Source organism: Bombus fervidus, chromosome 2 (genome assembly GCF_041682495.2).
Source record: "Bombus fervidus isolate BK054 chromosome 2, iyBomFerv1, whole genome shotgun sequence".
NCBI lineage: Eukaryota > Metazoa > Arthropoda > Insecta > Hymenoptera > Apidae > Bombus > Bombus fervidus.
The window spans coordinates 16,708,986-16,830,881 of record NC_091518.1 but is presented as its reverse complement, the minus strand read 5'-3'; the positions used below and the strand labels follow the sequence as shown (position 1 = coordinate 16,830,881).

The following is a 121,896-nucleotide window of genomic DNA, read 5'->3' as shown; positions in this document are numbered from 1 at the left end:
ATATCACGCAAATTTTAATTCGAATATAACAAATACAATAAATACTCAGTATGAATTCAGTGATATTAGGTTATTATTATCTGAATTATTATTTAATTATAGTTGAAAACATCTATTGCATTGAAAATAAAAAGAAACTGCGTTTCTCTTCGCTATAATAACAGCGAATCATATATAGTAGGCTCACAGAAATATTTAAGCACCCTTTAAAGTAGAATAAATTTTTTTAAATTGGACCAAACGACGTGAGAAGACGAATTAAAAGAACGACGAATTAGTTTGCTAGATGACACGTAAAAATATTTTGAAATTGCAATTGGTTGGAATCGCGAAGAAAATAGTAAAGGTCACTTTTTATAATCGAGTCTGTGTAATAAAAATTGAAAAAAGAAAACGCATTTCGTAGATTTATGTCAGTTATACGCTATACGTGTCGAAAATTTCACCCCAAGATCAAATGGGAGCAGAATTTTTTTTATATAGTATTAGTTGACAAAATTTTCTGTAATAAACAAAAAATATAATTTGTCACATTTTCCTTCACGATCTTCATATTTTAATATTAAGATATTATTGGTTGTTTATTATATTATTTTATTTACCGATTATAACAAAATTGTTTAAATGATGAGAAAATCGTATAGCCAACCAAAATCCTCGTAATATGCGTCTAATGGAAACATTTGTAAACAATAGAATTTTCTAACACTTTTAATAAAGTACTTGGATTAATTATCATTCATTACAAAGTATAGAATACTCGGTTCACTATTTCGCTAATATTCTTTGTTTCTTTGCAAAATCATATAATTCACGCGTCTACGTAGATTGTCCAGGTTATTTCCAGTTGTGACAAATACTTATAATTAGTAATCACGCAAAATCATGACAAGACACTTTCAATAATTTACAATCTGATTTCATTATGTCGACTGATCGCCACATATAAAATGACTAAGTTATTATTCGGGTTGGTTCATTTATTACATTATACTAGGTATAGTATTTTCCAGTTTTTATATGGCCTGTATCTACATTTATTTTACATTTCTGAATAATACTCGCGACATAGTTTTAGCTTTAGGAAAGCGTAATACGACGAAAATTTTCTTTTTCTTCTAACATGCTCAAAATTTCACAAAAAAATACCATATCACGATAAAAATTTGTATCGTTAGAATTAAAATTAAAACTTTTATTATTAATGCATCAGTTAAGTTTTTATTATTAGAATGGCCGTTGAAACATAATTTTTAAAGCAATATATGTAACATATGTGGATGTGAAATTTCTAAAGAATAAAAAAGTGGATCTCACACATTCAATCGATGAAGAGTGAGACGAATATTATGTTACAACCTGATAATTGACATGCCAGTAGCGCCAGCGATTGTTGAGACTAAAAAGACTTTCTTCTTTCTATAATTCCATAATTTGCTATAACGTTATTTACTGTACTTTTTTTTATTCTTTCCTGTGTTTAAATGTCCTCGACCCTGTGCGACTTGAATTGTAGATTGAGTGTTAACATTCCTTTTTTGTATCGTTAGCCGCAACCGTTTTTAATCTGTTTAATGAAAACGTATTATTTTGAAAGGATCGACGAGAAAAACAAGAAATGAAGAAATATCGGTATTCTATCGATAAAGATAAAAGATTTAATGGAAATTATTTTAGAATATTTCTTCCATAATATTTTCTTACGTTAAAAGATACAGTGTTGTTGTACCTTGTAAAAGTAAAATATCCTTGTTACACGAAGGACAATAAAAGTTTTTATGATAATGAGAATTGTATTTTTATAAAACGAAAAAATATAAAAGCATTTCTGAAATAAGTATTTTTGCAGCGTGTTTTCTCTCGTCGTTATTTATGTTATTTCGAACAAATGGTTGCACAGGATTATTTTCACTGCTGAAAATCGTAAATTTTCCGGTACTTTGCCGTAATGGTACAAAAAGTACAAATGAAACAGACCTGAACATGTGTATGTTTCGCGATCTCGTCATTAGCTAGCTCTTGTAACATCTACATAACGTAACATAATAACATCAAAAGTATCATTTTATATAGCTTAATTCATTAATTCATGAATCCTTTCCTGAAATTCATTTGTTAAAACATAATCTGTTAAAAAGGGAGGTTAATTAATAAAAGAAGCAACGTTTAAATAAATGTTTTCGTTTTTAATTGTTCAAATAAATCTGATTACTTCACATATGTATGTTTAAGATTGACTTCTAACATTTACAAACAAAAACTAGATTATTCCTTCGAAAATAATAATTAAGTAATCATTTACATTTCATAGTACGTTTTAAGACATTTATCGGAGGATAACTCTATCCATTCACCATTGTAAATTTTATAAACCTCTCACTCAAATCAAACGACGATACGTTTACCTTTTCTAAAACATACACATCTTAATCTCCAATCTAGTTTCATTGGAACGAAGGCATTTCACTATCACTTTTAATGCATCTATAGAAGTATGACTTCTGCGATCTAAATAGGAATGAAATTTGGTTGGCTAATCAATTATTCCAAATTGACATATTGAATAAGCAATAGAAAATTTTCAAGTGTATGCTGAGGTATGAATTTCTCTGGTGTGGAAAAATATAGTCATTATTTGATCACATCTATCAATTTCGAACATGCTTTTATTATAGATTATAATGGATAACTATCTGAAGTCTAACTACTTCTTTATTCAAATCAAGCATATCAATCATACATCATAATATTATATAGGACACAGTATGTTGCTGAATGTTCTATTCGAACAGATAGGAAGTGATTCTTTGAAATATATCGAAAGCATAAAATACAATTTTTTCGCCTAGTATCTGTGCATCAAATTGTTTTTGAAAATTTACTTCACATGTTTGCATTTATACAAGGTATATCGTGCAACAGGGACTAAAATAACTTTAAAATGATTATAAATAGAAAAATGTATTATGAAACAAAATTAAGCGGTTCGTTTAAGCCATGCAATTACGTTTTATACTTTTGCTTTCATTTTTGACGTATCTTCTCATCCTGTATGAACAAACATTGAAGTTTATGCTTTAAAAATCATTTATTTAAAAATTAGGTATTACAATCTGAAATTTGGATTATTGTGACATATCATTAAACGTCATGTTATATTTATGATTTCATTCATATTATTATATACATTTCCATCTTCTTCTTCGTACTATTTATCATATGAATCAAGTCTGATCATCATCAATAATGTTATGTTACGTACATACATATATGTCATGCGATAATCTCAAAACGAAATTTGTTTATAACACATACGAATATTTATATAAAATTGTCACTTTCCAAAACAATTATTTCTTTTTCGGGATTTTTTTAATTTTATAGGAAAAATATTTCTCTATCACTGAAAATATTCATTCATTCAACTTTCTTGTCATACGAAAGAGTTACATAATCAGAGTTTTTAATGGAAAATGAAATGGATTTTTTTTCGACACAGACATGTATGAACTGTTGTACGGAAATCAGCACAACATGCTCTCGTTTTCATCGCAAACATAATCTACTTATAGGGAAAATCCTGTTATCGCGTAATTGTTAGGAATCTCTGTTTGTCCTATCGGATCTAGTAACGTATTCGCCACAGTGCATTGATTCACTTACTGATTTTGCTACACGTACTTTCCAAATGTAAATAATGGAAATCTCTTAATGTAGACTGTAGATGATAATTTAGATAATCGGTAATCGAACAATCGATAATGTGATTAATGTGATTGGTCCTCAATTAGAGTTAGTGTTATCATAACAATGACGCGATACAGATATGTCTGTAATAAATCCAACAAATCCTTGACACAGGACTATTACGCAGGCCTGAGGATCACGTGTTCTAGGTTTATTATTATACAAATTTAATTATATTTTGTAGAGCCATAAAAACGTGTTATAAAGAATAATAAGGCTATAATTTAATAAATTATGAAACTCTTACGATACTTGACAAGATGATGCATTTAAAACTATGGTCTTTGAACCGTCATACGAAGTTCAGAGGATCAAATCTTGATAAGTCTATTATTATTGATTTTGTCTAGTAGCTGTAAAAGGTTTAGAATAAATCGTGGAATAACTTCATAAATCCACGAAGATCTGAGTTCTGTTGATAAAGATTAAATACTATTCAGTGTTTATTATGATCTTAATGTCGGTCATATTTTATAGTTCGTTGTCTTAAAATAACATGAAAGTTAATTTACTTTTCTAATTTACTTTTTATATGAAATTTAATTGATTTCATGAACAAACCAATTTGCATTTTAAGTTAAAATATTAAGTTACTTAAGTAGAGTTACTTAAGTTAAGACACTAAGTTACTTTCAAGATATTTTAAGATATTTTTAAATAATTGCAGAGTATACATTTCGTCCTAATTTGTATTTTTATGTTGTGGCACAGACCATCAATATTTATGATTAAAGATATAGAATAAAGACTAAATTAGATATTATTAACGCAAAGCGTTGTGTGACTTATAACCCAATGTTAGGCGATTGAAAACACTAAAGAATTTATTTTTAAAGGAATTGACAATAAAGAGAGAATATTGTCATTAAAAACGAATTTGGCGTGATACATTAACGAGGCGCGAAGATGTTCTTATTTTTAAATGATGCAAGAAACGAAACGATATTTCATTTTGTAAAAGTGAAACTATTCTACTCAAACTTATTTATTCGCATACGTGTATATATAATTCAATTAAATTCAATAAAAGTTTCATCGATACACAATTCAATTAAAAACAATCAGCTTTCAGCTCCTATTTACTCATTTCCCGTAGTAATTATAATCATGCGGTATGTGAAAAGATTTTTTTTTTTGTAGATGTAAAAGCGAAGTATTAAGAAGACAATTATGGATAATTATTTAATAAATGATTTTTTGATGGAGTATCGTAATAGCAAAAATATAAAGCATAAGTATCGTGAAATAATTGGTCCAATTAATACAGAAAAATGAATTATAGATGCTATACACTACATTATATAATATGACAACAATCTTATTTGACAAATAAGGAAACAACGTGATTAATTATATAAAACTATATATTTCGTAAAATTTTCCGTTATAATTAAACAATCATTAATTCGGACTTTATCGCGATCGATACCCATGGTCGTAACGTTTCATCTGATGCGTATTGTATCATCACGATTATCAGGGACACCCGTTGCATACGTGAACACCCAGACGTGTTAGTATTCCACCTAAATCCGCTAATTACCCATCACTATTGTCCATCGACAATGAAAGCATGTTCTTAATTAAATTCCATTCTCGGCAGAACACAAGGTCCTGCTTTGTCGTTGTTCTGAAAAGGCTTTCGATTAATGAGCTTGCACAGCCTGCTACGAAAGCTGTAAGCTGCAATGAGTAACGACACCGGCATTAACATACATAGTTCGGCAAAACATCGCAGAGCTATAGCGAAAGAGAAAGAAGTAGTCTCAATACCCCACCAAACAAGCCGGTGGCGTGAGCGATGCGCGCACGCGCACTCGGCGAGCGCCTTTAAAGCTTGCTGCCGCCAAAATGCATTCCCAGAGTCAGTTGTGCACTACCGGTTGCGAAGTACGGGTCGTATTGTGATTACGTGTTCATTGACTGGTATTCGTGAGTTAAGAATAACGTTTTACAGTAATCGGAGAAATTGAAACAACGTGCGTGTGACACGTTCTTTGCATTCTATTTAACCTTTCGAGGAAACACGCTCGTTCTAGACTGTCGTGTGTTAGCGTTTGGAAAACACTTTTGCTCTCGTGTGCGAGTCAATTGCATTCGCGTTTTTCGCTACGACCTCGTCTGAGTGAAACAGAACCTGTGAAACAAACTGTCGTCAAAGAAGGCTAGAAATGAGAAAACTTATGGAGAAACAGCTGTCTTGGCTTGCCTTACTCGTCACTGCGTTCTACTCTCGTGAGTAACTTTTACGTATCTTTCGTGTGTTTTCTCAGCCAGACACTCTGAAATACTCTTTACGTATGGTCTCGCGGACAGCGAGATTATCTCATTCGCGGTGAACGATATCTCGATCGAACAGTCAAACTCCATTCGTGGTGTTGAATACAATAATGGTGATATTTCGAGGGAAAGGTGTGTGTATATTTATGTTTGAAGAATTTGATTTTTCGCAACAGTCGACCTAGCGTGGTATATTGAAAGTAATGGTGGCATAATTTTCGTATTCGAGGAAAGATTTTACTGATCGAAATTCGATAATCGAGTACGTAGATTCGAAACGTTAGACGGGCACATTGGAGGCGGCGTTAGTGTTCTATCTTTAGATATTTTCGCTCTATTTCTGACGTGTTTTGCGAGTGTAATTATAATAGCCGCCTGTGAGATCTTGTACGAGCTACTGCGTGTGAATTCGTAAATTTGTTTACATACGCTGCATCTGGTGACTAAACCATTAACTGACCTACACAGCGTTCACTGTGTCCTTGATTTCATTCAATCAGACACATATGTCTGCGTAACTTATCAATCGCGTAAATAGTCCAATTTACGATTTCATCGTCAAGGACGATTTTATTATCTCTTTATAACGATATCAATGTATTTCATTCACAAATTTTTACGTTATTTAAAGGATTGAACTTCTTTATTAAAAATAATCATAAGATCAATTATAAATCGAAATAATAATATCGATGAATGATATTAAGAGAGAAAAAAGTTGATGTATGTTCTTTTTTTCTCTGATGCCTAATTGGTCAATTAAACGAAATATAGCTGCAGCGAATTGAAAATCAACAGCATATGTTGTGACGCGCAGTCGCGATGAGTTTGTATTTTATTAACGTCGATGGTTTTATAGTTATGAATAAATTTAATCTGAAATAAAAAACTATTTAATTTCATTCGCAAACGGTATTTACGATCGCATAAAGAATGAAACACGCACGGCGTGAAATTCTAGAATGATCGTTTGAGAACAGGATCGTGCAATTAGATTTTCTCGTGGTGCGATACTAAAATAACACGATGCTCTTACCACGTGGGTGAGTCTCTCCGTTACATCGTACGAGATGACGTTGCAGTCGCTGATTGGACGACCGGATGGGCGTGCGCCTGGCCTTACCTTAGCAGCGTATAGCGATGGGACTGACTCAGTCCTTGGAATTTTTGAACAAGCCGGTTGTCAAACGTTTTCCATAGTAATTACATAAATCGAGGAAGATCGTAGTGTTTTTCACATATTGCTTTGAAACTTGTTCTGAAAACCAGATGATAATCAAGGTGCATGTTTAATGAATCATTCATAGGATGATAATGTTTGATTCATACAAGATTTGATTCTGGAAATTATGGCTTTAAATCATTGATATAGCAAATTATCTTCCTTCAGAATGACATAGATGCACTTTCTGTTTAGCAATATGTACATAGAATAATACACTTACACTTGAGAATTAGAATTTTTGCGATTTGAATTCAAATGAATTTAATCAGTCGAAATTAAATTTCGGTAATGAAATTTACACTAAAAACAGAAAGAAACGAATATTTTATGTTTTTTAATTTATCATTTTGTATCATAAAGAAAAACTTATCCCACGATTACTCCTTACGTAAGTCTATATATTTATCAAAAGTCACTGCTACTGTAGACAACTTAAAACCGTCAGTATGTATTATGCTGCACAGGAGTTCTTAGGCTATTTTTAGCATTAACTATAAAGTAAGATCATGAGCAGATGCTCAGGGTTAAATTATACTTCCTGTATATGTATTTTCTATTTTACATCATTTCCTCATTTTGTTAAAATCTAAAAATATACGCACAGAACAAAGATTTTTTTTGTACGTTTTATACCTAGTATGTATATCCATCGCGTTTTTCGATCATTGCTTTAATCACTTTTGACATTTGTGTGTATTATGTTTTCTACAATATTTGTTATTTTAAGTCACATTCATATTTCAAGTATACTTCTCAAAGCTTTCTAACTTATTGAAAATTATTTCAATAGAGTGATTTATATTAGAACATCGTGCAGGTCGACGCATAATTCTTCATTCATAATTTTGTTATAATTATTGTAAATAATTTTTGTAAATTTCTGAATACAAAATGAATCCTTTTACGCGAATACAAAATTTAAATACATTAAACATTTCTTGATTTCCTTGATAATCAAATATCACATTTCGTAGAAGAGCAGAAAAGAACTACACATTTATGAATGAAGATATTATATCTGATCTTAATTAAATATTCAATATGTACTGAAATTAGGTATTCAATATATGCTTGACGCCACATTCTTTTTTTTTTTTTGTTCCAATCTGTTTACATAATATTACGTGACAGTTACACGGAATTAAAAAAATTAATTAATGTATGAAGAGAACGACGGTGCGCAGCAATGACCAGAATGGCAGGTGCTGATTCTCCACCTTAATACAAGAGGTCAATGATGACAATTGTTCTGATCGATTCCATCGCTATTTCATTTACACAGTGACAAAACCGCGTGTCAAGGTTTTCTCGAATCCATGAAGAAAATGGTCGCATTGGAATATCAAAAACATTCTCAGCCTCTTTTTCTTCGCAGGCCGTTCTCTCACACGAGGAGAGCCGGTTTCTCGCCATACATTCCATCGAGTTTAAGTTCTCCTTTCGTAACCAGCCGCGTAGGTATACCTGCGCACCCAAGATAGACGGATGTCCGGTCATCAGTATCTCTCTTCTTCCGCGAGAACTCGCTATTTGCGGAATGCGAAATGGCATCACGTTATTTTCACTCCCGCCACCGTTGAAATGCATTTTCATGCTGCTGCTTTTATATCGTTAACCCTCTGTAATCGAATTTTTCTTTGTTTGCGAAGAAAAGAAATTACAATTCCTCGTTCTGATGGGAGTAGGTAGGAAGTAATAACTCTTAGAAACAAGTCGTATAGCAGTACAATGATATTATGACAAAGGAAAGTAGCGTAATAATAAACGTATGGGATAGTACTGTTAAAGGTATTATAAATCTTCGCTACTAATCGAATTTCCTCGTTATCTATGGTAAATAGTAAGGAATCATTTTTCAGATATAATTATGAATGAATTTTTAAAAATTTCGTAATTTTTTATTTATAATACACGCTAACTTTTATCACTATCGCTCAATAGTAATTAATGTTTGTTTAATTTCTAAAGTATTTGTCTATTAAGTATTTGATATTAATTGAAAGAGTAAATCTAAAATTTCCGATTATGTGTATACATGAATCATGTATTTAATTGTAGTATAAGCCCTTTAATAAATAATCGTAATAAATAATAGTCGTGGTATATGCAGTGAATGTGTCAACGATCCTTTAAAAGAATTATTGGAAAGTAATTTCTGTTTCTTCTGTCAATTTTGTAGATGTGATTTAGAAGATACAAGAATAGTTGTTTAAAATCGTCTAAAGTGATTCTATTATCAGATAACTGAAAGTCTAAGATTCAATTTCACGAGTTAATTAATTAGTCTCGTTAAGCGGGAAGAGGTTAAAGATTTTCGAGTAACTGATTACGATAGTTTAAATTAACGAGCTCTTGAAAATTGAATTACTTTTTTACGTCTTTTATGAGAAGCAATTCTTGTAATTTCTAACTTGCATAATCTGTGCATTGAAAGTATTATCAAATGCTGAACACGCTATATAGAAGAAAGTGATAGCGATCGAAGTAACTCGATTTCTATTTCGTTGATACGGTTGTACCTTTTCCAATGAAAATTTTTAGATAAAACCTCATTTTCAAATAAAAGTTACCCTTTAATTCATTTTAGAAACGTAGAATTTCGAGCACGCAGTTTGCGTTTGTTTTTAATTGCATTCGTAAAAATAATTCTTAATTGTATTTAGACGCTTAAAATTGTTTTATAATCATTTTGTTCTTTTATATATTCCTGTTGAACGCAATGTTTAATCAGATAGAAAATTGAAGCATTCGTTGCTCTTAAGATGACGTATATATAGCATATGGTCCGATTTTAGATTTTAAAATTCCGTTCAGTAGAGCGAGCATTTGAATATGATCCATGTCCTATAAACAGTTCTAATGTTGGTAATGACATTCTCGATATTTTAGTTACAATAGACCTTGTTTAAACTATTAAAAGATATTCGTTAGGTCTCTATGTATCTACTTATAATGTAGTTTGAATAACTTTCTCGGCGATGCACGAGTATGAAAACTGTATTCGAGTAATTTATTGGATTTAAAAATGAATATCGATATTACTAGATCAAGCTTAAGCTAGCAAAAATGTATATAGAGTGACATAACACATATTCCAAGTTGAAAAATAATAAATTCTACATTTCAATTATATTTCTAGCAAAATATCTCATATTAAATTATCTCATATTATCAGCTATATCTAAAGATTAATTCTATTTTAACTGTTACACAATCTTTTCAACAGGATTGTATTCGAATTATTGACGATCGAATACCATAAGAATAACAATATCGAAGATTGCGTGTTTGTCGTCGTATGCTCTTCACATACTCCAGAAGCTCTATTCATTACTATGAAATTTTGCATAATATAGTGGTTTTACAAATGTTACAGCTCTCAACTAGCGAGCAGTTCTTTTAAATTTAAATAAACGAACGCAACGTAGCCATTGTACGTTTTAAAGACTTCACCCAAGAACATCATATAATCGTCCCTACTTAGCAATTCGCAACGATTTTTAAGGATCGCGTGAAGTATCACAGCACACTGGCGATTCAAAAGCGGTACAGATGAGCACGAATGATGATGCAAGTAACCATTCAGGCTATTCATTCTTTGCGTTATCGATCAACGCTCAAAGACACATACCTGTCCTTCGTAACGGAGTTAACATCTACGAAGGCTCATCATCTTCTTTGATCCTGTTCGCGTTTCAACTTTAGCCTGTTCGTTTAGATTTAGATTCAAACCGTTTTTCCTACGATTAATTACCGAACCTTTCAGTCGAAAAGAGTTTACCAGGCCCAAAGTTCATTCGAAAGAAAATCAGCGTATAAAGAACCAATGAGTACGCGTATTTACGAAATTCAAGTCTTATAGAGACATCGCTTTAAATTCAGATTACGATTATGTCTAGGATAAGGTAGAATACGTGCAGTTTAATCACATTAAGAGGATTCCTTCGCACACTGTTCATTAGGGAGGAGCAAGGTATCGGTATAGTTTCCGTAGTCTCTGGATCTTTCACGATTCGACCACTGTTAGCTGACTTTATACCTTAATCCAAAGTCGAGGAGTTCTCGCGTAGTATCGAAACTTGGTCCCTTCAATTATAGCCATAAATAACGACACAACAACCACCATCGGTCGGCTTACTAGCCCAGAATCCGCGTGTTTTTCTTTTTTGCTAGTCTTGTTTCATTCGCTTGCGTTTTCTCTCTCCCTTTCGTTTCGTGCAATTTCATTCGTCGACTTTTACTTTTCGTTTACCTTTTGTACCGCAATCAACGCGCGAGAATTCTCTGGTGAATATGGAAAACAATGTACTCGGAAGTACGCGGCACTGGTCTCGATCTGTTGATTTTAAACGGGCGTCGATTGTATCAGCCCTGTTCATCTGCTTTTTTGATTGACCAGAAACTCGAGCTGTGATTCCGTTGGGACGATCCAGTTGTTATCTATTTATCGAATGTTAGTTCATTCAGGACTCCCCCTTTTTTTAGCACTGTAGTTTGTTCGTTCCTTTTTTTTTTTCTTTTTTCTCAAATTTAATCGAGACGCGATAGATTTGATTTACGTTTCGATGGTAGTTTGTAAACGTTTAGTAAGCTAAAGCATTTATGAAATTAATGTTTGAGTACCGTTAAAAATTCGTTATTGGTATAAAAAATTATTGGATCATACAGTTTTATCTGTTAATTGGATGTTACTTGATTCATTCTTCTCTCTCTTTTTTTAAAATGCTATCTTGTTCATATTTTTTTTTTTAATTTAATCGGAACGCGATAAATGTGATTAAAAATTTCGATGGTAGTTCGTTAACGTTTTGTAAATAGAGATATCTATGAAATTGATTTTGGTGTACTGTTAACATTTTGTTATTGCTATGAGATTTTGCAAGACTGTTTAAATTTGGTGTAAATGTTTATTCGATTAATTAAAATTCCATATGATTTAAGTAACAAGTGCTTGGGAATATTTAAATTCTATCTCTGTGATTTGAATCACGTTTTATTCAATACTTTCGAAGGTTCACTCTATATTATAATTATTAATTCCGATAGAAGTGACCAATTGATTGGATGACAATTAAATCGGAGCTAAAGTAAATTGAAATATTCCTTCGGTCGTAGACTCTGAATGCAATTGAATATCAATAAAATTAAATCGTTTTATAGTCGTACACCGTTATTAATTCCAATTGCATTTTAAGTAATAAAAGCGACAATTCAGTATCTCTGAAGTAATTGATTTATCAATACAATTAAAGTTTCACGAACCTCAATGGTATTTGATTTTTCTACATGAATTGTAATTGAAGTAACAATTAATTCAATTTATATTTTCTAAATTTTCTAACATTCCAAATTTTATGCTTCTCTTATTCTCTTTGCTAACAAGATCATTGTTTGATAATATATAAAAGGTAAACATTTTCGAAGCTTTATCCAAGTTTGGAATTAATAATTCATAATTTATTAACAAATACGATTCATGGATATAGTCTAAGATCGTTTCATCGTTCGACTATTGAAACAAAGTATTCGATCTAAAGACTGCTTGTAAAAAGCAGTTGTTTTACGTTGATTTGCGATGAATTGTAGGAAGGCGCTTCGGTTCGATACCGAGTCTCATAATTAACGTGAGGTCGTACATGCAACTCGATCATTTTGAGAAGGAAGTCGCAAGACGAGGAAAGTTTTTGGCAGCCGAAAAGCAGGGTCGTTTGTTGGCAGGGTCATCTATCTGTTTTGTCGAGGTGTCGAGCAGAGCCAAGAACTGCAAGAAGACTCGTTCGTATGTCGGTCATTTTAAGTGCGACAGACGAGAAATTTAATTTAATTAATTATAATTTAATTATCGCGTAACAATGAATCGTTTAGCGGTTATTGATCCGTGAATCTTCGATAAAAAGAAAACATTTCCTCAGTGATAAGATACTATCATTTGAGATTATTCGATTCAATAAGTGATCTTTCTCTTTTATCTTTAGTGGATCATAGCTCGCTATATAGGGAGGATTACAGGGAAACGCTACAATGGTTGATTTAAATTCTTGAACATAGTCAGAATATATTGGTTTTCGACATTTTAAGGTCCGTGGAGTAGTTTTTTGTGATAAACTTTACAGAATCTTTGAAGAACGGATCTCTGCAATAACTTTCAGAGTATTAGAAATGAATAATTTCTAGCAGTTTTAGTAATTTTATTAATTTATTATAATGAGCGAAACCACTTTTACTGTGATCTCCACTTGCGATTTGTAAAAATGTTGCGCTTTATTCCAGCGAAATATTAACTCGTTGAAGCTGAAAATCTGATAACAAGTGAGCTTCGAAACTGATATCCGCATCCGTTAGATGTTATCGACGATTATTGATTTTTACATATCTCACGATCTGCATGTAAAAATAGCCTGTTTGTTTAAAAAAAGTTTGCTAATCTTTCGTTATTAAGAGATTTGCCTTTTAAAAGACGAACGTCACACTGATCGTAATTATTTCAAAGTTACTCACGAATCGTGCTTTCGTATTATAAAAATTCAAGAATAAAAGTAAAAAATATTTTATTTCCATTCACGTATCACTAAACTTCGTAAAATCAACCATTCTAAATCAGTTGTAAAGCGATGAAAGTGTATTTGTCATATTTCAAGCGATTCAGGGTTGGTGGAAGCGAAAAGGTAACAAGATGAAAAATGCCAACGCAAAAAATTTCAGAGTCAGTGAAAGAAAGACGAATTCACGATTGTAGAGATACGTGACGAATGCTTTTAATTTTAATTAAAAGCAATCGCGTTTTGTAACGATGGTAGCAGCGGAAACAATTTGTCGCTCCATTTTACAGAATCGCCCTTTGAAAGCTTAATTTAATGCCGTTGATACATGTGTTCCATCGTTGTGTCTGATTTTCCGAATTTTTTCCTCCATTTCGATTTTTGCTCGAAAACGAAAATGCTTGCTGGACCATTATCTCTCACGGCCGGTTTGTAATTTACCCTGATGGAAAGGTTATCCGTACTCGACTTGTTCGAGCCCGTACAACGTTATCTTCGTTATTGTTGTTATTGTTGTTAAATACATGCCAGAGGCGACGTCAGGTCAAAGAGTATCCGATTCTGATGCGGGAGATGACAACGTTATCATCATTGTTTTGTCTACTATGTCAAAGATAATAGACGTTGTGTGTCGGTTGCACGCCGGAATATTGTTGCTGATCTAGACATTAAAATTACTGATCGTCGTTACAGTATTTAATTAATTTGATCAGTGATTTTAACTAACGTACTCGATTAAGACGTTCTTCTGCTGGAAGCTGTGGTGTTTCGGCATCTTTCGCAACAAAACTATACAATTTCTGTTTGTTGAAATTTTGCACATATTTATTATATATTTATCTATATCATCATAATATTCATAAATTTTCTTGAATGAAATATTCAAATTTGAAGAGTATGTAAAGCCTGGAATATACTTACATATTTATACATTTTTAAAGTTGAATTTTGTTTAATTGGTGAATTAATTAATATGCTGATAATGACGAATGAATTAACAATAGCCATGTATTTTACCTAATGTTTTTGTAAAGAAAATGCAATTGTATCTCATCGTTTAGTTAATTAATAATTTGTCGAAGCGCGAAAGGGAAATGTCTTTTTATAGTTTCCATAATTTCTGCTTAGTTAAGATAGAGGAAAGCAGATTTTTAATTAGCACGAGTTCGGTTATAATAACTAGCGGAATGAAAGGAGAAAGTCGTTAATTAAAAACGTGACAACATTTTGGAGTCTAACTAAAATGATAATCTTTATCCTTTTGTATTTTTTGTCGATTGGAGAAATGAAAAAGTAAAAGATTTTGAATTAATTTTAGCAAGCTTTACAACAATACATGCGTTAAAGATGTACATAAAATTTAGAGTTGATCAAGTAGATTTCTTAATATCACGGAAACCGCTTTAAAAGATATTTAAACATGTATAATTTTTAAAACTCGAAGATACAATTTTAGACGTATATTTAATAATAATTCTTTCTCTTTCTTTGAATCTGAATTTTCCTTTTTCTGTTGAACCTTGAAGTGCTTATGGAAATTTAATTTAACACTAAAAAATGGATTTTTCATGATTATTGCTCGTGAACATTTGAAAGGATGTAACTATAAGGAGATGGTCAGAGTCCTGAAAGATAAATTGCAGTAAATACTAGATGATAGTTCTCATAATAATTTCTGAATAGAAAATGTGCTCACTTTTGAGAAATAAAATTATTAATTCATAGCATAGTTATGTTACTATAATAAGGCAGTAATATATTCATTGCATTCCTTTATCCAAATGAATATTTTCGAGTCCAATTATGTAATGGGACATGAACTTTTCATACAAGTATTTTTTTACTTTTGTAGTTGAATTATTTTGTACCAGATTTTATCTCTGTAATTTTCTAACCGATCTAATTTCGTAAATTTTTAGTAAATCTCAATTACGTTCATTATTATTACGGTTCATTTTTTAGTATCTTTCGAAATATCGATTGATTCTTTTACTTTGAAACTTTTCAATATCTTTCGAATAAAGAAATACATGCTCCTGAATATTTGGTATCCGTAGAATCTCATTAATGTATTATTCAATACTAACGATTTCGTATCTACAATTTGATTCGCGGAAATTATATTGGTTTATTGTTTTACCTGTATCAACGGAGTACGTTGAAAACGCAAAAAGTCATCATGATTATGCGGAATGAAACTATTACATTTTCAATCATGATATCTTGCTCGACATTCTGTTTATTTTTACCGTTTAAACGTGGCTGGCGAGATATAAATGCAGGAAAGTTGGTTTCGAAAGCTCGCAAATGTTGCAACATTTCGGAGGTGGATGAAAACGGTCGAATAAATTCACGGGAACGTCCACTCTGATTTCTAGTTTAAAATTACATCGCCAGATGCAATTTCCTGGAGCAAACGTCAATAGTTTTGTTTGCAGTCAGTTACGACATTCTTCCAATAAATTAGTCGCGTCGCCTTGCTATCGTCGATCGTTCGATCGTTATGTAAAGAGAGAACGAAAATGGTTCATGACGTGTGATTAGTGCTCGTCTTAGTACAAAACAGCGTGGTATTGTTCGTTTCGTAATTGGATGAGAACATTCCACGGAATTTTCATGCCACAAGTTTCATCTAATAAACATGTCGATCGTATCGAATATTTTAATTAATTCGCATTCCCCTCGATAGGTATTTAAATTTCATTTCGCCAGTCCATTGTTGTGCCGTTAGATCGGCTACTATTTTGGCTAGTAATCCGTACGAACTTGGAGGAATTTTGGCATTTCGAATAGCTGTACAGATATTTTGATACAGGTCGTATGTAAATCCAGGGATACGGAATCGTGAAATTTCAGTGTCTGACACCGAAACCGAGAATTTTAGTAATTTCTTCATCATTTTTAGAATTTTAAGCTTTATATATTCTGAGAAGTTAATTTTTTCGTAAATAATAGAGCTAATATAATATAACTGATTATAATATTCGTGAAAATTGCAATTAGGAGAATTATAAATTACGGTAATTATCGTAAAAGAGGAACCCCAGTTTCAATGACTTTAAGCTTGAGATATGTTGTAGAGAGGAAATTTCAGAGTAACATGTACTTCGTCAGAGGCGTGGGACGATCATGGTTCAAAAATTAGATTAGATCTTTTAGGAGGTCTGATGGGCTATGCCTTGAAGCCAATGTAATCTAACCTAACCATATCTTACCATTATTAGGATCGCAATCCTATGCAAATATATATTCAATTTCATTTTTAACCACTTATATTCGAGTAAATCTAACAAGTATCATTTTCTTTTTGTCATAAGTTTTGAACCGTGATCGCCCTACATCTCGGATAAAGTGCATATTACTCAGAACCAACCCTGCCTTCTACAAGATATTTGAAATCCAACAAAACCTGAGTTGAGCCCACTTTTGCGCATAATTGCCTAAATTACAAAATATATATGTCGTATTTAGTCAATATTTTATAAAATTATTTTGTAAAATAACTGTCATTAATAAATATTGTTGATGTTGGAGAAAACGGGTATAGAAGGAAATGAGTGATCCTTAATAAGAATCGCCAGAACGATGATGTAGAAAGTTCGATGCCATTTATGGAGGTACATATTTCATTCTAAGATTGTCATCGAATTACCAATCCCAAGAGTGTTTTGGTATCATCTGTATTCTTGATGATCGTAACACGATATCTACAGCCTCTTGTGTATCATTATCAGATTATTAACGAATTTAATTAACTTAATGCATCCTCGTGTTCATCAATTATATTAGACTTATAATCGAGTATACAAGACTCGCATGTAGCCGAAGTTATTATTATTACGTTATGATTTTATCGCTGGGATGTATGTACATATGATATGTATGTACATATACTCCATGATTTTAGTCAAATTTGTTTGCTGATGTATGTACTTTTTCTCCAGACTGAATATGTTTGCTAATGGATTTGGTATAAAGCGTTTCGTAAAAAGATGTATCGATGCATAAATATCAATAAAATTATGATTTTCTGTAGCGTAGGAAAAATTGTTGATCTTGGCACCTACACGCGCTGTGTTTACGAAAACTCACGGTAAATTAACAGTTTTCCTGGTATCGGTATTGCCGATAGTTTCACTATGAATTTAGTTTTGTTTCGATCCTATTTAATTTTAGATCGTCAGTAATACTCTGTTGATACAAATCTGTTGAGAGAAGCGGTTTATAGAGTTCATAAAGTACGATTTACTGGGTTTTCCTACTGCTCGTGATTTTTCATTCATATAATAGAAATTCACATTCAGATAAGTAGATTTAGTCAATCATACAATAAATTCATTCACTCGAATAAGTAGATTTAGTCTTCTAGGTAAGTAGATTTGATAAGTAGAAATTCATTTAATCGAGCAGTGACTAAAATTTCATTCAAATAAATGAAATTCTATTTTAAATTGAAGTACTAAGAGGTTATATTGATTAATTTTATGTTTTGAAATGTAAACAAAAGCGTGTTAAATGTTTCCTTCGATTTCAGTTTATGCAATTTTTCATAATAAATAATTTTATAGAAGTACATAATTCACTTTCTTAAAAAGTTTAACAGTAATTACGTATCCGGATAACGAAATTCACATATCATTAAATCGATCAATTTGATTTCTGAGAAGCTAAATCGTAACTCGTTTGTAACTACATAGTTTGTATTGTACACTTCTATCGTTTTGATATTAATTTACTACCAAGAATCTTGAATTTTTATTTATTTAAAGTAATGACCGTTAATGGTAAAAAAAGATATTCCACTTAATCCTTTCATACTGCAATACAAAAGTCCTCACATTAAGCCTTGAAGTATAATATATGTTAGATGTTTCCTACCTTAAATGAAAAATCGGAATTATATATTTTGTATATCTGACGTTAGGAATGCAAGAAATCCTGACGTTGGAGAAGTAATTATTATTCTATAGAAAATAATTTTCTAAAATAATAATTTTATACGAAACAAAAATTATTTTTTGGTATACTTATTCTCTTCTTCTCAATAATTATTTTCATCCCTTATTTGCTAGATCTTTTACTGTCCGTTCTAAATTCCGGGTTACTTTATTATACCCCGCGTAAAAGAGTTAAATATTGGAACAAAAATTTATTTACCATACTAAAGAGATGACAAATTCCATTCATTGTAAGTTCATTCACGTTCGTGTATTCTCATTAGCAGTTCCTAATCCGCGGATAAGAAATATAATGTAGCATCGGAAGTATCGATGCACCAACAAAATAGATAACGACTCTCGTACGTAACACGGATTACGTATCTCCGGATATGGTCGTCTATGTTTAGTCTGCAGAAAAGGAGCTTGAGTGATAAGGAACATCCATTGTGACGCAAATGATTTCATTTCTCTGACACGTTTCCACGGTGTTATCGCGCGTTCTGTTTGCGAATTAAGCGGATATCATGCTGTTGATTTTTTGCTGCTATCGTTAGCCGAGAGTAATTTCGTCTACAAATCGCGAGTTACAGCCGTCATTCTAGTCGAAGTCATAAAAAATTAGATTATGAAAAGACTCATTAATATATTATATCGTTACATATATACATATGAACATATGAATGTATATGTTGCGAATAACAAACGAAATAAGTGATATATGACGTACTGGCTAGACGAGATGTAAAGTATCTACTAGTGATAAGCATAATGTTAAGCAACAGATCAGTTTCTGCAGACAGTTTGCACAAAACAAGATATGCACTGTTGGTCATAAGTATTAGGATACTACTCCTTATATTACATTTATTGGGAAACTCTCACGAGCTTTGTATTTTACCTTACATAATATTTTAGATAATACTTCCTTTTCAAAAATTTTGTTTCCTGAACATACATATTTATGTCTTATAATTAACGTGTTCTAAAATTGTATTTAACATTTTACACGATTACGCAACAATGACACGAGTACGATAACAGGTTTATTATAAAATTACTTACTAAAAAATAGAAATAGTGAAAAACATTCAATTCGTATCAGTAAATATTCTAATGCTTATGATCAACAGTTTATGTCAAAGTAACGTATGTAAATGCAAAAAAAGAAGATAATAATAATCCTGCTGTCTTCCTGTTTTTCTTCCTTATTTTAATAAATTATAATGAGTGCCATTTTGTAATGGTTACATATTTATATGTATAATATCAAAATATGCTTGTCTATTACTGCTAGTACTACTACTACCACTGCTATTGCTTGAACACGTTTTGGCCATGATAAATGTATGTTAATTTAGACAAAATTTTATATGTCGTGTCTTCTTTTAGCGATTTTCAAAATTGTTCAAAGTGTTTGTATGTATTATTTGAAAAATATGTTTCATATAACGCGTGATCTGATAAGTAGCAAAGTATGTGTGGTCTGTAGATTCGTTGATAATAAAATTCCATTAATTTATGTTCCGTTGCTTACAAATATGCACGCAATTCGCTCGTTTGCAAATTACGTTTCGAGGCACTATGTATTATAATTGTAAAGTCATATGGTTCGAATGAAAATAGTATGTACGTGCAGTAGAAACAAATTTCGTCTAACTGCAAATTGCGTTCAGCTGTAAATTGCAAGTTTTTACTCCAGCATTCGTTGAAATTTTTCTGCTAAGGTTTTATTTTGATGAAATATTGCAAGATCAAATCTTAATGATGGCGAAAATTTTGTAAAAAAGTAATTAAGTAATTTTTGGGTTAAATAAATTATAGAGAGGAAGAAAGATTAATTAATCAGTAAAATGTTTAACCAAGGTGTTATTATTAAATTATTATTTAAACTTATCAAATAAAAATTTACTTAACGTTATTAACATAATATAGATATAACACAAGATATTATGTATTTCTTCGGTTCTCATCTTTTACTTTAATTCAAAATGTTTTAAAATTTTCCAGCGAAATGAAATGAATTATTCAGTTGTTACCTCTTTTTATATATTTGTTTTATTACTCAGTCTATTTTCGGTATTTCTAGTAATAAGCTGTAAGATGGAAAAGTAACAAAACACGTGTTATATGTAAGATATAAACTATAAGGTATGAGATGTGGATACTGAATATCGTAAACACGAAATTTGAATTTTATCGATCCGCCATATAGGATGAATTTAATAAAAAGAGCGAAAGTAAATTTAAAACTCGTAGAATTTTAGATCCTGCAGCAATAGATGTTATGTTTACCATAGCTGTTCTGCTGTATACAAAGGGAATCCAAAAGTTATGTTTCAAGAAAGAATTTTTTCAAGAATATAATTTGTTAAAGTACTTCCATAATTTTCAATTTTACATTTTAAATTGAATTCAGAAATAAGTAGTTTCTATTCCCATTTTACACTATTAACGTTTATTAAATTGTAATTTATAATTTATCAAGAGATCATGAAGTCAACATAACAAATAAAGATTACTGTAGCTCAAACAAAATGGAATAAGTAAATACATTATTGTATAAATTTCTCTACTTTTGTTTTATCAAAAATATATCAAGTCACGACATGAAATATACTTTCCATAGAAAGTTACAATTAGGAAAGTTTGACAAACATTATCGTAGAGCAACTCATGACTCGAAGTATAATGCCTCCCAACTAAGTTGCTTTAATTATATGTGCACTAAATTGTTGCATATAACGTACTTGTCATAGTAAGTTTTGATGAAAAAGTTCAAAAAATACTATATTAGGGAATTAAAATAAACAACTTGTCACTCTTTTACTATCTTGACAGTAAGTATATACGTTATTATATAACAAATATTATCTGATGAACATTGAAATTTAATTTTGTAGAAAGCGCAAGTCTACAATTTTATTGCAAGCCAATTTATTTCCATAAAATAAAGGAAACTTTTGTTGGTGTATCTTATTGTGGCGAAATCGTTTGCGATAGTCGTTCAGAAGTTTTAGTCGTAACTCTTATGTGGATAGAGGAAATTTCCGAACAAAAATATGGAAATTTGATTGTTTATCCTTTTAAATCATTTTTTCGTGGATATTACTGTCTGAATACATATACTCGAAGACCAAGAGAGAGTACCTGCAATTCGCTCCGTGTAAAAAATTGACGACGCGAGAGACCAAGGACATTTTCAGAGCTTCCCTAAAATTTTCAAAGCTGCCCTAAAATTTTCAGAGTTTCTCTGCTTGTTGCTACTCCATTTAACCGTGGAATATTTTCTAAAATAATTTTCAGGAAACGCATGTTTCTAGATATTGCTTACTTTTACGTCAAAAAAAAAAGACTTGTTATTTTCTACTATCGATCATTAACCAAATAATTAAGATAAAATTTCCAACATCGTATGATAAAAATAAAAATCCAGATAAATTCGTGATTTTTACAAGTGTGTAATTTCCCGGCTACCGCATTGTTATCTAAATAACGTTCATCCTAACAAGTATCTAATAAACTAAGTACACACGAACTTACAATCAAATACGTATAACGATCTACTACGATAGCCTCCAACCATAGTGGTTCAAAAGTTCGAATAAAACCTCTGCATATCTCTCCCACTAGGTCACGATTACAATGAAAAACGACAACGACGCGCTCTATCAAATCCTACCGCTCGAAACCCACTACCTTACATCCTTGCCAATTATATATCCCTATCACGAGTCTTGTTTCACACCGTTCCTTTGGTACGCGCGTTGCCACCCACGCGAGCGTAAGCTGTGATTAAAGGACCCGTGGCGGTGCGGCGAAGGACCGCGTCGGCTAGAAAGTTTCATTAACCCGATACACTTTCTCGGTGTTATCGTCTGGGCCGCAACGTGGCCAGCGCTGGCGTCGCGCACGCACCGAGGCGCCTCTTGCCACGTTCACCTCGGCGTCTCTGTTTCGAGTGTGCGATAGTGGTGCACAGGCCCCGTACTCTCACGTTCGCGCGCACACGACTCTATGTGTATAAGTACTTACGTACGTATTCTAGTTAACGTACGTGCTGACGCAGCGATAGGGACCAGCAGGCTGGCTGTCACGAGGGGCGAGGGAACGGATCTTATTTATAACGAGACGAGACCATCGTACGATGCCGGCACGACCAATCGCGAAGCATCTCGTGGTCTGGCCTTGCGGACTGTTTCACCGTGTACACGCACAAGCGTGCGACTGTAATTCAGTGACGCCATAGAAAGCATTCCTTGCCCGTCTAAGTTTGTTTCCGATGCATGTGTGTATGTGCCTGCACGTCGTGTGTGTTCCAAAGGCGTTCGAACCTCCTCGACCCCCTTTTTTGGACTAAGAGCTTTTGGGTTAGGGGTAGCAAGGTCTTGTTTGAATGAGGATGGATTGGTTACTACATGGGATTGACTTCTGGGAAACGGGAAGGGTGGGTGGATGATCGGTATTCATCAGTGGGGCACGGTGACATCTGAGGGCTTGGGGAATGAGAATGCGATGAGAATTGTTGAATGACTGCGTAGAACGTTAACGTTGACTCGTGGCAGGATCTGGTTGTAGAATGAGCTCTTTTCTCACGCAATGAGAAAATTAATGGTCGTTAACTTTTTATACCGTGAACTGAAACATCGTTCTTTGGTCAAGTTTTTAATTTTTTAAAATACATATATATATATATAGGTATAGGATGTTTCGAAAAATTTCGGCAAAGTATTTAGATGTGAATTGGATCTATGTATCTGGGTTAATTGCAAGACATGATGTCAAAATTCTTTCGAACACCTGTCCTGACATAGATTATTGAACTGATTCAAAGACACCAGGATTATATTATTATATGATATTTGCATATATGATATAAATCCGTAACATCGATTAAAATATGCTTCTACCTGTATCAACAAACTAAAATAGCCGTATCTCGATAAAGATGCATTTTAGGATGTATCATATATTTTACTTTGGCACATAGAGGTTACGAGTATACGCATATTTTTGCTCCAACTTTCTGATATGCCGTGTACATGCGCCGAAGAATGAGGATCATTAACATTTTCTTACTTCTGTAAGTGAAACTTGCTGAAGTCGTATGATTTGTCGTTGCTGTCGAAAAAGTCTGTAATCGAATTGCACGTTGATTAAATACACCCCACTTTTACAGGCAATTTATGTTCGTTTCTTCGCTCTCAATTTCAACTCGATACAAATATGAATAGGAATGGGGTAGCAAATAAGTCGGTTATAAATATTTGAAATTGAAATTATAGAATGCTTGAGTTACTGTTGGGAGAAAATGGGGTGATGTGTTGCTTGCTGATTTTAAACTTCTATATGTATTGCTATGCGATTTGGAAGTACGTATATATGTATATATGTGTGTCTGTATATATATACTTAATTGATCACCCTTTTTAATTTTATTTTGGTTACTTATTGTTGCACGAATGTGTTCTATTACGCTGACATTATATCGAAATTAAACATTTTTTATAACAATGTATGCAACAATTCTCAACATGTTTCTTTTCAGATTTGTATAAATCCAAATGTAGAATGTTGGAGATCCTTTTAAGACCTTTATTAGATTTTAATTAGTCGATGCAAATAATTATCTACTCGAATAGGAATTAGAGAATTATATCACAGAGTTATAGAATTATCTATCTATATTATTGGATTGATATTGGAATGTTGAAATAGGAGATAGGATCTCAATTCTTGGTAATTCCAATTTTGTGGAAAGTAATATTTAGTTTGAGTAAAAAGTTCTAAGAAGCAACTCTAATAGAATTTAAATAGAAGCTTTTGTACGCTTTTATGAACTTATTTATCCGTGCTATTCAAATTCCATGGATATATTTTGTGTAACGCATTGCTTTAATCAAGATCGATGATGAAATTGTTGATTATGTTGCTGGCCATTTACAGAGAATTTTTGAATTCACGATACGTGAGTGAGCGACCAAATGCAGAAGTTCCACTATTACGTGACCAAATTGAGATCCCTTTTCCTTCTATGTAACCCAGGTTGCACCAGTAACATATTCTTACGATTAGAAAGTTCTTGATACAGTATAGCTTTCATTGCATGGATCACATTTATCTATCATGTTTGATGAGTAGGCAATTTTGTAGATCTTACGTTGTATTTGAATGAAATAATTTTATGCAACTGCTTTAAATAAACATATGAAATATAGCCAAATCTGCTGTAGTATATATAATTTTTTAAGAATTAGGTTAATCTTCCATTTTTATATTTTTGGTAATCTTTGTAGAATTTTCAACACCTATAGTTAATCACACAAAATTATTACGAGTCTAGAATATTAAAAAATTTATCATATGTATTTATTTTTTAACCTTTACTTAAGAAACAAGTAGTGGAATGACACGGGAAAATTTCGTGAATTTTGAAATAAAGTAACTTACATATTATTTTATTAAACGATAAATGGAATAGAGAAATAGGTATTTGCTTAACAGAAATCAGATGATATACGTTTCTTTGTATTACTTCTTATGTTCATTCAGTATTCGATAATGCAAATTATCCGCAGCAGCTCGTAAATAAGTGACGATTGCGTGTTGTTAATGCGAACTTGATGTTTGCTTAATTAATACATTAAAAAGCAATGATATTCAAATCCTTTTTTGCACCTTTTATTATCCTCGTATGTCAACTTGTCAATATCATGTCCTCGAGCTTGATTGAAAACATATGAGGCCGACACATACGTGTATGTATTTAGTGTCGATGATTATATGCGGTGTTTCACTATCGCATTTGTCTCGACAGTCATTTCAAAGGACACGTTTCGCGATGTTCGCGTTCTGGCTGGTGTAGCCTGCAAGGTACAGAAAGGTAAAAGTTTCACGATGAATTATAAGTTGTCGAATAATTCTCGCGCGAACACAGGCGCAAACTCGAAACATGCTTTAAAAGATCGACGTTTCACTACGAGATGCGTAAATTACCTTTAAAATGAGTCGAGGTTGCTGATGTAGTATGTTACGCGCGGAAAATGTATGTATTATGCATTCATTCGCTTTATTTGTATGTTCTTTGTCGCATTTATGTTTTTGCATCGCGACAGTATTTGATTTTACTGCAGCATTTAATATACTAAATGCAAATAGTCGTTATTAAGATAATTTGACGGAAATGAGTATGTATATATATATTTATGTTTTCGTGTCAATAATTCTATGCAAAGTACAAACTAAAATCCTTCAGTTTGAAAAAAAAAAGTTCAACAAATTTGCAAGACAGTAAAATTTGCGATTTGCTAATATTTATCAAGAAAATCAAATTAGTGGATACATTGGTGTAATATGATGATTCACGTATAATATGATCTCCCATATTTTCGCTAATAATCGTGTAGTTGATGCAAAAGATAATTGGCAGGTTTGATAATTCTGATGTGTTTTATGTGGAGTTGTGTCTTAAGGTTAAGACGTAAAGAAAAAGTCTTGTGACTTCATAGGGAAGTTAATTCGACAAAGAAGCTAAAAAAGATTGGACAAATAAATTAGATAGTTTTTATAAGTATAGGTGTCTATTGCTAATTATTCCTGAAAATATTTAGCATAGTAATATGCTCGAATGTAGTAATAATTTTAGAAAATTGTTGTAAAATCTCTAAAATTATGTTGTATTAATGTAAGTACTTATCTGTAAATTCCTCTGCTTTCAATTGCTAGGAGTATTTAATACATAAAATACATTAGCACGAAGCAACATGAAATCATAAAATAACATTTACTCCTGAAATTATGATTCCTTAAAATCTCTACATTTATGAACAGATAAGTACGTATCTACGTATAAAACGTAGTGAAATCTCGTCCAATGTGTACTATAGAGGATGTTAATTTTAAATCAAATATCTAACTTATTTCCGCTACTATCGAAGGTAAGAAAAAATGACTAGTGTGCAACTATTTATCATTCTACTTTAATTTTATTAGACTTATTATATGAAAGTCAAGGAAAGGCGCGAAACGGTATTCCTGCAAACATCTTGCAAAATAAGTATTTTTATATGCGAAAGAAATGTCAATGATCTCGAAGCAACTGTCTAGACGATCGCCACAGAACTTTCTTTTTATCACTACCATATTCATGTCTTTAAATCCTCAAAATCATAAATCCTTAATCATTTTTTCTTCCCCTCAATAGTATTGGAGATAATTTAAATGTTCGATTTAAAAATGGCACCCTGTATAATAGATTCTTTGCCAAAATGAATTTTCGACGTATTTATTAAAATTAATGAAATTTAATTAATATCGCGATCTTCGATGATTCTAATAATTACGGGCCACAGCCAATTGAATCGGAAAATATTCGAGCGAATGCGTTCTTGTTTGAAGAACCAACATTTAATAAAACGTAGGTGGAAACAATAGGTAGGTATTTAATAAATGACCGGTTTGGCGAATGATCACCTATGATTCAGGTTTTTATCGAGGGAGGTCGTTAGACCGACTCGTTTGCAATTGGCGTTTTAATCGCGGTTATTCGATTCTCATCGACGATGCAGTTTGCGCACGGTGCGTTTGTGTATAAGGATTAACGTTTGCGTTTCGTTTCTCATATTTAATTTCCTGTTTAATTATTCGCGGTACAGTGAGTCGAGGGGGTTGATCGTAAGTGGATTTAGAAAGTTGCGAAATTTGCTTCAGTCATTTGATTAGACAGTTAAAATTCTACTTGCGTTGTAAACTTATAGAAATTTGAAATTTATTTTCATATATTTGTTACTTTCTATGAATCGAATGTATAGGTAAATTTTCCAAACTTGAACGTAAATTAGCAGTTTTAGATCTTAAGTAAGCGCGATGATTGTTAGATGACACGTTTCTAAGGTTTTTCGGATTTTACTCGTGTTTTTTATCAATGCATAGCACTTCGAGCGCCTCGCGGCGATCAGTTAAGAGTTGTTCCATGATTGGTTAAATCTTTATTCGAATATTTTATCGACTTTTTGTTGAATTCAATGCCTGTTAAATATTAAGCTCTTCAATTTGTACGAGTTAGTTTCAAGTTATACATCAGTTTCAATCTTGTTCCTGTACTTGATAAGATTTGATCGAGTTTCAAACTTTCTTCGTTCAAACAAGCTATTAAAGACTTTCTTACTAAACCAGTGTTCTCGAAGTTAATCCAGTGTTTGGTTGACTTCCTAGGCTTTCATTACGATTTGGTACCTCTATTTTCTTCCGGGACATTTATTATTTCTATTTACGTTACAGACCATCTGTGCAACGTCAAACTATGAAATAGTTTTAGCGTATTCTTTCACCAAATAGTCAAAGATTAAATTCTCCATTCCATCATATTAGGTAACATATTTATAAAATATATTAGCATATTAAAATTAACTTAATATTTATTAAATAGATTCTATCTTGTCGTTTTCAAAGTTATTAAATCGAGTCGTGACAATGCAAACCATTGTTTCTCATGTGAAAATTAAAACCTAAATTAGATCATACAATTTAATTCGATATATCTGTGAGTAAGATGAGTCAATACAACGCAGAAAGTACTAAATCTCAGAATAAACTGAATCATCCTAGAATCGTCGAAACATATTTTTATAGACTTCCTCATAATCTATTACGCAACAACTGCACAAATAAGTTTCGAGGTCATAGTTTAAAAACAAGCCATTAGATGTTTGCTCATAATTAACCTTCGTAACAGCTACATTTTTCATTCCTGGAAAATGTCTTGGAACGACAACAGCAGCTCCAAACAAGGAAGAATTGGTTCAAATCCATGGAACGTACGTACCAGAAATTAGCGAAATTTTCGCGCTAGAACGTCTCGATGGAATTCTTGGATTCGCCAAACCGAACGCGCGAATGAATAGACGGAAGGAAGTTACGCTCGTTGAGTTTGTTCTCTGCCGTCTTGACGGATTTGTATGCAGTGGGGAAGGTAACAGGACATCGTAGAGAATCATGGTTCTCTTTTCCATTGGCATCGTTTCGCGAATCCCTCGGCGAAGAACGTCGGACTAATTATTCCGGAGCGCGGGAAATTCGGCTGCAGTCTTGTTTGAGGTTTTCTTCGGTTGACTTAACGCTTGGGAAGCTGACGCTGCCGTTCGCCAGATTTCGAACGTCGAAACGACTGGAAAAATTTGCATTTCGAGCTCGTAGTCACGTAGCAGTTACGATTGCTCCGATTTTATTCCGGTGTTCCTCCCCGGAACATCGGAACCAAGTATTCGCTGTGTAGAAAGGACAGAATTGGGGTGGAAAATTCGCTTCATCTGAGTAATCAAGCTATTGCGTTCATGCAAACGCTAAACGAACTTTGAGACATTGCAAAGTGGTTGATTGATATGAAAACTAGCGAATAAAACGGATGTTTAATGTATCGTGTTCTCAATAGAGTTTTTAGATTAATTGCTAGATTGTATTTCAGAGATGTATTTTCTTTTAAAGGGATATGAATATGTATATTGGTTATTTCAAGGGGATGTTAAATACTTCTATCTGTAGTCTTGTCAATATATTTGTTAATCGTTATGAATCTTGTTAGACAGAAGTTAGACATTAAGCTAAACGTTGTTTATAATTCCTTGTAATCGTAGCAAATATATAGAATTTTAGATACGAAGAGTGAACTGTAGGTTTCTGTAAAATTGCTTTTCGATTTTTCTAAACATTTTCTTAGCTTCTTGCTGCAATAAGAGATTGATTAAAGGATATTTTTTAATTAAGCATTTGATTATTCAAACAATATTGTTTGGGGAAATTAACTTATTGTTTGCTAAATATTCTCGTGTTAAAATGAAAGATATTAACAAGATTCTCAGGATATAGAAATTCTCCTGTGAGTATCAATTGAAAAAAAAAAAAAAACAAAATTATTTCTCGGCAATTCGTAAAGGATTTATTATTACCAGAACTGCTCCAATTTTACTGAAATTCAACTTGGTACATTTTCCATCGTTTAGCATGCTAGAAGTTTGTTACAGCACTATTACAGTAGTTACAAAATATATTACATGTAATACTTTATACGATAATGTTAGAAAGCATGACACTCGTGTCGTAAATTACAGATAATAGTTGATAAAATTTGATAACTGTATAATCAACAAAATTTAAGTTCTAAACATATATATATATTTTGTTTAATATAAATCTTCCACGTATATTTTACAGAATGATAAAGCGATCTGTGCTTTGGAATTTGAGCACCGCTGTGTAACAGAGTAGGGTTACATCATGATACGATCGTACACGTCATTTTATTTTTAAGAAATAATGCGAGCATTTTTCGTGTAAGCAATATCGTCGAAGGAAGAAACTTGATCGGCTGCGTGATAGATTCAGCAAATGAAACAGATCGAACATTGACGCTTCTTCTGCTTACGAATTCAGAATTTTCTGCTTGTCTACTCATACGTAACGAACAATGACAAAGAGAGATGTCTGTAGATTTTACAGATGCGAACGGTTTCTTCCGGAGAAGAAGATTAAATCTGTACGTATTTTTCGTGTTGAAATATATTTTATAGAAAATTGTTCCAACTAATTTTTACATACTTTGAGCATCTGTATCTATGTTGCTATTATTCTTCTTCTGAATCGAATTACCATCTTTGTAGGTATCAAACAAAAAGAAAATGAAAAAAGTGTAATTTGAAGAATTTGTTCTGTGGGAAAATGTGCATTATATGAAGCAGAGAAATGTTTATTGTTCTGTAATTTATTATTTTAAAATGAAGAGATATTTCGTTATTTTCTGGAAACAGAGATGATTCGGTATTTTGCATTTTTACGCTTTCCAAATCGTAAAATTCAGTTACTGCGTGCTTCACTACCGCGCACTCGGAATTAAATGCAGCTTTAACGTTCATTTGATTCTGGCAAGTCGCATCTAGTTGATCAAGCAAGGTTGAATATATTTCGTATTAATATACTATACCATGTAGAATGTATCCATTGCTATTCAGTATTTATTTCATCTGTCTAATTATCTCAATCTTAATATATTAAGTATAATAATACGTAAGTAATGGTAATATGAGTAATAGTAATTTATTAGTGCATTAATGTTATACGAATAATAATAATTTTGAAAAAAATCATAATTTATATCTTCAGTCAAGTTTCTTTAAATTTATATTTTTGCGTATTCTTTCAAAACTATGCGCATTTTCTTATTTAACAAATTTCGTGTTCTCCTAAGACCAGTACTACTTCTAATTATGTTTTCGTATATTTCTTTTTTATCTAAATTCTTAAATATGAGAATTTTGGTGCTACTTAACGCGAAAATATGTCGATTCGCGTATTTTTTTTTTTTTTTTTTGGCTGGCAACGTCAAATTTATCCTCGAACAAACAAAACACTCAACCGTTTTGAAATACTGCAGTTTTCAGTCTGTTTTTGAAAGGGACGAAACAAGCCATTCGAAGCACCAAACGCGCATCGTTGTTTACGACCAAAATAGACTGTCATCGCGGAGAAAATAACAGTTATAATGTCGACTTTACCATGGTGTGTTGAACACCGCGGAAAATAGGAATTGAATGAACTGATAATAGGAAGCAAATAGGAGCCAATTGTTTTCGTGATTAGAACCAGGATCCAAACGGAAGAAGAAAAAACAGACATTTGTTACATGAAATGGCGAATGAAAATTTTCTAAAGCGAAAATTCAAGCGGGAAACAGTAAATTAAAGGGACTCTTTTGTTCTAAAACGTTCGTGGAAATAGCGTTACAAATATTTTTGCCATAATATCATATTTAAAAAGATTTCATACATAAATTTTAAAATTGTTCCTAGCAATTTCATTTGTTGCATGGTTATTAGAATATAAACATAAACCAATAATGAATAAAACATTAAACAAAATTTAATCAAATTCAGAATACTAATGACCAAAAGAGACTTTAAAATATATATTTGAATAATAAATAATTTCAAGTCTATCTTATCCTTCATCCATATACATATATTCGTAAATATCCATGTTCATCTACATATACTCGTATACTAAATCTTGGAGAACATGTATCGCAACCGGTCATAGACTCACATCCCAGTATCATTTGCATAACGATGAATGATTTAAAAATCACATCTTTGACATTAGTATAAAAACTGAAAAACTAAAGGTTCGAAGGAGAGATTTATTCTAATTGGTATTAACTATCGCGTAGAAATTGTTTTAAATACACGTTAACCGTACGTAACTTGTACTGTAAATCAACAATCATCCGAAGTTTCAATTATCGTTCATTCAAAACACAACTCGGTTCTGTAACTTTAATTCGTGACGAACACACACTGCGTAGTTATCTTATCCGTACGCTACGGGCAAGTTCACAACTCGTGACACTAAACGACGTGCAATATCAAATTCGTTCAATATTTTATTCAATATTCAATATTTTAAACAACCGCGAAATATTACGTCTATTTGAAAATTTGTCGAATTAAAACAAACTGAAACATAAAGTTCATTTAAACATCTTTCGAATGGAATTAGAATTCTAGGAGATAGGATTTTGCCGAATAAATTTTGCGAAATGATAAATGATACGTGAATGCTCTTTGTTAGAATATGAACGAACCAAAGGAAGTAATACAAAAGTCATTAGAAAATAGAGGAATATAGAAACAAGGAATGTACGCGTGCAAATTTAAATTGATTGTGAAGGATGCATGTATAAGCAAGAGTTAACGTCTTTGTACCCGCGAACGAAATATTCCGCGTTGCACTGTCGTTCATACGTTATGGATGATTTATCTCGTGTGTTTGGTTTCCACTGTTTGCTCTATTTCGCCTAGAAGAAAATAGCGTTTCATCTGTTCACACTCGTTGATAATTGATATTTCTTAAATCCATGAAAGACATGTTATGGACGAGATATTTGGTATCTTATCTTCAATAATGAAATAATAGAAGAATATAAATAAAAATATAAGAATTGTACAACAATGCAAAATTCTTTCCCTCGATTCTAGTATTCTTGCATTCTTCACTTTTACGCAACAATGAGATATGCTATATTTTATATCTACGTATTTCGAAATAATATTCATAGATTCAAAAGAATTAAGAATGCAAGAAGAGAGAAGAATTAAGAGATTATTTCGTTGAAGATTTCACATATTAAAAAGCTATCTGTGACCCAATTTCTCAAGGATAAAATGGAAGCAACCCATCTCAGTTGAGCAAGTATGATCAGAGCTCCGTTTACAGTCGCCTTTAAAGCACTAGATACCACATTGTCACAAGCAAATCGTGCCAATTCGAAGTTCTGCGTGCGTATGCATGCATTTACGTGCTCTATGTAGCCGTGTGTGCACTGCGCGGAATTACTGTCGTCGGTTTATCCGTTTTGTCTTTGACGCGTAATACATACTAAGCCGAACTTGAGACAGTCAGATAGACAGACAGACAGACAATCGTGTTCGTTGGATCGCGTACGGTCTACGTTAGTGTATTTGGAGCAAACCTGAATTGCTGTACCCGCCCAGTCTCCAAATACATAGTGTATCCTGTTTTACAGAAATGCAACAGTTACATTTTCTACAGAAATTAGCCGGAGAGCTCGCTTCTTGGAATAATAGCGGAATTTCATTTGGAATTTAATAAATGTTCCTTGTTTCGTTAACTCTACGATTTCATTGAAATGCTTCTCTCCCTTTTTTGGAGATTTTCTTTGCGACGCATGTGCACATTTCTCGTATATTACACCTGTAGCTGGATTTCTGTTTTCCTTATTTTGTTTTGTTAATTTGCTAAATAACAATTCGGAAACGTGATGTTACACGTGTTGATTTTGATCAGTCGAACTCACACTGTGATTGTGCAAAGGAATTCCAAGAATTCGCATCTGGAACTTAGAATTTTATAAAATTCAAAGAAATTAAAGTATTCTGTACCATCAGGATAAATTACTTGCTTTCAAATCATATATGGAACATGTTTTTACGCCTTCGATTTCTGTAGTAGACTTCTATCTATTATTTCAATACATTTGTCGTACCTTGACAAAATAGTAACTTACTTTATTTACGTTTTTCTTAACACTTAGCCAACCGCTCGCGCCACAGCGAGCTATACGTTTCCACCGCGCTCGGACAAGCAACCTATACGCTGTCCACCGCGCATTTTTCCAAGCATCGAGGACTAATATTCACTACTTAAGAAACAAAGAAGTCAAAAAATTATTTAAATGATTAATTATATTTCGCGGTAATGATTTTATTTAACGATTTCATATATTATTTATACAAAACATCAAATTAAAAGTATATAATGAAAGTATAAAAAATATAGGTAAAATTAAAAACATTAAAGATGACTAAAGATAAATAACACGACTTGAAGGTGGAATTAAAAATTCATAATTAAATTCATTTTAATATCTTTTTACAGTGTGGTATCGTTCGATTATAACTTTATTTAGTCATAATTGATAATGTAACTTTTTAATCAATTTCAAAACCGCTAAATTGGTGTATTTTATTATATACTGTACTTTATAAAAGCAGAAAAAGTGGCGCAATTAATTGGGAACAATTCCAGGTAAACGATAATCGATGATAACAACAAGAAAAAGGAAAACGCGTTGCCAAAGTCAAAAAGGGAGATCTCCCTGTCCGGTCACGCAGCGATGTTCTTCACAGAGGGGAGATCTCCCTATTCGGTTGGCTAAGTGTTAATAATGTTGCACATTATTTCGTCGTATTTTTAATCGATTAATAAAGAGGAAATGACTTCTGAACGCATTAAGAGTCACGGAATAGATTATCGTAATTTTAATTGAATTGTATAAAATTCTAGAATATAAGTGGAAAAAATTTCGATGAAAAAATATGAATCTAAACCTTGAAATTTCCTTTCATGGTCATAAGATGAAAAAGTACAATTTGATAATGCAAATCAATTAAAAAAATTGCAGGTGTATCGAGTTTAATTTACTTATCTTTCTTCGCTTTCTGTACTTTTATGATTGTACAGAAAGATACATGTATGTAATAGAAAAGCATAGCATTAGTATCAATAAGGCAAACCTGCATAATGTAATTATACTATTATAAAAGATATGAAAATATTGTAAAGCAGATTCAGTTCAGTTTCTTTCAAACTTTAATATAAAGCTGATTTCGCTTGGTTGAATTTTCATAGATAAAATTTCATTTGTAAAGAGAATCTCTTAAACGTTGCTTCAGATATTTAATTCTAGCTGTTGTCTTACTTTGATTTTGTCGTTCCTTTGAATTCGTTTCGTACTTCATTAGAGTGATACTTGTCTAATAAATCATATTGAACTTATTGCATGTCAAAGAGTTATGTAATATATATTTTTGAATTTTAAACAGCCATACTTATCGATGTGCACATAAACTGAGTGTGAAATAATTGTCAGAATTGACAAAAATTGTCAAAAATTGACTAACATTAATAGGTTCTGAATGATATTTATTTTGTGTTTCAAGATTTTATTGTATAAAATAATGGTAGAATTATTGTATGAAATATCAAAGATATTATCTACATTCTGTAGTATGTAATTTTCAATTTCCTGTTGCAAAATAGCGTTCACTTTATTACTGCATAATTAGTTCGTGCGGTCATTGAATTGCAATAATAATGACGCTAGGCATTGTTCCGCTTAATTATTATCATAATTATTACGATTGCCTTTTTTTTTTTGTTATTGTCAAGCTTCGTATCATTATTGCTCTTATTACTCTTAGTAATATCATTTGGAATAATTCGAAGCGAACAGATTTATATATATATTATTTAGGTTGATTTATTTTTCCATTAGTACCGTTACGTACATTTTCTAATCCATTATTCGTGTATTTTGACAAGATTTTGTTCTGAAACTATAATTCTATTCAACATTGTTTATACACATTGTGTAAGATGTAATCATAAGATAGAAAACGTATAAGTGACGCAAGATCATGCATAATCCCAACTACATGCTGATTATCATCGTAATGTATGTAAAATATTTTTCTTTTTTTTTTTTGCAAACAAGCAATAAATTATTGTTAACGTAATATATTCACGTTTTAAGATCAAATGTCTTTATGGATCGATCGACAATCCTCGATAATATATTGTTTCTACTTATTACAAATATGTCACTGTTACGTCGTTCGACATGCAATTATTAGAGCACGTGATGAATTTTAATGACCCGCCGACCAATCGGAATAACGCTACATACAAATTACTTGCTTTCGATTAATTCATTATCATCATAATCATATCCATAACGTACGTTCAACTGCCTCCTAGATATTCCATTTTTCTAGCTATTTGCGCAAACACATTTTCAACCCTCTTAAACATCAACCCTTCCTTATCATTCGGTCACTGTCAATCCATTAGCATCGTAAACATACACGTGGATGTTTATACACTTATGAGAAACGCAAAGGTGTAAAAATGCACAGAGTACACATTATACGTATACATACATACATATATATAATTATTAGAAATATGACAGATATTTACTTCTCACAATAGCAAATGAAACAAATCTCTACTTAGGATTCTTACCTGTGCGTCAGAGAAACATAAATTTCCATAAATGAACATTCACATTCAACTGCCAAAATATTTCAATTTCGTCTGTCTTCTCGCACGAACGCCATTTCCACCCTCGAAACATCAAGCCTCCCTTGTTTCATGTGCTTCATATGATACTACAGGAATTTCAACGTCAAAGATGTCCATTCTCGCACCCGAAACAACCTAACACCTTGTGTGCAGAGAGCAAGAGCGAGAGGAAGAGAGAGAGTGCGTTGGAACGCCAACCAGAGGGTGCGCGCCACCCGAGTCACGAAATTAACTAATGCTTGCTCGCATAATGCGCTCGTAATTTTCGCCTCTCTGAGAGCGTTATAACGTTGTGCTCGCTTTAAAACGGAACCTGGACTTTATGGGGGCCGTCGACGAAACGCGTACACGTGTACAGCGCATAGGAAAAGCACGGCAGAGGAGGGTTGTTCGTGATGAAACTAGAGAGCAGAGAATATCGGTCGATCGGTGGCGCGCGAACGGTGACAAAACGTGCGGCGATTGTCGTCCTCGTTTTTCAAGTTTTCCCAGTTTCGTTTTCGTCCCTTTCCGCTTTCGTTCTTTTTCATTGTGGGCTAGACTGATCAGATTTTACGTCGGAAATAGACTATTTTTGACCGGGACGTCGAATCGACAGCTCTCAGTTCGTTTATTCCAGGCCGAATTTCGCTTGACTTGCTTTGTGATATACAATAGCACGATATAGATTATGGAAGTCTCCTGGTTACGCGTACGCTGTGTAAATTGTATAACGCGTAATTGTTTAGCATTGTTGTGTACGCCAGTTATGTGGCCTCGATGGAAGATTAATGGGGGTGAAGAGTATTTAATTAGATATGGGTAGAGAAGGTTAATACGGGGGTGTTTGCGATGGTGCTACATTTCCATATAATTTAATAGAAACATGTGCATGAATATTTAGGTGAATTTCATCCGTGGAAAACGAAATGTCGTTTACGAAGTATAATGCTTGTCGTTAAAATAAATTGACCGATAAAGCAAAAGAATATTGGGAATTATAGAATTAGTTGCAAAGTAGAAGGTGAGCTAAATTAAAAAAATAGATTAGCTGCCTTTCTGTAGAAATTATGTAGCTTTAAAATGATAAAACAAGTGAAAATACGATAGCCTATAGTAAATATATATCTTATTTGCAGAAGGAAAATATTAAGGTGAAACGCGAAATCTCCTAAAACTTTGAGATCGTGTAAAAAATGTTGAAAATTTGAAATCAACTTTATATTATAAAGTTATAAAGGGAATTTTTTTTATATAAAAATACTTGTTTTTCTGGATTTACCAGTTCATTGTAACACTTCATATTGTTCGAAATACGAATGTACGTCGATTATCGTTGAAACGCAGATGACAGAAAACGTAGAAATTGAAGACGGTCGTCTGGTAGCGAGATGTTTGCATAGAAGAGAGGCGAATGATGGATAATTTGAGTGGGCCGGTTGAAATTGAAATTAATTAAGTTCTGACTTTTCACATTGACTTCGTGTCCTATTAACGATACTACTACTATTTTAAGCGGAGTACTTTATCCGTAATCCAGAAGCAATTTCCATTCGATTTTCATAATTGGATCAAGATCTTAAACGGGAATGGATATTGAATAATATCTATTTTTTGTTCCTGTGTAACAGAGATAGAACGTAGTTGCCTGTTTGTAAGATGTTTTATTCCTGTTAAGCATGAAATAAAAGAGGATTTTAATAAATAATTTCATTTCGCGTATGAGAAATATGTGATTGAAAATTCATAGCAGTTGTACATTCATTTACAGTTGCAGTTGTACGTATTTACTACAGCAATTAAAGAACCTACGAAATATATGAACAGTATAATTATTACCAGATCGTAGATTTGTATATATTTATGGAAAATATTTAATAATGTAAATTCAGGTAATAAGCAAAAATATACGAAATATCCAGATAACCATAAATCTTCTTCTGAGGTTTCGTTTCTTTGTTAAGCCTTTCTTAATAATAGCTTAATTATTCGAAATATGTTTGTTTCAACACTAGAAAGACGAACAATGTTTCGTAGCAAAAAAGAAAAACATAAATCTATCGCAACTTTCATTTCTCGATTTACACAAGCTGAAAAATAAATATTGTTGAAGCTTCGTAGAATACCAGAGGGAAATAATTGGCTCGTATTTCCGGTGAAGTCCATCTCGAAACGCAATGTATAGGTAGTTCATACTCATACATTCGATATTTCGCGGTTACTCTTCTCCGGTCCGTTCTTCTTGGGAATACCGGTTCATTTTCCCCAATTATAAGTTTTGGTACCTATTTCCCTCGTGCACATTGGTCAAAATCAACCTTGATACAATAAAGAGAAGCTGGATTAAGGACAGGCATGATTTAATTCGTTAGGTCCAATTTCATTCCAACTTACAATCATTGAAGTATAGAGTAATTAGTGTCGTTGTGGGGAAAAGTTTTCACGTTGAAGTTGCCTCGACCGTGCATGTTCTCGCATACGTTAATACATTTTTATGGATACGTACTACGTTGAAGTGCAATTCTCCTTGCATCAGGCATCAAGATTTTAATTAATGTTGCCTTTTCATTATGCCATTATCTTCTTTTTTTATTTTTTTTTTCTTCATATGTGTTTTAGAAATAACATCCTAATTTTATTTGGAAGCAAATTATTCTTCTGTTTTTTACTTGTTCCGACCTTTCGCTGTGCTTGATAACTTGATATTAAAATCATAAAATGTGTTGTTATATCTTTTTACTCCTGGCTACCTTTTAATTTTATCTCCAAACAGACATTTCTAATTCTAAGGATAGAATTTAGTAGAAACATTGGCAGCCTTAAATAGGTATTTTAATAATTTATTTATACCAAATTACAAGATGCGATTAATAATAATAAAATTCTAAGATTCTTCATTTACTCCATCTATCAGCGTTTCGAATACTATACGAAAGTAGAACAGAATAAAAGATTTAGCTACGCTGTTACTAAAGATTGTTTTTAACAAACATTAATCACTACCTTCTTCCATCTTTTTAGCCGCTTCATTTTAACTCGATCGCATTACGCCCAAGATAATTACTCCCGGTGCGGAGTCGGCGTTCCTATACAGATCCGGCGTAGTCCGTGGTTCCTCCTCCCCTAGCGATAATCGAACGATAATCGAGAATCAATTTCACCCCTTCCAATCTCGTCCCCCGAGCGTACGTTGTCGACGCGAGGTTTCCAAAAAGATAGGTGGATTAATGACGTCGGCAGACATCGGAAATTATCGAGCAGCCGAGGAAAAAGGGGAGGAAGGTAGAACCGAACTCCATCGTGTCGCTCGTGCCTCCACAAATATACCATCACTGGCCCATTCGATACCTTCTGCTAGATTTTCCACTGGATTCCTCGTTTCTTCCTTCCGTTCTCGTTTCTCTGCCTCTTTTCTTCCTTTTTCTCCTCGGGTCGAGAGACTGTCGGCTCTGGCAAACATTAATTCCACAGGCCGCGAAGGATGAAGCACCGCCTCGGCGCACGATCATTAAAATAACGAGTGAAAGGATCCTCGAGAGACAGGCCAACCCTCGAATGTGGACGCCACACTCTCGAGAGTAGCCGGGTTAAACTTGAGCAGAGCGAACTTGGGTTGTATCGTTAAAGCGGGTAGTTTTAGAAGAGCCGCGGATATTATATACATGGGGAGTGTAATAAAGGGTGGTTCGGTTAATCTCATCCAGTGGATCGTTGAGAAAGACAGGAACGAATATATTAAATCACGCAATGAATTGTTGTTTGTGAAAAATACACTGCGTCTCATAATTATTCTTTTTATTATTTTCTTTGAAATTATTTATCGTAATTCTTGCCTATCGGCTTACGTCATATTCATTTATCACTATCTTGCGTACTAATATTCTACTATATTATATTTTCTTATCTGATTAAACACACCTACATTGCCTTTATAATTATTGCACTTCCTCTTTGACACTTTCTCTTCTGCTTTCTGCTAATTATAGCCACTGCGTCTCATAATTATAAGACCATTAAAAGAAATATTTATTTTCAGAAATATTTATGAAAGGTTGAAAATCACAGTGATGTAAGCTAAGACTTTGAGAATTTTTATTTAGCCACGTATTTCAACTTTTACGAGTGTCATAGATTTAATCTTGTAATTAATTAAGCTTTATTCTCTGCCGCGATATGTTTTTCATGACCTCGGGAAGTTAAATGAATTTTTCATTATGCTAAACACAGAATAACATCTTTATGAAAAACAATAGTCGAGAAACTGGTTTATTATGCCTCTCAAACGTTTATATGTTGCGTTGTATCTTCGTATGTTAATCCGATAAACTATGAAGTATGACGTATTTGAAATCGTACGAAGAAATATAATTTTCTGGGACAACGAGGTCAGTTTATGCTGACAAGGGAGAAGATAAATGATAGAAAACTATTTCATAGAATAAAATTGTAGCAATAACTTCTACGAGTTTCATTGCTCGATTTTGCATACTTCTAAACAGATTTTATCGCGTTTTATTTCCCATTCCATGTCTGACAGTAACGTTTAGAAGAACTGAAATGTATATAAGAATATAATAATTGAATAATAAGAATATAAGAATTGACAATTTTTCGGATAGTTTTAGGGTAATTTAAGAATCGATGCATTACAAAAGGTATGGTTCTATTTAGAAACATTTGTACGATCTGGAAATCAATTAAATTCTGAAAGTTGTATTAGGTTGTTCGAAAAGTTTCTTTCGTTTTATGACGAAATAATAGACGCACAACATTTTTTTATTTTATATTATTTTGTCGAATTACGTACGATCCATTTTGTTCTGACGAGATAAACACCACGACATTTCACAGACTTGGTTTTACGTTTGTATGAAGGTGCACTGTTGTAAAAAACACGTTTGCGGAAGAAGGACATTTTTCGGACAACATAATACATGAATCATATATTTGTGAAATATATTTGTGAAAGAATAAAAAAAAAAAAAAAAGGCTATGAGAAGCCGTCTTATGAATATTCTTCCACGTGGACAATATTTTTAAAAAAGAAGAGTACGAGTTTCTTCGTTTACATTTGAACGACAGTGTTTACGTTTCGTTATGTAACTGCCTTTCGTTACTCGACTGTGTGATCTCGATGATCTCTATCACGTATGCGAAGCTACCTTTGAAGTTTTAGTTTGAGTTTCGCGGTGTTTGATGTACTACGTTTGAATGGATTCATTTGGAGACTCATTCGATGAGTTTCTGGTGATCCTCGTCAGAGAAATTTCGAATACTGTGATTTTGAGGACTTGGGAATGAAAGGAGACTACTTTATACTATTTCATTTTTTATTAAACGATATGTTTATACTAGAAATTGTTCTTAACTTTGGCTTGAGAATGATACGTTATAATAGCACATATTAGCTTGTTAACAGCTATTCATTTTGCTTTTATCGAATAATTATTTCGATATTATTTATTCATGAAGTTGCTTTTATACGAGTGCCTACGTTATAATAAATATTTATGACCCAATCTTACCTTTCCAATGCAAAGATAATCGCTAGTAAGCTATTAATTACTATTAATTATGATTCATAATAAAGAATCGACAAAAATATAACAGTTATTTATTATCTGGCTGTTAAAACTTTCTCAATTACATTCTAACTTTACAATACGTAAAGCAAATCCAATTTCATTTGTATTATCATAATGTGCATAAAGTTCGGTGTATTATAATGCCACGCGAATACGCGTTGTAAAATCGAGAGTGTAACTCGTGTACAGTTTGCGAATTCGAATTAAGCCGATCGAAATCATACGGTTGGTGTACAATTGACGAGGAAAGTATTCCTGCTGATCGTACTTGATCTGTCTTTCGAATATACAGCGTCAGTGTAATCGGTAACTCGTTATTCCATGTTGAAAATGCGATACAACCTTTGTGCACCGCGAAAAAATATCGAAATCGTTTATTTTGCTTGTGATTCGTCGACCGTAAATGCGATAGGAATTGAAGTACGATGAATTGGAGAAAAAATGCTCGATAATGTATACTCGCCTCTATGAACAATGTGAAAAGTGAGAAAATAATTCGAGTAACACGTTGGTCGATGCTTCCATTGTCCAATATATCATTTAGTAGTAAGGTTTCCGTGTGGTAAACCCAATTTGAAATTAATGATACATCACTTCGAGTGTGAACGCGAGACAAAAACTTGAGATTGGCCATTCTAATTTTTAATAATTTTTTTTTTTAAATCTAAATTATACACTTTATGTATGCTCTTAATTACGCGTTATAATTTTATTTTATTAATTTAGCAAAACAAAAGTTTAAATATATATATATATAATGTTTGTCATTTGAATTTTCAATGATTTTTTAAAAAATGTAAATTATGAACTCTTATTATTTACATATTATAATTATATACATATAATGGAGGAAATGATGGAAACAAGAAGCCGTTGTCCAAATTATAACTTTATTTTCCAACTGATAATCTTCGAATCTGGTATTAAAATAGTCGAATACGGATGGTTATTCGATTTAGATTTCAGAACCTCAATAATACACACAGGCGTACATAGAGTTTGCGTCTGTTTTGTCTCTTAGTTTGTCTAATATCTCTGTTATTGTTCATAGGCAGTTACTCAAACAAACTTGCATCGAACGTACACCAATCACTCTGTTGAACAGATTACGTGGTTGAATTCAAATTGTATCCGAAATTTGTCGCGCGGCTGATTCAATCGATACTCGTTGGTAAGTGCTTGCGCGTGTAATCTCGTTTGCCACGCGATGATAGGAGGCCGATGTCATATGGTTAACCGTTTAACCATTCAAATTGGTTAAGCGATTGTCGATTAATCGGCACAGTTTTCCTGCTCCTATTCCCGATGAATTAACGTTTTACCATCGTTTCACGTGGATTTTCAAATTTAAAACGATCGATATTTCTAATGAAATTTGTCAGCTGTCCCATCGGGTGATACGCCTTCGAACTATCGCCGAAACTATTCGTTGGCCACTGTTCGAATCGACGTCGTTTAATTCGATGTACAGAATATCGATTTCTATTAAACTGGCGAACCTCGATTTCTCCCCGAACGTCGGCCAAATTCTAACGTCGAGCAAATTGCGGGCTGTGTAATTATGAACAAATGTATTGAAGGACATCGACGACACCCGGTTGGAATAATCAATCGCATGTTCAACTGATTTCCTTGTCAAAGGAGCAAGAGAGGAAATTCTTGAGCGCGAAAATGCACGATTTTCGTTGGCTGCGCTTGATGAAGAACGGTTGAAAGTACTTAAACGAACACAATCGAGGAATCCATTAGGGGCAGTTAACTGTATTCCGGACGATGCGAATAAATGAGCGGACGACCGCCTTTCTGCTAACTTTTTTAAGCCGAATCTTCTCTTAATTGACACGAGCACCGCTTGAAATTGCCGCGTAATGAAGATGGCGCGAAAAGAGTTAAACAGAAGAATTATATGGTTCATTGATATTCGAAATTCGAAAGTATTAATAACAATAAACGTATATTTAATCGTGAAATCTGTAGATTCGCAACACGAGATTCCAACTTTCCATTGAAATTCTACTCTCGACGTTATTATTTCAAACAACAGTGTTTCATACTGTTCTACGTTCTTTTTCTTTTTTTACTATTTGATTAACAACAGTTATGAAGGAGCTAAATTAAAGCATAGTCAGCTGAAGGACGTTGCAAGTTTGCAGGAATAAAAAGTCCTTGTTTTTCTCAATGGATGATATTTTTTTGTTATTTGTATCTCTGTAATTTTCTCTTTTACGTTCTGCACAACGAACAAAGTCTTCATGGTACATTTCCTAACAAGTTTGTCTCTCATCTGCCCTATTTGTTTATCAGTGCAGAAAAATAAGATCAGAGTTTTGTATAAACTATTTTAATTCAATCTTCTCACTCTTCCTACTTACCAGAGCTAGCAATAGAATATCTATATAGACAGATTTCTTCTAAACTATTTCTAACAATCGAATTTAAACGAATTTATTGGATATGGTAATGTATCGAATACATACGTAGGTTTTTTTCTAACTGAAAATAAAAATAAAATTTATTCGCTAGTTTCATCTAACTACGCTGATCGCGTCTATGTAACCGCACTTTGCGATCAGCTTATCGGATTGTCGACGACGTCGATATTAGATGTTTGATATTCGACTTTTCTTTTATCTTGATTTGGGGATGTATTTACGATGTTGACGGAGATAGAAGAGTGGCTTTGCTTCAGGGTACAGTGACATTTTTCGTTCCGCACGTGCACAGATCGCACGTGCACAGATCGCACATGTAAGCCGCGCATGTATAAACATCAGTTGGTGTTCCTCCTGGAGGTCACGAAACCTCTGCCGCCACAAAAATATCGATAATAACTTCTCGCGTGACTTTACCTTGTCACTGAGAACCAAACTACTATCTTTCGTTCAAAAGCGTGGAAAATAAAGTGCAGAATTTAATCAACGGAACGCGTTGTTCGAAAATAAATCTAAATAAATAAATTAAAAAAAAAAAAAAAAAATAGAAATAAACGTTCAAACGCCTTTCGAATTCATTACGTAGGTTACAATATACCATGAAATCTTGACACATTTTATGAATACCATACTATAGTATTCTATTGTCTCGCTGCGAGAGCAACGAGCCGGATCAAGGGTAGAATGGAGCCGATGAAAAATCACGAAGTCAGGCTGAGCAGGGAAATTGCGCAGAAATTCGCATAGACACAACGATGGAGCTCGATACATTCTCCCTATTGAACCATGGTGTTCGACGTCGCGCTCTGTTTTCCACGATGATATACCGCGCGTTATTTGATAACAGTCAATCTCGCGGAAAATAGGGACGACACGAAATTTACATTCAAATTCGGCTTCGTTTCTGGGCTGATCGAAAATTATACCTCGATTACACGTACACGCGCGCACATTTTCCCAAGGACCCGTTCGAGAAACTTTTCGAATATCAGCCGGATACGGTAAAACGAAATTTACTTTCCACAGGATTGTATTTCTTCTATGTGTGGACATAGTTTTTCCCCGCTTCTCGAAAATGTTCAGCTCTTCCAGGCTTCTGCGTTGGCCTCCGCTGTTCTTATTGTTCTGCGCGACAAATGGAAGTTTGCCACCAGACTGGTTTTTGTTGCCAACACGAAACGGCAAATAACTGCAACAAACGGTTGCCCCTCGCGATGAACTACGCTCCCCGCCGGAAATTATGTTGAATCTGTTGGTCGGTGACATGCTCTCGCGAGCGTAATTCCTTTTTTCTGTTGGAGCTGCGAGCGATGTTTCTCGGGACTGTGTCACTCATTAATTTACGCGCAAACGTAATTTCATAATCCGTAAGGTTGACATTTTTGTGTATACTTGTTTTATGAGTATAGCGTATTTTTTTAATTACGCTTTGTATTCGAGTTATATCGAAACGTACATTTGATTAAATTTATAATGAGAATTTGTTTTTGTCGCTGTAATTATTTTATGCGCTACTTTAGCGAAGTGTTGGTAAGATTTGTGGAAAGTACCGTTTTATTTATCCTTTTTGTATCTTTGATCTTTGTATCTCAGCTTAGGTGCTATAGATCTAATTCTTTATTGATGTTAATAAAAATATTTTGTATTTATTTTTAATACAATTTTCTGAATATTAATAGAATCTTTTTTAGCCGCTCTTCACGAAGTGGATAAGATTTGTAAAATTTTTCTCTGCACAATCGAAACAAATATAATTTTAAAAGCTCGTGACGAACGTTCAGAATTCCTCCTACATCAAAATCATCAATCTTTGATCGTCGATCGAAGATGGGCTGGTAAACGTTTCCCTAACTGTTTGTAACTAGGGCATCAAGGGAAAAATTCAGTGGTCCTAGATACGAAACACAGGAAACGCATTTCCGGTGTGCCTAATGATGACGAACGAGCGTGGTTATTATCATGGGGTAGTTCGCGAACCAACCAGCGGGCAAAAACCATTCGTTCAAATTAAGAAGTTGATTCGGATTTAATGGTCTTTTGTTTAGCCGGTGGAAACAGGCGATACGTCTCTTTCTCGTGTTTTTTCACAATTTCCTTTTCTCTTTTGTGTTGCATTCCCTCCCTTTTAAAAACATGTTTTGAATCACAACATCAAGCTCGAGCAGAATCAGGCCAAATTTTACAGCTGATTTTCAGTTTTAGTTGGTTTTGTCTTGGTATCCCTTTGTCGTAGCTTCGCAATTCAAATTAGTAAATGAACAGAAATTTGGTCGTGCTTTACTTCCTAATTATTTTCATATCTTCCATGGGGAAAATATTTGATTATACTTTTCCGTAAAACGAACAGTTGTGGAAAAGATGGCTTTAAGAAGAGGCTGATTTATTCGAGGTTTGTCATAAATTGGTTTTACTATTACTTCAAATTAATCATAAAATTCGTAGAAAGAATATCTTAAATAGTCCTTGATCTTTTAATTATAAATGAAAGCAAAAAAAATTTAGTTTCTTTGGCACCGTTCACATCGCTAGCACTTTTCTATTAAATGGGTCATATCCTACAAACGGAATGTTATTTAATTGCCATAAAGTGGCCCGATAAATGTTCCGCTAAAATCTATCCAACTGCAAATTATCTCGCGAACAACAATTTCAAATTTAGTTGCAAACATATAGGTACACGTTACTGTACAAATTAACATCAATAAAATTATCCACTATACGCATATATAATCATCAAAAAACAGTCGAAAATCATAAAACGTTGCGATACTTCAAAAGAGAATAAAAGTGGAAACTTGAAATAGTCGACAGTGCTGTTCTCTTGACATTTTTTTCACGTTTGCGTCTCTTCGGACATCCTCTTTTCTCAGACTACTTTATTCATGAAAAGCTTGCGATGTACAAAAGATAGTAAAATCATATTGAACGTCAAAGACAAATTTTTAAAAACTATCTCCATTTTAATAATATCTATTGAGATACAACATCCATTCCAGGTCATGCCACACATCTGAAAAGAATAACAAAGTTAAAAAAAATAAAACGATAGAGATCGCCAAAAATATTATTTTAACTAACAACAAGGAAGACTTGATAACTTTACTTGCCTGCACATAATCAACTTATCACTTTAAATAACAATAATATTAATCAAACGGAACTTTGAAATTATTTTCTAAATTAGCAATAAGAAATATCTCGTATCTTCTCGTATTTATTAACATGAAATTCATTTCACTTCGATACAAATGGTTTCCTAAACATACGATATACCACCGATAAGTTAGAGCGTTAAAGGACCTCTCGTCAGACGCGTTACATGCTCTCACGAGTATGTTACACGCATGTAAGCATTCGGACAGGTGTGCACGGGTGCAGTCTGCGCAATGTTAGCTAAATTCTCGTTACCCTGGCGGCCGTGTCGGCCACGCGTAATCCGCTTTAATCCTTGCAAAAAGACGAGCCAAGGCTCAAGTGGATCAACCTAGCATTGCTCGGACGCGCAGTAGTATATCCGTAGCAGTGCCGTTAGTCGACGACTCGATGTACAGGCTAACGTGGCTATATTTATCGTCCCAGTTTCTGACGTGACATCGTGTTTCACGTTTTATTCAATACGTTGAACTGCCGTGTCATTTAGTTGACATACAGATTGGTAATTGATATCTAACGTGTGGACGAGGGATTCTGGATTTGCTAGAACTTTGACGAAAATACAATATCTCATATCGAGTTGACGAATACAGCGATTTTAATCAATACCATACTAATATTGGTTTTATCGATGTAACTAACAATTGGAATTATGGATTTATGTTATATCACGAAACAATGATCTTTAATTATTCGTAAGTTCACGAGTAGTTCTAAGCTTATATAAGATATTCGACAGTTTCATTTGCAAGGTAACATTATTAACATAATAATTCCATTGAACTTCTTCTTCTGTATTTATATACATTTATTGTTGAGATATGTATAATTTCCTGTGCTGGACTGGGTTAAATGCGTAGTAGGGATACTTGTGTGTGAATGTCAGTATGTGTGTGTGCGCAGCGTCTCGAAAACAGAGGAATGTAAACTGTTCAGTCGGTTAACAGTCGGGTATAGAAGGAAGTGCTGAGACGCGTGCAAGTGTGTATCGATGAATATATGAGAAATCGTCCACGAAGTAAATATATTATTATTTTAATATTAATCCTCAATATAGATTTAGTGTTCCTATAACATTATTTCGGCTTCAAAGATCCACAATGTTCAACATTTATATTCTTTATATAATATACATATAATTAGAAGAGTAAATAGGTTCTATCCGTCTTGCACCGTATTTCACGTGATAAACTCTAAAGATTACGTAACAAAAGATTTTCAATTTCCGCATACGTCTTGTTCAGACGCGATTATAGGTATTATATAGTTTTTCTGCTGCATATGCATTATTGTATTATTTGCTTAAAAGGAACTGGTTTACATTTTACATAACCACGAGAAAAACGTTTTGTCAGAAATAATTAAAACATCAGCTCATCATGTCTGTTGTTATCTTTTGCATTACAAGTTTTTCTTTATCGAGTGAGACTTTACTCGAATCGGTATCATTATTGTTCGTTTCTAAACTAATCGGTTAAAGCTGAAATGATCGACAAAGTGAAACTCGATAGTATTTGCTTACGTTTTATTTCGTAGCGAAACTAGAAGCACACGCTTCTATCGTTATTAACGTTTCACGTGTTGAGCGAGTTTTAGGTAAAAAATGAATTTCTCTCTCTTTACAATCGCGGCACGTATTCTGCCCGATCAAAGGCAACGCGTATAACTTGTGTCGAGAGTTTGAGCGAGGTCAAGACCAACTTTTCTTCCGTAACCATGTTTTTCGAAGAGTAACTATAAGCTGCAAGGTAAACGTCGAGGGAAGATTAGCCGGAAGTGACGCGCTCGAGACCAAACGGAAATCGTCCGAAGGCTATTCGCCGAGACTTTATCCCGTTTTTACCATCCTTCGATTATTTTTATTAACTCGTTTCTCATTATAAACTTGTTCACGATTTGATATAAACACAGAAGTTGAACGCAGAAGAAGTTAGTTTACAAATTATCATGTTTCTGATAAAATATACGTTCTTCTCAGTGTTGTATTTATTCTTGCGAACAAAACGAAAAATCGCGTACTTCGTTTATCTTGATAGAAAGAAGCTTGAAATGTATTAGATTAATAACAACGTTCAATTAAATCATCGTGAAACAAACTGCAGTTGTAAACTGTGTACATTCGTGATATTAGGCCCACTAAACTTTCGACCAATAAATTAGATAGAGCTGGAAGCAATTGTTATAGTTTCACAGCAAGTCTTTGTCAAAATTGTACGAAGGAATAAGAGATTTCGTCGTTGGAGATTTTGATATTTTCGAATTGCTTTCTTAATAGGTAGATTGAAAGCAAAATAGCATCGTGGACGTATAAACTTTAATCTACCGCAAATTTATAACATAAGAAATTTACTATTTTATTTATTGTATATCGTCTTCTTTCTTTCTAGAAGAATTTCTAATTATTTTCGTATATTTTCTAAAAACTAATTACTATAAATCTTATATTTATATATTAACTTTTATGGTTAATTAACGGTTAATATGAAACCTTGAGGTATTATTCTTGAAATGTGATATTGATTAAAAAAGAGAGTGTATAAAAAATACAAATTTACAATTCTGTCTTTTAGTTACTGGTATAATATTGGTTTATCGTTTCGTCATTATTTGTCCAATTCCTCTGCTTAACGTATTTCAGAATTCTGTTGAATTATGATAAATTAAATCTCTTTTGAGTAGAGCTCGCCTAAAGTAAGTTTTTTATTTAGCTCTTAGATTCGACATAAATTAACACTTATCATTAATTTACTTAAGGATTTTTTATTGCATAAGTACCTACAGTATTTCATTGATACTTTAATAATATCGTCATAGGAATATTAGATATCTTTAAGTAATTTTCTGATGTGTTTACGTTCGCATTTAGTACAATGACACAATTGGCGAGCGTAGTTGCGAAAAGGTTAAACGAAGGTTAATGTAGCGAATAAATGTGCCACTTTTCTGTTCGCGTGGCAGCCGATAAATCACAAAATGGAACGCCATCCGAGGCATAAATTCGTCTTACAATATTTTAAAACGACAACCAGATCGTTATCGCTATTAATTGTTCACTCGTGGAAATATCTTAATTTATCGTCAGCGCACTAAAGTTTTTCGTATCTTTCTTCGTTCTACATTATCGTTGTTTCCGTTTCAGTGCTTGGCAGTTGTCGGGGCGAAGAGTGCGGACACGAAAGGCTGGTGAAGTGCGGAAGACCACTCGAGAGAATCAACAGGAACGATTTGAGTTTCGCTGTGAAAAAGGAGGAACTTCAGCAGCTATGCCCGTAAGTTTTTGAATTAGATTCTTCCGTAGATTGTAGTGTTGTTTCGATGGTTCTTCTTTTTTTTTTTTACGAACTTCTTATTTGTAATTTTCATATTCTGTTGGAGTTGAGCAATTCTTTTCAAGCAAGCTTTCGTAACTTTCATTTTTATAGCAGAACCTCCGTTTTTGCTATCGATTCTTTTTTCATAACATAATGTTTTAACATTTTTTTTATTCAATACATGTATCGAACAGATAAAAACAATTTATCGTCTATTTCTTTAAACTTCAAATATTTATGGTTTCGAACATATCAGTGTATTATTGTTTGATAGAAATTGAACGATAATGATCTGAAGCTTTGTCTTTAATCTATCAAGTTTCAGAAACAGGAAGCTGAAATATTAATTGGAGAAGCAGATTTATTATATTATTTACCTATTAATAAATTATAATACGAAAAGGAATAAAAGTTTTCCGTTGAAATAAAAAAATATGGACGCATAATATCGATACTTTACGTAGATCAATGTATACGTTGGCTGAATATTTCAGTCAGTTTGCACCTTTTCGTTTATGTTTGCCATAAATCCCTCTTTTTCGATTACTTTCTCGCCAATTTTTTTTTTATTCAACACCTTAAAAAAGTTCACTTTAAGTTTTAACGCTCTGTTCTGGAATAGTTCTACTTAGCCAAGTGTCGTTCGAATGTTCACGGAGAAAGAAAAACCACTTGGGAGTCCAATCGCGCTAATAATTAGTCCAATCGAGACAAGTTTAATGCAACTTAAATTTTCCGAACGCCTGCTTATCCGAATTCGTCGATCGTGTTGTCTATTTTCACGATCGAGAAACTCGAAGAACGAGTTTCGAACATTGAAAAAGAATTCTAATAAGCTAGTCCGCTAATTTGCTTCAAAGTTTGAAGGACAGGCTACTCGACATTTCTTCCGAGTTTTAAATAGCCTCTTAAGAGTTTCTAGTTAATTTTTGAGAAGTTTGGTTATCAACCCTTTGCCGGATTAATTTTTATTTTTCAGTTTCGCGAGGTGACTTTGTTGAATTAATTTGAGGCATTAAAGATACTTGGGATTTAAGCTATTTGATGAATTTCAGACACTAAGCGTCTTTTATTATATCAGAAATATGAGATTTATGTTCGATGATAACGCTTATTTGGCTTGTTGGAGAAAATAAAGATATAATCGTTTTTTTAAACGAATCGAACTTTCAACGTTACGTGAAAAACAGTCAGAAACAGTATACTAGGATCACAGACATAGGATTTTCATAAATTCAATGTTATTTAAAAATATCGAATTTCATACAGAGGAAAGTACCTGAACTGTTGCCCGCATTTAACGTTTAATTTTTACGGGGAAAAGTAAACAGAATTTACGATATTTCGATGTGAATAAGTATTTATTTTTTTTATTTTCGGTCGTCGTTTAATTGGAAAACATTCAACGACAGATACACCGTGTTAAATACTTTGATACAAATTCAATAACAGCGTAGTAACGCCCGGAGATATTTTTTTCAAAAATCAAGATCAGCCGATCGATTTTTAATCCCACCAACACAAATGGTCGTTGCAACGGTTTCTCTTTTAATTTGTGCAATTTACTCGTGTCGTTTCGAAATATATATCGATAAAAAAAAGAACAGCGTGGTAGCAGCTTCCCAATGTTTACTATATTTTTTCTTTGGTATAGTTCATAAACTTTATTATTTAACGATGTAAAAATTATCAATTCTGTGGTAATAAGTAATACAAAAATAAGATATACAGTAAGTCACGAAAGTATTCGAACATTTGCAGGAACCTTATTTGAATACATTATATTAATCCATTCATTAATACTATAATGTATTATATTAAAACGTTAAAAAATTGCAAATTACTGTATCATTAGATACAGATACATCACAAGATATTTAGTATAAATATACACATACATATTTCATATAAATACCACTCCTCACAGTTAACACTTATTATAGGTATACTTATTACATGTATTTTTATTTTGGTCGTTTATATTATGTACTAATTCTTCACTAAATGTACAATAAATTGTAACTTCTATATATTGTATAATATATGTTCAGATTGGTTTTATATTTTATCAAAATAATAATGACAATTGTTACAATGCTAATAAAATGTCAAACTGTTCTTACATAACACGCACAATGTCTTTATAGTAAATGTTCAAGCCTCTTCTCTATTTCTCAGAATAATAATTTCTATACGAATTAAAGTCGTGAAATTTTTCTGCTAGTTGGAATAATGGTTTACGGACAATTCCCTTTTCGTTCAAACGATTTTATCGAAAAGCTGATATCACTTGAAGTCAGTTGTTAGGCTGATGGTGTAAATTCCTTCTGGAATCGATCAACCGCGTTTAGCGATAGGCATTCTATTTCCTCTGTCGCAAGATACTTACAAATTGCTTCTCCAATAACGTAGCGTCGAAATTCGAATCATTTAAAACAGCAGCCGATTACATATATTAAACAAATAAATTACAATATTCAACTGTTTTTTGAACGCTTCGTGAACCATGAGCTCGAAATTAGAACGCTTTAAAAGCTTTGAACACGAGGAAGACGTGTTACGATTAATTCTAAGTCATCCTTGTGTAATTTTCAGCTCATATAAAATTTAAGAATTATTATCATAATTTTCGTTTTTTTTTTTTTCAAGCAAAAGGTAATTATCATATCATATAATTTAACACATTTTTTCCAGCTTTAAACTGAAAAGGTTAAAAGAACGTTAGATAATTCTACGAAATTTAATTTTCCGTGGAACTTCTCTTGCTTTTATAAATAAGGCGTTACGCTTATAAATTGAACGTTACCCTAAACAATTAATTCGCAGAAATGCAATAAGTATTCTTGATCATACCGCGGGGAATCTTTTATGTGCAAAAAGAAGCCATACAAGATTTACAGTCGTTGCGAATTCTTTTTCGCGGAGTAAAGAGGGCAGTTGATTTGCAGGGATAAAAATTATACGGTTTCGTTCGTTAGAAGCTGCAGGTGCAGCTCCCGTTGCATATGCGGAGTAAGTAGAGGCACAAAAGGTTAGAGCTCGTTAAACCATTCGGCCTTGCTGCTGTTACTTTTTGCGGCATTTGACCAAAAAAGGAGGTAAAGGGGTGTGTTTCAGTTACGTGACTCACTCCTTAAAAGAATAGCTAACAAGTTAGCGGGAAACCGTAAGTCTCGAGAATGAGAGAGTCACTTCTTCTTGGTACTTTAGAACTTTCCCAAAGAAGCATATTTTTTTCCGAACACATATGTGAAAGACATTGAACTCTTCAGCGTATATTTATTCATTGGAAAAGAAGTGGAAGGAAATTCATGGTTCCTTTCTTCGCAACTTATCTCTTCAATCTTACGATTGTGAAATATAATAGAAAAGTTTAAATTTAACGAACCTTGAAACGTGGAATAACTTTTACTTGTGATATAATGCATTCAAATATTATAATAGAATATTATAAGTAGGATATTGGATTAGTGTATAAATACGATTTATCTTTTAAAATATTCCATTTTATATAATATATGCTGGACATATAAACACATACAATATATAAAAGTGCATCTGGTATTTGTATCAGATCTTCTTCTATTTTATCGTATCTTGTACAGTCGAAGTTCGATTACCATTTAATGCATAGAATGTAATGTAAAGGGAATTAAGGATTAACGTAAACAATATCCATTGTGTACCCGAAACTTTTTTCGAAATTTAACGAAAGTACATATTGAAAAAATACCAAGCTAAACACGACAGTAGATATTTTTCAAAATTTATACGAACAACAATGAGCCGTTTGACAACTTATAGATAGAGATAAGCGCTAATTAAGTGCTTTGACATTAAAATTACAAAAATGTCGAGAAGCGAAGTTATACAACCACTTTGCCCTATGAACGAGTTAATTATAAATATTCCGATAAATGATAGAAAATAGAAATATCGTCATTTGTTCATTCGAGTTTGTACGAAACCGTCCGATAACAGTCGGAATGTCCTTGCTGAATAGGATCAGTTGAGCGTGCTATCGAACGCGTGGCATCCAGCGTTTATAACTGATGCTAAGGAAGCGAAAACGAGATTCAGAGAGCAAATCGAGCAGGTTTTTGCTCGGATAAATCGCGTTCACGTCGATAGTAGAAATATCGGGGTGAATTTTCGGTAACCGAACCAAATCAGCCGGCGGAACGATAACGCGCGCACGTGTACATAAAACGGCCGAACGTACGAGCGCGCGTGATTTTCCAAGTAGCGCCGCGCCATTTTCCCAAAATCATAAATTCAGGAAATTATGCCGCGATTTCTTTCCATAGGAACACGAGATTAGAGGATGATGTTCTCAGATTTCTAGGAAATAATCAATGAGGCTGAGGTTGGATTTGAGTAACGCGGATTACGTGAGATTTTGCTGGCGTTAGCTCCATTGAAAGTTGGTTCAGATTTTGTATGTACTTGTCTATATTGTGTGCGTGTGTGTGTGTGTTATATGAAATATTTTAAAATGTCACTGGCATTCTGATGATTATATTGCTCGTTTGAAACTAATTTGAAAATGTATATAGAAATTGCAAGGCATTTATTGCAAACATATATATTTTAAACATATATACAAAATAATCGAGGCTTGTTGATATAGTGGACAGTTGATCGTTGAAATATTTTTTGTGATCTCTGCGAAATACATACTATACATACTTATATTAAATATCTTGTAATTTCTGTATACATTTTCAGATCAGTTTCAAATTCGATCAACGTAATCACGATATTCGTGTTTCATTACGGTGCTAATGGAGTTTCCAAATTCGAAATTTCGTATAACACACATAATACGAGTTTATATATACACACAAGAGCCGCTTACAAGTGCACGAACACTTTCAGGAGTCTGTGTATGTTTAGCGAAAACGTCGATTTTTGTACATTTTTAATTGCCAATGATGACATAACACTGCACGGTAAATCGTCTAGCAACGATGTTGCATGCCTTTCAGTTCATTGTTATCGGATCAATTGCAATGAATTATTTCGCGTGCTGCATTCACGTAACCAGTTTACGAGCAACCGCACGGATAACAGTCAGTTCAAGTGTAGTGGCCCGGCTTCCGCATTAAAATTTCAAATTTCAATCGTAACTCGAGCTGCGGCGAATCATCTAAATTCGTCTTGCTCACGCCACCGCGAAATTACCGGCACGTGTACGCGAAATTCAACAATCACTGTCATTCTGATCGAAATGAAAACCGACCGATTAATTTTCATCCAGGCATTTTATTTTTATTTTATTTATTTATTTATTTTTTTTTTTTATTTTTCAAAAGATGTCATTTGCAAGCCGAACGTATTTCGGTATACATATTGAGAAAGTTGAAATGTTTCTCACGGTAGAATTTAATATAATTACGAAACGAAGAGATGCACAGTTCAAAATTTTAATTTAATTTCTGTCTTATAGTATATAGGACAAACTTTGTATCCTTTTACGTTCTTTTTAATTACTGTTCGTTTTACTTTCCGTTGGGAGATGTTTTTTATTTTGCTTGTATTTAGAAAATGGGAAGCAACTTTCTAGAAAATATTTTTAATTACACGTAAGAAAAAGAGCAACCACATGGTTTGAAAAAAATATAAAAAAATCACCACTAAATTTTTTGTAAAACGTCTACATGTATGATCAATAATTTGTTTCGCAGCTTTTCGCGTTTATTAACAATTTATACGAAGCAACTACTCTGACAGAAGATAAATTCTACATAGAAGTAAAGCGATCTTGAAAATAAACCATTATAAGGTTAACGTTAATTAAAGATGCCTACATTTTCGTTCAAAATTTCACATTTTAATACTTCTTCATAAATCTATTTGTCATTCATGTTATTCCTTTAAAAATAAGAGACACTTATCCACATTAATAAATATCGTATATGCAATAACCATGTCTGCATAATAATTTAGCAATCAATGAATTGACAAGCTGCAAGTTACAGGATATAAATATTGTAAAATTAATAAGACGCTCAGTTAACTTGTAATTTATAAAATTTATATACACCACTTAATTTATTTCATTACCAAACTTGTTGCGCAAAAGAATATTTTATAGACGTCTGCGTAATTTAAACGAAAACTACATAGTAATATAGCGCCTTTCTTTATTGATTTCCTGACATTCCTGTTACTTGGTAACTAAAATAAAGTATTTCGATATTTTATGCAAAAATATAAACAATAGTGTATAACCTTCTACGTTCGAATAATTATTGATAATTGCTACGTTAATTTCATTAATATCAGCGTACATAATTGTTATGCCACGAGGCTTAGTATAGGCCGTATTTCTAACCGTCGCTCGCGGTCCTGCAGCGTCGCAGACTGATCGTCTTATCTGCCCAAGGGAAAATATACAATGTAGCGGCAAGCGCTTATTTGTCATTAAGCGTCAAGCTCTAGAGACGTCGATTTCGGTCCGTTATTTCATCCACGCAAAGAAGGTGGCATGGGTGATCATAGGCGCGAACAGTGTCGTGAACAGAGCGTAGTGGGGGTCGTCTCCCCGAGAAGACAAAGAAATGATCGAAGGGCAATTAGTCTCTTTTGAAGATTCTAACTGCGTACATCGAGAGGTCTGACGAATAAAGTCGCTAAGTCTAACGAATATATCGAGAGATATCACAAAGTCGAGTCGAATTTCTGTAACGCATAAACTGTACTTATCGTTAAATAATTTGTGACATTTTTTATTATATTTATTATTGTTAAATATACAAGCTATGTTAACCTGTTAACACAGTGTTAAATTCATTGAACTATCTCTGTTATCTTAACCGAAACAGGGGAACGAGTAATTCGCGGCGTCGATTGTACAAATCGTAGCGAGAATTTACGCCTCTCGCTGACGCGTCTCTCCGCGAATGATCGTAATAATAATCAATGTTACTAATACATATATTTTATATAAAAATACATATTTAGTAGTTTAATATATATTTAAATTACTTGACAACATATTGAATTTTAAAATCGCTCTTCCGCGAAAAACGAGAAATGTGTTAATAATAAAATAATTTTTAAAAGACAAAAGGTGAAATCAAAATTTTGTAAACCACACTGCTGCTATTTCATGTGAACAGTTAGAAAGGCGTCTGAGGTTAGATATTAATCCCTTGGATGCTCAATCTGGTCCTTTGCTAGGGGGTGGTAATCTGAACGATAATCTTAAATTTTGCAAGTATCGATTCGTGTACACGTTGCTCGTCCATGCTTTCTTCGATTTATCCCGGTTCGTGAAATTGAAATTGAAATTGAAATTGAAATCTGAAATTTAAATGCACCGCCCCGATGAAGCCAGGGGGTGATATTCGACGAGTGTCGAGGAAGGTTAAAGGAAATAAAAAGGGAAACTGTCGGGATCACTCCAATAAGCAACAGCAAGATAATTACTCCGCTGGCGAGTAAAGACGTCCCGATTTCCGTTATTGGAATTCTTCCTCCTTTCCCCCCGTTCCCTTTTGTTCTTCTTTCATTGCTCCTGGTATCGATGGTAATGGAATTGTCACGTTGCGGAGAAACTCGATCTTCGAGTAGATTGTTTCCAATTATTTCTCACGATTATTGAAATATTTTCTTATTATCGATTCCTTTCTTATTATTTACGAATGTTCAACATTGCTTAATTTGTTTCTGCATTTGCAGTACCTCATCGAAGTATTCGAACACTTTTAAACAGCTTTTAAGAATATGTTATGTACCTTATACGAAACATTTTAAAATCTTAGTAATCTTAAGTAGCTTAAGTAGTAACTATAGTCAATTATCTATTATATCACTAAATCTCAATCCGCAATGCGATTATTTTTGATACTTTCTATATCTTTCGGATAACTATTCGCGCGGCACATTAATTTTCTACTACAATAAACCAATATTTGCAGTAAATATCTTATGGGACTCTCTTAACTCTTGTGGGATATTTTCTCATATGGTTTCAAACTTTACCAATATAATTATACCAACCGTATTTCAGTGATAATGAGATTTTCCAAATATTTTATATAATATGTACGATATAGATATACAAGTGATGGCAAGTGTTCGAATACTTTCATGAGCAACTATATCTCGTTAAATATTTACAAGGCGTTAATTGTTCTTTAATTAAAGAAATAAAGTTACAAGTATTCATATTTCTCTTTTTAATTTTTTAAATTTATTTTATTTATAATTACTTCATTATTCAAATAATTAGAAAAACGTGTAGTTTCGTTTAATCTACGCTCGAAATCGTTTTGACGAAACAGAAACATGCAGTTTATAGTTAGCAGCTAGTTGGTATACAACATTCTATTTCGATGAGAACTAAGGTTGATAGTGTTGATCGTTATTAAAGAGCCTTTCCGCTCTCCCTCCAAGATCTTCCCTTAATTAAGAATAGGAAAAAGTACTTTTCGTATTAAGAAAATCCTCTTAGAAACCCTGCGTTACTCCTCTTCAAGTCTCCCTCTATCTTATTAAATTTATTCTTATTAAATAAGTTTTGTTCTCTCGTCGCGTTATGAATTTATGAAAAGCGAGTTCTGAAACATAATTAACTTAATCGTGTTCAATTTTTTCAAAATATCGTGTTATTTAAGAGGGCTTGAAGAAAAGCGACAAGATTTATTATTGCGAATTATTTATTATTGTGGTTAAAAAAGATAACAACGAGGCTGTTAGATCGATAGCTAGTAATTAGATTAAGACAATTAGATTAGATAGTAAATTACAGTATTTTGTTGAATAAGAAACTTGTTTTTCTTTTTTAGAAATCAACTTGATTGATAGTTTATTTTGGTTGACTTAATTAGTTTTTTAATATATCAACTCAGAACTAGACTTTTTCTCGAATATCTTCATATTGATCTTCTATTTACGGTGTTCGATTATTTCTAATAATATTCAAATTATCTATCAATCCTTTTTAGTTCTTTTCATAACGCGAGAGAAATTGATCTTCGCGATATTTCGTTGAAATATTAATTATCTTAAGAAATCGAAATTAAAAACTATCAATATAATCGCTATAAGTCTAGTAGAATATATGGCCTTATTAACCTACTTTTACCTCTTCACAAATTCCTGAATTTCTCCAAATTGGTCCTCGTATCACGATTGCCCAAATAGCAAGTTGAAAAAATTCTTAACTATGTACTTCACTATAATTAGTTATCGTCACAACTCCGAAAGTCGTGGACGAAACTTTCCACGAGACATTCTTTCACCGAGATAATTACCAAAATTGCTTTCGTCGACTCAAAATATTCTTGCGTATTCAACGTCGTCGTTGCCGACGTCAGTGCACAAAACAATTTCTATTGCTCTTATTACGGAGTTCGTTGAAACGAATTCGCTGGTACATTTTCGTCCGACATTACGTTAAATCCTATCGAAAGTACTACTTATTCTCCAGATCCTTATTACCATTATACTCTTATGGTCGCATCATCAAAGTTTCTTTCTTATTTCTTGCAGAGATTTCGAGGCTGGCATGAAGTGCATCCAGACGTACACGTTGGATTGTCTGCAGGAGAAACAAAGGGAACACTTCAACTCGTTGTACGCGGGCACCAACAAGGTGGTCATGGAGCTGTGTCAAGATGGCCCTTATCAGGACGGTAAGTTGAATAACTACGTTGTTGCCATTACCCCCATGCAATTATAGGGTGGTTCTTGTCTGGTTGTTCTTGAAGAGTGAATTGAACCTGGCAACTTGATATTTGGTACAGTGTACTGTTAATAGAGTACATTACTATTCTCTTGTAATTGATGTATTGTAGGATATATTAATTAATTAATTATTTATTGATAAATTAGTTAAATCGAAGTAAAGTTTGTACCATTTGCTAACATTTTTATATGGCTAGAAAAATTTGCTACTATTATTATTACTACTAAACTTGAAAATGAGATGTAGAATCGAATAACAAAGCTTTCTGTAGACGCTATGTTAGTTGAGATTGAATATCGTAATAGAGGACCATATTATTATCGTTAATACTTATCGAATTAAAATATCATGATGCTAGGATATTCTTTTAAACGCCAAATCTAATTTATCTCATTTTCAGGTATATTATATTTAATATTACATACTTTAGAGCAATGGATTGGATTATTATATTTATAGTTGATATTTCTGTAATTCTGGAGAATAGCATTTTATTAAAAGAGTTAACCAATATTACCAGCTATCAGCAATATCTATTCATAGCTACACAATTAATTAAATTTTTCTTTCCTTTTATAAGTCTTTTGGAGCAAAGTCTACAAATGATATACTTGAACAAATGAATAATGACATGTGGCACAAAGCTGTTACTTTTTATAAAATCTATTCTTTTTCTGTGTTTGCTATTCCTTGATTCGATGTTGTTCTTATAATAGAAATGGGTCGATGTCGAATTATAAATTTTGTAGCAACCTAAGATCTTAATTCTGAAGATATATTTGGTTGGCACATCGGCATGTGGAAATATCTCGAGTCGACTTGTATTCAGGTTAAATACAAAATTATTAAGACGAGTATCTCACAATTGATCTACATTTTTTAATCTGTCGATCTCTTTCCGAAGAGCAGTTTCTCTTATCCAAAACATCTTTGAATTATAAGTCGAAATTTGAAATTGAAGCTAATAGTAGAGCATCGTTATAAGTTAGCACGTATAAGTTTAATAGTTTTACCATATTCTTATACAATTATTATACTATTTATTACTTGTTTTTAGATTGTATATAATTCTTGTAATTTTTTGTAGTACATTTTTGTCTTCCATTTTGATCTGTTTTCATTCCTGGTTCCACTTACACTGTTATTTATTTATATATATCATACCAATATTTGATTTCATACCAACATAACTTGTAATTTACCCTTGAACATTAATCAGCTTGCCAAAAGAGTAACTATTTTTAGTTAATAGTTATATATGTTGCTTAATCAATTTTTTTATGAAATGACATACAGATAAATTGTACAACATTCTCAAACAGGGCATCTATAATACGTTTAAATTACCAAATGTTATGATTTTATTTACGATAAAAACTACAAATAATATCGTTTATTAAGTATCTTATGCTAAAAAAAAAAAAAAAAAATTGCATTTTCCTACGTACGTAGCTCCTCTCATTTCATACAACTCTTTGGTCATTTAATTCTCTCCTACAATTTTTTTCGTCAATCTATAATATATTATTAATTTCTCTGCAAACGTTTATTCACACACGTGTATGTAAGTAGGTACACGTAATATCTGATGGATTTTACATTACGTTTGTTATACTAGGAGATATTACCAATCGTTTTTGGATGCCACGATCGAGCATGCTGTCGATATTCGGGTAATCTCCAGAGTACCGAATACATTATTGACTCCAATAGCCAATAGATTCGAATTGCTCGCACATATTATACACGGTTCCATAGTTTTGTCGTGAAATGCATCCTGCGATAATCATCTCAGAATGCGTCTTTCGTGGGACTTCAAGATTCCAATTTACATAATATTATCGCGAATTATATGCTGATCGTTCTATTCTTCGTCAATTTTGCATAAGTTTCATTTTTTATCGCTTTCTGGTGACATTTTTCCAATTTCAACCTCGTGAAAAGCTCTTGCTATCAAAGAATAATACATTTTTGCTATTGGAATCTACATATCTGTTCAATTATGCTGATATTCGTTCGAATTGTGGAATATTTGCAAAAATATGTAGGTAGTTTCAGGCTATTTATTTATCAGTTGTGTTACATAGTTCGAAGATTTTGGTAACGGCGTTATTCAATTTTATTATTAAATGAAAAATTGATTATTTTTACTAGATATTTTATAATTGTTTCGTTACATAGGAATCAAGTAATCTATCTAAAAGAGGTGTTAGTTTTCAATTCCATCTAATACACCGTAATTAACTATAATTGTTTTTCTTATAAATAAACCGAGTTCTAACCGTACAATGTTTCATTAAACGTTGAATACTATAATTTATTATAAAGTAATATTTACGTCTATAAATGTGTCGTATTATGTTTCCTCCTATTGATCAAATAAATTTTTTCTTTTTTCCCTTTTGTTTCATTTCTTTTACGTTGCTCTGCGACGTTAATTCGTAGAAAGTTGTATAAATATTTTCATATTATTATAACGATCACTATTTATTATAGTGACACGTTTCATGGAATTTTTGTCTGGCAGCGGTTTTCTTTATGCATTTTGTAATATTAGTAACATTAATACAATGAAATAGAATTTTACCAAAGTATGATTGATCCTACCATATTAACTATTCTAGTTAGTGCAATTATTTACATAGAATTTAAATTGGAATTTCCCAGCATGATATTTCCAACATTTATTTTTAACACAGAACTCTGCTCGATACAGAATTCCGTGATATTGAGCACTCGATATCTATCCGTTTTCGGTATTAGAACTACGCAAATAAAAAGTTACGTCCACGGCCAAAGCACTGAATTTATGTCGTTTCCTTTTATACGATTTATTTGATGTATTATTTTCGAAAAAAAAGAACATTAGTTTTTTTTATTGTTTGCGCATATAGATGTGTTGTCTGTTGTTTCATCCAGGATTACAACGATAACGTGCAGATACAATCTACGTTGTGATCCATTGAATTTTGCTACGCGTTCTTTCTTAACTAGATTCGCTCTATAAAATTGATTAGATTTGATAAAACTCGATGAACTTGATAGAAACAAACTTTTGACGACTTTCGATAAAAGAATAGATTTTCGTTTTTAATGTTACGTACAGTCAATAAAGTTCTTAAAAGCTCTGAATAAAATAAAATATTGACTTGTTTAAACTATTTGTAGTTATATTAATACGTCTTTTTTAAATAATGCAAAGCGTTAAATTTTAATTCTGAAGTAATTGGAACCTTTTTTACAATTCTTAGCTATATTACGTAGTTCTTATATGTTCTGAGATTTTTTTGTGGATCATTCTGTATACAGACTGAGAAAGAAAGAAGAAAAGAAATTAATGAACGCAAGATTTCTCCTACTGTATTAAATTCATAAAGTCAGTTCTTATTGCTCGAGACCGCATATTATACGAAGGATTTAGAGGACTAAGTTAATTAGCTTTTTAACTATGTACACAGAGTAACTTTTTATCCGGTTCAGAAGACAGACTTGGAATCTGAGATAAGGGTGGAACATAGCATTAATTCTTATAAATTTCATTTCTTACGCTGAAATGAATCGGATAGGTATTACCATCACAATGCTAATATTTTGTATAATATATAATACCTTCACATTAATTTTCATTTAGCGAAAAGCACAGAATATTATTCACTTATTTCACGATTCATGGTATGTCTCTTTTGATATCGACTTATCGACATTTTCAAAATTAACTAAAATTTTACTAAATCATAAAAGAGCAATTCATCATGTATTCGTTAATTCAGTGTCACAAAATTTTTATATATATGGTATATTCACTACTGGGATAGTCAATATATCTAATTCATAATTTTTATAGAAATTTTGTAGCAATGAGTTATTAGAAATACGTAGATCGACCTAGAACTATATACTTTTACATACATGTACTAATATTATTTTTCATCCTTTGTCATCGCTCTTAAAAATAAATTATGTATACGACATTTCCATTTACAACGAACTAACAGCTCCAAGAACTATAAAAAATCAATTTGCCTTTGTTACCTTCCAATTCCATAATTACAGAACTTTCTACTAAATTCTATACGATTCGGTGAACAAGTTAAACAACCTATGTACATGTATGTTAAAAAAAAAAACAAAATTTGTCTTGTTATCAAGATTTAGATTATCTCTCTTGTCTGTCGAAACGTCAAACTAGGTTTCGACCATTAGCCTGCAATCGACTATTTGGTAACGTATATACACACGTGGCTCCGTTCTCCAAGCAAAAGCAAAGGAAACGGATTCACTGGCCGCTGTTGTTCGCGGGCGATACACGAATTGAAACACGCTAAACGCTATTCCAGTCCCCAGGGCATGGAACGCGTTATTGAGTCGAGTGGTCATTGAGCTGCGTTGGTCCCGTGTGGCTGGTCGGTCTATAGTGCTATCTCGAAATCGGTTACGCGATTAGCGCCTCGTTAAGAGCAATACCACGGTACGCGACTCGTAACGAGCCCGATTATCGACGTCGAACGATCGAGTTTATTCGACAGTCCCGTGTTCGAGCTGTCCTCGTCGCTTGACGTAATTAGATACCATCCCTTTACTTACTTATCACGTGTTTCGCATCATTTCAAATTTTAAACCCCCGTCATTAGAAACCCAGTCTTCCTCATTAGAGAAAATCATTTTTCACGACGTAATCGTTATTTTAGAAATTTTTGAAATTTTACAAATTTTTCAACTGCTATCGTAGATTCTGACGATTAAATTTCGGATATTTGTAGAAACTCGTATTTTCTATAAAAATAACGAAAAGCGGAAGCTAGATATACGCGTATAGAATGCTCTTTTACCTATGAAATGTATTGCAACGAGCAGCATGCATACTTGTTGAATATTTTATATATTTTTGTATATCACGCGCATCTTTTTCCTTCGACTTTCTTATAAATGCATAAGAATTCCTAAACTATTCATAATTTATGTGAAGAGATTCTAGCCTGTATACGAACGTGATGAATATTGTAAAAGATATTCAGATAGATATTCAGTAGAAATAACTATATTATTAAATTCTTTTTATAAATTATTATTTATAAAAATATATAAATGTTGTTATTTTTATATTCAGAAGTAGGGTCGCAATAGTTATTATTATATTGTATGGATAAATCTATCACACCGTTCTGAGCCGAAAAACCTTTATTGCACACACTTACATGGACTAGGAGAAAAGAAGCAAAAGAACATCTTAAAACTATCGATTGAGTCTATCGATTGTATCTAGAACAATCTTCTAGTTATTGTTTTTTGTAACTAGCGCATCTGCATATGGAGGACGAGCACGAACTCGCGTTGTCATTTTCAACAATAAATAAGTATATTATCTTGTTCACTGCGTATCAACATTTACCGTACTTACAGCGGCTCTTTTTATATCTTGTTCCATCAATATTTTGTTCTCATAACTCGCATACAATAATGGACCATTATATATAAATTTTCATAATAATATATTGCCTACGTACTGATTTGATTTCTAAATTAATATTATTGCTCTGTGGGATAAAATATTTACAGAACAGGAATGGATATTCTACGTGTGTACATTGTGTATACGTTAGGATGATGTACGCTAATCATAAAAATATATGTACTGATATTACGTAATTATAATAATCAGATTTCGTTACTACGAAAATTTCAATACCAGAAAATTCATCATAATCAGTCTAAACGTAATTGATGCTCGATAATGCATGTGTATAGTTAGCATTAACAACTTAAGAGGTGAATTGGCTATCGAAAGAGACGAAAAAAAGGAAAACTGACCAAAATCGATGCGACGACACGAGAAATATGTATGCAGTTTTCCACGTTTCCCCGTACGTCAATATTGATAATCGACTTCAGAAATGGTGGACCGTTCGTTCGATTTACCTGTGATGCTGGTTCTGTAATTAATGTTATTATGTTTATTCAAGTTTTCGCTCGATGTACTGCAGGAAACTGACGGAAATATACAACGTGCCGCTGGAAAATTAATAACATGTCGATGTATGAACGATGGTTGTTTGCCGAAGCAACATTGAAGATAAAGAGACTTCATTACATACATGTATATGTGTATATCTATATGGTCGTAATCATTCTTGCGTATGTATGTGTTTGGATATATCCACCGCAGTTTGCGTTCGAACGATTATCATTGAATCTCGATTGTTTTTCTAATACCGATTTCTGGCGATGTAAATATTCGCTCTGATATTAGTTGATAACGATTATTAATTTTAGATCTTCGTGAAACCATCGACTAACTCGTCTGTGATGGAACTATTTCCAAAATTAATTTAGACTAAATAACTTTATTTTATCATTTTTGGAAAAATTTATGTTCTTATCTTCTCCGTGTCTCGTATTTAAATATTATAATTTCGTTTGGACCTTCAGAATATCAAACGAATATTAAAAGGTAATAAAGATGTAAACTAATATTCGACATATATATATTGGACACGTAGCAAGGCGCCAAATAGCGAATAAATGAGATTATTTCGAAAGCATGGTAAAAGAGAAATTCGTGTTTGGGCTAACATTGTCGTTTCAAAATAGTTTGATTAAGGTGTTAGGTGTTGAATATGCGCGAGAAAGCTAAGTCATCAATCATAAATAAATTAGAGACAAACAATTTTGCAAAAACGTACTCTATTAACAATACTCTGATTGCATGCTACGACGTCGTCATTTACGAATTTTCGAGTTCACGGAACAGTAAATTAATTCGACTGTTTTTCTCGTTTCTTTGTTCCAGAATTTCTACGACATGCGCCATGCATGCAAAAGGTGCAGCCGCAATACGAGTCCTGTTACAAGAAGTATCAAAGAATCACTCAGGATATCGAAAGTGGAAATCAAATTGCGAACCCGAATGAACCCCTCAAGCCTTTGTGCTGGTAAGCGAAAATTATGATCTCTCAAGAGGTTCCCTTTAACCTGTTAAGCGGATAGTTCACAAGTTAACATCTCCCTACGCGGATACATTAAAAATACAAGACGCGAAGAATCTCGTGTTAAGTGTATATGAACGATTTAATTTAATTTCACTGGAGATACGAAATGAGATGGAGTTAATGGACGAAGACCTTCACCTAAAAGAGGACTTCGTTTTTAAAAATGTATAGGTTTAAGGACTCACGGTTGTTTTAAACACGCGTCATAGAAAAACGATTTTAGCTGTACTTCTACGATGGAAAAAAGATACAGTAGTAAAATAACGGAGAATAAAATAATGATAACAAATGAAGGAATTCTAAGGAATCTGAAAAAAAGAAGAGAAATTTTAAGATATAACTAAAAATGGTGTTTGCAGACAGCTCGAATTTTTTTTCCTGACACGTGTCCAAAATAACGTAAGACCTTTATAATCTCCATTGGAATTTCTGTTGACGCACAAATGTACGTTTTTATTTTTTTTTTCTCTTTCAGATTTCATTAGGTATCATAAGTATTCTTAGTCTCAAAAATATATCAATATTATGATCTCATCAACCTGTCATAATACCTCTTTTAGAATTCAGTTTAACGGTGTTTTTTTTACATATGTGTTGGGTGTTGAAAGCCGTGCAATGCGCCGGATGACGCCGCTTATTAGTATTTAAATTACACGCAGTTAAAAAAATTTGGACAAATAGAAATTATATTGTTCTAAGAATTGCATGATTTACCGATAAATAAAACGAAAAATGATTTCTATCGCGTAAGCAGCGTTGCAGTAGTTTTATGCACATCGTATTTGGTATTACTGTATTTCCATATGTACATATGTAACAGTTGTAACAGACCAGCCTTGACTTTTGTCAATGTATCGACTGTATCCGTTACGCTTTCGCGTGAATCTGCTGAATTTACGTATCAGACCGTTGCCGTCAAAAAGGTTATATAAAATTATATAATACGTTTTTCTTTTTAACTATACCATAATCGTGCCTTTTTAAAATTATTTATAGGAAACAGGGATGATATAAAAGGAAATGTTTTAAAATGAAATCGCAGTTTGTCATTTCACGTATAAACGTGATTCTATTATTCTGTTTGTCTTTGATATCGTAGAATATGTGACTTTTCATATTTGAAAAATGCAATGAAATGAGCATTAATTTACAAACATTATTCGTCGTTTTCACGTTTTTACGGATCAGGAAATGAACAGACGTTTGCTTTTCATTCTCGTATTTCTGTTGCGAATGACGAGGCATAACTTAGAGCATAGTCGATACTACGCTATCAACACGACGAGCATCATGTATAACCTCGGAAACATGAATACTCTTGCACGTAAAAAATTTAATTAAAATTTTGCTCCCGAGCTAAGTCAGGCAAGCGTCTGATCGAAAATTCTATTCAGTCTGCCCCTTGTGCCGTGAAGGAATTTTTATAAGAATTCCGTAAAAAGAAATGTAGTTAAAATTTCTTCGCGTTGGCAACCGTGTAAGGATATTGTGAAAATTATTACTCTTAAAAGATGATAAAAATTGTTATAAGGACTTATTGAACAAAATTTACGAAATTTCATACAATTTTTCAATGTTTATAGTATTTGATGGATGGAAATTTTATTGGCGTAGTTTTAACGGCGCTGGTTGCTTTTGAACGTATTATAAATTAAGGGTCGAAGACGTAGAACAGAGAGATAGCATGAAAGCATTCCCTTTGGGCGAGTTATATTGTTAAGCACATTAAACGTAATAGGACGTGCACGAAAAGATTTAATGTAAAAAGAGCTTGCACGGTGAAGGGTGCAATTGAATTTACGCGATAAGAGAGTTAAGGGAGCGTCGTGTTCATATGCGGCGGGATGTGTTTGAAATTCTTTTTTCCTCTCGTGTGCTCAGCCATTTCTATTCCCGCTCGGCTCGCTTTCTGGTCTTCTTCCCTATCACTCTCTTCCTCTTTACGCCCGCTGTTTCTTCCATTTTCCTCCCTGGTTTTTGTTTCTTTCCTCTATTCTGCATCGTTTTGCTTTTTTCTTCGTCGTTTCACTTTGCTCCCACTTTGTTTTTCCCTTCTTTTTTCCATTCAGCTTCTGTATTTCTATCTCCTCCATTTTACTGTTTCTGCGGCTAATTGTTTCCTAAATTTGTATCACTTTCCTTCTTTGTCGTTTTACTCGCTGCTACGTTTTTTCTTTCCTGTGCTCGAGCATGTTTCTCTGTTTTCCTACGTTTCAGTATAATTACATTTCTTTTCCTTCGAATAAATAACAAGAATCGCTAATTCTTTTTGATTTTTTTTTTTTTACAGTTACAGTTTTATTGATATCAGTCTCTTGTATTTAATTTCACCGTGTTCTTTTTTCCTACACTCTTTCCTTTTATATTCTGTTTCTTTCCTCTTTTTTTAACTTTCTAGTTTTGTCCTTTTCATTTCCTTCTCAAATGAATTCATATATTTACCTTTTCACCAATTTTGTTTAGAATTATTACAATCTGTCTTCTACTGTTACGATACTTTTTCTTCCTTTATTTTAACTTATACAATCATGTTTCGTTCTTTTTTATTACTTCACTATTCTTTCTTTCTGTATTACAGTTTTCTCTCACTTATAATTTGCACTTTAATTCTTAATTTTTCATTCTCCTTCGTGTAACTCCAAGCTATAATTAATTATCCAACTTTTCCCCTTTCATGGTTCCATTTTCTATTTCATTTGTTCCCCTCCTTTTCTCCTTCTGTTTTACCCATTCCATTCCCTTTCTTTCCTCGTCTGTCTCTCGCTCTTCTTATCCCTTTCTCTTTTTGTCAACCATCTCCGACTTCTTCGAGCGGGTGATGCACAATTTCAAAAGCTGCAACAGACCGTGGCGCAGATAAGCTAATGACATTACGTTCTATATACAGGCATCAGCGTGAAAAGCTTCCTCCCTCGCGTCATGTTTACACGGCTTCGTCGAAAAAAAAAGAGAGGAAAAAGTACAAACGCGATGAAAAGCTAGTAGCGAACGCGTAACTACAATGCGAATACGTATCGAACGTTGCGCATTATTTTCTTCCATGTTTTTTCTCTTTTTTTTTTTACATCTCTTGATATTCCTGCGTTTTTCATTGCGGTTATTCCGAATAACAACAGGAAGAATTTTTTAAATCGCTGTTCAATTATTAACTTTTCCGCATTTTTCAGGTTATTTCCCATCGAATTGTATTTTTTATCGCTAGAAAATTGTTTAAGTACGAAGAAAATAAGAAAAAATTGTTACTGATAATAAGATAATTTTTATCTCAGTTTCCTATAGGTAATATCTTTCATTTTTTTAATGCATTCAATTGTTCTCTTGCATTATGCTAGATATTTTCTTATCATGATGATGACGATGAAGAAGAAACAGGTATTTCATAAAATTGAATGTATAATATGTATAATGGCAACTCTTTTCTCCGAACAGAAGATTAAGAAATTTTTGTTATTAACATGGAACAGAAAAGTGCGATTTTGAATATTTTATATTTTTCGTATATTGCGAACCAGCGCTTCTCTAGATTAAAGCTTTAATCTCGTCGAACCAAAGTGCGTATATGCACAAGCTTTTTTCTTTCCTTTTTTTGAATCCTTTTTTTTTTATGTAAATCGATTAGACGCGTTCAAAATAACTTTATGCAGTAACTGTGTATCTCATCTGTACGTATATCGAAACGAGTTATTTCGATAATCCCGCGATATTTAAATTCGTTAAAATGCACGAGTTATTTAAAATTTCTTCAATGGATACAGTCGATTCGATTTTTAAGCAGTGTGCGTATATTGTTATACTTTTTTTTTAATGTCCGCAATGTACGTACGTAACGATACTAAAAGAATCTACAAGTAAGAAATATTTTCTATAGAAAAATTTATCAAGAAAAGTAAGAGCAAAGTCTCAGAAATAATTCCTCCGTGAAACTTTGTTTCATATAGTATTTTTGAACAATGGAATTCAGAAGCTGTTCAATCTGTTGTTGTTTTGATTAACGACAGACGGCTAGTATTCCGGAACTCTGATAGGAAGTTTTATTCCAAAAGATGGTGGAATTACGCGTGTCTCATTTTGACGTCGATTTATGGCACCGCGGACAACTGATGTATTGTACTAACAGCGCGTAAATCCATCTTCGAATCAGTCTATTCTTTGTCATTTGCCGAAACTTTTTCCCCTTTAGTCTCGAATTTCAATACAAAGTTAGACATTCTGTACTGAAATCATAAATAACGACTTGCCCAATTTTCCGTATCTTTTTCATAATGTACAATAGCGACAACATATACAATAGGATACATAGTACTCCACAATTAATGTTCTTTTGTGAAAACGCGAGATTTTGCGCAGTTTCATCGATGTTCTGTAGGGAAGCAAGGGGTTTGAACGTCGCCGTTGAAATACGAGGAAAAAAAGTTCGGCGAACCTATAGTCGAAATCGTATAAATACGTTTAATTAAAATCCCGGATACGCTTCCATGGATTTTTCCGCCGATGATATTTTCACATGCGATATTTTCCACCGCATTATGGGCTTCACGCACCAATACTCTCGTACTGTGAAAAATTGGCAGACTGTGTTTCTTCAATATTACACGGAGATACGATGAATTTTTAATAAATAGTTTTAGTTTCAAAGAAATTGATTCAGAGTGTTTCTTATAGAAATGCCTGAGGTGCGAGTCTATGAATTAATTTTCATTTGCAATATTGTGCCAGCAAATCGTTAAATATGAAATGTATTCAGTTTCAAGAAACTACGTACATATTAAATTCATGCTGTCAATTTGTTTGAACATACATACATATTACATTCGTATTTTTATATTCATAGTTTTCGAAAGAAACGTACGTAGATAGATACATATCACATTAGTTGTTTCATGTTCATTCTGTTTTTGCATTGGAATCGTTAGCTCCTCTATCTCTAGTTCTTGGCAATCAATGCAACTGCTTTTATATACGAAATATTATACTGCACATTTGTGCTATGCAACGTTATGGACACAAAGCGTTATTCTGGATACTTGCTATTGATATCAGGCGAAATGAAATTTTTAAATCCAATTAAGAAGAAAGGAAAAATTATGTTACTATAATTTCGAAGCGTCTATTGATTTTTCACATGACTTAAAAAAAATAAAAAAGGAAAGAATTGTCAAAGAAATTATAATGGCCAATTCGTGATTTCTTATAAATATCGTAGCATTTTATGGCAGTATATATTCTTAATTGCTCTAACAGGAATAAAAATAGATCAATCCATTAATAGTTCTGATGTCAACCAAATATTCCATAGATCCAATAAATAAAGAATAATGTATTCCACACATTACTAAATGTATACAGCACTAAAATATGGTATATGCAATTAGGTTAATTCATTAGAATTTACAAAGTAGGAAAATAAATTCCTGCTCTTGAATCGTATCACTCAGCGTATAAATCCTACGTTACTAGCACAATTTTATTTGAATGAAATTCAACACGATTTCAATGTTAAATTCGACTATAGTCTACGACATGCAGTTAAGTTAACTCTGAATATTTATGTTCCAATTTCGCTCGCGTTTCAGTAAACACAAATTCGTAGCGTATCGAGAAAATTTTAATATAAAATTTGAAACAAGAAATCACGCGGATTGACGAACATTTTTTGGCATTGGCTTCGCTCGTAAGAAGTCGTTCAACGATAGAAAAACGCAAACGAATGGAAAATAAAGAATATGTGGTTATAATCTTTAATTTAAAAACCTAAAGTAAAAGATTACTTTTCTTGAGTCCGCTTTATAAGCTAATATAGGCTGTTAATATCTAATTTTGTTACTAATTATAGAAACATTTCTCAAACAAATTTTGTAGAACGAAATTTTCAAATGACAAAAGTTGATTTGGCTTTGGAAATAGAGCAGCCGCGTGCAATTTGTTTTATCGTCAAGAATCGTAACCACGATACGTTTCAATCGAGGCGCATTCGTCTCAGGATGTAATATAATTTGCATTTCGTTGCGCTTTTTCAGCCGTTGCGCCGGGAAATTGAAAGAAAAACAAGATTGGCTGCGTTGACAGGAAAGAGACGGGCGTCAAAGAAACTCCGACGTCGAGAGATCTCTCGATTCACGCTTCGCCTTTCGAGTTTTAATATCCGGAACGCTCGCGTGTATCTTATCTTTAGAGCTTGCCGCTTAGAAGCGAGGATATAATTTGCCAAATGCGTGCTTCATAAAATTATCCCAGCTGTTAATGTCTTGATAGCTTGTTGACAATTTGAAACTCCTGTATTACAAATTGAATAGATAGTATGTTATCTTCCTTGAACTATTTTTAAACCGTGAAATCGTAACATTACGGTGCTGTGTTTTACATACGTAGATAATTTCAAAACGTTAACAAATCTTTATGTATAAACTGATCGCCTTAGCTTCCAACGAATAACGTATGTGCTATTTTCTAGATTGAAAACTTGTTCAGATTTTAACGCAAAATATTTCACTACTACTTTGACGTTCTCTATTGTGATTTTTTATTATTTTAAATTTTTTATTATTGTACTATATTTTGTACCGATTAGAACAAATGAACATCTATTGATATGAAGTTTAGAGAATGGAACGGATAGTGTACTAATTTCCAATTAACATTATATAGAATTAGATTAATTAATTTTTCGTTATAAATTTCACTAGCTCGCCGTTTGATTTGACCTTAAAAATCACATTTTTATCTATAATTACATAACTCTTTTGCCTTGTTGCTTTCAAACTGGTATTTTCATAAGATAAAGTTAACTATTGATCAGACGAAACGTTCATTCGTCTCAAGATAGAGAATTGATATTGAATTTCGTGTCAGTCTTCATAATAATGTGAAATTAACATTGTAGGAACGATTAAATTGCTTCATTTTTGAAGATTTTCAGCGAAGTCTTGCGATCTAATTCGTAATTATCAATTAAAACTGGAACGTTCAAGCGCATACACGTGGACATCGTAAATCAACTACAAGACTAACAACTAAATCAAACGATGATCTTAAAGAGAATTGCTACTGACGAAACTTATCTTCAAACAAATTCGCGACAATTATCTGCAAAGTAAAAATTTATGTAAAGACGTATTCGTGTTTTAGCGTGGAAGATTTCGAGAGATCCTTCTTGCGAATAAACGTTTCAGCTTTGCAGGCTTTAACGTAAACGCGTAAAAGCATCGAGTGAGAAGTAGAACTACGAAGTTGTGGATAATCGACAGGACTAAAAATGGGATACGTCTGTTGCAGTGGCTTCAGGGAATTTTTGGAATGCTCGCATCATACGATTCGTCGGCAATGTGGCTATGACACAGCTCAATTTGCAAAGGGGTTCCTCGACAGAATGTCGATCTCACTTCTCAAGGTAAATATTTGCCACTTTTGCCTCGGGAGAAACTGTTGTCGCCACAACGAGGCACGTCCGGTCGTGTAAAGCTGTAGCTTCCGCGAAGTTACTTAAAATATGTATCTACTGGCTTAATATACAGTGCAAAGTACTTACACGGACCTGTATATCGTTGGGAGACGATGTTATATCCTGATGAAAATTTTACTTTCATCGAAGATACGAACGAATTTTTTATTTTCATTATTCTTTAAGATTTTTATCGCCCTTTTAAAATTTTGTTTGCATGTTGTGTACAATATAATTGGATCTAGAATTCACCAAGAAGATCAGTGAATACATTTTTTTTGGCTATTAAATTAATATTTTCAACCTTTTGTTCGATACTCGAAGAGAATTAACAACGGCAGAATAGAATAGAGTGTGAAAATCGATGCGTAAATTCTCCATTTGATCTTCTGATAAAACAAATCGGGTGGCTTTTTCTTATCGAAGGTGGTGAAATAAAATAATTTATTTTCTTACACCCGTACTTGCAATTAATTTCTTATTTATCCATCAATATCAATTTTTAATTTGCCACAGTTCTCTTATGTCAGTGTCTCTTACTGCCAATGTTTACTTCGTCAACGATGTTAAAAAACTGCATGATCCAATACAGGCATATTAAATCAATCCTTAAACGGTGTAAGCTGAATCAGTCCTTGTGCAAGTACAAATATTTCACGTTCATATCGTTTTCTAAGATATACATTCACATATTGTGTAAGCTATCGTATTGCGTCAAATTTAACAGTTTCTTAGTCCATGCAATTTATCTAGTAACGTGAGTTACCGATGATCATCGTCACATGTCAACCGGTTGACGTTTCCAATCCACTAGCGATCTTTCCATAACGCTATTAACCTGTACGCGATTTTCGGATGATTTCAGGATCATTGTGCGCCGTATACGGAGAAGGAGTGCTGGATCGGTAGCGGCGCTACTAGCGTGTACAAAGTGCAGACACTAGTGTTGGTCGTTTTGGCGGTGCTAGCAAGGTACTTCACGTAAGCGATTAGGCGGCACTCGTAGCCAGAAAAAGGGGACGATTTCCGTGCATCACGAGCGTCGTGCTGAAACCGGGGCCCCCGTTCGTTCTCCGCTTCAGATTCGCCAGAATATTTTTTTATTTTCCGACGAGCAACCAAGAAGAGGTAAAAAAAGGAGGCACGCGCACGCGAGCAACGAGTGGGTCGAGAGTATTAAGAGAGGCAGCGCGAAGGAGAAAAAGGAAAAAGGTAACGAAGACAAAGGGGAAGGATGTGGAGAAAGGAAAAAGGAAGGAGACGCAGGACGAGAAAAAGTTAAGGAAAGGGAATAAACCGGCTGGACACGATCAAAGAGAGGCAGGAAGAAAGTTCTCTCGCCACGTTCTCCGCACGCGAACTTCCTCGCCGCGCTCGTGCGGCAACCGTTTCTCTTTGACGGGAAACGCTCGTGGAAAACAAAGAAGAGAACGTGCTTTCGGACACTGCGACGGACTTAATCATGCAATCAGAAGGCACGTGCGCCAAGGTGGACGTGTTCCATCGTGCTGTCACCATTGCTCTACTATTCATAGTGCTTCGATGCTCGAGAATCGAATACACGAGCTGGATCGGTTCAAGATCGGATGCTGAATATAGACGCGCCATATCTTGATTACGTTTTAAGTTTTTATTTGTCAAATAGCTGCTCTATTCGAGTATTGCCTCGCGTGTCGTACTAAAGGAGAGAACAGAAAGCGAGAAGGTGACGTAATTTAATAAGGGAATACAGATGAAAACGAAAGAAATTTACGAGAGACCATTAGAAGATGTCGATATGACACGTTGAATCCTATTTCAAGCTTTGCTATGGAACAGCAGTGGGAAGGAGGAAATGAAAATTACAATCGTGACACACGAAAGATTCGATTCTTTGAAAATGTGGTCATCGAGTGTTTAAACTTAGATGGACGATACGTAAAAGCACTGATATTCGCCTGCTTAGCGCGAATAAGCCTTTAGAACTAAAAATGAAACCATTTTCTCATAGCGACGAACTGTATAAAGAAAAGGGGAATCAGACGTGGAACGCATCTGTTGGCGATAAACGTAACTCCGACTAGTCAACATTTGCCATATCTGCTTTCGAAGCGCACGCATCTTGAAAGAAACGAGTATATTCTAGATCTTTCTAACGAATACTAGATGTGATTGCTTGGAGTAAGAACGGCTTGAAGGTTCGCACCGAGGATCGGATACCTCAAAAGAACTGCAATTTCACGAGCAGCTTGATGAAGCTGTGGGAAATCAAGCAGAAATGTTCGAGCAAAAAGAGTGTGGTCCTTCGGTCCATCGAAAGACCGGTATAGTCATTCGGATCTAACGTTTGTTTGAAATCTGATAATTTTTATTGCAAAATATGATTCAAAGAATCTCGCATTCATTTGCCTATATCTCAATAAATCGTTAATCGATACAGATACGAGAGCAAATTAAGCTAGAAATTTTACCAACAAACGTTCAACTTTACATCAAGAAACGGACGAATAAATAGACTCGAGAGAGTGAAATCACAGGTTTCTATGGGTTCAAACATCTCCGAGATTAAAACCTACGGTACTTTCGTCGCGAATAGCAGATAATAATACAATACCTACTCTCGCTGTTGGATTTACTGGGAGCGTCGTTGCAGCGAAACGAGGAACAAGTATTCGAGAAATAGCATCCTTGTCCCTGCGTTCGGGTCGGCTGCCATGGGACACAGAGGCGTCGGAGAAAATCGACAAACGAAGCTGGTATCGCTACAACAGGCGCTTCGTCTTGTCTCGCGAGAAGCCCTTGTTGCAACGAGCGTCTCGTGTACAGTGCAAGGCAAACGTTCGAGAAACGAGGTGAATTGTTGGTCATTGAAAGGGATGACGAAAATGAAGAAAAGTGAAAAGGAAGATGAAGGAAAGAGGAGGGAGGAAAGCGTGTCTTCGTTCAGCGCATAGAAAGACGAAAAATAGCGCAGCAGCTTGTGAAAAGAGATTGAAGGAGGACGGGAAGAAAAGAGGCGACGAATCGTGAGCTGATGAAAATGTGACTCGTTTTGGTTCTCGAAACGCGATTTCGAATAGTTAGAAGCAGTTTCGAATGGCTGAACGTGACAGCGGCGATCACACTGTCTGGTATCTCGGCTGCAGACGATGCGACATTTTTCATCGGTGCGACCTCGGCGAAATGCTGGCGGAACTGTGCTGTTTCAGATGCAGAACGTTCTCTAGTTGCTCGATTGCTTATGCAGTCGACACGCCGCGGGTGGCGTAATCGAAAGGCGGAAAGTGACAAGGAACTGATAGTCTGCAATTGCGTGCGGAACTATTTCTATGGAGATATTGCGGATAGATTTCCAAGGAGAACCTCGCGTCCTAGAAATATCAGTAGAAGTACCAGCTGCTATTAATATGAAACCTCCGAAGAAGTAGTTGTATTTCGGCAGATCCTCACCTCCTTTCGATTATTCCCACTTTGAGGCTACTGATTCTTGTCTTTTATCAGACGATTTCTAAGATCCGTTTAAACGCTTGTTCTTCGCATATTCTTTTGATGCTTCAAGATCGATCAGCAAAAGACAGTAAAGATATCGGACAGTCCATGAACAATTGACAAGATCGTATTGCCGTTAGTGCCGTTTGTAGAATCTGTTTAACTTCAAGACGAAGAAAATTCATCATAATAAATTGGCATTATTTTGCCTTACTGGGAGATAGTTATCATCGATGTTCCTCTCGGACGCCTCTGATTTTATAGTTGGTACAGAAAATATCCTGAAGGACCGTTGTGTCGATACGAACTATCGTTATTCCCTATGCACCCGATCGAGGAGTGTATCGTGGGTCGTAAGTGAAGTGGAAAGGAAGAGGAAGAAAGCAGCGACGAAGCCTTTCAATGGCTGGAAGAGGACGCTGTTCTTCCACTACGTGCTTCGGCTATCGCTGTAAACAGGGGTAGATAGCGAGCCAACTGTTCGAGGGGTCGATTCTCGTGCTGAAAGGGAATTACTTCCAACGTGGTGGCTCAGCACAAGTCTCACCGGGGGATCTTAGAGTGTTCGAATCGACTTGACGAGCTTTTGCCTACCTACTGACCGTATTTTTTACTGCTGACCATATTTCACTCTAGAAAACACTGTGTTAATTCTGTTGCTTAAGAAAAGAACGTGCAACGATAAGGAGGAATTAATTATTGAAGAATTTATTATTCGATGTTTATGTGCTAACAAGTTGTGTATTAGTGATACAATATTGTGGAAAATCACTGCCTTGATCACTTAGTAGCGCTGATTTTTATTAAAAGGTATCGTTACGACAATATGTTAAACGGGAGATCCGAAATGAAAAGATGCTTCTTTTGTATTAAGAATCGATTAAACATAGACAATCACAGTTCATGGGTACTTACAAGTATAATTTGCTGTTGTGTCAATGAAGAAGAAGAAGAAGAGCAGTGGAAAACCAACATTGTGACTTATAACAATATGTGTTACACGTTTGAATATAACACGGGCCTATACATTGAATCTCTGTTCAGAAAGGTTAACAATATTACCGAGCCTGTGACTGATTCTCAAGTACATCAAATTCTACCCACTGACGCTTTAAAAATTTTCACTTGTAGAATTTACGTAATGCTACGATCACTGCCCACATTGAATCCAGGATAATCCAGCAAAATAGACGAATCATAAAAAGAAAACGAAGCCGATCGAGAAACAAAAAAACGTGATTAATTTCCGCATATCGTACAATAAATTGTTGTTACTTCTTGCAATTCTTTTATATCTGCCACTACGATCAAGCTTAAGAAGAAGAAGAAGAAGAAGAAGAGAAGAAAAGGAAGAGACTGAAACGTTTCTTACAGAGCGGATTGTGGGTCAGTTGCTTTAAAGCCACTTTGTCATTCGCCATATTCCTTCTTGGCGAGAGAGAAGGAGAGAAACGGTTGACAAGATAGGCGAGAGGTAGAGGAGCAATAAATGATCAGATCGATTTCGCTGTATCGAGCGATATTATATGGCTTCGATGAAAAATAGATGGTTGAAAAAGGCGGCGCAGGTGTATCGGACAACTGTATGACATTGTCTTTCCACATTAAAGATCCGTTTAAAACGGTCCTCTCTCGAGAACGAGTCGTATGATCGTAAAACACAGAGAATACGTTTCCCGAGAGAATTGTTTAACTTAATTTCGAATAACGTGTCTTCTACTGTCTGAAACTTGAACGTAGAGAAGACACGTAGCTCTGTTCTGTATCAATCATACGACGTTTTAAATCTAAAACACGGAAGAAGAGAAAAAGCGATGAAATCGTTCAAAATTATACGCTGCTGCGATCCATGGAAATTAATGCAAGCGGCAAAAAGAGAAACGAGATCTCGCCGATTCGAGAAGGAAAATTATCACTCTTCTGCAAATTTCCTCGTCAACGATGAGGAAGCAGCGAATATATAGTATGTACGCAGAATGTACTGAATGATTGGGAAAGGCCGGACACGAACGTGGTGTAATGGAAAAGAGGAGAAGAAATGGATCGGGTGTCAGCTGCTTCGACCAGGTCTGATTTTCGTGCACGTACCATTTCCCTAGTTCCACTCGAAACGCGCTCTAAATAGCAAGCGAAACGCGCTCTAAATAGCAAGCGAAACGCGGACTCGAGAAAAATCACTTTCATCGTCGCACGCGACACGTGACCAAGTCCACGGAAAAATCACGGACGAACGAGAATTCCGCTCTTTTGCTACGTGTCGTTTCTATCTTAAACGGGTCTTAAACCGGGAACGTGGTTACAGTTTGGAAAACGTTCGCGATAGATAACCGTGTACGTGTATTATACCAGACGATTTCTTGCCTATTTCGAACGAAATATCGATCGAGTATCATTTCGATAATCGTTTAGAGCATCCTGTTCATGGAAAGGTTCCGTAGTATAAAATGGGGAAATTGATCCTTTCTGAAACTTTTATTTCGCAATCGTTTTTTCTATACATTGAGAATTAATTCGAATTAATTTTTGAAAACAGCCGATGATTAATTTTTTGTCAGATTCAAAACATAGAATGAAAGTACGTATATCGTGACGTAGATAATTAATTATGCAAACTGATATTTACATTCGAAGTAAATAAGTGGTAAAATTGTTTGACAAATCCTTTCCATAGTCGAAATTTATACGTGTCTGACAGTTACAATGGTTATTAATGGTTTTATATGTCAAATTAAATGATTGAATTTATCGCATAAGCAATTTAAATGAAAATAAGGTAAAAACAAAAGAATTTTTAGTCATTTTTAGTCATCCATGATCTAAGAAAGTCTATACTGGATTAACAAAAGGTAGAAGTTATCCATTCTCTGGAAGATTTTTAATTATTCAGCTAAACTGGTGGATTTATTTTGACTTGCAAAAGAGACCAATTAAGACAGTTTACGGAACAACACCAATCCTATACGTATAATTATAGTGTTCAAGATTTCTTCTGTTTCAATATTAGAAAGTAAAGGTAGTTCGTTATATTGATTAAAATCGAAATAATGGTTCTTCGCTTCACATATGATACTTTTCTAAACTATCCCTGATATTTTTCTAGTTGTCGTGCACAATTTTTGAATATAAGCGGAAAAAATGAAAAATAGAATCAACTTACTATCATTGTTGGCAACTGTGCTCTTGTCGCGTAAGAATTCAACAAGTGAAACAAAAAAAAAATGTCGATCTCCAAACAGAAGATCGAGTTCTTTATTTCCATTCAATTTATACAATAATTAAATGATAAACCTTTTATAGTATTTGCGGTTCGCAACGATAGACTTTTAATATTCAGGCTGGTTCGGACTTATTCAGACTGACTTGGATGATTTTGGCAGGAGTATTTATATTCTTTATTCGTTGCAGTGGGAAAAGATTTTGGTCGTACTTATTATATATTTCTGAGAACGGGTAGAGTGACCGAATGCTGCCCAGACGGTCGCTTGTGATAAGGCGCTTGGAATTTACTATCTTATCGCATAATTAGTCGAATTTCGCCTGTGACACTCTCAACGTTCACATTTCCGTGACACTGGTTACACGAATTGAATTCGATAGAAACCGGATTCCAGGTTCCGTCTCTTGCATCTCGCAGAGACATAGCTGATGCGTGTAATTTATGCATGCTTCCATCACGGTAAGCCTTGTGACGTATCTTGCAACGCGTGACAAATAGATCGTTGCCTTTGAAGCCAACATTGTTGATCCAACGACTCAACGTGAACTCAAATCCAAAGTCACTCAGACGAATTGAGTAACGATAGAACCTGGTACAGGAATCCTATGTGCGACTTATCCTGTTAGTATGAACCGTACGATATCTGTTAAACGTCTTATGTATATCTCATAATCTAATTTGCTTAAAGCTTTCGCTATTATGCAGGATCATTATCGCTCTTTATGAAATGACCTCCCTTGTGTTACGCGCACGATCCTCGCACGGTTGTTCGCCGCACGATCTTTATATTTCTATCGAAAATGATAGAAAATGTTCGAGTTCAAAATATAATTATCTAGTCCTTTGAATAATTAAAAATTATGAACATGAACATTGTCGATGAATGATATAAGATTCACTATAAACAATTGCGACGAGAATACGGACGTATGTCCGTATGCGTCAATGCTATTTAAAGAATGAAATTTAGTGTATTTTATTCGCAAAATATAAACTATTAAGATTTTAAGGTAAATGAAATTTTTAGAAAAAAATTATTTCGCGGCTAATTAGATAATTTAACATGTAAATAGGTATTGGCATTTATAGCGAAAGAGTTAATATCAAAATGTTTAGAACACTTCTTTCGTAGGTCAACAAGCAGGCTTTTAAAAAAAATCCGTCACTTTAATGTTGAACATGGTAATTTAATAGTTTGCGATGAAACTTAATTTTTCATAATTCTTCAGAAAGTTCACAGCCGAAACGTTGCTTTCTTTCTTTGCTACGTCAGTAGAAACGACTTGCTCGTTCCTTCGTCCAGGATAATTCGACTTGTTATTGATTGCTTTTTGAGAATGAGCAGTAACGAATATTAGTAATAGTAATAATATTAATAATTAGTAATTAGTAATAATATTAGTAATTAGAACTCTATTAGTAATAATTTATCTTGCTCTTATCCTTACCGACAATTGCTTTATTTTTCTTCCACGGTTACTCAAATTAGCATTATTTCGAGAATATTTACAATATTCAATGTTTATTGACGTGATTATTAGCGGATGTGTCTGCCCCAAATTTGGAAAGAGATTGTTACTCAATTTCGAATCAAAAAGTTGAAGCTCTTACAATTTAATTAAGGCTTCCGTATGCAAATCCTACCCTTTTGGGAACAGTATCCTGACGTTTAACATTGAAGCTAGTTTCATTTGAGATCAAGAGACACACTGGAATTGTATCGTCCCTTTATACAGTTCGTGAAAGTTTCGCTTTTGCTTGAACGACGGCGTTGCCGTTCCACGGTGATATTCGACTCGAGTAGAAATAGCCAAGAAACTTCTACGGAAAAATTGTAATAAATGTTTCTCGTGTCACAGTATCAGTAGCCCATAATTTTTATAATTTGGAAAGTTACTTTATATTTGTTCGTAAGTTTCGTTTTCTATTAGACCATTAATCCTTGCAGAATTTGCGAGGTCGAAGTTAACTTTTAATGACGCGCAGTTCGGCATCTGTGACAAAGTTGTGACCAGGCTACGCGGCAAAGAAAGATGGAATCCAATATTTGTTGTTTGTGTCAATAGAAAGATAGGGGTGGAGACTGTAGTAAGGGGAAATGTTTCGTGCAAATAATCTCCTTGTATACATATGTAAATAATGCTACCCGTTTCGAAGAGATACTTCAAATATAAACATCCGCACGAACGTGAAATGATGAATATTAATTGAATATATGGGTGATACGAATGATCGAAGAATATTTCGTATTATTAGTCGGAAGATTCATAATTTAGAAGCATATCCGATTTAAGATTATTTTATCGTTGTTCATCCAAATATATGAAGTTATATTGAAATTAGCATTTTAGTACACGATTTTTTATTAATTATTCATCGCGTCAGATTTCTATTTTAATGTGACAATTTTCAACCTCTACATACTAAAAATTAGAAAACTATATAAAATAATCGAATAAAATATTCATGAGAGAACATTTCTACTAAAACCAGGTGTTATTATATTAAACGTTCGAAATGTATAAAACAATCAAATAAGATTTACACTCGATAGCTATTACTTTAAAAACAGAAATTATAAAATATTATTTAGTCCCTCGATTCACGTCCTTATTTATTTAATCGTATTTGCGCAAAACTTTCGTGAAAGGAAAAATCAAAACCTGCGAGCTTGAATAGGTAGAAACGTAAAGAGAGACAAGAACATGGCAGCTGGCCTTTCATCGAGTCAGAGTTGTAATTTAGTATCCACATTCGTGGACATAGCAGCGTAATTACCGCGGTGGTTAATTGACGCAGGCAATGCGTGGCTGCTCATCATACGAACGGCGCCATAACATCGAATCCCTGTGGTTTCATCGGGACTCATTTTTGCGGTCACCCTGTTATTCCTCATTAAACCTGTTCAAACCCTTCTCTCTAGCATAATCGATGCTGGATCGATCAATGGAACATTTAACGAACTTCTGTTCATTAGTGTTTCAAGTGTATCTGTATTTCGTAATCTTCTTTTACTTTTGTTCTAGGATAGTAGAATTTTGGAAAGGATTTGTTCAGACTAAAAGGATGAAAATATAGTATAGGTGTGAAGTATATAAATTTTATACTTTTTAAGACTAGATTGTAGATGTTTATGCATTTAAATAAAAAATGAAGTAAAAATGAAGAAAATTCAAAGCGAAGTACTATTATAAAGTATTATATACTTTGTGTTATTTTATAAATATAGTAATTTATAATTAGATTCGATTAGAGAGCGAAATGAATCTGTAGTTTTTATTTCTTTGGTCGTGTTGAAGAAAATATAAATTTGTATAAACATTTGCAGTCTGTCTATAAATTGCTATTATTCTAGTCACGATATTAAACATGATAATTTAAATGTAATAGATTCGTTTTTTAAGGAAGCTAGTTACTGGTGATGGTAATCGAGAAAAAGAACTATTTGCGACGGGGTCTTCTTTTTAATTGGAAAAGATCGTCGTATATGAAATTATTTGTATATATAGCGAGTGAAGAAATTATTTAAAATTATTTATTACATCTGCGTGGGTTCGTTTCGCAGTACTCGATTTTTCTAGGAATAAAAAGGACACTTTCCCATTTTTTGCAACATAACGATCACGTTTATCGACAGAATTATCGAGTAATTACTCGATAATTAAAACGTATCGGGTGTCTTCATTTATTTATTGGCTTAAATTTTTCATGTTAAACTGCTAGCCAGGCATTTGTCAGATTTGTATAAATCATTTTAGAAAATGTTTTATTATTAAGTCGGTACATGCGGAGTTGTTTTTAAAAATCTAATCTAAAATAAAAAATTAAAATTAAAATTAAAAAATCTAAAATTAGAAATGTTTTCGTTCCTACAATTCCAAAGCGTTTTTTAAAAAATTGTTACATGTTACAATTCCTAAAAAAGAATATACGTGCCACGAAGCTGAAATTTTGAAACAAGCATATTTCACATGAACGAAACAAATAATAGATACATTAAGAAAAGAAAAGAGACAAAAGAAAAAGTTAAAATTATAATTAGTGTTATCATTACGTACGAAGGAATACAAGTAAAGACACTCGCTGTCTTCAATATTTTCACGACTTGAAATCCAATAAAGAATTGCTTAATATCGGCATTAAGTATTTCCCACCGAATTCTCGTGTTAATCGAACAGAGATGATATATTCACGATATGGACTTTAGCGATAATACTATATTCGTTGAGTCATGATTTTCTAATACACTACAATGCAATGTTAATTATTATATCATAACTTCGTTATTTTTATGGAAAAGACATTCGCCTATCGTTAACCTGTTAATCAAGAGCAATAAGTTAAGTTGTCATTGCATCATACTTGCATAGCCATTCTTTTTGTAATATTATTATAACAACGTTGTATCATTTTTACATTTTTCACAAAATTATAATTTTCTTTTATTTCTGTCTATAAGTCACACGCCTAATGTCCTTAAGATGAAAAAAAGGACGTTTTAATTAAAAAATAAAATCTATGTTTGGTAATTACTATTATTTATGTTTAAAGATTGTTGACTTATTTTAATAAATATACTACATATAAAATTAGCATAAATAACATTTTTAATATAATTAACGTTCAATGGCGTTAATTTATGTAAAAATAGCAAGTGATTTATGGGCAAAAATAATTCTTCGATTAACAGGTTAACGTTAACACACACTTGGTGCGATCAATTACGAATCAATTACGAGGTAACAATAATCGATCGTACGCGAACATGTCAAACTAAAGGGAAGAAACGATACGTAAGAAACGACAAGAAAAAGCATACATTTCGCGAAACATTCTGTGGTCAGCAATTAACCACGTGGAAATACAAAGTAATCCAAGAGCTTCGTTCGCTGTTCTCGCGTATCAAACTTGGACGAGTTGAGAATGCGCGCAAACAGTTTTCCACGGAATTGTATCCGAAGCTTTAACGACTAGTTTAAATAATGCGATTCGTGGTTTCTCGAACGGGAAGAACGATCCTTGCACTTTTCCTATTCGAATTGATTTTTCGCGAGAAACCCTTCTTCGATTAATTTATTCTCATCGTCTATTTATTGTTTTTTATTCTACCGTGCCACTGAATTGGAGAATTAGGATTTACTTGTAAAATATTCAAATAATATTTCGTTATAATTATCGTACTTCTGAAGTGGAAACATAACATAAGTGGAAATATAACATTTATTTTTCTATTTCTTCTTTTTCTTTCTCTCTTTCTTCTTTATGTGGAACCGTGTGTTTGACTGACACGAAAATATTAGCACGGCTAGAGGGACTAGTAGAAGTGTTACGCGTCCACAGAAGGTTGTTGTAAGTTGGGAGTAAAAAGTGACAGAACCTAGATCCCCACGCTATCACGCATACGTGTCAGGTACAGCATGTGAAATTCATGATTTCTGCATAGCTCAAACTTCTCGAGCCTCGGATAATGTATATATATATTTATATATACACACACATACACATACATAGTCCATGTGTCGATTAGCACCCCCTTGGCTCGATATAATGATCGCAGTTATCTTTGCATTAATCAGCCCCCAAAAAGCAATATCCCACCTTTATTTCTAGTAAAAATATATAAATCGTTTATGTATAAAAGGTCTTAAAATCTTAAAAAGAGAAATAGAAAAGTAATCTAGAATAATGTTACTCCATTAGTACATTACTATGATTCTCGGTATTATCCAAATGGAAGAAAAATTGTTTCCTACATTTGCAGAATGAAAACATGGAGCACGATAATTATCACAAACGAAAAGGAAATAAATTCTAGTCGACTACTGTCTTTAGTGGCAAGGTAGTAATAACGAAAGGGTGTTTAAGCGTTAAGAAGGTGGGATGTTCCTCGAGTCGAGAACGATCGCAGTTATTCTGATTATTTTTGTACAGTGTACATATTGTAGACGAAGATGATTAATTAACCGGGGCCAGGATGAAGCTTCAAAGCTTTTGTACGCCACTCGTATGTATTTCCCACTATCTTCGTCGATTTTTAAACTTAACGTTCCTTTCCATCGTCACCGTGGTCCCTTTTATAAACGAAGAAAAAGGAAACAATAAGATCGCGGACGATACGATCGATACTCGTCTCGCGATAAAACGAGTCCTGGTCGTAGTTACGCTATTATTTAGTCATGATAGTCGTGCTGGACCCATTATTATTATGATTATTATTATTATTATTATTATTATTATTATTGTTATTATTATTACTATTGCTATTATTACTACTATTATTAATATTATTAATATTAATAGATTTGTACATAGGAGGTATTATATGTTGATTTTCTAATGATTTAGAATTAATGGAGAAAAAGGGGAAAAAAGCGAAGAATGGTGTTGAATGTTTTCGATAATTTTGTAACTTAGAGAAGTTAGTAGCGTTGAAAAAGTTGGCGAGACCAACATGCGTGAGAATGGAAGAGTAACTAATAATAAGTAAATCGTTGTTAATTGTACTGAAGTAAATTGATCTGATAACGTTGAAAAAGTATTTTTGTTCGAACAATAATATGTAATCGATTAGGTTGAATGCAACCCGCTTGTATATATCGATTGTAACTGACCTATCGTATGGTGTATGTTGTGATTCGGAAACTTGGGGTTGGAGTCCTACGAGTATTATTTTAATTCACGCGTAATGCTTAGTATGAATTATATTTTTGATATGGAATATATTTATTAATTTCTATCAATTGGCATTGCGGAGTTTATTTTTTCTCTCAACCTTCATATTTACTAATATTTATTACTTTTTATTTAAATAAAGAATTTCTTTGAATATACAAGCATATTTATTATATGTGTTTCATCAAAACTAATATATCATTTATCACGCATACAAACATACACGTACGTTCATAATTCTTTACGTACATATTATCCCAGAACCTATATGTTTGCCTAATCAGAACGCCACTAAAATTTCTATTCGTTTGTTGAAGATAAGTTCGTTCGTTTAAAAAGCAGCTGCGTGATTGCAGTGGATCTATAGCTTATGCCAATATTTGAACGGTTTTAAGTCTTTTTGTATACTTTGTATATCGTTCTTGATCGAAGGAAAAAAAATATATGAGGAATTGTTCTCGAGAGATGCATCCATATATCGTATAATAAAATGTTTACTGTGTAAAGTCGTTTCAGTGTGTGTACACTAAGCCGGAAGACTATTTTTGAAAATCATCTAGTATGTAGCCGCGAGAAAACTCAGTTTTGTTTACAAAATGTAAATCTTGATAGAATGAACATCTGTCTATCAAGGATGTGTGCGCAGCTCCTTAAAAAAACTAGTAGATGCTCATTTACAAGGTGGTTGCACGTAAGTATATACATATACAGCACGTTTCATTATTAAAAGACGAAGGACCATACGTTAAGTATTTATCGTTATAGTTACGCGTGAGTAATATGTATGCGAATGAACTGGGTTGTTTTGAGAGAAAACGATTGCATAGTTTTGAAAAATAATAAATAAGTTTCAATGTAAAATAAAATGTAGTAAAACGATTTCTACAAATGTATTTGTTGCATCATTATTTTACATTATTCTAATGTTATTGCGATCTTAAAAAAATATAAAAATTACGGATTATATGGCACACGTTCTTTCGAAATATCGAATTCATTTTCGAGTTAAGGAACAAAGGACGCGCACAGTTCGAAACGATATACAGAATAATAGGGGTGGATTTGTTGAATGACTGGCTGGTATTGAGTGTGTAAAATTTCTGAAAAGTTCAATTAGCCGGAAATACGTGCGTATATTTTCAAAACTTGAATTATAGACCCTGGACGAAAAATTGAGTGTGGATTCGAGCGAAGAGTTTATGGTCTCGCCAACTTATTCGTATTTAATCGTCGCTAGTTCAGTACATGTATATAATAGCGCACTGGATTATGCGAATACAGAGAAAATATCAAGGAAAATGCGTTAATATCGCGATATATCGTTCGTAGACATTTATTGATAATTATTATTTGTCTGATAGATGTCTAAGAATGATGAACCTGATTTGTAAAGAGAGATGGCAGAGAATGTCGTTATTTGTATTATTATAAATACATGCAATTTTTTCAATATCGTCGTAGCCTATCGTAAAATAAATTTTTCTTGCCGACGGAGAATTTATCCGTGTAAAAAAAAAATCGATCGAACGTTGTCCTACAGCGATTCTGAAACAAAAGAACGAATCGAGCAGTGCGTGGCTGTGAAATCTCGCGACTAAAGAGATTCGGTTAACTGATAAAATATCCTATGTTAGCAAATATGAGTAGACCAATTAAAAATCGAATATAAAAATTGGTTAATATTGACGCACACAAGGCTGACGAGGTCAACGTTGTATCCGATATTGAATATTGGAAAGACGTTCGTATAAGAGTGGGATGATAGGAGAAAGTGTAAAAAAATGTAATTAATGGTGCTGATTTAAAATGTTCGTTTAAAATTAACGCATTGGCGGTAAATAATTTTATGAAGATCCTAAAATACAAAGCTAGCTAAAATAAGGCATTTCAAGATTTACTTTCGAATGACGTTATCAACCCTTAAACTGGACTCCATATTTTATTTCATTCGATTCTTTGCAGTTTTCGATATTCTTCGACATTGTAATTTAATTTCAAACAATTTTTAATTTGAATAAAGAACTCTTTTATTTAATTTAAAAATACGTCAACGTAGGTAAGCTATCGGTTACAAGGATATAAAAATATAGTATTGAAATCACAAAGAACTTTCAAAAATAGGTTACTCGATATAAATCAATCGAGATAGAACGTGGAATGCTACTCAAACCTTAAAGGTTAATTGATTTAAATACAAGAACATCTTCTTTACTGAAAGTCCCTGATAACTGGCCTGTCTGGCATTATTTTGCTCGTCTACTACGCCTGTAGTCGTTAAATTAGAAAATTAATTGGCTCTTTAAAAATCGTCTTGTAAGATCACTCGATTTTCCCTTCCTGTCTCGATACACAGTGTACATAATCTTTTTCTTTTTCTACTTCTCTATAATTTTCGAATATACGATGCATGAGAGTGGAAGGAACGAATATTCTATTCACGAATAACAGTTGAAACGTTAGTTACGGAACTTCAGAATCGAACGAGTTAAAGGAGATAATAATCAACTATTGAATGTCGAAGGATCGCTGGCAACAGATCCTAAAGTAAGAGAAATGTACATGAAAATCTCGAATAAGCGGAGAACTTAATTCCGCAATGTATAGAAGCTATTTATCGTATGCGTTAACTGTGCACCAATTATATTTATGATCGTTGATACGGATTCGTTTTTACGAATGAACGTATCCTTACAGTGTTCGCGCGTGAGAATGTATAATAAGCATGTACGAGCGTGTCCTCTGTATTTATAGGAAAACGATGATAGCTAGTAGCGAAAGAAGAGATAAATCGTAAATGTGCGTCGTTAAAGTCGTTCGTATTTTCAGCACCGAAGTGTATTATCGTTCGCGAACTTCAAGTCTGTACATTTTATTTGCGTCGTCGTTGTTTTTCAGAGAGAGTGAGAGAGAGAGATAGCAAGCATATGAAATGAGAAAGAAAGAATGAACTGCGTGGCGCATCGCGAATATTTCGTCTGAAGAAATGTAGAGTCAGACATGACAAATAAAAGAGAATCGAGAGTCGATTGTAGTTTGTGCGCGTTCAAGAAACGACAGTATGAGGATGGAAAAGAATATTTATTTGTAAAATAATCGATAGAGAGAGAGAGAGAGAGAGCCGTGTAAATAAATCTCGTTTACGAACTGGAAAGTTTGGGACGGAATGTAAGATAACTTAATACATTCGAAATAAAAATCAATTATTTTTCTTTAATCGTGTGATACCGTTCTTTATACCTGTTACACCGACTTAAATTTTGAATTTTAAATTTTAAATTTTCGAACGCTGCAAGGTAATTTTTTTCTTATGAATTTGCGAGGAGATATTATTTCATAAATATTTTATCAAACATTTTCGTAGAAGAGGATGGCCGACGAACTTGATTTAATTTTTAATAATTCTGTGCTTTGGTTCCCTGGATTACTGGGTTATGAATTGTAATGAGTGGCTAGCAAAAGACAATGTTTCAAGTAACGTGTAACTAAGTTTAGTTTAATATTTTTGTTACAAAAATTGGTTTTGAGAAAGCAATATCGTGTTAAAGATCAAATTGTATTAAACTGATCAATGTCAAACAATCTGTGATCCAATTAATTCTTTCAAATCACTGGCGAATAACTAAGTTCTTCATGATTTAAATATAAATGAGACTTTGTAAATTTACTTAATAAATTTCCGTTACCTTGAGCGTTTCGTGTAATTAATTTTAAGTTATTCATGTCACTCGATCAAAGTTGAGAAGGGGATAAAAATCAAAGAACGAATCTGCTAAGAAATCTCTTACTATTATAATTATTTTCAACTATAACTAAATTAGATTATTTTTGCAAATTTAATGCTACATATCAACAAAACGTTGTAATTACAATGAAAATTATGATGAGAATATCAATAGTTAATTTTCGGAAGCAAAATAATATTTGATCATACAAATAGAACAAATAATCAACGTCAACCGCATTGAACGTCATTCACCAAATAAAGGTAAACCATTGTACAAATTCAACAACTACAATGTGTACATTTTACTTCAAACAAATTAAACTATAATATGTGTTAAGCATAATATATCACCACCAATTATACTGGTAATTTATGCAAATTCATATATTTATGAATACAATCACAGAAATAGAATTTACATAGAGATTTGTTTTACTCTGTTAATATTACAAGGGATTATTCATTTCGATATTTTGTATATTTTTGCATATGACGAGCATTCTGTACATTTTTGTACGTTCAAATATCATATAAATGCATAAACATCCGGAGTCCAATTATTGCAATATCGATCCTGGTTAACCCAGAAATGCTTGCACTCTTTGAAAAAATGATTATCAAGTATTTAATTCTATTTTGTCATGGAGAAATTTTTAACGATCTTAGAATCATTAGAAAATCACAAATTTATAATTTAATTAGACAGATACAATCCTATTATGACAGATAGATTTTTTAAAATATTGTAAGTATGGGATTGTAAAACTGAAGTTCGCTATTGTCAAACTTTATAGAACTTTATATCTTGTTACTCAATAAGCTCTTTATTTTCAAATTCTTTATCGTCTGAATCCTAGGTCAGTTTAAGATGGATCTTCTACGCTGATAGAAGATTTACGATGTCAATGCAACAATTAATATTTCAATAGTAAACGTATGTACTAGTACATGTTCTAACTAGTAAAACGTAAAGGCATTATTGCTATATTTTTTAACAGACAATTTAGATTTATAACGTGGTAATTTCATGAAAAGGTAGTAAGCGACGTTTCTACGAATAATTAGAATACTAGGTCAGAATACTAAGATATATATCGGTGATAGTATATACGCATACATAAAAGAAAAAATTCTCGTGCCAACATTCCCTTGTCGTCGCAATAATTTCTCCAACGATTACGCTGTCCGATTTAAATCTGCCTCTTAAAATCGGCTACGGGGGGCGAAGAAATAAAATAATAAATGTCTCTATTCGTGCCGTTATTAAAAAACAATATCGACCAGCAAAAAGTACAACGGGACAAAGCGAGTAGACCCTGGACGACCAGGCCGATAAAATACGCTTCAGACGCGCTCGAAATCCGTCCCCGAATAGGTTTTTCCCCCTCTGGCTATTCTCTTCGTTGCCTCTCTCTTTTATTTCTTTTTTTCTCTCATTGGGGTTGGTAACGTTTCGTTCGCAACGTGCCGGTTTATCCGGCGTTATGCTGTCGCGCGCGTGACACCGCTCGAAAGTCGAGGCCGGCCCCGTTAATTTACGAGTTTCCCGGAGGTATTACAACAAATCCGCGATCGAGAGACAAAGGCGAGCCTGGCGATTTTCACGCGCGCAAATATATCGATCCAAAGTTTAGTTAATCGCCGGAAACTGCCACCCCCGCGGGATGCCGCAACTGGCTAGAACCACCAGCGGAACGTACAGGCCGTATCAAACCTGACGTTACTGATGGTTATGGGGCGAGAGCGGAAAGTGCGTAGAGGACGTACAGTGTATTCACCGATTGGACGAGTAGAATGTAGAATGTAGAGCGATGGTTTGTTGGAAATGAAAGAATGATAGAGGAACGAGGATTGTATTGTGTGACGAGTTTTATGATGGTACGTACTTTGTTTCTCTTTTTCTTTTTTTCTTTTTTTTTTTGTTATTAAATGATGATTTATAGTACGGGGAAGTGTTTAGAATTTTTTTAGGGCTCTGTTAGTTTAGGCTCCGTAGAGAAAATATGGAAGAGTACATAGATTTGATTGATTGACAGGGTGGGGAGGAAAAGCGAATTTAGGGTTTGGTTCATTGGAAATCATAAAGAATAATCGAGGAACGAAAATTATATCGTGTGAGTAGTTTTGTAATGATAGAACACGTACTTTGTTTCTTTTTGTTAATTGATAACTTAGGGCATAGAGAAAGATAGAAAAGGATTTTTTAACGTTCTATTAGCTTAACCTGCGTAGTAGAGGAGATATGAAGGAATATGTAGGTTTGATCGACTGACTGGTCATGCAGAATGTAGAGAGTTGGTTTATTAGAGATGACAGAATGATCGAAGAACGAGGATTGTATGGTGCGACGAGTTTCATAATGGTACAGCACGTATTTTGCGTTGTTTTGTTTTGCTGTCGATTGATAGTTTATGTTACAGGGGAAGTGTTAAGGATCTTTTAACATTCTAATAGTTTAGGTTGCACAGATGAACAGCTATGTAGGATGGATTGACTGATTACACGAACAAGATTGGTACGTAGGGCTTGGTTTGTTGGAGATGGAAGAATAATTGAAGAACGATGATTGTATTGTGTCAAGAGTTTTGTAATAGCCGAGCACGTACTCCGTTACATTTTATCATTGCTAATTGCTAACTTATGGCGTAGGGAACGGTAACATTTTAAAGAATTTTAAAAATATCAATTTTTGGCTGCGTAGAGGAGAGTCCTTTGACTGATTGAGCGAGTAGAATGTAGGGCGTTGGTTTAATGGAAATGGAAGCACGATCGAGGAAAAAAGATCGGATTCTCTAACAATTTTATAAAAATAGAGCACGTCTTTTCTGCTGATTTCTAATTTATAATGCGGAGAGAGGTAGTGTTTTAAGCTAACCTATTTTAAATATTTTTTAGCTCTTTAACAGTTTAGGATGCGCAGGTTGCGTTAATTGGGCAAATATGATAATAAATAATCGTTAATTGGTCAGATAGTGTGTGAAGCTTTGGTTTATTAGAAATGAGAAAACAATTAAGGAAGAAGAATTGAATTGTACAATGAATTTCGTAAACGTAGAGCTTATTTTTTTGGTAATCTCTAATTTATAGTATGATAGAGGAGTAGAGGTTTTACCCCTTCCACTTGAAGTATTTTTAATTCGTTAAACAAGGAAGATATTGAACAATTCTTATTAACTGAAATCATTAATTAATAAATTACATATATTTCAGAAAATACATGACAATATAATCAAAATGAAACCTCACTAGTGAGAATTAATTTAGGCGATATTTTTCCTAAATTACGTTTATTTCGTACTTTATATTATATTACCTTATATATATATACGAATTATCCAAATTTTGTCAATAAATATGTCAATCATTTTCATTTTATTATACTTTATGAAGTTAAACGAAGGGATGGGTAATATAATCGAACTTTTACTTTGTTAGAAGCTATTTTATGGAGGCTAAATTTTTTAACTTTATAACAGGCTAAAAGAAGTGGATTTACTTTTTTTTTTTTTTTTTAACTGCACAGGGCGATATTATCGATTTCCATTCAGGAGGTGACACAGGATGAATTCCGTAACATGATATCATTCACTGGGAAATGATAATGTCAATATTTGCATTCCTCGATGTTCGATAACTCATATATTTAGCAAAATTTGGTGGTATTATTCGACCTGTGAACCTGTGTATTGAAATTGAATACACACCGTATTGATACAGACACTCAGCTGTGTTAAATTAGATTAACAATACGAGTCTTATTACCTGTGCAAGCGAGCGAACATGGAAATCAGTGTTTCTACTATGTTATCTGGAAAGCGTTTAGTATTAAATTAATAATCTTTTCTCAGAGAGTTCTCCTCCCACGCATGTTACATCATTGCCCTTTAATTTTCTATTAATTCATAGCAATTATTTGATATTAAATATATGGAAATCCCGAATAAGGGATTCTACAGCACATTTCGATTAAAATTGAATTAACTATAACGTATGATTTTACAATCCCTGTTTTGATCGTATTAGTTCGTATTAGATCGTGTCAGACTGCGGATAGTTCACCGAAAGGCGATGCAATGTTGAACTTAAGAAGTACGTTAGAAATTGGATAGTGTATTCTAAAAACCTTTTCTTTTTTTCCAAAATATGCTAATGTATTTTAGATCCTCGAGGTTTCTATTTTAAATATTCCGTAAAATATTCCGGTTTCCATTTCGTAAAATGGTAGAATATAGATAGACTATTTTCAGTTTTAATAGACAATCCTTGAGAATACGTAGATATCTAACATTAAAAAATAATCTGATATTCGGTAAGCTTATAATGCCCATTGATAGAGATGAGCATCATTTCGATAAAATATTTGAAAAATGATTACGTGGCTAGAAGTTATTTCGAAATGATTCTTTTAAATTACTAAGAAAATGATCGTTCCATGAATTATTTCATTATTCGGTTAACAAATTGTCTTACATACAGCTTTGTTTTATATATTTTTTCATTAGATAAATTAATTATTTCATTAGATAAAAAGCTTTATTTTGCGCAAAGTAGATGTTTCATTTTTGATATTCTGGGTCATCGGTGGTAGCACGAAACCTGTTAATTTTAATTAGAAATTCTGTCCGCTTGTACAAACAAATCATATGTACGGTATCTCCTGAGGGAAAATTATTACGTAATAACATTTCCCCGAGTAAATTATTATATCGAGATTTAGGTATCAATTAATTTTATTTTTATGTTTCGATTACCTAAACTATAAGTTATAATTATAATTGCCATAAATTAGAGGTACGTTTTACCATCCTTTGCAGTGAAACAATTTTAGTAACTTTAGTTACGTGATTACAGTTCTCAAATATTGTTTGTAACCATTTTGTTTACTTGAAAATTACAATATCTCCATATTAATTTCCCTTCTTATATTTTTCTCTTATAGTTTATCTCTTCTTCTGTGCTCTTTAAATTAATGTTATGCTTCCGCGGGTATTTAATTTCTCTATTCTTTCTACATTCATTTTTGACATTTTTATACCCTCCACTTTTCTCAATATGTTCATTTTTTAAATATCGGAATTTGAAGGATTCCCCGACACAGGAATTATCTTCACTCGTTATTAAATACCTTACTTTTCGATTAAGCTTACTGGCTTAAGAAAGATACTATATACTTAACAATCTTTAGAAACGTTCCAGTCATCTTATTCCTTTAACGTTTAATCCTAGTTGAATACCGGTGTTATTGAATTGTCTGCGTAATTTTTTTGAATAAATATCTCTGCTTCAAGAGGTCGATCTATAGTACTTCCCAAGTGTACAATAATGCTTTTGAAAATATTCTACCTTCCGATTCTAAAACCAAATCCCTGGAGGACTTCACATCCACCTTTCCGATGCTGGTGAATAATGGTGGAATTTCCTTCGGGCTCTGAATCCTCGCACCTATCTCTGAGAATTGCTGAAAACTCGCTTCTATTTTATATTGCGAGATCCTCTGAGTGCATAATATCTCAGACTGTTATTGAAAATAAAAAGACTGAAAAACTGTGAATTTAGAGAAACATATTTTATACAATTATTATTTCAAGATTGCAATAGTGGTAGTAGTATTATTTTATTTAAGCGTTCTTTCCGAGAGGTGGACTCTTCGGTTTCTCTATTTTCTGTATCTTATGTTACCTTTATTTTTACTTAATCTGTTTAACGTTCTCATTGTACCATTTCACATTATATTAAAGTTTCTAAAAGTTTCATTCTATTACATTGTATTATATTACGTTTCTTCGTGTCCATTGTGCATATACCTACACAACCGCTAAAAAGGTATACGAAAAATCGCTTATACTTGATAGATCGTAATTTAGTTAGAAAATTACAAATAGATAGATCCAGGACGAATGTATCCTTTACTAAAGCAATTGTAGAATTTTATAATATGATAAAATCGATTTGAACTCATTGGTCTCGTATCCTCAGCTCTTCGATCAATTTATAGTATTATTACTTACTTATTTGTAGTATTATAATCGATAGAGAGGTTATTGTAATTAATTCGAACGATGACACACGTTTTTAAAACCGGTTAACGCTTTGATAAATCGTGTAAACGAATTTAAGAATTAATCGTGCATCCAATTTTAATATATCATTCGCATATACAGTTCAAAGATTTATGATACACCTACGTTGATTTCATAAGAAAATAATAAGTTTTGATTATCAGTTTGCTATTAATTCATATATTTGATATTCATATATGAATACAAATCAACCAAAATTTTGCATATATTTATAAACAACGATGTATTTATCTATTTTTACTAATTCTTATTTATCATTCCAAGATGTTTATACTATATTATTCCAACAGACTATGCTTTATTTGTAGCTTAAATAAATTATGCTCAAATATGATTTATCTGTGGAATATTTTTACAATGTTTATCCAGCTTTTGTCAACAATGAAAAATATGTTCCAAAGGTTGAATAAACTCCCGGTGAAAGACAATAGTAATTTTAGACTCACAGATTAAGTTGTTTGAAATTCAAAGTCACGGTGGCTTGGATTACGCTACGCAGATGACAAAAATTCATTGCTCTGTTTGTTTTCAATCTGTGCCGTTTTCCTAACAGCGACTGCGTTGAAATACGAACTTCTTTCTTTCATGACACTCGAGTAAATCTACACGAGCGTACTTCATGAAACACAGCGAATGCAATGCAATACAAAATACGGTCATACATTTTTCATTATATGTCGCTCCGCCACTTGAAAATTTGGTTTAAATTACAGATAAAAATTGAAAGTCCTGTTTCATTTTCGTTAAAGAGGAATTCCTTTGTTGAATTCCTCCTAACCGATCTTTCATTGCATCTTATTCTCGATTTGTTGCTCTTCGACTAATTTAATGTCGGTAATTTAATTATCAATTAGAAGATTATCAGCGATACCATGAGAAAGTATCAGTTAATTATTTAAACTATATATTCTAAATATGTAGTAAATTAATATTATTTATTATTGTCATTCGTTGTTTGTTTTACGTAGTCCTTCTCTTTTGGGTTTATATATCATATTATATTATTTTTCAATTTTTCTTAAAACTTACATTTCACTTCACACACAACAGACCACAAAATATGGAATTTTAAATAACAATATACATTTTATAATGGGTACAAAATTAGTTATATTGTTATTAGTAATATTTATTATTGGTATATTATGCTAGTATATAGTATTAGTACATTAATATATAATAACAACGTATTAGTAATGTACTATATGTGCAATTATATGCAACAGTTAGCATCCAGAAGTCGAGTGAACTTACAGCCTTTTTTTTTTATTGTTATTTCAATTTGTATCTTTCATTGTGTCGTATTTAGGTCAATCTAAAATTCGGAGTTTCATTTCCAAACCCCAGGTATTGTTGTAGAACAATACTTTCCTTTTAGATAAAAAATGTTGCACGACTTATGATACGAATGAGTTGATTTCAACGTGTCTGACGTATCGTTCGCTTATACTACTTATATGACGAAAATCGATGTTTGTGCTACTGCTCGTGGTTTAAGCGTTTATTAATTAATTTAAATCGACTAAAGGAAGTTTTCTATGGACTTTTAAATTTATTGTCTTTTTCATTTTTATTGCTATAAATCTGGATATGATTTTGATGAAATATTTGTTATGACTTAAAGATTCATTTATCAATAGTATATTGTTTATTGTATAGTAATATATTGAGAAAAATATTGAAATTATTTTTTATATGACTGATGTAGCATATATTATATTGTAATATATTCTGAGAAATATCTCTGTATCGAAAAATGCTTATATATAACTGAAATCATAATTAACTTTAATTAATTATTCCCTAATTTTCACTTTTTAACAGTGCAGTGGTATCATTACAAGAATCATAATAGGTTAATATCTTATATCAAATTTATTCTAGTTATGTAGAGGAAATGTAAAATTTTAATTAAAGATAACACATACAGAAAGTTAATGATACTTAGCGTTTTTGAAATTCAGCTTTATGTACACAAATAAAGGAAGTGACTTTTAATTCACTTCTGATTCCACAATTTTCTGATTACGCTTAGGTCTTCTTTTCCTTATCTTGTTCTCAGTTAATTCCTTCCAAATTTACTTTCTCGCCTATACGAAAACTTCCTTATATTTTCATATCTAATTATATAAACTTTTCCAACCTACTTGAAAACTAGATCAGAAATGTTTTATAATACTTTAATCCGAAGTATATTAATATTTATTCTAAATATCTTGCTGAAGCGCGTAAAATTCTTTTTATCAGTTCTCTAACGTAATAAACAAGTTGCGATAATGTAAAACATTTGTCGCTATCTTTCCTGTTTCGAAATATGAAGTTTTTAATTTTACAAACTTTCTACGAACCAAGGTAGGAAAGATCGTAATTGAGAAAAAAAAAGAAAAAATAAGAGAGGGAGATCTCATCGTGGCTTATAATAAATACAACTTTAAGTTTAAATATAAGTTTAATTTTACTTTTACAATCCGTGAGATTGAAAATTATCGAAGAAGATAATAAGCAATCAACTACGGTGTGAATGATTCATTTCAGAGAGTCATAACATTTCAGAAATATCAGAAACTCATTATCGATTATTGTATATAGCTAGAATATTTCTATCTTCTCATTTGCACATGGCTTACCGAAAAATCATAATGGCACAGGTCAAAATTTAATGAATTTGAATGCGGTCACGTATTGCAGAAAATACCTGAAAATAGATTTGTCACGTTTTCTTCGTTTTCTGGCCTTCAAATATTTTCACGTTCGAGATCCCACTACGCTTATTGTTAGCCAGACTCGTTGCGAGCGTTCACACCAAACTTTTATTCCCACACAGGGATTACTAGAAAGAAAATATCGATCGTGGAATTCGTTCCTGAATCGCATTGTTTCAGGTCCGAAGCTTCTCTCCTCTTTCATCCTTTTGAGTACATTACACGTATTAGCTGAAATCGAGCGTTACGAAAGCGGCGCGTCCTAACGTACGCTCGAATGGTGGAATTTCCAGCTTTCGGACCATTTGTCAAAAAAGGAAATCGCAGCTGATTTTGTTACTTGGATTGCGAGGATGCCACGCCGTGTAACTTTCAATGGAGTTAGTTCACCGTTGATTACGTTACAACTCGAGCGCCCACTCTATGACGCTGCTTCATAGACGCGAGTTAGACGCGTTGATGTAAACGGTACGCTTTCGTGCAACGGTCATTGTAAAGCAATGTGCACCTGTCCACGAAACAGCAGCGAACCGTTTTCATTGCTACGCGTTTTCGTGATAAAGACCGACGTTAACATTGTCAGTAGCGAAGCGCTATACGTTGCAGCTATAAACGAATGTAGCGATATAGGATGAAAGCGTCTTTCTCATCGCTCGACATTTTAATAATGTTACAAAGAGCATGTCTTACCGTACGCTTCGTAGACCGAACACCGACGTAGACGTATCGTCACGTTTAATAGACTACGCTTACGCTTCTGTGAAACGACGCTCCGTGGGCAGTGGGCCTATGTCTTTTATTCGCAGCGGGATTCAATGGACCGACCGGGATTGTCGTGGGGAGGAGCATACAACCCGGTCATGGTATCATTCACGCAACGAGCGAACGAGCCTGGTCATGGTTTCCAGCGTGAATGCGGACGCGTTTGATTAAACGTAATCTCGTGATGGGATCGGGAAAAGTAAGATTGAATGCAGCACGAGTCTCCAGGCATTAACCCCTTTTTCCTTCCACGATGGATCGTTTTGTGCTACACAGTTAATCAATTCGTTGCTCCCGTTATTAGAAATTCCTCTATCAGTCAGGCTTTAGTTTACTTACCTTTTCTACCTTTTACGTTTTTGCTTGTTCTTGGGGTTTTTCATGATCCCAAGTACATACCGAGATGTATAAAATTAAATAAAGCTTGGAGATTTTTCTTTTCTTTTTTTTTTTTTTTTCGTACGTAATTACAGAATGAAAAGTTCATTTTGTTGGATGAGATCCATGGAATTTTTATCTTCGCTTTCCAATTCTTTTAAAATACACACTATCGTCATTGAGTAGGAGATTTTTAATAGATGTTGTTTTTGAAAAATATTCTTGCTTTGAGTTCTAAAAGCTCTTCGAAGGACCACTACGGTTTTTATTTCCAAGGCTGATATCGTTGAAAGAAAATTTAGGAAGGCAATCATGAATAGTACGTTTATCAGTAGTATTCTTTTTAGAAATTATAGTAGCTGCAAAAGGTATTTGCACGCTATCGCATTTATTATAGCATATTTACATAGTAAGTAATTAATGCAATTTCGTATCATTTAGTAGTATATGTATATATAATACTTTCATGTGACTAGAAAAATTTAATATTATGAAAATTAAATATAAAACTTGATAAAAAGTGCCTCATTCGAAAATAAAGGTGTGTGCAAATACTTTTTTGATCCACTGTATATTAATCTTATTTATGCAGAATGACTAAACTTAAACTCATAAAAGAAAAGTAGAATATTAAAGAACTTGGGGTACTGTTTCAAGCAGAAGCAAATAAAATTAGAATGAAAACAAAATAAAACAGTATTTACGTGTATATAAACCATACGATCCAAGTAACTTTTGATATTATCATCATAAAGAATTAATAAAAATCAATTTATAAAATTCAGAGATGATCAGTTTGGCTTCTGAGATATTCATATCGGAACCTACTATAAGCTTAGTTTATTTTTGTCATTATGAATACTTGGATTGTTGAACTGGATATTGTGTTTCTTTATTATGTTTATAAATAATATTTGCAGTTCTGTTGAAGTTTCTTTGGTTATTTGTTTTTCCTCCTTATTTTCGGTCATTCGTGTGTTTCTGTATCAGATATTCGATTTACTTTCGTGTCTTTAATTATTTATTGTTTGTTATTTCTATATTTCTGTATAAAATTGAGTTTACTACGATATTCGATTTTTAAACTTTGATCTTTGCTAAAACAGATATTGTGCATTCACTTTTTCATTGCCATTTTTGTATTCGATATGTACAGGCTTATTATTCACGTATGCATAATTAGTGTGCAGTTATAGCTTTTCAATTATTTTCTATACTTTCGGTTGTTTCTCCACCAGTTTGAGGTTGCTCTAATCTTTTTTTATTGGTTTCATTTTTGGAGCATTTACCATGTTGTTCATGTCTTAGTTTCTCGTATTTTATTATCTTTATTATATTTCGTATCATATTTTCCATCTTAGATTTTAATTGTATAAGATCTAATTCTGATATTGTATAATTACAAGAGTAACTACTATAGTAAAAATTCGCGTCTAAACAATGGTTCACTAATAATTAGTTCAGAGGATATTTAAATGATGCAAACACAATACTTAAGATATATTAATTGGTAATATTTTAATTATAATGTTTGTTGGTTTTCGTGAAGGATATGTTTGGTGTTGTTATAGATAATTTAATGGTGTGACAGTAATTCGATGGTGTGGCTGGTTAAATTTTAGGATGTTAAGTCATCGGTAAAGCTTGAAACAGTTAGGAAGCAGTCAAGCTTTTGGCATTAGTTGGCTTAAATTAATTAGTCTTAGAAGCAATTAGGCATCCAGCAATAGTCAGTTAACGTCTAAATTGCTTGAGCTCCAGTCAAATTAGCGAGCAATTTAACTCAGATTACTGTTTCGAATACGAGACAGGCGTTAAACTGCTCCCAATCGTTGACCATTCGTTTTTTCTCGTAAGAAACTTACGATTTTATTTCGAATGATTTTTATTTGCAAATTAAATCAGTCAATTTTAGTTTCTCTGTTTAACCTCAGTTCTTCTTTATTGTTTTTAGTTTTCGAAGTTTTCGAAAGTTTACTTATACTAAAGGCATCATGCTACGTGTAAATTTATAGAAATTTGAAACTAGAAGACTTACAAATATGTTCAATGAACTTTCTTTATAAATTCCTCGTGATATCAATAGTTTAATTATGTTTCAAAAATTAGAAGCTTTATAACCGATGTATAAAAGTACGTGGAGTGTTCAAGTATTGATTTCAGATATAATACTCGAATAATAAATCGTGACGTGAAGAGAGAAATTTGAAGTTTAGATATAAAATGTTCTGAAATGTAAAATACGATAATTTTATGTTAAACCTAAAAGTACAAATTTAAGGACGCTATCGTCGCTTTTATATCGAAAATAAAAAATACAACAAAACGGTTTTCATTTTTCTAAAGATTAAAGATCGAATTCCATAGAAAATGTAGGTACATCAAAAATTATTTTAGATGTTTACGTTATTAATTCTTCAAAAACGCTATTTATATTCATATTTATTCAGCGGAAATATCACGATCAGCTATTCCACCGCTTACTATTTTCAACCTCGTCATAATCTCCGAAGGGGACGAAAATCGATATCCGTTGCTATTGCATCTTTAAAATGTTCGAATTTCTCAGATTTAACCTACATTCGATGGAAAAACCCGTGCCATTATAAGTTTATCCATTTTATGAGGTAGTCGCAGGTGAAGTCGTTTTTTCAGCGAATTATCAACGAATACATTACTCACGTAAGCCAGAACTGAACTCGCAAATCGCAAATCACGAGTGTACACAGAATATCTATCCTACGCAAGTAGGACAAGCTGTATCATTAAAACTTTCATAGAACAAAATGAAATGATATGGAATGAAAAATATTCTCCGATTAATTTTATTCATTTCCGACACGTTATTTTCAGCGCATCTGAACGCAACTGCGTCTATTTTTTAAATTAAATTATAGGATTCCATTACTGGCGTTCTATTCCTAATTGATGCAACTTTTCATCCTCTAAAGGGTATTAAGATATTTATATACGGGGTGTCTCGTGATATTACAAATTGATTTTGCTTCCAAAAGCAATGAAACAAAATCATAGAAACACTGGTGTTTACTATTAAATAATAATTAAGCTTAGTTGTTCCGAACGTGCATTATCACTACAAAAAATTTGGATCTTGTATCATTAAAGAATAGCGATCGTTCAGAATCGACAATTTGGGGGGATTATGAATACGATCGTAATTCACTGTATGTCTTATTCAACCTCGTTTATGTAAGATACAACAAGTTTCGCGTTTTATCATGTTTTTTGAGCATCTTGAAAGAAGATATTTCAAATGACCACTTTGCATTTCATGTTTGTCGATATTGGCTTTTTAAAATCAAGTCGAAGTTCCCTCAACTTTGTGTTCAACCATATTGAGTAGATCATCAAACTTTTCTATAGTTATTCTAAGACGAGTTTTATAATATTCTTTATTTGATACAGCTAAGTCTTTTGACAGAGCTTTCGATGCAACAATACGACAATTCATCTGCTTTTTCATATTGAACATTTCCTTTATTTAAAAAATATTGGCTTTTAAAACCATTCGATCACAATTTTTATTTATTAGTGACATTCTAGCGATCAATGCCGTTTTACGTGTCTATCATCTAAGGTGAATTATTTACACAGATTGAATTTAAATAACTTTATCGGCTTGAATGACATGCATAGACACGTTATCCTTTTATTCATATTCACAAAGTAGGAATTTTTATTGTGATATCGGCGAAATAATGAAAAGATCAAGGAAAATCGTGAATCACAATTCCAATAACGAAATGTCACAGCGATACCAGATAAATATACAAATACTGTGGGAATAAAGGGATTGTGAGACAAGAGGCTAAAAGGAGATGATACTGTGTTGGACGAAAGCCATTTGGGAGTTCGAAGGCCGCGTGACTTCAGAATGTCCCAATTCTAGAAGATTTCAAATATCCGATTCTAAACTTTAAGAGAATCTAAAATTTTTCAAACATCTAGTTTTTAATCGCCACGAAGAGTTACAAATTCATATTTTTATAAACATAATTAAAAAGATGCACTTGGATAGAAAATCGTTTTACCTAATAGATATTACAAAAGATAGTGTACTTTACATATTTTGTATATTTTTCTATACTGTGTGCATTCTTTGTATTTTTGTACTTTAGGATTTTTCATAAATAATTAATTAGCATAAAATCCTCAATTCGGATTTCCGATGTCTTCTTCTGATTCTCTCTTCCTCGATTTTTCTATTTCATTATTTCTTTCATTCACATCAATACATATAGACATTCTCGAGATACATTTGATCAATTTGGCCTTGTCCAAACTCCCTAGACACTGGATAGTCAAATATGTTTCTTTCGTAACTTAGTCACAAACATTTGTATTTCCATTCCGTGAAATTTCTAGAATTCCATGTTCACTCGCTTGTAATAAATAATCGCCGAAATGTCTAATTCCCATAAATATAATTAACGTTGAGTCTCATAAATCGATAGAAACTCGAGGACGGCGATGAATCTTGCAAATGAAAATTGAAATTTTACGATTGAGGTTGCAGCATTCCTTTGTGCTAATTCGCGATTATTAATCGGCGGTGATTTCGATGGTTAATCGAGACTGGCGATGTGTAATGAGTTCGTGTGACCGCAACGTATATCGTATTGTTTGATTTTAATGGACAATTTATTGTGGCTTGCACACGTGCCGCATTAAATTTTGATTTAACGTTTACACACCGGCCGGTTTGAAATATGTTTTCGTGCATTTTCATGGGCTATGAGATTCTAATGATATACGCGCTCTGCGAACAACTAAAGCTAAATTATTAGTGCTATATAATAGTTGGATAGCTGTTACTTCGGTTATTATAGAATTTCGAAAATTCGTGGATTTTTAATATTCGTGAAAAATTGTAGAGCAATGTTGTGCAAAAATATGGATAATTTTAGTAAAATATATAATACGTTAAATATTGTACAGTATAAAGATGGGATCATTGACAGTAGTTCGATAAAACAGAATACAATAGAATTTTAGTAGGTAAATTTCATTAAAATTTTTATTTGTTTCTTCTTGCTTCATTCGTCATCCAATGAAATTATACCAAATAACAAAAAAAAGTCAGAATTTAAAATTTGTTTTGATATTTTTTTTAAATTGTAAGCAATGATGTATAATGTGTCATAGTAGACAGTTGTTTATCAAAAATTCCAAAAGTCAAAGATTAACATGCAAATTATTATATTAGTATAAAAGAAACCAAACTTTTTCACCTCTGAATGATCGATTTATTGATAATTTTCTACTCTGAACTATTTGTCTCGAACGATTATCCGAGAAACTTGTTTTTCCAAGTACTGTCGTTCTTTTAACAAACTGACAACGTAAACACGCTGACTTACAAAACTTTATAATAATGGGTTGAAAATCATAGTGGTGTATGTCAAGATATTGAGAATTCCAATTTACTTACCATACCTCTACTCTTCGAACTATAATTCTTTTAGTTTTATAACTACCTAAGTTGTAACTTTACTTTTTGTCGCGATACATTTTCATGGCTTGAGAAAGTACGATTCATTTTTCCTAATAATAAAAGCAGAATGCTTTCTTCTTAAAACTACTAATGAATTGACTTATACCACTTCAAACAGCATAAAACTCATTTCTAACTCTACAATTAGCCTCTAATGGGATTTAATATTCTAATTTATGAGTTCTAAATAGCAACACCGCCACCATTAAAATGAGTACGTTGATTTCCCACAAATACATTTCGCGAAACATTTGCGAACGTGTAATATTTCCGACACATAATTCAAACAAGCATATTCGTGCGTATCACGGGCGAATCTCCTGTTTTTCAGATTATTCCCGAAGGAAAATCGTTACGTGTTCGTGATACCAGCAGTTTCACTCTTTGTTCGCCGATATTAGTATCGACATTACGACGTTCGTCCTCGCGCTTTAACAATTCGCTAACAATTCGCTGCGCCAATTTCTCGTGGTGCGATATATCGAACACGGAACTCGTTCGCTGGTGAAAATTGTTCGTTAACTGGAAATCCAAAAGGATTCTTTTCGTTTCTCGTTTTTTCGATCGGGTTTCTCACGCGAAAGCCGCGACAACGCTGAATATGTTTCAATGGAAAAGGAACATCGGAACAATAACGCGTGAAAAGAATTGGAAAATAACTATAGCTGATTTTTTGTTCTGTGTTACCTTTTTATTATACGCGGAATAACGGCGTTCGATGTAATCGAAAATAAATGTAAATAGTAGTGATATCTTCGGTCATGCCTTGTGCTAGTGTTTTTGGAAAAATATTGTTGTTATTTTCAACGATAACTCAATTTGGAAATACAGTGAAAATTGTTGATTTTACATCCGTGAATTTAAACTGCCTTGTTGATTCAAAATAAAAATAAAAAGAGTGTTTATTAGGTGAATGACGATGATTAATTCCTTAGAAGGATTGGAAGAAGGACTAGAGTATAATTTTTATAATTCACTTAATTTCTCCAGCCTTTTTTTCTTTGTCTTTTTAGTGCAGAATTCTGGTAATCATAGAATATCGAAACCCGATGAGAATGATATAATAATTTCATACAGGGTCGTTTACAAAAGTTACGTTTTCCTACAGAAAGACCATTTTTATTAAAATTAATCGCTACAAAATTTTACTGTAGAGTTAGCGTGTCATATGCAAAGACGACTAAAAGTTGTTCTATTATTACTTTATATGTTACAAATAGATATGTTATTTTACGCTTTATTTAGACAAAAATGGTCCTCTTACGTATATACATAAATTTTATCTGTGACTGTAATTGTTTTTGGTAGATAATGTTTGTACATGCGAATGTACTAATATACCGATAATAAGAGTTATTGTGTTAGGTATTATCGTAGTACTTATGATTTGGTAAATTCATAAATTAAGAATATCAGAAAATTACTTGGCACATTTATGATTTTATTATACGTAATTAATCAGTAGCTTAATTTTTAACTCGATTCAGCCAAAATATATAGTGATTATTATTATTATTTCGTAACCATCTAAAATGATTAAGTATGGCCATGCTTTGAAGTATAAAATGGAACGTCTATTTCAAAGTTAAGTATTATTCGATTATAACGAAACGATCCGTGAATACAGGATTAATTTAATTGGTGAGCATTTAATGCGGGCTTTTAATACTTGCGAATTATGTTATAAATTTACCGAATATGATAATATATTATATAACGTGAACAATTTTCTATGCTTTACAAATATTTCTCTAATTTTATCTCTTGGAGTATACAGCTGACTTACACTTTTTCTTGTTCTTAATCTTACTTCTTTTTCTATTTTTTTAAATTAGAGTTATAAGTAGATTTCTGAACATTTCTGTGAGGTCCTGTGGTCCTTACTATCCTATATATATGATAAAATATCCGTTAGAGCTATTGTATAGGAATTTTTATTATTATACAATTTTATTGAAAAATATTTTGATAGATGAAATCGTAAAAATTCTCATCTCTCGAGTTTGCTGACAATTTTTGATAGAAATAACGATTGTCAATAACAACTTTTTTTCCAATTTTGAGAGTTCTATATTCTTTTGATATATATCAAAAATTGTACGAGATTTCGTCATTAATTAAACAGACAGTAATCAGCAATAGACCATAGTTCAAAGTACCTATTTCTTACACGATTAAGAGTAAAATTACATACAAAGTATCGCCACAAAATAAACGCAAGAGTAGTACGTTACGTTTTTCCTTATCTCCGATACGATGAGATTTACAAAACTAAAGCTGAAGTATTTTTTAAATTGATCATTTTTTGAAGCACGGAAAAAGATTGATGGTTCCATTTAAAAAAAAATTGAAATGAACTTCGAATCTCCGGAACGCCACTATTCCCAGCGGTGACGAATACTCCAGATCATGTATCATTCGAAAATATTTAACTTCATCGAATAAAATCTTTTTCCGTCTATTATCTGAAACTGTTAGCTTGACACACTTGCATGGGCCACCCTATATGAATTAAATACTACAAATCTATTTTTCATTGCAGTAACTCGAATCGAATAATCATGAAACAAACGATTCACCAAAGCCAATCGCGATGATATTTCGAAATTACACGGCCACGATTGCCATGTAAAACAGGGAAGGGAATCGATGCGGATAAAATCGTTCACCCGCATCTACCTTGTTCGCTGTCTCGTCCAGATTGTTTTGCTATGGCCAAAAAGCCGAGAAAAGCTTCCTATCCCGCCAACAATCCTAATTTTGCCGATGCCTAATGAAAATTAATAGCTGCGCGTCCAGCGCGGGTTAAAAATCGAACGAGCATGATTTAATACGAGCCAGAGCAGCATGGTCTGTACTCGAGGGACGCGTCATAAATAAAACTCCTCGATGACGTACGTACGAATATTCGACAGGGTGCATCTGGTGTTCGCCACTTTGGGAAGAATTTCCCGCCGTTTTAGCTATTTCCGAAGGAGGATCACGTTTCCGTGTAGAACGGCCACCGACTATGATGCACGCGGCTGTTCTGCGAGGGCTGGTAATCTTCCAGAAGTGCACCCTCTTTTTTCCTCGACCGGAGTGATATAGGACGATGTAAGAAGTTTCAGTACTGAGGGATGAAGGGAACGAAGGATAGAAACGGTAACGGGAGAATGATTCTATTTCTTTTCCTTTTTTTTCTTTTTTTTTTTTATGCTTGTGGAGAAGTTGAAACGAAGAAGAGGATTGCTTGCGTTTATGAAAATTCATATTTCTCCGTCGAACATAAATAGCTATTTACTTGGTTTTTTTTTTAATATTATAACAAGAGCATTAGCTGTAATACTTCGCGTATTTTCGAATATTGTGTGCATTTTTGTTGATATTTTGTGTAGTGTTTAAAATTGCGTAAAATTTAATTGAACGCGGAAGTGGTTATATAGTAAAAGATGAGATATTGAAAATTGATGTGAAAAATGGATGAAGGATATACTGTGTGCTTTTCTGTTTGAATATACAGTGTGTGCACTTTATTTAATATTTCGAAAAATATAGAGAATACAGGTAAATGTTTCATGTAAAAGTTATAATGGAATGTCATAAGGGATGAAACATTCGTAAGAGACTTGGAAAGATCACAATTAAATTTTTAGGGACCTATATCTTTTATGACGTGGTTGATACTGAAACATATTTTTTGTGCTGACTTACGTAGAATCAGTTTGGAAGAAATGTCCTTTTATATTTCTTTTGCAAATGTTCTTACCTTTCGTAAAATGTCCGAGTTCAATTTTTGAAAAAACTTTCGTACAATAAATGTTAGATATTTGGTAGGATTTTCAGTTATTACGAAATTCAATTTCTGGCTACTATCAATGTTCTATTTAGTCACAAATAGATCAATCGATTGTTCTATTTTAATGAACCTTTAAATCAATTTGCTAATCAAATTTCTCTTCTTTGAAAACCAGTCTGCATACCGCGTACAAAATCAACAAAGTAGAAGTGGGTTTCAATCTGACTGCAAATGGTAACATTAATTGGAGAAATGCGAGTTTAGGCAATCAAACTAATTTTAAAGTTCTTGGTGAATAAATTTGAGAGTTTCCATGCAGTCGAGATGTAATAAGTGATATGCAATTACCAAGTAAAGTGATAAAATATTAAATTGAATATACATAAGTACATAATTCATAGATTTATTGATATTAAAAGTAATTAATTTTCTTGTTTATTGATGATATCTTTATTGCATCGTATCAAGTTAAAATAGTGTAACATGTAATATATGTAGCAAGAGTTTTTATGCAGTAACAATTATTTGAGAAGAAAGATATTAATATGTTAGAATCGAATAAAAAATTCGAAAGCATCATCTAAAGCAAAAAATATAAAAGTAAAGAGTAAAAAAATTGAATAAATAAAAGTAAGCTATCGACACAATTTGATGAATTTGAATTTTAATTGAATTATGTTATAATCAATTTTGCTATGCAATTTCCAATAATCTCTCAAGAACTTCGTTAACATATATAACTTTATTTAACTCGTTCATATTATATAGATAAATGTTTGCTGTTCCAACATACTGATTCAGCAAATAACTTTTTTTTAACACGGAATATTTAAAATCCTTAGGATATTTGTGAAAGAAGAAAATATGGAAAAAATATAATAAGCGACAACTTGAAATTATAACTCATTATTATATAATTTACTGCTACGATCGTTATAATTGATCTTTGAAAACATTATGAGATGGCCTTTTAAATATTCTGAGTAAATTGCTGTGGTCAAAGTGTTAAGTGTTAAGTGTGAAGTTCAATAATAACATATTTTTCAACATATATATTCACAACCTATAAAATAGCAGAGAAGCAAGTTTCTTAAAATTCTAAGCTCTAAACTCTGATTTAAAGATCTACTCTGATTTATTGAACAATAGCTTTAAAACTTTTGCTATGCACCTATGCTACCTATGAATTTCTCTTCAAAATCGTATCCATAATATAGAATTAACCTTTCTTAAGATATAAGAAGACAGCCTAAAATGAGACAAATATTTTCATTCCTCAATTCTTCTTATTATATATAAGACATCGCATGCAATCACAGGCATAAATATTTCGCTTAGACGTTATATTTATTCCAAAAAGAAAAAAATAAAAAGTTGAGAAAATTCGAGGATTTTTGATGTTATACCCGCTTTACAAAGAGAAATATTATACGTAAAAACTCCAATAAAAATCTCGGATGTAACCCCTGAAGAAATATATAACAAATTAAGCTTAAATTATTACAAATTGGTCAAAACACATACAACTAATCTTTTTCATACTAATATACTAATCTTTCAATAGAATTCTATCACCATTCGGAAGCCCCGAACTTCGAAATAAGCTCTTACCATAGCTGCATTATAAACCGTTTCGTCAATAGCTGATTCCCTTCAACAAGATCATTTAAATCTCGGGATTTGTATGTCATCTGTTCTGGAAGATACTCAAAGCTTCGAATACGTACTTTGCGTTATAAGCGCTTTCAAACGCGGCAGCCGTCCGCGTAACGAGTGGTACTTTCTTCCTATGGCAATTGAAACCGTCAAAGGGACACTGGTCGGACTATTTACCTATTGATAAACCACCCCTGTTCGTAATTTCAGAGTCAATTAACCGCATGAGCGCGTTCTGTCCCGCGCACGATTCGCCGAGCCCTTTAATTTCACGAGTAGCGCCAGATTATATTTAATCAGATCATTTCGAAAAGTTAAACGACTCGATCCTATACAACCCACCGTGTTTCCTCGTTCACGATTTCGGAAGGCTGTGCCACTACCGTTAAATTCATCCACATATCGTTTTAAGCTTGAAAGTTTAATGATAAAGCAGTCGCTTGTAATAAACCGGCACGATTAATTAAATACGAGGGAATAATTTTCTCATTTAATGCATTTTTTAGGAAGCTAATTGGCAATCTTTTGAATGTTATGAGGGAAATTTGTGCGACTTTACATGGTCGTTCATTTTTGCGGAGATGATGTTAACCCTTAGAAATTATTGTTGAGGAAATTTCTATATATAAATTCTATATATATATATATGTGCGTGTGTGTATGTGTGTTTGTGAATTTTATTTTAATATTCTCCTGTGATAATACGATCGTAATGTTATTTATAATCACTGCAAATAATAACTTTTCTACTTTTCATCCAATATTGGATAACAGTAAAACATTTAAATCCACTTGTTTAGTTTTATTCATTGTTTTACTTTAAGAAAGACGCGCTATGACGAACTTTCACACATGATAGCGTTTAAGTTAATCTTCGATTGATGGGGCAGCAAATTTTATGAATTAAATACCTACATATTTTTTATACTAACAGTTAGATTTAGGGGTGGTAATGGAAAATATTAAATTATAAAAAAGTTGGATTTCGCAAAAAACACGACGTAAATGATAGCCATCCTGGCTTGACTTGAACCAAACATTGGAATAGGCATAACTCAGATGCGAAGCTATTCCTCGACCTCTGCAAAATGGATCGAGATGAAACATACCCTATTTTCTTTTCCGGATACTAAGCCATACAACAGAGAAACCTCCATCAAACCCAGTTCAATAGTCTTTACGTGATGTGAATATAGACAAATAGACAGGCAAAAATTCAATAAATTAGCTTTTTGGACTCTATAACTTAGGAGCTCTTCCTGGATGACTATTATTTATATTTGTATATGTTTTATCATTTTTATAGATATAGATTATTTTATCTATTACTAGAAATATACAAATTTCCTCTGGCGAAATGAATATTGAGTTTTAATAAAATTTAGAAATTATTAAGTTGGATATGAAAAATTTAGATAATAAATTGATTGAAGATTGAAAATAGGTTGAACAGTGTAAGAGCTTTATATTCCATTCATTATCGATATCTCTTATACTATCAAGTTTTAACGTTATTAACACGAAAAGTTACACAGAGTAGAAAATCATTATTTAATATAGCTTCGTATACTATGTTCCTGATTTTTAAATAATATACCTACATATTATATATTTCATACTACGTAATTTTAAAATACGAGGGTAACATTTCATGAGTTTCATACATTGTTCGGAAATAAATGAAGATGTTATACACATATTGTATATTATTATTGTTAAACACAGAAATTTATTTTGATTATAATCAATATTCTAACCAATAAAATAAAATAATACTAAGATAATGATGATGAAACAAAAATCAGATATGTACAAAATATACAGAAATATAAATATAAGAAAAAAAAAAATTTTTTTAATCAAAGATAATTGAGCGAGTGAAATTATATATTTTGAACGTGTAAAAAAAGAATAAATAAAAAATATATCATAGTATTTCTGAAGAACAGTTTTTACCTATGTATTTTACAACTGATCCAGCTTAATTATCAATACAAACGGTGCGAGTATTCTTATTTACGTTCGACAGTGTATCTTCAATCTCGCGAACTCTATCTTATTTGAGCTGACTGGTCAATATTAATTTGGCTGGTGATCAAAGTAGAGTTAGATTGTAACTGAGTTTACGTACCAGGTATCGGTGCACTTCCCTCCCTATTAGAAACTCAAATATCTGCCCTCTTCCAGCGAGATCGTGGCCACTTCGGTATATAGCCTTAATGAAATGGCAAAACAGGTTAAAAAATCCTGCAATCATTGTACGACCCTTATAAGAAACCTGAATTGACAATGTGAAATTAAAATCCTAATCGTGAATACGAAAAAGAAATTAAATTTGTCGATACCGTGTTTTAGATACTACTCCAAACTCAGTGTTTTGTTTTTAAAAACTATTTTTTTTTTTAAAGAGAAAATAGGAGATAATGCTTAGTGAAAATTACAATTAACTGAAAATTATCGAAATTTGTTGTGGCTTAAAATTGTATGATAATTCGCATCTCTTACTATACGATACTTGGTTTCGATTAATTGTTTGAAAACAAAGAGTCATGCACTCAATTCCTTTGGAGATTTGTTTTACCGTCAACCTAAAGCATCGAATGCACATAGAACCAACTCGTTCAAGATTTCGCAGTTCTTGTCACCTTTTTGTGAATAATTAATTGTTTCGTAACTTAGTCTGATTGGATATTCAGATCGTTCACTATGCAATATAACTCATATTATTGTATTATAAATATAAAGAAATATAAAGAAATATTAAGAAACCGTCTACTACCTACAATTGTTTAAGTTCTTGTACATGTTTAGAGAATTAAATTCTTTTTATTTTTTACTTTCGATTTTTTAATCACTGTAAATGTTCAACATCCAACATGTTCCCTTATTTACGAAAATATGTGAAGGAAGTATTCTATTGTATGAAAAAACTATTGCATCGTGCGAAAAAAATTTCTCAAACAGCTGTTTAAAAGAACAGAAGTTCTGCGACAGTGGCATTCAAGAAGAAAACCGAATGGTCAAAATGTCAGTCGAAAGAAAACGAGAAATCGTATCTAAGACGTATAAAATATCTAGAAACGTAACGTTGCAATTGTCCAGTAGCAGCAGGATATTCGATAATAATCCGCAAGGGATGCTTGCCAGAAGTAGCGAAGGTCGACCATATCGACATCGACAACTTGTAGCACGTTCCATGGAGTGGATCTTGCAAGGAACGAACGACGGGACAAGGTGGCTCTTTCTAGAGGAATTTTGGTACTCAGCATCGAGAGACGTATGTTTGGTCTAGGAATAGCGCCAAATGGAGAACGTTCCCCTTTATAGTCCGCTCTCCACGTTAGTAACTACCGCATAACCCACTTTACGTAGATCATGCGTACTGGATGATTCGTCCAATCTGGCGAAGCGTTCAATTATTGCATTATTGTCGAGTCTCGTGATTTTAGGAGAATTACGTGGCGAAATAGTTAATCGTCGATAATTCTTTCGCAAACTCTATTTTAGTTAATTACTATTTGTCTGATGTTCTAAGTTACGTTAAGATGTTCTAAATTATAGAAAATTGTTTATGAAAGTTTAGTAAATTATACGTGTACGAATGAACTTATTTGGCTTTATATGAATTTTTTAGACTTTGATATAAAATTACAGGTTTGAAGATTTATCGGAGTCTCTTGATTTTATGATCTTCTAAGACGTATAGCTTGGTTTTGGTTTTTTCTTCGATAGTTTTCTATGAAACAGTGTATTCCCTTTCTATTATTTTTGGAACATTTAATTCCAAGGAACATTAATTCGATGTTAAAAGAACGAAAAACATAGCATTTTATTGATCCAGTTTAGGAAAAATACAAGAATGTGTAAAGTATGATTGTTATGCCATTATACATCGAATTTCGCATAACTGGAATGTCTTATGGATGAAAAATAAGATGAAGATTGAAAATGTACAAGAAATTTAATTTGTACTGTAGTAAATAAAATGATTAATTTTCAATATATACAACATTCGCAATAAATTATATCTTTTACCATGAGTCTATCCGAATATGATCTATGATTTACTTATGATTTAATGTTCTTCTTCGTTGTTTTTAATATTGAACTATACTTAACTATCGAAGAATGAAAATAAAATAATTAGCGTTTTATGTTTTTAAAAACATATAAATTTATCTCATCGTTAAATAAATAAAATATTCTTGTCCGTGTGTATTAAACAAGGTGATAGATCAATGAAATTGAATCAATTTTTTCATGGTCGCGAGTAAGAAGACACAAGATGCAAAATACACACAACTTTACTGTGTGTGGTTGTCCGCAAAATTAATTTAACAAGTAGTTGATTGGAAAGCAAGCGAACAGAATGACGATTGAATTGTTAAACTGTTGACCTGAATAATGGACGATGTGAAATTGCATGTTTGTCATTTCGAATAATCGATATTTCCTCCTTCGAATTTCCTATGAATGTAATGGTGCCAATATTTTATTAAAGTTCTCGCACTGGTTTCATCCCAGCTTTGATTGTTAATATTAAAAAGAAAAGAAAAAAAAACGAAAGAATGTTTATCTTCTCTTCAAAGAGTCTTTTAACTAACAGAGGATGGACGACGATATTATTCCACTAATCAATAATACATAACAGTATGCATAATCGTTTGCTAACTGTGAAACAACTTAAGATTTGCCTAACCGACTGAAGAACTAAAAATTTGTCCACGCTTCACAATTTTCAATCTAAAGGTTCACAATTTTGAATCTAATCGAAAATTTCTAATATCCATAAAAAATCTCTCGTAAAATGGAAATTCTTCGAAATAACCATTACTAATTAGAAATTTTCGATGATAGGATTTTACGTCAAAGAATTTTCGTTCTACAAGAGACGCATAGATACCATAGTATAAAATTAGAGTATTCATGAATAATTTCAAGTTGTCAAGCTGACTCGTGGTTGTGTAGTTTGATCGAGTCGCGCGTGTGCAGGGGAACGAGCGTATAAAGCGTCGGTCGTGTGTGACAATCTAATTCCCGTACGACTGCAACGCCAAGGCCCGGGTCCGAGTGTTTATCGTTAGTCTGTACGGTCCTATGGCGGCTCTTGGGCACCAGGCAACCTTCGAGTTGCTTGTGAAATGTTGCTCTGCAGTTTATACTCGGTTGCGGAATTTCGAGTTGAATTAGGCGATAGTCTTACATACGCGTTGGCTAAAGGTTTAACAGATCGGAATTTAAAGGGTGCAGGTCTTTTGGGAAACAGAATTGATTAGATTACGAAAGCCTCGGGTTGTTCAGCCAGAGTTGATGTAATTATTGATGTAATCGGTAGAAGTGTTGAGATAAGAGGAAATTTAATACGGATATAGTGATTTAGGTTTAATAGCCTTGAGCGATGGAAAGAAAATTTGATTCAATATCGTTGGAAATTAAATTTATCAAATTTGTTAAACTATGTTGTTTTATCGCATAAATTTTGTCACGTCTTGTTATCACCGGTTTGATATGATATTACAGAGAAGCATTGTCGGTTGGATCATCAATATACGCACACACACACACACTCTCTCTCTCTCTCTTCTTCATCTTCTTTCATCCATTTAGAAAATAACTTTTTTATATTTAATTTATAAAATCTTTGTAAGTAAAATATTGTTATAAAATATCACACATTGCAATATTTATATAGAATTAAAGTATTCGTGAAAGATTTCAATCTTCTTTGCTCAAGTCTGAATCCATGTAGTGTATCGTCTTTTCCTTCTAAAATTCCCATAGGGTTGTTTCTAACTTCACAGTCAAATTGGAATATACTTCAATATATTTGATCACACCTTCAGTTACTATATACACCAAGGTTGTTTACTACCACTGCTATTCTTTATTTTTACGAATTTTGCGAATATTTTGATATAAAAAAAGGAACAACACCGATTGTTCAATTTCAATTTTTACAGACTTTTGTAAAATGTCTACATAGAAATTATTAGTTATATCGGATGCCTCACTTTTTCTCTACTACTAAAAGTAGTTAAAAGTACGATTTATGTAGTTTCAGTAGATACATTTGATGATGATCTCTTAAACTATTTAAAATAATTCCAAAGCTATCATTATCTTCTCACATAATATTTGTTTTTTATAATATCATATTATACTCGATAATAAAACGAGTTAACAACCTGTGACATCACCACCTGTTTAGTTCTAGATTTTTCTTTCTCTCGTAATGCTTTCATATGACTGATAGAAAATAAAAATCTTAATCTTCATATATGTTTCATGCTGCTGCAGCAATGCATATAATTGTAATGGATTTTAATACTCTAAAGTCGCTGTTATCTCTTATGGCAGACAAGCATAAGAAGATTACGGCACTAAAACTTGCCTCCTAGCCAAGTTAGAAGTATCCATTCAGTATTTATTTCATCATCATATTTCATTAAGATGTAGCTGCATTTTGCATGTATATTTCTGATCTAAAATTCAAAAATTACAATATTGCAAAATAAAATTAATACAAAATAAAAATTATAATGTTTGGAAAAAGTTAGAAATTAATTACATACTTTTGCATTTAAATAAATTTGGATATTTGCACAATAATTGATTAAATTGAACGTTATTTAATAATAACAAAATTTATATAGTAATATGATTTTTATATTACTTTATTGCTATATGGTTATGACGAATAAAATAATTACTCATATTAATATAACATATTTAATACTATATGTAGTACAAAAAATACTATGGACTATCCCATCCTAAACTGTAATAAATTTTCTACTACTAAATCGTAAAATTTAATATCAATTCCTCTCGTAGAAAAAAGTTTTAATCAAACATCGCAACTGTTTAAATTTTTGAAACGGATCAACCTTCATAATTTTCCCAAAAATTATGAAACTCGAATTATAATTTGAAATATAATAATTACTAGCGATCTATTATAGTTACTAATGATAGACGATAAATTAAAGAAAAATATTTGAGGGATAAAAGCGTCGTTCATTCTGCTACCACGAATATCTAAAAATCTTAACTCCTCTTTTAAAATATACCACACAAAAACGTCTCTGTATTATTTTTCTCTCTTACATAATGTTATTCACCAAAACTAGTGACATTTTATACGTTTCTTCCAAATTTTTGATTTGGCAGACGCGGTATATCTTTCATCGTATAACTCACTGTCGAAGTTTTCACAATTTGTCGTACTTCATTCCTATCATTGTCCTAATCCTTTCTCCACGATTTATCAATGTAATCTAACGCAATTCATTCGCTCTCGTTTCTGATTCACGGTATTATAAAATAGATTTTAGCCAATGTAACTATTTTTAACCTGTAATTTTGTTTATCTTCGGTTCGTATAATCTGAAGATCGCTTTTCTTCTGGACGATTCTCTATTATGGAAGACGTCGAGTAATTTGTCCCGATGTTCTTTTCTCGATTCTTCGAGCAGAACGTACGGCAATAAAAAGAAAACAGAAGAATAAAAGTTGAGTCTGGAATACGAATATACACAGTTTTCAGCAGAAGCAGCTCAACGAGAATACAATTCCTTTTAGCTTTCTATTACACTGCATCTTGCGTATTTATTCGTTCCTGTATCATCCAAAGTCTGACAGCGGAAAGAAGCTATAGCTATTCAAGAACAGGATTCATGTAACTTGTACTATGAATTTTATCTTTTGAAATCTAAGTTATATTTCGAATATCCGAAGAATATTCTTAAAGAAGTACCCAATTTTTATGGGATTTGAATCAGCGGTAAAAAAGAAAAAGGAAATAGTTTGTATCCTTTCGTTGATATCGCAACAGTAGACTCGGGGATCGAATTTATTACGGTAGTGAATATATCTTCGTAATAGCACGAAACATAGTTTAAAAGGCAACGTTTAAAACGCTACGTCAAACTGGAAAGTGTGTTATGCGAATAAAACGTTTTATACATTATGTAGAAAATGTAGATTTTTGCAAGTATTCATCATGTAGTTTGATGAGAATTATTTTTAGCTTTCGCAGAAATAAATCGTGTGCCTTTTCTGGAACTAATTAATCGTTATATTATTTCTACTTCTCTCTTCATACCTTAATACGATATTTCAACAATTACAGGCGGAGCTGCATTTGTTAATTTATAAACAATTTATGTTGCAATTGATCTAGCTATAATATCAGCGGCTTTCTCCTAGTGTTATAAAAATTGATGTTGAGCATAAAGGAAAGAAGGAGGATTTATTGTAGTTACTAGTAAATTACTAGTGAAATTAGTGTATCTTCCATCAAAACATAACATTAAATCATTTTTATTTATTTTGCATACATATATGTATCTGGCTCAATACTCATAGAATTATTATTATAATATTTCTTTGGTCTTTTTTTAGTTTGTATAAAAGAACTGTCGCAATATAATTCATCTTCAAGCTGGAATTATGATATAAGCAACCAGAGGCTACGTTTCGTCAAAATAACAACCTTCCTTAAGGATCATGTAATTATGAATTCATTTTTTAATTTTTGGTAAAAAGGAAAAGAAAGTAAAATATCAACATTAAATTTCAACGTTTAATTAGAACAAAAATCATAGGCGGAAATTCAATAAATGCACGTATACACTTAATTAATCTCATACAATTTATTCAACTGCTTGTGACTTAAGAAACTTTCACAAGTGATTAAGTTTTTTTATTTTTGTATAAATCTGCTTGAAGGAAAATTTCAATGGACCAAACTCTCAGCCAAGGGGAAAGCAATTGGTTATCCAAAAAATCCTGACAATCGAACGAAACAATAGTTCTTCAGGAATACAGCCATCTTTTTCCCAAAACATTTCTGTTATAACGCAACTCGCGACGTACTGATATTGTTGCGAAACGTATTGCGAGATTGAAATGAAAGAAGATGCTGCGTAAAAATGTCGACAGCTGTCGATAAAGTTGCAAAGTGATGAGAAAATACGTAACT

The 121,896-nt window shown here is 32.9% G+C and overlaps 1 protein-coding gene across 1 annotated transcript; it reads left to right on the top strand.

The window, feature by feature from the left end:
- Window positions 1-5,602: 5,602 nt before the first annotated feature.
- LOC139992339 (uncharacterized) lies at window positions 5,603-80,289 on the top strand. The gene is made up of 6 exons (XM_072013103.1): window positions 5,603-5,982; window positions 50,669-50,798; window positions 60,342-60,484; window positions 67,325-67,466; window positions 74,796-74,910; window positions 75,827-80,289. The coding sequence occupies exons 1-6, from the start codon at window positions 5,919-5,921 to the stop codon at window positions 75,944-75,946; spliced, it is 714 nt and encodes a 237-aa protein (XP_071869204.1). The 5' UTR covers window positions 5,603-5,918; the 3' UTR covers window positions 75,947-80,289.
- The last annotated feature ends 41,607 nt before the right edge of the window (window positions 80,290-121,896 follow it).

What these genes read in the sequence shown, in the direction of transcription:
- LOC139992339 (XM_072013103.1), top strand. Translation starts at nt 5,919, where the DNA reads ATGAGAAAACTTATGGAGAAACAGCTGTCTTGGCTTGCCTTACTCGTC. An exon ending in CGTCACTGCGTTCTACTCTC is followed by an intron (nt 5,983 to 50,668) that starts GTGAGTAACTTT and finishes TTTCCGTTTCAG; the next exon opens with TGCTTGGCAGTTGTCGGGGC. An exon ending in CCCCTCAAGCCTTTGTGCTG is followed by an intron (nt 67,467 to 74,795) that starts GTAAGCGAAAAT and finishes CGTCTGTTGCAG; the next exon opens with TGGCTTCAGGGAATTTTTGG.